Genomic DNA, 129,326 nt, shown 5'->3' with positions numbered 1-129,326 from the left:
GACTGACCACAAAGTCTGGGAAAACACACTGGAAAATGTCAGCTAAGACATTTAGCTTCTCAGTGCTTTGCTTTTTCATCTTGAATGAGGAGTCAGGGGCGGAGTAATGTTTAATGGACATCTAGTCTCACAGGGACTGGCTGGGTGCTTTACGTGTTATCCCATTTAATCCTCACAATGACCCTTCAAGGGAAATATTATCTTCATTTTACAGAGGAAGAAACAGCAGCTTAGAGCAGATAAATCATTTGCCCAAGTTTATACAGCTGAGAAGTAGCAAAGCTGGGATGCACACCAGGTCTAAGGTCCAAGGCTGGTCCACCAGGATGATTTCACTGTCCCTTCGGGTCACTGAACAGGCTCTGGTGTAGGAGGGGGAGGGGGCAGACTGTCTGAGTCCAAATCTCATTTATGAGCCTGTCATTTAGGGCAAGTTACTTAACCTCTCTGAGCCTTAGTTTCCTTATCTGTATACTGGAGGATTAGGATAGCTCATACCTCTTAGATTTGTTGTAAGGATTAAATGAGATGAAATGTGTAATGGGTTTACTGGCCCGAGGCAAATGTTACATACTTTTTAGCTATTATTATTATTAATATTGTCCTTAAATTGTATGCAAACCAACACACAAATAAATCTGTGGTTCACTTGAATTCTGTGCTGGGTGGGATCTTCTGATAAATCCCTGCTGGATTCAAGTGCCATTTGTGAAAGCAGCCCCACCCACATGCAAAAAAAAAACACAAACATTTTGATGTTTAGATGGTTCACAAGAAGCTTTCACAATATTTCAACTAATATTTCAGCACAACTAATCCATGAGGTAGGGAACACAGATAAGGTAAGACTTGAGTCACACAGCTGGAGGTGAAACTAAAGCTTCTTTTTTTTAAACTCCTAAGCCCAGAGCTTTTATATACTATGTCACGGAGAATGCAAACGAATTCTCTTAGAGCCTTCAGGTATATGCAGGCATGTACATCTGGATAGATATCTGGCTATATTAATGAGGAAGGAGGAAAGAGTGAGCCCTGGAACATCCCAGAACCAGGGAGGGATACATTCAAACTAGGCTCACCTCTCCCCTCTGGAATTCTTGAGAATTTGGCTTCTGGATTTAAACTTGGAGTGACTACCCCACTCTGTCTAATTCTGCCCCTCGGCTGTGTCTACCTTGACCAGGCCAGGTTCACTCCTTCCCCTCAGCCTTTCCCCAGGACCTGGTATCCATCAAACCCCACTGGGGACTTGTTCAAATGCTTTCACCCTGATATTCCGCCTTCCAAAAGCTTACTGGATATGGGCTGCAGCGGATCTCCAGGAGCAGCTTGGCTTGGTGTTGGGCACGAAGCTTTAGGAGGCAATAACAAACTTGTTTCCATGTCCCAGCTGGGCCTGCTTGGCCACCCAGGTGTTTCCCTCCCAGGGTCTATGTTAAGCCCTTGGCTGTGGGAGGCAGAGCAGCAGCGAGCCTTCCTGTCCGTTCTGCGGCGCAACAGCGGCCCCTCGTGGCTATCAACAGAACTAAGGCACTCCTGTCTGGTCTCTGGGTTTTCTGCATTTTTTTTCTGTTTAGATGTATTGAGACCTACTGCGTTCCAGCCACGGTTCTAGACACCCTGGACATATCAGTGAACAAAACAAAGTCCTCTCCCTCATGAGGTTTAAGCTTTCTTGTGTGAGTTGGGGGTGGGAGACAGAAAATATACGTGCATATATGTGTAAATGTATGTTGGATGTTCAGAAGAACTATATGAAAAATAAAGCAGGGAGGAGGGTTAGGGAGGGGGAGGAGGATAGCCTTTTTCAATAAGGTACAAAGCCTCACTGATATGGTGACATCTAAGAGGGGCTTGAGAGAGATGAGGGAGGGAATCCAGGTATATGCAACATCAAGGATTAAAGGCCTTGAAGTGAGAAAGCACCTGGCCGTTTTAGGAATAACAAGGTGGCCAGTTTGGCTGGAACAGACTGATTGGGGGAAGAGCAGCAGGAGATGCTGTCTGAGAGGTGTGGGACCAGATCCCACAAGGTACTGGGCCTCCAAGTGTGGCCCCCCCCTGCCCAGCAGCATCAGTGTCACCTGGGAACTTGCGAGAAATGCAAATCATAGGGCCCCGCCCCAGACCTACTGAGTCCGAAACTCTGGGAATGGGTTCCAGCGGGCTGTGTTTGAAGAAGCCCTCCGGCTGAGTCAGATGCTGTCGCAGTGTGAGAACCACTGATGCGAGGCCTCCTGGGCCATCTCAGGGACTCTGACTTTTACTCTGAGATGAGAAGCCATTAGAAGTTTTTTGGGGCAGAAGAGTGACATGATCTGACATAAAAGAACAAAACCACACTTGTGCCCTCTGGTCCTGCCCCCAGAGATTCTAATTTGATTAGTGTGATATGGGCTGGGCATTGAAATTTCTAAGACTTTTCCAGGTGATTCTAATGTGCAGCCAAGAGTGAGGGCCCTCTGGCTTCTGGGTCGAGAATAGGCTGCAGGGGGTCAAGGGAAGATGCAGGAAGCTCAGCTGGGAGGCTACTGATAAAATACGGCTTAGTTGGGAGGCTATTGCTGTAATACAGGCGAAGAATAAAGGGGGCTTAGACCAGAGCAGCAGCAGTGGAGGTAATAGATCCAGATTCTGGATCTATTCTGAAGGTAGAACTATCAAGACTTTCTCATAGATTTGATGCAGGGTGTAACAGAAAGTGAAAAGTCAGGATGACTCTCAGGTTTTTACCCTGAGCAACCGGAAGGACGCGGTTTCCATTTGCTGAAGGGACGCGGTTTCCATTTGCTAAGGTGGGGCAGACGGTGTGAGGAAGAGGTTTCCCCGTGGAGGGGGATCAGGAATCTGATTTTGAACATGCTGACTTTGAAATGTCTATCTGAGATTCAAATGGAGATGCTGACTAGGTTCAGGGGAGATGCCCAGGCTGGACATCTAGGTGTGTGAGCTGTCGGGGATGGTGTTTAAGGTACAAAGGCTGGCTGAGATTACTTAGGGAGGGAGCGTAGATGGAAAAGAGAAGTTCAGGGGAGCCCTAGGGGCGCTCCAATGTCAGAAGGAAGTAGGAAGAGAACCAAGAGCCAGTGGTGTCCCAAGAGCCCAAGTGGTGAAGTGTTTCAAGAGAAAGGTACTGCTCAGCTGTCACAAACGGCTGACCAGGCAAGTAACGTGAGGACTGAGAATGGACCTCCGGGATTAGCAGCACTGAGGTCACGGGGGACCACACTGACTGAGAACGGTGTCAGTGGAGGGGTTGGGAGAAGGGCAGAGGTCTGTTTGTGGAATGGGAGGAGAGGAACTGGAGACACAGGACAAACAATTCTTTTAGGAAATTTTGCTGTAAACGGAAGGTGTTGGAGGAAGACACAGTCTAGAAAGGTCTTTTTTTTAATATGAGAGAAGTAACAACATGTTTCTATCTTTGTTGGGAAAGCTCTTCCAGCGCACGGAAAGATTAGTAGATATTTTAATAGCAACAGACATACATTAAGCACATTTTTATGCTCCTGGCACTGTTTAATGTTGCACATGAATTATTCTCCTCACAACATAACATTTTCTCCTCACCACAATCCTATGAGACGTTTCTATTATTATCCCCAATTTACAGCCAAGGAGTCTGAGCTCTGAGAAACGAACTAATGTTCCCAAAGACACACAGCCAGTAAGAGGGGAGAGCAGAGGTTCCATCCTGGAATTGCCTCCAGAGCTAGAGCTCTTGACCCTTGCACCCTTGCTCTGTAAGGCCCAGCTGTCGGCTTTCCTGCATGTGGGCCACCCTTTTAAATCCCTGCATTTTGGGTGCTCAACTAGAAGGGAAGAAATGACTCAAAACGGTACCAAAGAAACCAACAATTAATTAGAAGTAATCATGCCTACAGCACTGTTATAAAGTCTCCTAGTTATAACTGGGAGGAAAGCTTTCAGTTATCGTTCCCTTTACACTGTCACCCCCAACACGATGTTGCTGTTTACTGCGTGGAACGTCCTGGGCGCACAAGCTGGCCTTGCTCGTCCTGTTGTACCTGTCTGCAAGGCACAGTCTCACAGGTTCCATGAAACACGCTTCCGTCCTTTGTTGCCAGCCTTGATGGCTCAGATGTACTCCCTACCTCTACCTCATAGAGCACCCCTCTGCACTAGGCTGTGTGACCTCCCCAGCTCAGTGTCCGCTGGTGGACACTGCTGTAACAGTCTATACCTTTGGTAGAAGCAAAAGGAAATGGTATCTGTACTGGGTTGAATAGTGTCCCCCTCAAAGTTTATGTCTACTTGGAACCTTAGGAATGTGAGTTTATTTGGAAATAGAGTCTTTGCAGGTGTAACTAGTTGAGTTCATGCTGGATTAGGGCGAGCCCTACTCCACTGACTGTTGTCCTTATAAGAAGAGAAAACAGAGACACAGACCCTCAGGGAGAAGGCCATGTGATGACTGAGGCAGAGATTGCAGTGATGCAGCTACAAGCCCAGGAACACTAAGGATTGCTGGCAACACCAGAAGCTGGGAAGAAGCAAGGAAGGATTCTTCCATAGATCCTTCAGAGAGAGCATGGCCCTGATGACCTTGATTTCAGACTTGAGTTTCCAGAACTGTGAGAGAATAAATTCCTGTTGTCTTAAGCCACCACATTTGTGGTAATTTGTCGTGGCAGCTTGAGGAAACTAATACAGTGCCCATTGGTCAAAACTTGGCAGTACTCCTGTGAAGGATTATGTGGTGTCCCCATGTGCTATGCAATTAGTGCAGCACTGCATTGAGATCACCATTAAGAACGCATTAACGGGCTTCCCAGGTGGCGCAGTGGTTGAGAGTCTGCCTGCTAATGCAGGGGACGCGGGTTCGAGCCCTGGTCTGGGAAGATCCCACGTGCCGCGGAGAGGCTGGGCCCGTGAGCCACAATTACTGAGCCTGCGCATCTGGAGCCTGTGCTCCGCAACAAGAGAGGCCGCGATAGTGAGAGGACCGCGCACCGCGATGAAGAGTGGCCCCCGCTCGCCGCGACTAGAGAAAGCCCTCGCACAGAAACGAAGACCCAACACAGCCAAAAACAAAAAAAAAAAACAAATAAATAATTAAAGATGCTAATAATTAAAAAAAAAAAAGAACGCATTAAGGAGAGGCACTGAATGATACATCTGGGAGGATCCTTGGAGACAATGTAGTTCAGCCAGCTTCTTTTAAAGATGTGGAAGATAAAGTCCAAGAAGGGCAAGAGGATTGTCCAAGGTCACATGGCTATTTAATTGCCGGGCCCGTATCTGTTTGGTTTACACTGCATCCCCTGTAACCTAGAACCCTGCCTTGTACCTAGCAGGTGCTCAATAAACATTTGTTGAATGAATGAATGAATGGAACCCAAATGCCTGACCACGTTCTCAAGATCAAAATCAACACTACTTTGTTTAAATTGGCAATTCTTTTTCCCAAAATGCTAAGATTAATACCTACCAGCTATGAATTGATTTTTATTGTTGAAAATGTCAAGGCTTCTTGGAGATCCAGCCAGAGTAAATTTCTAAAATTGAAACATAATGCCTCATAGGTTTTCCTTTACTACCTAAGAAGGACTTTCCTGTTCCATTGGACATTCATCTTCAATAAATGGCTGTTTCATAAAAATAGTGCCACCTAAATTTGCTAATATTATACCAACCCATTGACTAGTTATATTTAGCTTCGGGCCTTGGAGATAAATTCCTCACCGGTTGTTCACAAGCATAAAGGCAATATGACTAAGAGCCACCATTTACAGGTAACTATGGTGTGTCAGATATTCGGATATTTGTTAGGCACTCTGCTACATTATCACCTGTCTTCACAGTAAAGATTGATAACATCTTTCAAGGTATTGATTGTACCTGTGCTGTCCAATAAGGCAGCCACGAGCCTTGGAAGGAGCTCTTTTTGGAGGTCTGACGTTAGCAGAGACAGGCTGATGGCTTGGTGAACGCACAGGAGGATGCTCTTCTGGGTTTTAAAACTTATAAGAACTTATCTTACAGATAAAGTTTCTCAAGTGTGCAAAGAAGTATGTCCAGAGATATTTTTTAGAAAACTGTTTGTGAGAGCAAAAGATTAGAAACATCTAAAAAGTCCAACAACAGGGGTTGGTTAAAGGGTATATTCCATTAATAGGATGCCACAAAGCCACTCAAAAGAATGAGGCAGATCTATAGGTATTCCTATGGAAAAATGTCCAAGACATAAGGTCTGAACAGTACAGTCCCATTTGTGTAAAATAACTACAATGATATAAAATACAGAGAGAAAGGAAGGTGGGATGTTATTGTCTTATTTGTGTAAAATAAAGATAATTATGTAGAATATATATAGAAAGAGAGGAAGGGAGGGAAAACATTTCTGGAAGAATGTATAAAACACTGTTCATATATGGGGAGCATAACTAGGGATCAGGGGGCGGGAAGCAAAGAAAAGATTTTTTAACCTAAAACCTTTCTATACTGTTCATATTTTTAAACAATGTGCATATATTAAACTTATTTAAAACCCAGTTGTTTAAAAATAATAAGAAAAATGGAGGGTGTATGACTTGCTATTAATACCCTTGGGGTCTACAAAGAGACCACAAAGAAACCATGCAAGCTTATTTCTGCATGGATGCTCAGAAATTAAGGAAATGTTGGCTCTTAGCAGAATTTATACTGATACATGCAAGCTCAGGTTAATAACATGCTCAGAATAGATAGGCTAGGGACAGTGTCACTGAACACATTCAAAACAGAGTTTGGCCAAGCTGTTAGAGGAAAGATATTCCAGAGCACAAATGTTGGACAGATGGGTGGTGCGAGATGCTTCCCAAAATATTACTAAGTCTCAAAAGGATACAGAAAAATGAAATATGTGGAATGAGTTCTTAATTCATAAGGGGCCACTTTTTTCCTGAAGGAAACATTCATTTCCAAATTCTTTTTCCTGCTTTAGTGGGCTAATATGTGAGCCAGCAGATATTAAGCTGTAAAATTACAGAGTGATCCTAATATTGCCTGACTGCACTGTCTGTGCCAGGCATTTTAGCCCTCACAATCATCTGTGAGGTAGGGCATTCACAAATAGGTAAACCGATATTCAAAGAAGTTAAGTAACCTGTCCAAAGTCACTTGGTGAGTAGGTGATGGAGCCCCCCTTTGAGCTTCCTGCCTGCTAAGCTATGCACATCTCAGCATTCCAGGCGAAGTGGCTTGCACAGGCATCATCTTATTCTGCAGGAGAGGAAGCTAAGGTCCATGGGGGAAGAGACTTGCCGAAGGCCAGGGTCCCTCCTGGTAGTGGCCAAGGAAGGCCTGGAACTCAGGTGTCTGCTCCCAGTGCATGTTCATCCACTTAACAAACTTTTCCTTTAGCTCTTGGGTATATGGCGGGTATTTCAGATAATGTCGAACCGAATTAAATCAGGCTCTTACATATACCGTACTGTAAGAGGCCTCCAATAGTGAGGTTCCTTTCTGAAACCCACACTTTCCCAAACTTGAACATCCTCTTCTCAATTTTTGCACTGTCCCTATGGCCCTGAGCATCACCTGTCAATTCCATACTTTGTGGAAGGTTGATAACTGTGGCACCACTTATCTTAACTTCATTTAAACCAAAAATATGTGTGAAAGCATAGGTTTAGTGGTTATTTTCTTCTAACACATATTTTGAAGGGTAATGCTGATCGTGTTACTCCCCTCTTTAAAAAAAGCATTTAATTTGTTTTTAGAATGAAGTCTCAGATTCCTAGCCTGGGCTTATGGGAGGAGGGGTCTGCAATCTGGTTCCCTGACACTACAGCATTATCAGGAGACTTGCTGGTCTTAATTTTTCTGCTCAAATGCACCTTTGCCTCACCATTCACACCCTCTGAACATGCTTTTCCATCTGCCTGGAACATTCTTCCCCGGAGCAATTTGTAGGAATCAGCTTAAAGGCCATTTCCTTGGGGAGGTGTTTCCCAAGCCCCAGGGTAGGCCTTTGAGATTCTTGTCACACTTGTACTTCCTTGGTCACTGTAATCTTTCCCAGCAGATTGTGGGCTCCAAGAGGGCAGGAATCACATTTCTCTTGTTTATCACTCTGGGCAGAGTTCTTAGTGGCCAGCCTGCAGGTACTATGTGTCTTACTTATTGATTAAATAAACGAGAGAAGAGAAAAAAACAAACAAACTATGCAATATACATAAAAGATCTCAGGAAGTATAAAAGGTCTACACATCTGTGATTTCAGAGTTTATCACTATTTTATACCCACGTATGCAATGTAAGCTTGTAATGATATTCCCAAGTTATTGACAAAAGGCTCTGCTCAGTGTGCTGCCAGAGAAAGTGGCACTGAAATTCATTTGAAAACTATTTCCATTAAAACAGTCAAATTGAAAAAAATCTTCTTACAATGGGAACATTAACTATCTAAGTGAAAAAACAAAACACTTAGCAAAATACCTATTGATGCCAGAAAAACAAAGCATTACCCTACTTTGAATTAATAAAAGCTGTATTTATGAATTTTTATATTACAAATGGGTACATTTCATTTTCCTACATCTTACTCAGTCCCCAGGAGGTTCACGGGTAATAAAACAAATGAATTTCTTCTCCATTAGCCTGTCATCGCCACTTTCAAATGGCTCCTTGCCCATACACTCCAATATTTTTCTCATAATAAGTGGTAAAGCCTTCAGCCTTCTCATTTATCTTAACCACATTCTTTGTGTTCCAGAAAAGATAAGTAGTATATTACCTTCCATCTACATCAGGGAAGGAGGTAAATTGAGGCAAAGATGCTAAATGATTTCTTTAAGTTTACACAGTTAACCAGTATTCACCCATCTATCTATATCAGTGATGCAACAAATATTTAGTGATTGTCAATTTAGAGGTGCCAAGCTCTGTTTAGTTGCTGATAATATAATAGGAAATAAAGTAATGTCCCTATTTTCATGTAGCTGATATTGTAGATTGGGGAAATAATACAATAAACAAGTAAATAAATAATAAATAACCAATATCTAATAGACTGATAGACTGAATTTGTGTTCCCCCAAATTCATATGCTGAAATCTAATTCCCAGTGTTACAGTATTAGGGGGTGGGGGTCTTTGGGAGGTGATTAGGTCATGGGGGTGGGCCCTCATGAATGAGATTAGTGCCCTTATAAAAGAGACCCCAGAGAGCTCTCTCACCCTTTTCCACCACATGAGGACACAGCAAAGACAGCCATCTGCAAGCCAGGATGCTGGTTCTCACCATACACCAAATCTGCTGGCACCTTGATCTTGGACTTCCCAGCCTCTTGAACTGTGAGAGAGAAATTTCTGTTTTTTAATCCACCCAGTTGATGGTATTCTGTTACAGTAGCCCCAGTGGACTAAGACAAATAGTGACAAGCACTATGGTAAAATTAACAGTTATTATTAGAGTTATTTAGCCCTGACTCTAACCCCAACCCTGGGGGCACCTGCTGTTGTATGGTCAGGGAGGCCTCTCTGAAAAGGTGACAACTTAGCTGAGATCTGAATGCCAAGAAGAAACCAGTGAAGGGAACATCTGGGGGAAGATATTCTAGGCAGAAGGAAGAACAAGACCAAAGGTTTTGAGGTGGGAGCAAGCTTGGTGTGTTTGAGGAACAGCATGGAGGTCAGGGTGGCTGGGAGGTAGAGTGAGGTGGGTGGTGGGTGATGAGCGTGGACACAGGAAGGAGCAGCTCATAGGGAGTCTTATAGGCTTATAGTATGGATTTTCTTCTAGAATTTTCTTCTAGTGACGGGAGACACTATAGAACATAAGCAGGAGATGACATGCTTTTGAAAGTTCACTCTGGTTGCACTGCGAAGAATGGATCACCTGGGGACAATAGCGGGGAACATCAAATAGTACAAGCAAGAGATGATGGTGTCTTGAAACAGGATGACATCAATGGAGGAAGAGAGTAGTGGATGGATTAGATATATGGTTTTTGAAGCGAAACAAGAGAACTTGCTGATCTATTGGACATTGAGAGTAAGGTAAATTGAGTCCAGGATGAAACTGATTTTTGTCTTGAGCAAATGACTAGCTGGTGGTGCCATTTCCTGAGAGAAGATGGTGGAGATAGAAACTGATGTATGTTTTTGTTATCAGGTCAGGGAATCAAAAATTCTGTTTCGGATATATTAATTTTGAGATGCCTTTTAGAGATGCCTGGCCAAGTGGTGATGGCAAGTAGGGAGGTGTTAGATCCACAGGTCTGGAAGAGAGCATTTAGAGCTGGAAATATCAATTTGGAGTCACCAGCGTGAAGATGGTATTTAAAACTATTTAAAAGTTTTAAATTTAAAAGTCAGTGATGTCTCCAAGGAAGAGAGTGCTGTTGGAAAAGGGGCAACCACACCTCCCGAGCCCTCACCCCCAAGTCCCACATTAACCAATGTGGTCATATACCACAGCACAACAGTTTCGTCCCCCCTCCCATCCCATTAAACAAACATTTACTGTCTCTTCTATACAAAAGGTGTTACCCTAAGGAATAAGGGGCTACAAATACAGGTGACTAGTACATGATGCCATCTCTCAAGTTGCTCATAAACTTGTAAGGAAAGAGTAACTATAATATAAAAGGTAGAATGTTAGTGTATTTCCAAGAGAGTGGAGGGGTCTTTAAAAGGTAAACTTGGGAAGATAGGCTGGGAGCAGATCATGTAGGGTCAAGAAACTGGATTTTTTTTTTTTTTTTTTTTTTAAGACAGCAGAGCACCATTGAAGATTTCTGAGTTCCATGGACAAGATTAACACCTTTCCTTCCCTGTCCAAGGCTTATTCATCCTCCTGGTCTGGCTCAAATCTCACCCCATCCACAAGGTATTGCCCACCCTCTGCTACCACTCACTTTTCATCTTTAACTCCTTAAGCTTTTATTATCTAGTGCTAATCCATTTAGCACTTGATGCCACACTGTCTCTTTCAGATGGTTTATTTGTAGGAACATCTTACTTTTTCAACAGGTCTATAAATTCCTTCTAAGCAGCATTCGATTATGTTTCTGTCTCTGGCTCAGGACAGAAACATAATAAGCCCTCAAGCAATGCCTGCTGTTGCTAGTGTCACTTCTTCAGGGGATTCTTCTCTGACCTCTGATGAGATCGGATTCCTTTGTTCCAAGCTCTCAGAGAATCATTTTCTAGCACACTTCTCAGTTTTTAATTATCTACCCTACATGTGACTTTTTGAATAGGATCTGTCTTCCCATAGGCTGTCAGTTCCCAAAGAGCAGGGACCACCTCTGATTTTGCTCAGGATAGTGTCCCTCGTTTATGTGCAACAAACATCTGTTGAAAAATTGAATAGGCATAGCCTTAGGTGTTCAAAGGGTCAAGGGACTTGAGCAGAGTAGACTCAGGCATGGTCCAACTGCCTGTAGTTTCTGAAAGAGCAATGAAATTCACATGGCAAAACTACTCCTCAGAGGGAGTTCCTCCTGATAAACTTCCCTTCTGCTTAGGGACAAACTCTTTCCCAGGGGGTGGCTCTTCTATGGTGAGGAGGCCCCCCTGAAGGCTGATTTATCATCACTTAGGACACTTGAGTCCTCCTTCTCACACGGCTAAGCCGGAGGCAAAGCAGAGTGCTTCCAACTGTCAGGGAGAAGCAGCACGCTGGCAGCAGCCACGATCATCCAGGCAGATGGAGCAACATATGTATATTTACATATATATTTCCTAATCAATAGGTTCCAGTGAAAACATGAAAACTCAAGGGCATGACTGGAATTTAAGGGGCTCTGAAGGCGTTCGATTCCTTAAAGAAAATTAGGACAATGGAGTTTTGTTTTGTTTTGTTTTTTTAGCTGCAGATGATTTCAGGACAAAATGAATAGTACTACTGAATGATCAAACTTCCCTCCCTGAATCGGTAAATCTCCTCTTCCAAATTAGGCACTGCTAGCATTTCTTCTAAGAAACACATTTCTGGGGACAGCCAAAAAGAGCTTTGAAATCTTTTAACCTTATTCCCGGCCCCTGCCTGCTTCTCTGACATTCTCCCCTCACAGCCACCCAGGCTTATTTCTTCTCTTTCTCCAATAGGCCAACCTTGTTGTCCCCTAGGAACTTTGTTATTGCTTGCTCATAGCAGGTGGCCAGTACATATCTGATAATGAATAAATAGGTTAAGATAAGCCAATTCTGCCCCAGCAGAATCCCATAACTTGTCTGTCTGCTGTTTGAGCCTCATGTATTGGAGACTATATAAGTGATGGCTTGAAGATTTAACCTAAGATTTAATGCTTCTGATTCTTGCTTTGTTCATGCATATGTGGACTGAAAAAAATGCACAACCTAAAAGTTGAGAATTATGTTTTATTCGGCGGACATACTGAGGACGTAAGCCTGGGAGGCAGCCTTTCAGAGAGTTCTGAGGGACTGTTCTGAAGAGGTAAGGGAGTAGCCAGGATATACGTGAATTTTTGCAACAAAAAACAGGTAGTCAGAACAGCAAAAGATTACTGTTAATTAAAGAAAAACCAGACATCTCAAGTTAATGAACTTAGTACTTCTCTATGTAATGGAAGATGTAAGAGCCTGGGCTCATCGGAACCGTTCCTTTGATGCGCACCTTAACTATCTAGGCCGGTATCCTGTTTTTCTCCATCCTGGATCCCCTCAGGGTGCACAGTCAGGGGGGCTGTAGTGGCTGATGGCTTGATGGCGGCAACGTCCTTTGTTTACTGATATGGTACGCAACATTCTTCATCCACTCGTGTGAGTATCTTCAAGGAACATGGTTTGCAACTATATCCACCACACAACCACATTTTGCTCCTGTAATTCAAGTGAAGTTGACCTTGTTGCACATCACCAGTTGCCTACAACTTCCACTCTTCACTTTCTTAATAATAAAACACTTGGGTGCAATGTGTCCAGTGAAAAAATACACAATTTCATCTTCCCAAGCTTTCTTACAGCTACTGCATGTAGTCATGTAACCTAGTTCTGGCAGCTGTATAGTGGAAGTCAGGTGAGGCTTCTGGAAAGCTATCGCCTTCTTGATAAAAAGGTACAGACTCAGCTGCTATGTCTTTTGCCCTTTGACTGTCTACCCGTCTCCCTGCCTGGAATGTAGACATGATGCTGAAGGGGAAGCAGCTGTCCTGTGTAGCAGGTGCCGTCAGTGCTCTGCCCATAATCCCTTGACACTCACCATTGCTATATTCATCACAGGCTTCCTACTGAAAGCTCCTGTGACTCTAGCAGAGGACTTCTGCTGGCTACAGGATCACGCTTAGCCTGTGTGTATGTATGTGGCAGTCAGAAGTGCCAGAGAGTTAGTGAACCTGGAAGCAGCCCTCCATGACACATGGAAGTTCGTGCATAAACATCTGTGCTCCTTGGCCTTCGGGTGGGACAACTTTGAGGCATGAGCTACAGACACTGAGGGCAGATAGAGTGCCCTGAGGTCCCCAGAGGGACTGAACCCCAGCTGCCCACAGCAATAACCCACTCCTTAATGCACCCTGTATTGGCTTTCTTTTCCATCTCACTTCCCTACTCTCCTACCCACCTGGGTTTCCAGGGCATGCAGCCAAATGCAGTTGTAACTGGGAGAGATCTGGAGGAAGTTTTAGTTGAGTCCAAATGCAACCAGTCATCAGCTGGACATGGCTGCTAACAAAGCTAACACCATGGCTACGTGATTACCAGCCCTTCACGCTATATTGCACGTTACAGCTTGCACAGTGTTTGCTTGCATGTCACTATATTTAATCCTCACATTTTGTGAGGTAGGTGTTATCAACTCCACTTTACTTAAGTCCAGAGAGGCTGAGTTCCAATGTTACATGGCTAGTTGGTGGAGTCAGGATTCCAAGTCCAGTGATCTTCTGCCACAGGGAGACAGGGGTTGGTGTTCATTCTAAGGAGCCTGTGGCAATTAAGTAATGAGTTGCACCTCTACTTGTTCTCTTTGCCTGTCTCCTGAGAGCCTGTGCTTTTCCATGCCTGCTTTCACACCCATGGGACTGCAGACATTTGCTTCTACCACTGCTATTCCTCCCAATGCCACACCTCATCACAAACTTTACAAACTAATCACAGATTCCCTAAAACATGTGCTAAATCTTCCTATCTCTAGGCTTTTCTCAAGCTCTCCCTTTCCTAGGAATACTTTACCTCAGAAGTGGGAAACTGCTGTATTTAGGCCTAGTGAGGATGGTCTGGTAACTACATTCTCATGGTAAACTGTGGGCAGGACACCCATCTCAGTATGGCTTATAGCACCAAAAACATACAGATGCTTAGTAAATATTTGTAAAATTCAAATGGGTAGCCATAGTAGAAACCAAATAGACTTCAAATTTACTCCTGTTTAAAATCACTAACATCAAATTCCATGACACATAAAAATGAATGTATCTTATAGAAGACTTCAGACAAATGAAATATACTCCATTGAACATTTAATACATTACATTCAAGTACAACTTTTTTTAAAAAAAGGACAAAATTATAATGTAAGTATTCATTAACATGGTAACCATTTAAACATCATCTGAACCATATTAAACAACTCATTTACTTTTATGAAATGTGTTGAGAACCTAGGAGTTTATGCATAAGGCTTAGCACTTTTAACATTGCTGGCCTAGGTGACAAAAGACTGTGTTCTCTTAATGGTGATTCAGGAAATCTGATATACTTGTGCTGCCGTAGCTGGTGTGCGGAGGCAAGGCTAGCACCCATGACTGGCCGGGCCCTGGAAAACGAGCATTCACGCTCCCACGCTGCTCTGTGACACAGAATACAAGGTCTGATTTAGGGTGTAACTACATGCAGGGCGTGGAGAGGACTGTGCCAAGGGGTTCACTGTGGCTGGAGGACAAAAGGGAAGCTGGGTATTTCGACTTTAAAATACGTGGTAAGTGAGGTGAAGGAGCCGGGAGCCTTTTCACAACCATTCCAGGTCAGCGACTCCCAAGATATTTATACCAAGGTAGTTGGTAGGAAATATAAACGCTCACTGGGCCAGACTCAAGAACTAAACTATCAGAACAGGTGCGACTTTGAGGACAGGCTTATCAAACTGCCTATAAACTAGTTGCGTTATCAGCTCCAAAGATGCCTGTCTGTCTGATTTCAGCTGGTAAGGAATCTCTAAAAATGTTCACATGTCTATTTTTGGTAAATTTATTTCACAAAGCCACCATTTCATTTCATAAGGACAGTAAGGTTCATTAAATCACAATACAAGACAAAATTTGTAAATAAGATGACAACTATTTCAAATATAGTTTGTTGAGTAAAGGCATTTTCACTAACCATAAAATCTAGCAAGACAGAAGGATAATTACACTACCACTATTGTCAAAAGACTGTTAGACTGGAGTTTAAGTTCAAAAGGTTAAGGATTTTACAAAAAGATAACATGAGTATTAATTATATACGAAGAGTATTTGATTAGCTACAGAAAATGTTAGTGAGTGTGGTTTTCTTCCTCTGAACAACTAGATTTAGAAAGTGATATCAGCTCCACTTAAATTTTGACCTACTTTAATTCCTTATCAGTGGCACCTTAACCTGGAATATTCAAAGTAATCCAGTTACTTTGGCCACCAAATTAAGTCACCATTACATTTCTAAAGTGATTTATCTAGGATACACTGGAGTAGCCTATACTTAATTGTTATATAGTATTGTGCAAACTTATTTTTTTCCCAATATTTCTTGTATTTTTCCAAAGCCCTGTTTCTCAGGACTTTGATCATTAAATATGTCTACATTAGGGTCCCAAACGCCCATGTCTGTTATGAGAACATGTGGGGTAAATCCATTCTCTTTAATGTGACAAGCTACATTCTAAAAATGACCCCAAACCTGCTATATTGGGACAGGTTGCAAGGTGCTATCTAAAGATCTGAGGGGCATTCAGGGGACAGACCTCAGACAAGGGATTTTAAAATTTTTTACATTTTCAAGAGAAACATTCTGGGAAGGGAAAAAGTGTTCTATAATCTAGGGCATGTTCAAGAGCCCTTGCTCTCATAGCCAAATGTATGAAAACAGTGTTCTTTAAAGAAATACAGGTCTATGAGCCAAGACAAGCTTTGGCTAAATGACGGGTAGCTTTTGTTTGGCTCTGGAGGTTTCCATGGAAACAGCCTGAGAGACAGAAAAGGCAGCATTATCATTATCTGTAATACCATCTGATAAAACTGCACATCGATTCATTCATGCTATCCAGAGCAGATGTATTACTTCTGATAAGCCTTCACAAAGGAGAAAGGAGTTCTATCTGGTCACACTTTGAATTTCCTGCCTTCCTCCATTTGAAACCTTGAATTAAAATCCTGATAAAAACCTCCGCCGAACATTTCCCTCAGGAACCTCTGTTCAAGTAATGCTTCAGTAATCAGAAGCCAAATGAAGAAACGTGAAGCACATGGAGTTCCACTGCCAAGTTCTTAAAATTATATGATGCCAAGCTTACTGTAGCTGAAGAAATTATTCTGAAGAGTATGTACAATTCCATTATATCAGATCTCAGCCAGGCAAGAAATACTGTCCTAAGTGTTTATTATACACAGTTGAATCAGGTGGCATCCCTCATAATTTTTCTCCCTCTTTACGTCTAGATCACCTGTATGTGTGTGTATATATATCCATCTGTATTAGTATCTATATATTTAATATAGTAACACACACCACACACCATTATCTAATCTTATTTCAGGTTAGTGCTTCTCGGAAAGGCCACAAAAGGAGCCCTAGCTCAAAATTCTACACCTGAAGTACACAAAAATAAAAACCTCAACAATAAAATATAAACAAGACGAACAAGATAAGGAGGCATGCAACCTTTAGCACCATATTTAAGACCACGGAAGGCAAGAGTGTTGACAGAGGTCTCAAGAGGAATTCAGCTGTGGGTCTTCTCCTGGAATGGGATCCCAAACACAGAACCATCTCATAGAGTCCAGTACTTTTAAAAAGGGAAAGCCTGAGAAATTCTATGAACAGAAACGTCAAAATCCATTAATTTACCAGACACAGATGATTTGACATTGTTTCCTATTCTAAAAACAATGAAGACATTATTCTTTAGGAACGAACTGTTCACTTTTGGAGAACAGTTGGGAAATCACTGCCTGCTCAACGAGCTAAATGATGCCTCAGTAAGTTAAAAAGACATGATATACCCCCACAAGTTCCAATTTACTCATGGAAAGTAGCTTACTAACGAGCAGTTAGCTCCCTGATATCTGTATAACAATACAGACATGGGCTACACTGGAGACATTCAACCTAGCATATACAACTGTATGCTCCACCAGCAAGACATCTGAAAAACACCCACACCTCTATGCCTAGCATTGGTGTGGGAATCCAAATCACAGAAAGAAGTTTCAGCTTGGTCCTTTCCATAAAAAGGGACTCAAAGTCTAGGGAAGGGTTTATTCAGAAATGGGATGAAGATTCTTTTGGTTTAAAGGTGGTAGGTAAGAAGTTAGAGGGCCAGAAATGACTTTAGGTATCATACAGTGCAAATCCCTCATCTTGTTAGTGGGAAAACTGAGGCCTAAAGACAAGTGTCAGCCCTAACAATGGAAGAACCATGACCAGAAGAGAAGCCATGTGATTCTGGGTGTGGTACTTTCCCCATTACGCTGATGTCTCGGGCCCCTTTAAATCTCAACATGTGTCATTTAATCAAGCTCACGGTAAATGACGGAGAAAGATCAGATAGGGAAAACACTGAATTTTTAGAAAGATTTTGGTAATAATTCATGTTCTGATGTGCTTAATATTAGCAAGGGGAAAGTCCTACTTATCTTTTGGTAAAAATGTTATTTCCTGCATGAAACAGGTTCCTTTTCTGAGAGCCGTTTTTGTGGGTACTGGGGTAGCTCACAGCTGGCAGCTTTCATATGCCCCATCTTTGTAGTTAGAGTTCAAGTCAGCAGATCCTGTATCATCAGGCTGGCTGAAATGACTGCTGTCTTGAGAATCTGTGTCAATACTTTTGGTCTCTGACTGAAGGTGGACAGAAACCTGAACTGCTATCTCCTGGCCTTGTTCACTCAGGGAACCATCATCCGAATCTCCTCCTGGTGAATTACTCCGGCCCACCTCTGGGTTAATGACAAAGATGCCATCTTGAGCATTCAAGGCAGGTCTCTCTTTAATTCTTTCTCCCACGTCATCAGGGTCATCCACTCGCACAGCCTCAAACATCTCCTCTACAAAGGCCCGACAGTTTAGAATGAGGGGTGGCAGAGGGACGCTTCTTGCCAGTTCTTCAATATAACGAGCAAACTCCATGGTTTTAAACTGTGTGACTTTGGCGAGCTCCAGAGTCTTGGCTGAGGTGATGATGGGGATGCGCTTTGCGATCTCAAAGGCCTTCTGAAGTTTCTCTGCCCCTTCAGTTCGGAAGAATTCATTGATGGCTTTCTCAGTTTTACGAAGATGGCTGCTCATCATGCACAGCCGTGTGACATTCAAGATGAGAGTGATTGTAAAGGCAATCAGGCAAACAACCATGTAGTAGACACTCATGTCTCCCGAGGTGAAGATAACACGCAAGGTGACCGAGTAGGAGGCACGGATCGGAGAGGTGATAAAACATGTATAGAGCCCACGGTCAGCAAAGGCTACGTTGGTGATATTCAGGAAGTTATCAGAAACCAACCATTTTCCACCTGATAACCCAACAGAAATAAAAAATTACAGCATAAAGAATACTATTACTAAATATGCCAACTGCCTTATCAATATTCCACCTCTTCATGAGAGTACTTTAAATCAACTCTTCTATTAGGTTCTGCTATTTCCTTTAAAGATGTAAGAAAGAGCAGACTTTTTATGTTCAGAGTCAGAATTTAAACAGCCTGGAACTTAAAAAAGGGAATCAAGATCTTCCTGACACTAATGATTATCATAACTACCTTTTCACCGCTAGATGTAAGAAGCCTTTCAGGGAGACAGGTGTGTCGACATAATGCTAAATGACTAAACTTAAAAAGAAATATGTATGTGTGTGTGTGTGTGTGTCTGTATCACAGTCTCTACCGAGACTTTCTCATAAACTAGAAGGATGTGCCTTGGAAATATAAAACAATGGTTATTTATATAACGGGTTATGAGTAATTTTTACTTCCTTTTAAACTGTTTACTTTCAATAATGAACTTATTTATTTAAGACAAAAACTATTTTTAAAAAACCCTACCAATTTAATGCATTTGTTCAATTACTAACTGGCTAATCTGGCATGCCTTGCACATGTTAATTTGTCTTGTTAGAAAAGGTTGGTTGATGATAATATCTTGTTTTTCTGGCAAGAGTAAATGAAGCACAAGCCAAAAGATATGTTTCACAAGCGAGGCTAAATGACCAGCTTGGGAGAGAGAAAAAAGTTGCCCTTAAGATGCCTAGGCTTGTTTTAAACCTAAAACATGCTGCCTCTCTTCCATACATGAAGGTATCTTCATTCAGGGAACGCGTATACAAAAGCACATGAGTATGAAAAACAAAGCACACTGACCACCCACCGTGATTCAACATCCTTTAATAACCTGGAAAAAAAAAACAACTTGGCTCTGCCTGCACAATTCTCACCTTTGTGGTAAGTTCTCAGTGTACTCTGTGCTTTAACTATGAAAGCCATTCAAAGATGGGATAGATGGGCTAATGTGCGGTGTAGGTATGAGTCCCAATGCCTAGAGGTGGTGTCCCAGAGGAGGCTGGGTGACTGCTTGTTAAGCACCATTTCAATGTCTAATCTTCCAGATCTCTTTCATCCCTGAGATTCTATGGTTCGGGATTATTTGGGTGGCACATCAATTAGTAAGTACTGTGGATTGTGCCCATTCTTAACATCATCAAAATTTATCTAAATTCTATAGTTATATTTTTACTATAGTAAAAAGAGGAAAACATGTAGTTATGAATATAGTCATTATTTTATATGCTTCTGTTCTATAAACTTGGAGCTATGAAAAGGATACCCTGTGAATCCACGGTATGATGAACTACATAGACTCCATTCATCAACCACTATAACCACAATCTAAACTCTCTAGCTCACTTGCTGATAATAGCTCAAGATTTATGAACCTTATACTAGACTATGCTCTTTAAACTTCTCACTTGAGATTCATAAAATTTAATATAATTGTCCAGAGCTGCTGCTGAAAGCATCAATGACAGATGTTAGTGGTTTTCAAAGTAAGGGCAAAATAGGAAAATAAAACTGCCATTCCACTTGGCTGGTCTCATCCTAACCTAAGCTTTGTCTATACAGTCAGTCTGTAATAATCACATTGATTAATTCACATCTTAGATGGGTTTGTTAGGACCCTAGAGCCAAAGGAGATAAGAGTCTAGTTCAGTGGATCCAAACAGGGAACCCCAAATCACGTTCAAAATACATGTTCTGGGCACCACTCTAGAGATTCTGATTTAATAGGTCTATATTCTTAAGAAGCTCTGTTCTTTCTAACATCCAAACTCTTCAATCCCTTGGTGGCCAGTTACTCAGTTTGTAGAAGGTTAAAATGTTTAGCGTATACTTTAGAAGGAAGCACCATCTGTCTCCTTTTCTGTTTTCCACTCTAATATGAATAGCCAAATATTCTTATATTCCAAGAGATTAGACTATCTTTCTAGCAAAAAATATAAACGGGCCTTTTCCAAAAAGTGTAGCTTGTGAGGATCCCAGAATTTAATCTTTATGCCATTGATATTTCATGGAGATTTCTTCCTAAGGTGTTTTAACACAAGTAGTCTTCAAAAAAAAATCTTTCTAACAGAACACTAATTAAAGGAAATAGTGTTCTGATTAAGATGTGTTTACGGGTTCATAAACAGCAAAATCAAATAAAAACCTGTCAAAAAGTAGACCTTGGTCACATTATTATGATGTTTGTGTGATCTTTTAAGACTGACAGACAAAAAAAATACAAGGGAAACTCTCCTGTTTTCAAGTAAATTAAGGTATAGAATAGAAAGGGCTTATAGAGTTCCTCCTCGGTGCCCTTCTGATTCTGAGGGACAAAGTTTTATGCACAGATCTTTATAACTATTTTTAAAAAACATCCTGGATTTCCTCCAACATTTTTAGTAACTCATTTCTGAGCAAAAAATTTTTACTTATGACTCTAAGTCTAACCCAAATCCTTCTTGCTGTATTCACACAGGGCCAGCACACTGTACTACTCACATTACAGTCTAGGTGAATGGTGCCCCTGGAGTTGTGCAGTGCGTAGCCTGCACAGCTGTATGCAGCAACCCTGATGGAGTCTACCTTGAATGAAGAAGGAAACCAGCTCACCAAGAGGAGAGAAAATAGCTCACCATCATTATGTGAACATCTTTTAAATTTATAACTATTCTCTATTTATTTTCTTCTGGTTAAGTAATTACCATTATTTTGCTTTTTCTGATAGGTATAATACTCCAGGCCTTCCAAAGTTTGAACTATTTACTGTAGTACCTTATCTTAGAGATTTCTTGTTGAATATGCCTTAAAACCAAGAAGAAAGAAGTAATAGGAAATGAGTAACCTTGATTAATTATACTCTGGCATAGTTACCTCTGTCTCTGTTATCCAGCTGCTGTCCTTTTGAGTTGTACCAATAGACACCTTCATAGTGGTCGACTGTGAGAAGACACTCGATTGAAACACTAGTTCCCTCTCTGGCTATGATGACATCATCACCTGAGTGGGAATCTGCTGAGAGTTCAAAACTTGGGAGAAATGATGCATTGGAAGAACTATGATTTGCTCCCAGTGGGGTCATTTGGTTGAAGCCTACATCTTCCAAAGCAAAAGCAGCTGGCACAGTAACACTCACCACTAAAGTGAATAGACAACAATGTGGCTTCATGGGAAAATGGGAGAAAATCTTGATTAGAGTTGAAGAATTGAAAAGCTTCTATATTATAACAAGAGCACGGTGGGTCATTGATTGCTTGGTATTGGAGTTTTCAAAAAAAATGGTAGATCCAGGTATATTTTGAAGTCTTCAAGATTAAAAGAGATGAGTGGAGACCAACCTAAAAGAAAGCCAGATATAAAGTTTAACCAAGAAAGACTCATAATGGGGTGAAACTCTATGTCCTAAAAATAAATAGATGTGATACTGATTAGAATAACTGGCATCAACATTAGGGAGTGAAATAGAGAGAACATCATCTAAAAATCCCAACAGAATCGGTAGAAAGAGCACTGAATTGGGAAACGAAAAGACCTAGATTCTGGTACTAGCTTTGCTACTAACTAGCTGTAGGTCCTTGGCAAATAGCTGGGCTTGTTCTCTCATGTGTCAAATGAGGGACTGGATGAGACAATCTCTAAGGGCTCTTCTAGTTATGAACTGCTGTGATTCTATTTCACTCTGACAAACTCCATGCAACAGGGAGCCAATGAAGGTTAAAATATTTAGCTTAATGATCTTTTATTCCAACCTACCCCATTACCATCTGCTGTTATACCAATAATTTAAATCAACTGGTACATTATAATCATAACTATGGAGCTCAAAATTTGAGTAATTCAAGTACACAGACATATAAGATATAAATAATACAGGGCTCCTTGAAGTAGTTTTTTTGTTTTAACATTAGAAAGAAAACTGCACTACTGCATGTACATAAATAGTTACTGACTTCTGAGGCTATAGAACCTCCCTCTTGGTCAAGAATGTTAGACAAAAGAATTTTCCTTTAATAATTTCTTCAATATCAAGAAACAAAATTCAGTATATTTAAGTTGGTAAAACACCAGATTTCTAGCTCAAAGTCTATAAAATTAGCTAAGGGAGGAACTGACACCTTAAATGTCTGGTTGGTAGAAATACAGATGTAAACTACAGGGAAGATTGTCAGACCCATTTAAAAGAAGAGTAAAATATCATAAATAAAAGCAAAATGATATCCCAGTCTAAGAATCTATGTGATTATGATGAACTTCCTGGTAATTTGATTCCTCTTTTAAAATCAGACTCTTTTTTTACAAATTTATTTTATTTATTTATTTTTGGCTGCGTTGGGTCTTCGTTGCTGCACGCGGGCTTTCTCTAGTTGCAGCGAGCGGGGGCTACTCTTCGTTGCGGTGCACGGGCTTCAGTAGCTGTGTCACGTGGGCTCAGTAGTTGTGTCTCGTGGGCTCCAGAGCGCAGGCTCAGTAGTTGTGGTGCACGGGCTTAGTTGCTCTGCAGCATGTGGGATCTTCCCGGACGAGGGCTCGAACCCGTGTCCCCTGCGTTGGCAGGTGGATTCTTAACCACTGTGCCACCAGGGAAGCCCCTAAAATCAGTGACTCTTAAAGAAATATTTCAAATTCTATTTCTATAAAATATGGGATGAAACACCTAGCTTTATTTCTTATAAGGGCCCAAAATAATTAGTTTTGGAAATGACATTTACTCCCCTGTATACTCACGTGAAAGCTGCTTGATCATACAACATAAAAAGCAATTGATCATTGTTGCCGTTAAACTACCCAAAGTCTAAATTACATTAAGTTGTAAATATCATTTAATCTTCATTAGACCTTGAAAGGATGGTTGGATGATGACAATAATTTTCTCTTTCAAATTTAAGGATGGACTATTTAGAGTAAAACAAAGAACGTCAGAGTTTGCTATACATAATAGATGAACACATGTGCTTGTTTCCATTTCTTTCCAAAACCCCACTAAAATGACACTAAAGGAAACAAAGCACTTAGGCATTGGAGGGGATTATAGAAGTGATCTGATCTAACCTCTTCACTGTGACTTGCCCTTTAAGAGTATACTATACGTTAGCAGGAGAATCCTGGTCTCTGTTAGGAGGGAGTGGAGGGTGGAAACAATGGAAATAACATTTATTAAATGACTGAAGTAAGCCAGGCACTGTGCTAGGGCTTGATATATGTAAGCTCCCAACTTTTTCACTACAATTGGCAGATGTGATTTTTGTCCTTTATTCTAGACTCGTGGCTCTCAACAGTGACAGGAAATGAGTGTGCTGAAAAAGTGCTCCAAGTTTTCCCCAGGACTTCCATAAGGAGTATCTGTGGCTTCATCCAAGTTGGCATTTCCCAAATTTCATTCATCTCTTCTACTGTTATGATTTTTTTTTTTGCTATATCCATGAACCAAATTATTATTTATGCTTTTCTTTAAAAAACTCATTTTTCTTTCATACATTTATGTTAAAAGGAAAGTCTGTATCACATCTGTAGATAAAAGTAACTATACACATAAGCACAATGCCAACAAAGTCATATTATTAACTTCTAGAGATACTGCCATCTGTTGAAGGCTCTGAGCTGGAGGTCTGCTCTCTGTGGAGAAAACAAAAACAAAGCAAAACAGCTCTTTCCCGGCTGGAACCATGGAGAGTGCAGAAGAGAAGAAAAAGAAGGTTCCTGCTGTGCCAGAAACCCTTAAGAAAAAGTGAAAGAATTTCGCAGAGCTTAAGATCAAGTGCCTGAGGAAGAAATTTGCCCAAAAGATGCTTCGAAAGGCAAGGAGGAAGCTTATCTATGAAAAAGCTAAGCACTATCACAGGGAATACCGGCAGATGTACAGAACTGAAATTCAAATGGCTGGGATGGCAAGAAAAGCTGGCAACTTCCACATACCCGCAGAACCCAAATTGGCATTTGTCATCAGGATCAGAGGTATCAATGGTGTGAGCCCAAAGGTTCGAAAGGTGTTGCAGCTTCTTCGCCTCCGTCAGATTTTCAATGGCACCTTTGCCATTGAAAGCACGACAAGGCTTCAATTAACATGCTGAGAATTGTGGAACCGTACATTGCATGGGGGTACCCAGACCTGAAGTCAGTAAATGAACTGATCTACAAGCGTGTTTATGGCAAAATCAACAAGAAGCGAATTGCCCTGACGGATAACGTGTTGATTGCTCGATCTCTTGGCGAATATGGTATTATCTGCATGGAGGGTCTGATTCATGAGATCTATACTGTTGGAAAACGTTTCAAAGAAGCAAACAACTTCCTGTGGCCCTTCAAATTGTCTTCTCCACGAGGTGGAATGAAGAAAAAGACCACCCATTTTGTAGAAGGTGGAGATGCTGGCAACAGGGAAGACCAGATCAACAGGCTTATTTGAAGGATGAACTAAGGTATCTACCATGATTATTTTTGTAATCTGGTCAGTTAATAAACAGTGACTGCTTTCAAACTGAAAAAAACAAAACAAAACAAACCTCCCAGAACTCCACTTTATTCTAATACCACCTCATTTCTTATTCTGCCATTCCTTTCCTCCCCACCGCTTCCTACTACAGAGTTTAGAACCTACTATTTTAGACCAGAGGTATACATTTTCATCTATTCAACAGTGTCTACTGAGCACCTACTTTGTGCCAACCTACTCTACCACAGACACTGTCTCTGCCTTCATGGAGCTCAGTCGGGTAGAGGACATAGACACTAAGTACATACAAAATACACTAAATGCTACCCAAGGGAAAGTACAGGATGCTACAGGAGCACCCAACATGGAGAGCTAACCATGTTGCAGAAAGCCTCCCTGAGAAAGTAAGGTGTGCAATAGGACCTGAGGATAAATGGGAATCGAGAATGCAAGAGAGCCATCTAGGTAAAGGGACAGGGGGCAGGGGAAAAGCAGAGGGGTCACTGGTTAGGTGTTCAGTAAAAAGAGCTACAAGTTGTGGCCAGAGAGTAACGGGTCTGATTCCTGATTCTGGAGGGGAGCAGTTTCGACCAACAGCAAAACTGGAGGTAGACTTTGGAAACTGGAGTGGCAGGTTGAAGTGCGTGAAAGAGATAACTGTCCAAGGTGAAGCAGTCAAAGAACTGAGAGGCTCAAAAAGTGGGGCAGATCACGTATGGGGGTGCTGATGTCCCCCTAGGATCAAGGCAGCTAAGGTAGAAGACACTGGAAATAGAAGGAATGGACTCACTCTCCCTGCTCTGAGATGCAGGAGCTTCATGGGAATGAACAGCCTCCACGTGACAGGGCTGTGGGGCAACAGTGTCCTGGCAGTGTTACTGCTGTATGGAATCCCTTCTTCATGCAGCTTCCCTGAGCCTCCTCTCAAGGCCTGGCTCTTCCTCCCACGTGGATCCAGAGTATACCTGGATGCAGGATGGCTATTCCCTGACCCCTGTAGCCCTCACCATTACACTACTCACCTGGCTCTGGTATATGCTGCTCTGTACTGCCAGGCAGTCTACACCATCTCACCTATGAGCCCTTTAAGCACAGGGACTGTATTTTTTTAATGCTATGTTTCGTAACTAGCACATGTTCAATAAATACTCACTGATAGAGAATAGTTTGAATATAATCAAGTATGTTATGGATCTTTGTAAATTGAAGAATGTTATACGACAGGGATCATAATTATTCAGGCCCACATGCATTTACTAGCACTTGTTATATTCTCTGAGACAAAAAGAGCCAATGTTGTAATCTCGAAAGATCCTAAAGGCATAATGCCTAAATGCAGTCCTTGAACCAACCACTAACCCTCAAAGTCTTCATTTACCATCTTGTCCTAGGAGATAATGGTGGGAATAAAAGATTACCAAGTCCAGAGTTTCCAAACCAGGCTGAATATCACAATCACCTAGAGAACTTGTTAAAAATATAGATTACTGGGTTCCACCCCAGACCTACTGACCTTGTGAATAAGAACCTCTGGGTTTGGACCTTGGAATTCATGGTTTTTAATCAGCTCCCCGGGTGATTCTGAGGCAGAGGGTCCATGGACTAGCAAGCACTAATATACTTCCTCATTTCCTCTACAACAGCCCTGCTCCAGACTGTCTGAACACTTCCAATACGAGAGAACTATTACTCAGATTACATTCTGGATTGTTTACCCTGGAACATCATACTTGCAGGCCTCTGATAAAGGCAGGGTAGCGGAGAAGTTCAGAGTACAGACTCTGGAACCAGGTTTCCTGGGCTTGAATCCTGGCTCTGACTCTAACCAGCCTTACGATTTCTGTTAATGATTTAATCTCTCTGTGCCTCAGTCCCCTCAACTTTAAAACAGGGAAAATAATAGCATCTATTTTCACAGGACTATTGCAAGGTCTGAATGAGACAGTATATAAAAAACACAGAGTCTGGTAATAGTAATCACTGAATAAGCTCTAGATATTATTATTGTTGATGGTCCTTTCAGGTGCTAAAATCTACACCTTACAGCAAAGCCATTATTTAAGATAAATAAAACACTTTTACTTGGAATACCATGCAACCATTTAAAAAACATGGAGCGGGGAGGGGAACCACCACTAGGTAATTTCAGTCTTTAAATTTCACACTCCTCTTTTTCTCATTGCAAATAAATATTTTACAATGATATGGATCAAACAGGAATTGTAAACTGACCTTGGAGCCCAACCATTATATTACATTGTTTTTAATGTGTCCTGAGCTTGTGGTAGAGAGTTTTGGTTGTGATCTACCTAGCCCGTGTTTCCCTTTTTGGAGCCCTGCCTTCTTGGGCCCAGGAGGAAGTCAACCCACTGGCTAAGAAGAATCTTGTTATTGGAATTTGGATTGAGACACCGTGGGTTAGGGCCATCTGAGGAAGAGAAGCCTTATAGGGAGTTGAGGCAATCAGGTTAGAGAAAGGACAACAGGGGTGGAGAAGGGAAAGAGAGAGGAGACAGGAGATGGGGGCTGCTAGTGGTGGGAAGAGCTGCAGAGGGGAAGAGAAAGAGGGACTCACACGTGCTGCTCCGGCTCCTGACAGAAGTCTACTTCCTGGCTTCAATATGACTTTTTTTTTTTTTTTTAAGAAATAAACATCTTGGAGATATGGGGATATATGTATATGTATAGTTGAGTCATTTTGTTATACAGCAGAAACTAACACACTACTGTAAAGCAATTATATTCCAATAAAGATGTTAAAAAAAGAAATAAACATCTTTATCTACTTTTATTCAAAATTAAAACCACAAAAATGAAGACTGACTGTGCAAACAATGAAGAAAATGGAGAAACGGTCAAGTGGGAGAAAAAAGATTGAGTTCAGCAAAACCTGGAAGGCAGGGGCAGAAACAGCTAACTATATACAAGAGAAGTACTGAAGAGAAGTGTAATTGTGCTGTGAACACAAAAGAGAAAGGAGGACTTCATGAATTTTAGAAATGCAACTCACTTAAAAGTTTGGGGCTTTGCATAATATCATGCCTGCTATTCTCAATGGAGCAGCTGACATTTGGAGGGCAAGAAGAAAGAGTTCAAAAAGGAAAACCAAAGTGCCACCTTCCTGTAAACAGTTAAAAAGGGCTATGCTATGCTTGTGGATGAAGTTACTTGGTAGAATGTTTTATTACCTTTCTTCAGCATGAATAGGATAACTGAAAAGTGTGATATTTAAGTTTAATCTAACTCCTTTTTCATCTTCTAGGTACAGTAAAATGTTAGCTTTTCTAGGATCATGAATAATCAGAAATGTAGATGATTTTACCCTCCAGAATCATTCTGGATATTGGCTATATCATTAAAAAAGAAAAAGAAAGAAAAGAAAAGTGCCTAAGCTATCATCTCTAACAGATTGCCTTGCTGCTGTTCCTGCCAAATTCTGAGAGAAGAAATATTTCCATTCTCTTCCAATTCTCAACAGAAGTAAATAAGGAAGTAATGTGGCTGACTTCCATTCTTGTGGCTCAATATTAAGTTGGCTGAGGAAACAGCTGTTTGCAGAAATAGTTCTGGGATAATTCAAAGGAAGGAAAAACACTGATGCCCAGATGGTACTGGTTTTTGCTCCAAGTATACTGGGATGTTAACGGTTCATTCTCCATAGTTAACTGCATTCAAGGCTGTATTTACAGCTCATCCACTCTCCTCAGCCTGCACTGTTACACTTGAAAAATGGAGAAGCTCCCTACATGAGGCACACAAATGATCAGAGTGGCATTCTGAATTGGCAGAGGGGAGAAAAAGGAAATGAAGAGCAGACTGTTAGCACTCCTCTATCCTTTCAGAGAACAAATGTAAAGCTGTTGTTCTTACACTTGACCACTGCTACAGATAACATAAAAAGGTTAGTAATACGCAAGCAGAAATCATCATTTTGAGGGCCATTTTCCAAAGAGCTTCTGAATAGCCCTTATGCTCCCAACAGTATCTTAGAGCCATCACACACCTCATCACTGGCCTTTGGGCACTTGGCTCAAACGTCAGCGTATTTTCTGGCACACTGAGGAACACCTTCTGTATTTGCTGAAGCTGTGCTTCAAACCATGATTATTTATTATGCCCTTGACTTTGATTATTTTTGCCATAAGCATTTGCTTATGAAGCTACACAAAGACATTGATATGACAAGCTTAGGCTTATGATCTCCTTGCCCATTTTTTTTCTCTATAGTCTGAACCTCCCCCTGCCCCCCACCCTCCCAGTATCTCAAACTCAGTATAACTAAAAAAGAACTCCTCACTCTCACCTTCAGGTCTACCTGTCCAGTATATACATAGTTTGAATGATAGCCACACAATACAATTCTTCCAGTTTTGCAAGATCAAAGTTAGTGTCATCATGGCTATGTGGTCAGCAGCATGGACTCTGGTGTTAGAGTGCCTGATGCGGAACTTCCCTGGTGGTGCAGTGGTTAAGAATCCGCCTGCCAATGCAGGGGACACCGGTTCGATCCCTGGTCCGGGAGGATCTCACGTGCCTCGGAGCAACTAAGCCCGTGCGCCACAACTACTGAGCCTGCGCTCTAGAGCCTGCGAGCCACAACTACTAGGCACCCGCGCGCCTAGAGCCCGTGCTCCACAACAAGAGAAGCCACTACAATAAGTCCGCGCACCGCAACGAAGAGTAGCCCCGCTCACTGCAACTAGAGAAAGCCCGCGCGCAGCGACGAAGACCCAACACAGCCAAAAATAAATAAATAAAATAAATGTATAAAAAAAAATAAAGATGCAGATTTCCTGGGCATCTGCATCTTTGCTGTGCATGTAGTTTTAATGACTTACAAATCAAGCCCATGTATCTTTTGATTTTCATAACCTTACTGTAATTCAGCGATTCTCAAAGTGTGGTGCAGGGGCCTCTGGGGGTCCCTGAGACTTTTTCAAAATGGTTTTCGTATTAATACTAGAAAATTATTTGCTCTTTTCACTCTCATTCTCACACAATATGGTGCAGTTTTCCAGAGGCTACATAATGAATGCTATCACAAGAGAGTGAATGCAGAAGAGATATGAGAATCTAGTTGTCTTCTATTAAGCCAGATATTAAAAGCAAGCTTGTAACAATGTAAAACAATGCCATTCTTTTCAATAATTTTTTTTTGGAAAATATTCTTCATACAAATGCTATTTATGTTAACATGTAATGAACATATCATTTTAAATAAATTAACAGCTTTTTGAAAAGCTGTTTTGACATATAAAATGGCATATTGAGGAACTCTGGGTGAGGGAGGGTGTCAGGGAGTGCTGGGTGAGGGTGGGTATGAGGGAACTTTGGGCGAGGGAAGGGGTGAGGGGGAAAAATGGCATATTGATAGATACAAGCACACAAACAAAAACTCTTTGACGTTCTCAATAAGTTTTAAAAGTGTCAAGGGATCGTAAGACCAAAAAGTTTGAACACTTTTTATTATAATTATTATCAGCAGTATTTTAAGGATAAGACAGTTAAGCGGCTTACCAAGGTTCTATTCTTAAACCCCCAATTCTATGCATTTCCATTACAACAGAAAATCAGAGGAAAACACCTATTTTATACTTAAAGTGTTCTAGTTTTTTTGGGGAATAGGCATTTTTAACATGCTCCCAGGTGATACTGATGCCCTTAAATTTAGAGAAGCACCATCAAAGCAAAAGGAACCATCTGAAGAGTTTTAGGAAGTGACAATTATTATGTAGAGACATTAAAATGGTCATTCTGAAAGCATTAAATGGAGTTGGAAGACGTGGGTTCTTAAAAGGCCAGGTGCCTTCACCTCTCTGGGACTTAGTTTTTCACATCTCTACAGGGAGGGTGTCTCTAATGCTTTTCTGGCTGTCAGTTTGGGTTTCATGCATTCCACTGTCCAAGGGCAACTGAAGAGGTGCATCTTTCTGATGAAGGGTCAGGAGTAACCTAAAGTCATAAATCACAGCATGTCACTCTTGGGCACAGAAACCTTCAGTGCTTTTCCATTGCTTTCCAAATAAAAGTCAAAATCCTTGTCCTGGGTCATAGCCCCTACAAGGGTTGGCCAGTTTAAGTCTCTGCTCTCATCTTCCTCTTTTTGCTCCACGCACAGTAGCCTTTTTCTTCTTCCTTGACCTGGCTCGGTTTGTTCCCACAATAAGGCGTTTGCACTTGCTATTCCTTCTGCTTCTAATACTCTTCACCAGATCTTCAAAAGGTTTACTCCCTCGCTTCGTTCCGTCACTTTATTCTGCTTAATTTTCTTTAAAGCACTCACTACAGTCTTAGATAATCGTGTTTGTTTGTTGTTTATAGTCGGTCTCCTCCGCTAGGCTGTCAACTACTTGTGAGCAAAGCCACAGTCGCTCGTAAACCAGTGTGTCCCAGACGCCCAGAGGAGTGCCTGGCAGGTATGTGGAGCTCCGTAAATATACGATGACCGAACTCCTGCAGCCCAGGCCAGGCTTGCAAAAGGGCAGCGGATACCCCACCGTCCTTCACCTCATACCCCAACCCACCGGCTCAAATCCACGCCTCGGCACCGCTAGTAACCCACCCCCGCCCCACCCCAGCCCTCGACAACGACCGCGAACTAACCCTCACTCACCAGACCCTCGCCGAGCTTCTTCCGGCTGGAGCGGCTGCTTGGCCCGGAAGTTCTCTCGGGTAGGCAAGGCCTTCTCCGTCCTGAAGGAGGACTTCCGGGGCAGTAGGGAGCGGCTTCTCTGCGGCTGAGGAGGGGGTGAGGATGGCGGCGGGCTGAGTACGGGGCTTCTTGGGAGGAGGCGGGCCGGGTGCGGGGTCTCGGGGTCGCCGCGGAAGGGGAGGAAGCGGCCTGGGGCTGGGCGGCGGGCGCCTCGCGGTGGACGCTGAGGCTGCGGAAGCGCTCTGGTCATTGAAGCGCTCCGCTTGGGTGAGGAATTCTCGTCGTTGTCAGCGTCGGAGAACTTAGGAGCACAGGCTTACACCAGAACTCCGGTTTGGCACCTGTTATTGTAATTAGGAAGAAGGGAGAGCGGATTTTGTACATCTCGAGACAAATCGTTATATTAGTAAAAATAGTAATGCTTCCTCCAGACAACCACCAGGTACTAACAGCAGCTTTTACCCGTGAGGGGTTACGGGCCAGGCTCTGGTCCGAACCCCTCACATCCACCGGGTCTTTTCGTCTCTCTAGGAATCCTGGCAAGTAGGTAGTACTCTCCCCCTTTTACAGATGAAGAAACGGAGACTCAGATAGGTGAACTAACTTCCCACAGTCACTCAAGTACAGAGTTGGAAGAGTGTCAGCCTAACTACATATTATATATAGTATATAATGTGTATGTTACATGCATATTACCGTGTGTTGTAGCTTGGAGAGAGCATAAGGAGAGCAAAAAGATATTCCATCAATGTTTCAGCTACGCGAAACATTGATGGAACTTTGTGCAAGAACTGTGTAGCCTTTCCTATTAGGCCCCTGGAGTAAGTAGGGCAGAAATTGTGTCTTAAATTAGTTCTCAGCCTCCAGAGCTTGGCATGCAACAGGTAGTCAAAAAAAATGTTTGCAAGTAAATGAATGAGTGTTTCACAGTTGGTTTTTATGTCTATGGATAGTTGTATCTAGATTGTTTTTTTCTATGTGTTTTGGAAACGTATGTATATCATATACCATATGGTCTAGGATCCAGGATGTTATATAAATCTGCCTTTCTAGACTTACACTTCCCCATCATTCTCTTTGCCATATTAACTACTCCTGGTATCTGTCTGTATTCCACGCTGTCATACCTCAGACCTTTGAGATTTCCCCTGTGTTGTTTACACACCCTTGAATTCTCTTATTGGCATCTTCATCTGTCAGAATCCTAAGTGCCCTTTAAGGCAGGTATTACAAGTTCAGATGCCTACAGGGGCTAATCAGGTAACATAAACGAGTCAAGTGCATTTGGGTGGTGATTATGGGGAACTAGAGAACACTACTCTACCCTGTCTAAAAGATCCCCAGCAAATATCTTGCATGAGCTAGTTATTAACAAGTCGAATGTGGGCCCAGTGTCGCCACATCTTTCAGTTTTACAAGGGAAGTTGGAAATTTCTATTTGTAAACGAACTCTGATTTTTAAATGTTGCCAATTAGTATAGAAAAAAGTTTAAGCACTGTGCAGGCCAAACAAAAAAATCTGTAGGCTGGATTTGGGACTCAACATCCCAGTTTGTGATCACTATTCTATGCTTTTTTCAAGTATTTAAAGTTCATGAGTGTTATTTCCTGATCCTAGCATACTTTTTCTTGCTCTCTGTTCTTTTAACATTTTGTGTGTACCTCAGTTATAGTGCTACTTCCAGGCTGCCTTAGTTGTTAGTATGTCTCTCTTTTTTAGTATGTTAGAAATGTTTTGATGGCATTGATGGATTGGGTCTAATTCTGTGGTTAGTATACATTGGTAAAAACGTGTGCTTATACATACCGAGGTCTGGGTGTGTGTTTGTGTGTGTATGTATGTGTGAGACACGTTTGTTTCTCCCCTGGTAATACTTGGTTATCCTGGAAACCAGCATATCCTCCTTGTAAAATCACCAATAATATCTTGGGTTTAATTGTCAAAGAGCCGTACTTCTGGAAGGAATTGAATTTGTTAACATTGCTATTCAAAAGCTAGTCTGATGTAAATCTTATTCTGGTAGCCTAAATTTCATAATCTTCTCTCTGAAAAATTGAGGTAGGAATGATTAATAAGTTATAAGATTTTTAAAAAATGTCAACAAAAGGAAAAGTTGATAAATTGAAATTAAAAACTTTTGCTCTGTGAAAAGCTCTATGAAGAGAATGAAAAGGTAAGCTACAAACTGGGATAAAATGTTTACAAACCACATATCTGACACAGGACTTGAATCTAGAATATAAAAAGAGCTCTCAAAACAGTAAAAAAAAATCCAATTAGAAAATGAGCAAAAGATAAAAATAGCTGTTTCACTGAAGAGGATATACAGATGGCAAATAAACACATGAAAAGATGTTCAATATCATTAGCCATTAGAGAAATGCAACTTAAAGCTTAAAGCCATATTAAGCTGTCATAGTGCACCTATATCAGAATGGTTCAAATAAAAAATAACACTGCCAAATGCTGGTGAGAATGAAGAGAAACTTGATTACTCATACATTGCTGGTGGGAATGTAAAATGGTACGGCTACTTTGGAAAAGAGTATGGCAGCTTCTTATAAAATTAAGCAAGTACTATCGATTGCACTCTGGTCATTCATTCCAGGGAAATGAAAGCTTATATTCCCATAAAAACCTGTATATAAATGTTCATAGCCATTTTATTTGTAATAGCCCTAAACTGGAAACAGCCCAGACATCCTTCAACAGGTAAATGGTGAAACAACTGAGATACATCCATACCAAGGAACACTACTCAGCAATTAAAAGGGAGAAACTAGTGGTACAACAACTTGGATGAATCTTGAGGGACTTATGCTGAGTGAAAAAAGTAAATCTCAATAGGTTACATACTGTGTGATTGCATTTATATAACATCTTGAAATGACAAAATTATAGAGATGGGGAATATCAGTGGTTGCTGTGGGTTAGGAGGAGGGTGGGACGTGGCTAAAAATAGATAACACAAGGGATCCTTGTAATTGAATTATTCTGTATCCTGACTTTGGTAATTGAATTATTCTGAATCCTGACTGTGGTAATCCTATTCTGTATCACATGAATCTGTGCATGTGATAAAATTTCATAGAACTAATTACACGCACACAAATGAGTACATGTAAAACTGGTGAAATCTGAGTAATGTTGGGAGATTGTATCTATCAGTATCCTGGTTGTGATATGCTATAGTTACACAAATTGTTCCCTTGGGGGAAACTGGGTGAAGGGTATATTAGATCTCTCTGTATTATTTCTTACACCTGCATGTGACTCGATAATCTCAAAAAGTTTATTCAAGTAACTTTTACCAAAAACAAGCTTATATAATTAACTTTTTTGGGGTGGGGGACTTTTATTTTACCAGGCAATGATCTAATCATGTCGGATAAAGATGATATTGAGACTGAAGGGATAACTGAAGCAACCTCCATCCTTGAAGATGAGAACTGTGAGCCAACCAAGAATTTTGAGTCAGTTGACCAAAGTGCCAAGTCAGAGAGTAAATCAGAACCTGTAGCTTCTACTCGGAAAAGACCAGAGTCCAAACCTTCCAGTGACCTTGAGACTTCAGACGTTCTCCCTGTTCAGATATCACAGGCTGCAGGCAAAGTAGAGTATCTATTAAAACATTGAGATTAAAAAGTATTAGGGTTAAAAGGAATATGGAATCAATACCAAATTGGGATTGCACCCATTTCTTTCCTTTTATAACCATAAAACAATTTTCTCAGTTCTATAAATGCTTTTATGAGTAGTTGCCTTTGCTATGTGATGCTTACATTGCAGGTAACATACATCTGTCAGTCAAGCAATACACTTCTTGAGCCAAATAATATGTATCTGTTCACCCATACTTTTGGCCAATAATTAGCTACCTTGTATATACACTCTTATTTTCCTCTAATTTTTCCATTTTTCTTTGCCTTTGTTTTTCTGGCTACTGGGAAAAATAGGAGACTGTTTCCAAAGATGTACCCCAGACCGGATGGGGCTATTGGGGCAGTTGGGGCAAGTCTTTGCTCTCCTCAGCCTCAGCTACAGTAGCCACAGTAGGTAAGGTCATCAGTCATTTTATTAATTTTTGTGTGCATTTTGCTACAGATCTGTGTTCAAAACGACTTTGTTAATCATTCTTCTTCCATGATTACTCAAAGGCTTTATAGTTTGAAGATACATTAGTAATGATGCGCTGATTTATACTGCCACTAGAATTGGTAACATTTTTCATTAGAAGGTTGACATTTAGGAATTAATATAAAACTATTCTTTGGTGATAATGAATCAATTTTTTTTTCCCCTTGGTAAGGATACACTCCCAAAGATTAGTTATATATGGTCAAAATAACATGTCTTGTGGTTGTAATGAATTTGAAAATCTGTGGTTTTTTTTTTTTTTTTTAAAGATTTATTTATTGATTTATTGATTGATTGATTGCTATGTTGGGTCTTCGTTTCTGTGCTAGGGCTTTCTCTAGTTGCGGCGAGCAGGGGCCACTCTTCATCGCGGTGCGCGGGCCTCTCACTGTCGCGGCCTCTCTTGTTTCAGCGCACAGGCTCCAGACGCGCAGGCTCAGTGGTTGTGGCTCACGGGCCTAGTTGCTCCGTGGCATGTGGGATCTTCCCAGACCAGGGCTCGAACCCGTGTTCCCTGCATTAGCAGGCAGATTCTCAACCACTGCGCCACTAGGGAAGCCCAAAATCTGTGGTTTTAATTTTCAGTTTGTTTCTTCAGTTTTGGTGACTAGTAGCAAATAAATTCAAATATAAAAATGTTATTTTTTCTTATTAGGACAAGGTATTTCAAATGTTATTGAGAAGGCAGAGACTTCCCTTGGAATCCCTAGTCCCAGTGAAATTTCATCTGAAGTCCAGTATGCAACAGGTCAGTATATGGAAACATTAAGGCCTAGAATTATAAACTGAAATGGAATAGTTAAGCTCATTTTTTTCAGTAGATGTTTTTTGACTGTCTGATATTCAGGGCATCATGGGGCTGATGAGAAATGGGATTTGGAATCTTTGGCTTTAACCACTTAGGTGTCTCTTTACTTTTCTTATCTATGAAATGGGATGATATTTTATATTGCAGAGGACTGTTACAAACATTAAATAAGTAAAGCCATGAATGTAGATTGTAAAAATTGCCTAGCTTTGTGCTTGGCACAATTGAGTAAGAGCCCAGTAAGAGTTAGCTGAATTTGAATCTACTGTGGCATGAAAAAATGTTTTAATGTGTTAGTTTTGGTGCTGTTCCATGGTTCATTTTTTTAAGCCTTTTTTCTCTGTGCTTCGGTTTGGATAGTTTTTGTTGTGGCTTCAGGTTTACTGATCTTTTCTTCTGCTGTGTCTAATGCTGTTAAGTCCATTCAGTGACTTTTAAATTTTAGATATATTTTCAACTCTAGAAATTCCATTTGTTTCTTTTTTTGTCTTCCATTTCTCACCTCCTTATGTATATATTTTAGTGTCCTTGACTATCATCTCTGTCATTTGAATCTGTTTCTATTGACCAATTTTTTTTCTTGCATATAGATAACATTTTCATTTCATTGATTGGATGCTGGACATTAGAAATGTTACCTTGCTGAGTGGATTTTGTAGTCTTTTAAAGGGTGTGAGTTTTGTTTGGAAGGCAGTTAAGATATTTGTAGCTTAGATTTATCTTTTGGTCTCGATTTTAAACTTCTTGAGGGTGATTCTAGAGTAGCCTTTATTGTTAAATGCTAGTTTAGCTCAACTACTAAGTCTCTGACCCTTCTGAGGTCTCTACCTGATTTCCAGGTGTTTAACTAGGTCTCTCTACTTGATTGGTTGCAAGTCAGATGTCTCTCAGCCTAGCATGAGCTTTGGGCATTGTTTAGTTTATAGCCCCATGGCAGTTCTTTGCCCAGTATCGTGGAGTTTTCCAGTGCAGGAACAGCTTAGTATTCAGCCAAAGACTCAAGGGCACTCCTTTGTAGATAGTTGGAACTCTTTACCTCTGTATCTCCCTCCTCTCCAGTACAGGCATACTTTGGAGATATTGTGGATTCAGTTTCAGACCACTGCAATAAAGTGAATATCGCAAAAAACGAGTCTCACAAATTCTTTTTTTGGTTTTCCAGTGCATATAAAAATTTATACTATATTGTAGGCTATTAAGTGTGCAGTAGCATTATGTCAAAAATATAATGTACATACCTTAATTAAAAAATACCTAAAATTGAAATGCAGTATCTGCAGAGCACAATAAAGTGCAATAGAATGAGGTATGCTTGTACTCCGACCTGCAAATTCCAGGTGCTTTAGCTTTCCTAGATTCCAGTCTCTGTCTCTTCTACTTAATAAGACTGTCGTGCTCTGCTTGGGTTTCCCCTCGCTGTGCTGTGGTCTGGAAAGCAAGCCAATCATAGAGTTCTCATCGTTTGTTTCTCTTCTCTCCTGAACCATAGTACAGTACGGTCTGTAGTCCAATGTCTGGAGATAATTGTTTCTTATGTTTTGTCCAGTTTTCTAGATGCTATGGTAGAAGGGCAAGTCTGACACCAGATAATCCATCATAGTTGGAAGTAGAAGTCCTCCCTACAATAGATTATTTGTTGATCTCCTGTAAGAGACTTTAGTGTTAATAAAATAGAACAGATTTAAAAAAAATCTTTGTAATGCATGTCTGAATCCTGTGAAGAAGCATAATTTTCCAGGATAAAGTTTAAAGTAGACCGGATTTTTAAAAAGTCACATTTATTGAGTTATAATTTACGTAAAGTTCACTCTTTTTAGATACAATCATCCCTTGATATCCATGGGAGGATTGGTTCCCAGAGCCCCCCGTGGATACCAAAATCCTCAGATGCTCAAGTTCTTTATATAAAATGAGTATTCATGGGTTCAGCATCCATAGAACAGAGGGCCAACTGTATATAGTTTTACATATTTTAACAAACATACCGTCCTGTTTATGCTGTGTAATCACAGTCCATTGTGATTATACAGATATAGAATATTTCTTATATTTGTATAGACAAGAATATTTTCATTCCTCCCCCCCCACCAAAAAAAAAAATCCGCTCATGTCCCTTTGTAGTCACTCCCCTCCACCTATTCTTATCTCTTGGCAACCACTGATCTGTTTTCTGACCCTGTGGTTTTACCTGTGCAGAAGATCATATGAATGGAATCACACAGTATATAGTCTGTTATATATGTCAGTAGGTTTTTCAAAAGACTGGATTTTGTTTTTGAAATGAAAATGAAAAACTGCCTTAACTTTTATTTTAAAATAGGCAAATGGTTTAAAATAATAAAACAAAAAGTACTAAGGCCTTGTGTGTTGGAAATAAGGTCTAATTTTTAAAAATTCATATAGATGCTAATAAAGCAAAACTATTTATGGACTATCTCTTCATATTTACACATCCCTTCCCCCCTATAGGAGAGACAAATGCCAAAGAGAATGAAAACCCCTCTCCAATGAGTGGGCCATTTGGGGTATTCTCAACCATCTCTACTGCTGTTCAGAGCACAGTGAGTAAAAATTGCAAGGTGGCCTGCTTCCTTCCATGATTATAATGGGTTTTTGTCTCTTTCTCTTTCTTTTCCTTGAAAAGTCATGAGGACTGATTCCTCTTATGGGAGTTCAAATTGCTGAAGATCATTCACTTTGATCTTAGGGTAGAGTGAGAGCTAACTTGAAAACTTAAAAGAAGTAAAAGAGGGAGCAGGAAATGAGTAATAGAGAGGCAATGTACATAATATTTTATGGACTAAGAATTCTTAGTTTGGTGGCCCTAGAAAAACATCTCTGCTTTACAGAAATATTTTTGTCATAATTATATCTTTTAGGCAAAGGGAAAATGAGATGTTTATGATAAATACTTATAAAACTATAGATGATTAGAAACATTTTTGAAAGGATTAAATAGGAAGCTTAATATCTTTCCTACATGAGGATAGATAGCTAGTACTTTTTAATTTTAACTTTTTATAGAAGTATAATCTGTATACAGACAAGTGAAATCATAAGTGTTCAGTTTTAATTTTCATGACATGAACACATTCAGACTAAGCAACAGCAGGGTGGTATATCAGATGTCTCCCCTGTGCCGTCTCCCAGTCTTCTGTGCCTCCCCCTCTTGCCGTCTAAGATAACCACAATCCAGTCTTCTGCCATCATAGATTAATTTTCCCTGCTGTATGAACAGAATCATACAGAATGTACCCTAGTGTATCTAGTTTCTTTCACTCATTATTATGTTTGTATAATTTATCCACGGTATAGTTTGTGTGGTGTATTCCATTTTCTTTGTTGTATTCCATCGAGTGACTATGTAACATTTACTCATTCCAGAGTTGGTAAGTATTGGGGTAGTTTCCAGCTTTTAGCTTTTATAATAGTACCGCTGTGAGTGTTCTTGTATGTCTTTTGATGAACCTGTACACATTTTTTTGAGTATTTAACCATGCGTGGAGTTGCTGGGTCATAGGATAGTCATATGTTCAGCTATAGTAGACACTGACAAATAATATTCCAAAGTGGGTATACTGCTTTACATTCCCACAAGCACTGTATGATTGTTTTAATTGCTCCTTGTTCTTGCCAGTGGTTGCTATTGTTAGCCACTATTTTATGAAATCAAAACATGCAGGTGTCTTTTTTCAGTATTATTGTAATGAGGTTGCATGTGTTTCCTAGGGAAAGAGTGTTATCAGTGGGGGTTTGGATGCCTTAGAATTCATTGGGAAAAAGACAATGGATGTAATAGCAGAAGGGGATCCTGGATTTAAAAGAACCAAGGGTCTGATGAACCGGACTTCCACACTGTCTCAGGTACTGTTTGCATTCCTGTTTGTATTTTGATCTGTATTTTTGCCTTTGGTAATTTGGGACCTTGTTATTATTTCCTTTTGAGGACTTTTCAGTGTTTTTTGTTTTGTTTTGCTTTTGGTAAGGGGATGCACAGCTCTAATGCTTAGAAAAATGCCCAGTTCTTTTTTATTTCCTCCTCTTTCCTTTCTGCAGGAGCCTCTTGTCAGTGCAATATAAGATGCCAAGCCCTTTCAGGGTTTTTATTAGATTAATGGTAAAACCACTGTCAGAGAAACACCTGGTTTCTGGGGTGTTATTTACCCTGTCTAGGAGCAAATTATGTGATCATATTTTCCCTGCAGCTCCTGAGCCTGTCCGATTTGAATCACAATTCCAAGAATGAAAGGGCAGTGTTACCCATCTCAGTTTGCTTCCCTCAACTTTCAAAACTCACCCTTAAGCTCTTGTTACTTGTTGCAGTGTAATGCCTCGATCTCTTTCAGGTTTTACGAGAGGCAAAGGAGAAAGAAGAGCTATGGACTGCCAATGAGGTTACCATGGAAACAGACAAGAAAACTCATTATGGGCTACTCTTTGATGAATTTCAAGGCCTTTCACATCTAGAAGCTCTGGAGATGCTCTCCCGAGAAAGTGAAATAAAGGTAATTCCAAACCAAAAATTTCAACTGGAGTAGTCTTTAAGCAGAAGCACACTGCATAGTCTCTTTTCCTTTTGTGCAGTTGGAAGATGAAATGTATGTCAGGTAGAGGCTTGAGACTCTCTGAAAATACTATACCAAAATAAACAAAAAAACTAATATTTGAACTAATTGCTAGAAATAGAATGAGTCAAGTGTTGTTTCTCTAAATTTAAACAAAAATGGACAGATTAACAAAGAGGTCTTAATAGCACATCTATTATTTTTCCTTCATCTTGTTCTTTTTTTTTCTTTTTATAAGTTTCTTTGGCTTAAGCTGCCAATTTGGATACAGTTACCTGTTAGCATTTAATTGATTCAAGACTATTTCATTTCCTCCTAATTTCTAAGCTGTTGTTAAGCACTAATAATTTCCAGACATTTCTGGCTTATATTATTTTTGGAAGCACAATTCTCCACACCTTTCTGTGATGACCTGCCTCTTGTGTTAAGGTTCTTAAGGAAGAGCTTGTGAACTCATAGTTTTAATTTTAATATGATCCATAGCCTCTTCTCCATTTGAGAATGTTTTTCTTTTTCTCTCATACTCCCACTTACTATTTTATATCAATTCAGGTGAAATCTATTCTTAATTCTCTAAGTGGAGAAGAATTAGAGACTCTAAAATTTGAATTGGAGCAACTCAAAGAAGCATTTTCCCTAGCAGAGTTCTGTGAGGAAGAGGAGGAAGAGAAGAAAGGTAACATGGAAATCCAGCATCTGAGTGGGAGGGATGTAGTGTGTTTATATGCAGTGATTGTCCTTGAAATAAATCTCTCCAATTACATTAACTCTTTTTAAAATTGAAGTGTAGTTGATTCACAGTATTGTGTTAGTTTCAGGTGTATAACAAAGTAATTCAATTATATACATATATTTTTCAGATTGTTTTCTATTATAGGTTATTACAAGATATTGAATATAATTCCCTGTGCTATACAGTAAATCCTTGTTGCTTATCTGTTTTATGTATAGTAGTTTGTATCTGTTAATCCCATACTCCTAATTTATCCCCCCTTCCCCTTTCCCCTTTGGTAACCGTAAGTTTGTTTTCTGTGTCTATGAGTCTGTTTCTGTTTTGTATATAGATTCATTTGTCCTATTTTTTTAAAGATTCCACATAAAAGTGATATCATACAGTATTTGTGTTTGTCTCTCTGACTTACTTCACTTAGTATGATAATCTCTATGTCCATCCATGTTGGTGCAAATGGCAATATTTCATTCTTTTTATGGCTGAGTAGTAGTCCCTTCTGTGTATATATACCACATCTTCTTAAACCAGTTGTCTGGTTATGTAATATCTTGCTAAATGGTATCTTACTCTATATAAAGAGTCCTGATATGAAATGGTCCTTGAATATGAGTTTTTAAAGCTGTCTTGAGATATTGAGAAGGCAATAAGCATGATGGATAAAAGGATGGGTTTTGGAGTTACACCTGGGTTCTAAATCAAGATCTGCCATTTATTAAGCCATGCAACTTTGTGCAATTACTTAACCCTGAGTGTCTGTTTCCTCAACTGTAAGCAGAGGTAGCTAATTCCTCTCAGTTTGTTTTAAGGACTAAATGAAATATTATTGTTTAATGTGGTGGCTCATAGTAAACACTCAACAAATGGTGGCTATTATTTCATTATTAGGATGGCATAAGTGAATAAATAAAGATCTGCATTTTCAAATCCTCACTTAGCAGGAAACCCATAAATTAATTTTGATTTGCTTAAGTTGCTCCATTGTTCGTACTAAGCCCTGGTGTGACAATCCCTGGTTATTTATGACTTAATTAAGGTTATTTGTACATAGTGCCATTAACAGGGTTTGTTTAATTTAGTCGACATCTGGCTTCACATACGTGATCAGAAATCCTGATCTTTAAATACCATTCAGAGGACTCTAAGGGAATTTCTAACAGATGGATTTGTGTCTATAATATTTTTATTCCCTAACTGTTTGCTGAGATCAGGATTCTGCAAAGATAGCACTGGAGTGCTGCATGCCACCTTCCCAGTGGCCCTCCCCAGTGATTTTGGTTGAGAATGCAACACTGACCTTGGTATTTAATTATATCTCAATGAAGTTTTTTTTAAAAAAGTGGTAGCAGAGGGGAGAGAAAACCACAGAACCTAGTTCTGGTGCTGTTGATCATCTTCAGTTTCTATCAGCATCCTTAGCCCTTGCCCTCTATCTTATATACTCAATGCCCTTCACTTTTTTAGGAGACTTCCTGCTTGAGGTGCCAGCCTCTCTCCTGAGTCCCTCCAAGCACTAACCCTGTCTCCCTTCCATCCTTACATACTTTATTCTAATGCAACAGCTGGTTTTTATGCTCAAGTCTGTGGGGATTACACGACAAGGGTCTCCATTTTTTCCCCCTGTATTTTATTTTACCTTATTATTTTTTTTAATATTAATTTGTTTTATTTTTTAGATTCCACATATAAGTGATAACATAGTTTTTGTCTTTCTCTATCTGACTTATTTCTCTAAGCATAATACCCTCCAGGTCTATACATGTTGCAAATGCAAACATTTTTTGATCAACCCTTAGCAGTAAAAGGTTTTTGAGCACTTAGACCCAATATGTGTGTATTTGAATGTGTATAAATTATACACATATACTACCATAGTAATATATTATTTACATTCTAAAGTACATCCTAAAAAAGTACTTCTTGAAGAATGAGATAAATGACTATAGTAAAGTTGCATTTTTTTTCCTCCTGCACTCTATTTTTTGTGAACCCTTTGAGGTGCTTGCATCCCACTTGGATTCAGATCCACCCCTTGTCTCAAATAACTTAGAGCTTAGCTGGGAAAGCAAAATGCCTTCCTGAGAGTCAGGTTTTTAGTAGAATATGATTTAGGAGTTGTTTACATGAGTTATCTAGGTCACAGTTGTATCATTTAGTGAGATGAGCTTTTCCCAAACTATGTTATACCTGGGATCACTAAACCCTTTGAATTCTCTGCCTTGAATGCCAAGAGAGGACAAAAGAGCAGATGGAGAGAGAAGAACCAAGACAGATTTTTTTCCTAAGGATTCTGGGGAGAAAACATGTATGAAGCAGTACTAATTTGCCCTGGTAACCATGAACTGGTGACTAAGAAATACTCATATAGATTGTAAGTGCTAAGAGATTTCTGTGTGCAGGATTTCTCTCTGTAGTCTTTGGTGGAGAGAAAACTTGGGCTGGGCTTCAAAGAGGAGATTGGATAGGATTTAGATGAATAGAGAGGAAAAGAGCCATTTCCTGTCGTTTGTTTGGATGTGTTGATTGTTTTTGATCTTGACTCACCTGTTTGTTTGCATGTTTCTTAGGTATTAAGTATTCCATGTTCCACATCATCGCTCATCAAGCTCATTCCAACAGCTTCCTTACTATCCTTCCAACATTCTGGAATCCTCTTCCTTTCTTATTATCTACCCTTATTCTTATCTGGATCCTGGAATATTGCCTCAGGCTTCCTGCCTCCCTTCATGTTTCTCTTTTTATTTCATTCCCACCCAGGAGCTAAAGTGATCTTTCTAAAATTGTAATTGGACCTACCTGTCTCTGTATAAAACCATTCAGCAGCTCCTCATTCTCTTAACAAAAGTTTGAATTCTTCATCATGGTTTATGATGCCCTTTATTACCTGGATCCTGCTTACTTTCCTAGCTTCATTCTACCCCTCTTCTCTTTCTTCCATTAGGACACTCCCAACCATGTTAAACTTCTTTCCACGCTTTCTTTCACCTCTGGATCTTTGTACTTGTTTTCTCTGCCTGAAACTCTTCCATTCACCTGGCTAACTTGTACTTGTTTTTTATGTCCCAGCTTAAATTTCCATTTCTTTGGAAGCACATGCCTAGTACCCGCTTAGTAGTCTGCTTTCATCACTTTTCCATTCATACTTGTAGGATGTAATACAAAGAGCATAGGCTGTGGACTGGGGGTGGGAAGCCCAAGGTTTGACTCCTAATTTGTTATGAGATTTGGGGATATAAATTAACCTCTTCAAGCTCTAGTTTCTTCATCTCTAAAATGGGATAATGACGCATTTTTTTTAGAAGCCTATTGGAAGAATTCATCAGTAAAATATACATAAAAGGATTCTGTAAGCACTAAAGCACCTTGCTCATATAATTTGCTTCTGCTGTTGTTACTGCCACAGCTGCTACTATCATTCCTCTTCTCTCCCCCTGCAATGATCCTCACCAGTCTTTCTGCAGTGTTTTATGTGGGACTTGTTTTTCTAGGGGATGAAGACTTTACCAGAGAGATAACAGAGCTATTTTCCCAGCTGCATGTCTCCTCCAAACCGGAGAAACTTACTAGGGTAAGTTTTCCTTCTTGCTGATTTTCAATTTTTTACATACATATATTTAGTGAATAAAGAATGTAAGGTTGTAAATTCCTGGCAAGGATGTCACCAAAACCGAGGGTATATTCTGAGTTCCATACCTCCTGTTTCCCTCTTGGTCTCGCAGGTTAGTGTGCTAAACTCACACTGCACCCCCTTACCCCCAGTCCCCCAACACATCTGCCATCCTCACCTGTTTCCATTTGGAATGCTTGCTTGTCTGAAAGCTTAAATTAGGCCATAGCATTGGTCAGTTAAAGTTGGCAGCACTCACCAGCCATCATGATACCAATGGGCTAGTTCTCTATTGAGGACTCACTGTTCTCAGGGCTCTGAGTGATTCCGAGATGATGGGATGTGGCCCCTGCCTTTAGGTAGCTGGAGTTTGCCATTTCCCAGAGCCCAGTAACTCAGATAATGACCACTTAGCTTGTGGAAATGAGAGAGTCCATGGCCTGAGCCTTGGTCTTTGGTAGTGATGCCTGAGCTGTCTTCACCCATCTGGAGCATGGAGGGACTTCATTCAAAGCTCAGAGTGGGTCGGGAGATACTGTTTCCAGGGTAGTACCCGCCTAACATATACGCCAGTGCCAGCTCTTGCGACAGTATTCTCTGGGTCTTGGGCTGCTTGCTGCTTCTTCACCCTCTTCTCGAGAAATATCTTAGGATCGGTTTGCAGCAGCACACATTGGTTCCTGGCCAGGGAGAGCTGATAGCCATTGTTTAGTCATCAGAGTCACCTCTTGCGTACCCCACGGTAAGGAATAGGATGCTTAAGGGAAGTTACCCTCCTCCCCATGCCCACTAAAAACACTGCATTCTCCACGAAAGCTTTTCAGAACCTTGCCTCAGCAGCTCCTCTCCCTTGTCTTGTCTGTAGCACTTTACGGCACTTTCTAGCTTGTGTCATAGTGTTTTTTGTTTTGGAAGTAATAGCAAACTTAGAAAAAAGTTGCAAGAAAAGTACAAACAACATTTATATAGCTTTTATGCAGATACACCTATTAACATTTCACTGCATTTGCTTCATCATTTGTGCTTGCAAATGTGTTCTCTCTTTCCCTCTTCCTATCCCTTCCTCTCCACCTCCCCCATAGACACACACACACAAGTTATTACTATTATTGGGACTTTCTTTTTGGTCATACCGTGCGGCATGGGGGATCTTTAGTTCCCCAACCAGGGATAGAACCCATGCCCCCCCGCACTGGAAGTGTGGTGTCTTAACCACTGGACCAGCAGGGAAGTCCCTGGGACTACTTTTTGAGAGTAAAATGTAGGCATTATAGCCCTGTACTCCTAAATATTTCAATATGTATCTCCTAAGAATATGGATATTCCCTTCTATAACCACACTAATTATCAACTGCAATAAATTTAACATTGATACCATACTTTATTTAATCTGTTGTCCACACTCCAGTTTTGTCAATTGACCTGATAATGCCCTTCATATCCAATTTTTTCCTCTAATGTTGGAGCCAGTACATGATTGCGAATTGTATTTAGTTGTCACGTACTTTGTCTCTTTTAATCTGTATTTGCTTTGTTTTGTTTTTTTGTTTGTTTTAGTCTCTTTTAATCTGGAATAGTTCCTTAGCTTTTCTTTGTCTTTTATGATTTTGACATTTTTGAGGAAATACAAGTCCGCTTCCCCCTTTATAAAGGTACAGTATTCCTCATTTGAGTGCTGTCTGATGTTTCTCATGATTAAAATCAGGTTATGCATTCTTGTAAGTGATGTTGTATCCTGCACAGGGTATCATATCTAGAGGCACATGATGATGTGTTGTTTGATTTTTCACTGTATAGTTATGATTTTGTTCCTATGCTACTAATGAGCTTTCTGTGGGGAGACATTTTAAGACCATACAAATATCCTGCTCCTCATAATTTAGCGTCCTAGATTTAGCAACTATTCATGATTCTTGCTGCACCAGTTTTTACTGTGATGGTTGCTGAATGATGATTTGTTTCAATCCCAGTACATGCTCCACATTTACCAGTGAGCTCTCGGCATTCTACTTAGAATTAAGAGCTCTCCCTTTTCCCCTTATCTCTTTATTATCTGTTTGTTATTGATATGGTCTCATGGGTTTCTGTTTTTTTCCCCATTGGTTTGTAATTCATTACTGTCCTTAATTATTTTGCTGTTCAAATTGTCCTTCAAGCTGACTCCTGTGTGACATACCCCCATTATTGTTTGAGTATTTCCTTACTTTCTGGCATAACGAGATCTTGTACCTTCCATATTTCTCTCCAGAATGAACCTTTTCTTCAAGGAGCCATGGTTCCTTTTTGATATTACAGGCCAAAACCTGGATGCTAGGTGTGCTCTTTGCTTGGGGTATCTTTGCTTCTAGGCCCTGTTGGCCTAGGAAATGTATTCAAGTACACATGCGTGCACCTGTGTGTGTGTGTGTGTGTGTGTGTGTGTGTGTGTGTGTCCATGTGTATGCTCACATTCATGTTTTAGAGATCATGAGTTCACACTGATAACTCCAGTTTCAGTCCATTCTTACAGGTTCCTCCTTGCCTCTCCCCATTATACATTTGTATCTCTCTTTCATAGTAAGAACTCTGTCTCCCAACAACATTACTGCATTTCCTAATTTCCCCAGTCCTGTAATGCATCTGAAATGTTTTCCTTGCTTTGCCCATACTACTGTAAAACCAAACTATAAAAAAATTTATGATTTATTTATTGTCTCCCCATGTTAATTTAATTTCATCTTTGAATATATAGAGTATTAATATGTTTTCAAAAGTCAAAACTGTACAAAAAATATATTCAGAAGTGTCACTCCCTCTCAATTCCCACCCACTTCACTCTCCCCTCTCCTTTTAGATATTAAACTTTCTTGTTTTCCAGCATATCCTTCCTGTGTTTCTTTTTTAGATAAGCAGATATATTTTAAAGACAAGCAGATATATTTTCTTATCTCCTTCTTATGTAAAAGTTAACATACTATTGATATATGTATTCTTTAGCACTTTATTCACTTAACTGTGTGCAAATGTATTTTCATAAAATTATCATTGGTTTTTGTTTGTTTGTTTGTTTTTAAATGTGTGTATCTTACCTCCCATTCTAAAACTTAAATTTCTTCAAGGCTGAATCTATGCTTTATCAGTTCTTAAAATCCCAGCTTTGCCATCTTTTACTTTCTGTGCGGTCTTAAGCAAGTTGCTTAACCTCTCTGTGCCTCAGCTTCTCTGTCTGTGAGGTAGGGATAATGTAGGGTTCCTGTGAGGATTTAATGTGTTAATACACACAGAGCTCTTAAAAGTGCCTGGCCCATAGTAAATACTCACTGTTTATGGTCCTAAAGAAGCTAGCTCAGTATGTTATACATTTAGATGTTCGATAAACATATATACAATAAACCTTTATTTTGCTAGGTGCTAGGGAAACAGTAATGAAAGAGACATAGTTTCTCTGCTCAAATAGATCATCATAATAAATAAATTGTTTTTAAAAAGTAACCCCTTACCTATCTGGTAGTCCTAGTCATTCTCTAAAAGCAATCTTTGTATTGTTTATATTTTGGGTGTTGAGACTTAAGATGTGGAATGATTAAGGATCAGGGCCTGATTATTTCCAGGAATTTATATGAGAGTCTGTATGATGCAGGGGAAAAGCAATGAAGCAAAAGTCTGAGAACACAGTTCTGATTCTTATTCTGACTCTCACATGTGATGAAGGCAAATCCCATTCGTTCTCCAGGCCTCATTTTTTTCAGCTGGAAAAAAAAATAAGTTGTTGGAGAAGCTAAGCTCAAAGGTGCCTTTTAATTCCTAAGTCTCTAGATCTCATCAGTGGGACGTTCCAGACTGAATTCTGGGTGTGGAGGGTGGCTAGCATTGGTTTGGGTTTTTTTTTTTTTTTTTTTTGGCTGTGTTGGGTCTTCATTTCTGTGCGAGGGCTTTCTCTAGTTGTGGCAAGCAGGGACCACTCTTCATCGCGGTGCGCGGGCCTCTCACTATCACGGCCTCTCTTGTTGCGGAGCACAGGCTCCAGACGCGCAGGCTCAGTAGTTGTGGCTCATGGGCCTAGTTGCTCCGCGGCATGTAGGATCTTCCCAGACCAGGGCTCGAACCTGTGTCCCCTGCATTAGCAGGCAGATTCTCAACCACTGTGCCACCAGGGAAGCCCTGGTTTGGTTTTTTTAAAAATTTATTTTATTTATTTATTTTTTGTCTGCATTGGGTCTTTGTCGCTGTGTGCAGGCTTTCTCTAGTTGCGGCGAGTGGGGGCTCCTCTTCATTGCGGTGTGTGGGCTTCTCATTGCAGTGGCTTCTCTTGTTATGTAGCACAGGCTCTAGGTGCGTGGGCTTCAGTAGTTGTGGCACGCGGGCTCAGTAGTTGTGGCTCGTGGGCTGTAGAGCGCAGGCTCAGTAGTTGTGGTGCATTGGCTTAGTTGCTCTGCGTCATGTGTGATCTTCCCAGACCAGGGATCAAACCTGTGTCCCTTGCATTGGCAGGCAAATTCTTAACCATTGCACCACCAGGGAAGTCCCAAGCATTGGTATTTTTTGAAAGGGATGATCAATTACATTGAGTTGGCACAATAGGTTATAATAACTTAATGTATTTATTAGAGAGGTTATTTTGAGTATATATTATGCCTACTAAAATATCTCCAAGTAAGTTAAATTTATAGTATCAGATTTCTTTTTGTTTTATGTGGCCTTATATCTCTCTATTTTTCTTCTTTTTTCCATCTCACATAAATCAATGTCTGTTTTTTGTCTGGGTTCACAGGTTCTGCTCTAGCTCATTCATGTTGTATCCTTGGGTGTAGCCCCACTTATTGATCCTTAAAGGCTCAGCCCCAATACTATGTCTGTAATAAAGCCTGTGATTCTCTCAGTTTTCAGTTGGAATGACTCTCAACGTCTTCTCTGGATTCCTATTGCCTGGTTACAGCTCTGAGCACATTCTGTGTATATAAAGTTACTCAAGTGGATGACTTAATTTAATGACAGTAAACATTTCATTAGAAACCAGGACTCTTCTCCGTTGCAAATGACAGAAACTCAAGTCAGACTGGCTTAAGAAAAAGGCACATTTATTAGCTCACGAAACTAGAAAACTAAGGGGCAACACTGGCTTCAGGCATGGCTCTCCACCCAGAAACTTGTCCTCTCTCCATCTCTTGACTCTGCTTTCTTCTGTTCATTCTTAGGGATGCTTTTCCACATGATGGTAAGATGATTACTGGCAGCTTCAGGAGACTTTTTCCAGTTGAGTAACTCCAACAGAAAGAGGACTTCCCTTTCCCAGTAATTTTATGAGATGTCCTGAGGCTGATGCCTATTGACCTAGCTTGGGTCACTTTTACATCCATGAACTAATCACTGTATAGACAGGGGGATTAATTTCTTGGTAGCTAAACCTGAATCATTTGCCAAGCCTTGGAGTCAGAGGATGAAAGTAACCCCATCCAAACCACATGAACTGAGAAAAATCTAGAACTTACTACCAAAAGAAAGGAGATATACATGCCAGCTAGGTAAAAACAGTAGATATCTCTCAACACTATAGGGAACATCTGGGTGCACTAATCCAAATAAGATACTACCACTGTTCTGTAATAGTGTAGTTTATTTAGGAGATAACATATAGTTAACTTCAGTGTATTTTGTTAAGTACTAAGTTGAAGGTGTACTTAGGGGACTGTGGGCGTACAGAAAAGGGTTGTTGAGGTGCCCAATCTCCTGGGATGCCTTTGAAAGTTACTTGGAGCAGACAGTGTTTGGGTGGAGGATTGAAAGAAAATTGAGTTGCCTTGATTTAGGGAAAAAAAAAAATAGAAATGACACTTTGGACTAAGGGAATACCATGAACAAAGAACAGGCATATTACAGGTCATTATTATCAGATCATAAAGTGGGAAGTGGTAAGAGATGAAACTAGAGAAGTAGGTAGAGTAGGTCATGGGCACTTTTCAGATCATGTCAAAGAGTATGATCTAGTGGATGGAGAGCCATTGAAGAAAAGCAGAGTGATCAGCTGTGGGCTTAGATAGATCACTGGTACCATTATGGAAGATGGATTTAAGAGGAGCCATATCAGAAGCAGGGAGACCAATCAGAGTGCTCTTGCCATAGAGTAGATTTGAACTCAAGTGGTGGTAATAGAGAGGAAGAGCAAAGTGGAGAAATACGTACGGTAAAATCAGACTATCTTGGTGATTGGAAAGGAAGAATCTAGGATGGCTCGTGTATTTTGGCTTGGATGACTGGTATATGGTGGTTCTTCTAAAGCTCAAGGGAATAAGAGAGGATGAAAAACTTAGGGATAGGGAGAGAAAGATGATGAATTTAAATTTTGCACATGTTATATGTGAGACAGATGCCTATAGGACATCCTGATGCATATGTCCAGAAGAGAGTTGGGATATGTTGTTTTCAGAAGTTAGTGCTGGAAATAAGGATTCAGGAGTCAGCAGCAGGTAGGGAATAGTTAAAATTACTGAAATAGGATCGATGGAGAGGGGAGGGGGTAGGGTGAGATAAGTAGAGAGCCAAGGCTGCTATTCGGGACTAAGAAGGGGTATGGGGGACTTCCTAGAGTGATGGGAAAGTTCTGTATCCTGATCTGGGTAACAGTTACACAGGCATATACACATGTAACCTGTCATGCTCTGAAGATTTGTTCACTTTACTGTGTGTAAGGTACACCTCAGTTTAAAAAAAGCCAAAGGATTAGAGGGAATGTGTGGTCACAAATGTTAAGTGTTGTAAGGAGATCTAGTAAGTTAAGTACTGAAAAGCTAGATGGTATGTTTGTTTGGGTGAGAACAAGAACAGTGACTTCCATGATGCTAAAATGTTCCTGGTGGGTGCACAGTAATCTTGGTGAGCTGAATCGAATTGCTGATGGACTGTACAGTCATCCCTTGATATCCTCAGAGGTATCCTGGTTCCAGGGCCCCCTGTTGATACCAAAATTGAGGGATGCTCAAGTCCCTGATATAAAATGGTGTGGTATTTGTTTATAACCTACATACATCCTCTGGTATATGTTAAATCATCTCTTGATTGCTTATACCTAGTACAGTGTAAATGCTGTGCAAATAGTTGTACATACAATGTAAATGCTATTTAAGTTGCCAGCACTTGGCAAATTTAGGTTTTGCTTTTTGGAACTTTCTGGATTTTTTTTTTTTCCGAATATTTTCAATCCGTGGTTGGTTGAATCCGAAGATGTGGAACCTGTGTAGATGGAGGGCCAACTATAATCTTTTTCTTATTTAGGCAAGAAATACAGCCTGTGAATGGATCAGGACACCTCTGGCCAAACCATTAGAAGAGAAGGAAGAAGGAAAAAAACAGTTGGAAGCAGAAAAAATTGAGCAAATCAATAACAATTCAATAGAGGTAATGAAAACAACTAAGGCTTTTTTTTTCAATGTTGGTATCACAATTAGGGACCTAAGCGCCTTCTATTTTGTTGTACTGCTATCCATAATTTCTACCCTTGTGATCCAAGATCGCAACATCTTAGTTCGAGACTATAGGATGCAAGGAGTTGAAGAAAAAGAGACAAAGGGTGCATGTATGTGGCATCATGAGAAGGTTCCCAGAAGCTGCACATGACACTTTTTATTCAATCTTTTGGCTAAAAACTTAGTCACATGGTCACACCTGACTTCAGGGGAGCCTCTGTATTTATGGCTATGAGCCCAGTTATAAAATTATATAACTACTATGGAAGAAGAGGAGGTTTACTGAAGGGCAGCTGTTAGTCTCTGTTGCTTTCAAGATATTGTATACTTCAGTATGGGAGAAGCAGGGTGGTGTCATTTCCTCTTGTATAAAAAAAAAACAATGCTCTGTTTTGTTATGCTTTGTTTTGTTTTTCCGTCCAGGATATCCATGCATTTGCAATCCGGAGCCTAGCAGAATTGACTGCCTGCTCAATTGAACTGTTTCACAAAACAGCGGCTCTGGTTCTGCATGGCAGGAAGCAGGAAGTAACAGCCATAGAAAGGAGCAGAGCCCTTTCCCAGTAAGTGTAATGAGTATCCCTCTAAATGATACAGTTTGCTGAAAGAGTTTTCTCAGTTTTTTCCCAAAGTTTTAGAAACTTTCCTCACAGTAAGATGCTGTTCACATTGTACCATTCACATCTTAGAGGTTTGTTCATTTTGGGTTTTAGTTAATAAGTAGCCAAGGGTGTTGTTTATTTTCATTGAGCCATAAATCTATATTATAAATCTGCCCTTTTTTTATTAACCAACTCATACTCGGAAAACTAGTTTTTTTTTTTCAGATCACTGACCTTAATTGAAGTAGAGTTTTGCATAAGTGAAAACAGAAAATAGTTCTGATAACCTCAGTTCTTAGTAACAGTTGTTGGTTATTGAGTGCTAATTATACGCCAGGTACCATGCTAAGGGATTTATGTGTATCATTTATAATCTTTAAAAACAACCCTCAAGATAAATGATCAGTCCAGCTTTAAAAATGAGGAAACATAAACATAAGAGAAGTTAAGTAAATTAGGCCCAGGTTGTGCAGACTGGTATTTAAACCCAGGTTGTCTAAGTTTCATAACCCTTTTTTCCAGTATATTTGCTGGTTTGAACAAAATTTGAAAAATGATAGAATGTAGGTAGTCACAGGAGGAAAAAAACCCCTACTGTTTTCTAAATAAATCTCCTAATTAAATAATGAGAATTTTCATTGGAGAAAAAAACATGAGTGAGAGTGTCTAGTGTGTTAGGTTTGGAAGGGACCCTTGATGTTCTCTGGGCCATTTCTTTGCCTACGGTTTCACTGCCCCTCTACAACATCCCATAAGAAGGGGCCTAGTTTTGTCTTAAACATCCTTAGGATGAGGGATTCACAATCCCAAAGCAGCCTATTCTTTGGAAAACTACCTATTTCCACTGCTTGGAATGCTCTTCCAGTCATGGCTCTTTCCTTCACTGAATTTCCTTTACTTCTTAGAGGGTCCTTTTTTCACCACCCTATCTAATACTATCTTCTACCATTTTCTCATTCTTTTTTTTTTTTCTCTAACTGTAATTCACTATTACATTGATCAGTTTAACCTCCTCAAGGGTAGGATTTTTATTTTGTTTTATTTTTTAATTTTTTTTTTAATAAAAAAAAGTCTTATAAAATTTTTGAAGGTTACCTTCCATTCACAGTTATTACAAAATATTGGTTATATTCCCTATGTTGTTATTACAAAATATTGGCTATATTCCCCATCCTTGAGCTTGTCTTACACCCAGTAGTTTGTACCTCCCACTTCCCCACCCCTATATTGCCCCTCCCTCCCTCTCCCCACTGGTAACCACTAGTTTGTTCTCCATATCTGTGAGTCTGCTTCTTTTTTGGTATACTCACTGGTTTGTTGTATTTTTTACATTCCTCATATAAGTGATTTCATACAGTATTTGTCTTTCTCTGTCTGACTTATTTCACTTAGCATAAATGCCCTCCAAGTCCATCCACGTTGCTGCAGATGGCAAAATTTCGTTCTCTTTTATGGCTGAGTAGTATTCCATTGTGTATATATACCACATCTTCTTTTTTTTTTTTTATACCACATCTTCTTTATCCATTCATCTGTTGATGGACACTTAGGTTACTTCCATATCTTGGCGATTGTGAATAATACTGCTATGAACATTGGAGCGCATGTATCTTTTCGAATTAGTGTTTTTGTTTTTTTGATATATACCCAGGAGTGGAATTCCTGGGTCATATGGTAGTTCTATTTTTAGTTTTTTGAGAAACCTCCATACTGTTTTCCACAGTGGCTGCACCAATTTACGTTCCCACCAACAGTGTACAAGGGTTCCCTTTTTTCCACATCCTCACCAACATTTGTTATTTGTCTTCTTTTTGTTGATAGCCATTCTGACAGGTGTGAGATGATATCTCTTTGTGTGTTTTTTTTGTTTGTTTTTTAAATTTTTATTGGTGTATAGTTGATTTACAATGTTGTGCTAGTTTCAGGTGTACAGCAAAGTAAATCAGTTATACATATACATACATCCACTCTTTTTTTTGGAGATTCTTTTCCCATGTAGGCTATCGCAGAGTATTGAGTAGAGTTCCCTGTGCTATAGAGCAGGTTATTATTAGTTATCTATTTTATATATAGTAGTGTGTATATGTCAGTCCCAACCTCCCAATTTATCCCTCACCACCACCCCCCCCCCACCGCCCCATATCCCCTGGTAACCATAAGTGTGTTTTCTACCTCCATGACTCTACTTCTGTTTTGTAAATAAGTTCATGTATACTCTTTTTTTTTTAAGATTCCACATATAAGCGATATTATATGATATTTGTCATTCTGTGTCTGACTTACTTCACTCAGTATGACGATCTCTAGGTCCATCCATGTTGCTGCCTCATGTGGCTTTGATTTGCATTTCCCTGTTACATTTTCGAATTCTTTACTTGCTTTCATATCACCATCTAGTACATATTATATATATAGATATATGTATACTTTTGTGTGTGTATAAATGTATACATATATAACTATAAACATATACAAACATCCATCTCTTTCTATATTTATAGTATCCCTGTTAATCAGCAAGTAAGTTAGTATTCATGAAAACTGGTGCTTTGCTTGTTTACTAATATATCCCCAGTGCTCAGAAGTACCTGGTACATAGAAGCCTTTCAGTAAGTATTTGTCAAATGAATGAATGAATAAATATTTAATTTAACTATATATCTAAATGGAATGTAGGATCTTTTAAGTACTACCTTGTCTCCTTAAAATGTATCTTAGTTATTTCCTTTGATTTAATTTGAAAGCATAGTATTTTCTAGAGAATTTTGTAGAAAAGTATTTCTCTAAAGACTGAACCTTCTCTTCCTATAGCATGGGTCTCCAAATATGTAGTTGATTTAGGCGTGTTTAGTGGCTTTAAAAGCTGCCTTCTTTTACATTTAGTACCAGGAGTGATTTGTTTTCTTCTGATAGTAGCTTTATGGAAAAAAAAGAGAGGAAAAAAATAAAAGAAAGAAAAAGAGAAAAGAAAAAAAGAGAAAAGAAAAAGAACTCTCCTTTTTTCCCTTCTTTCCTAGGATGACAGTTGTGTTGTGTAAAGAGTTGTCCTCTCTGTCTAAAGAGTTCACCACCTGCCTAACAACTGCTGGGGTAAGAATTCATAATTTTTTTTTAATATTAATTTATTTATTTATGGCTGTGTTGGGTCTTCGTTTCTGTGCGAGGGCTTTCTCTAGTTGCGGCAAGTGGGGGCCACTCTTCATCGCGGTGCGCGGGCCTCTCACGATCGTGGCCTCTCTTGTTGCGGAGCACAGGCTCCAGTCGCGCAGGCTCAGCAATTGTGGCTCACGGGCCTAGTTGCTCCGCGGCATGTGGGATCTTCCCAGACCAGGGCTCGAACCCGTGTCCCCTGCATTGGCGGGCAGATTCTCAACCACTGCGCCACCAGGGAAGCCCCTCATTATTTTTATTGGGCTAATGTCTGTTTTGTTTTGTTTTTAGAATAGCTTTATTAAGATATAGTTTACATATCATAAAATTTGCCCATTTAAGTGTACGTTTCAATGGTTTTTAATATATTTACAGAGCCATGCAGCAGTCACCAAAATCTAATTTTAGATCGTTTTCATCATCTCCCAGAAAACCTCATACCACTGGCAGTCACTTACCATTCTCTTCCCCTCCACATTCTTCTAGCCTTAAGCAACACTAATCTACTTTCTGTCTATAGATTTGCCTATTCTGGACATCTAATATAAATGGGATCATACAATATTATCATGGTATTTTGTGTCTGGTTTCTTTCACTTAGCATAATGTTTTTGACGTTCATCCACATTGTATCAGTATTTCATTTTATTACCTAATAACATTCTATCATATGGATATATATGACATTTATCTATTCATCAGTTGATAGACATTTGGATTGTTTACTCTTTTTGGTTGTAATGAATAATGTTACTATGAGCATGCATGTATGTTTTTATTTCTCTTGGGTAGATAGCTAGGAGTGGAATTTCTGGGTCATATGGGTAATATGGACCATTAAGGAACTGTCAGACTGTTTTCCAAAGTAGTTGCACCATTTTACATCCCTGCCAGCAATGTATGAGGGTTCCAGTTTCTCCACATCCTTGTTGACACTTGCTATTGTCTGTTTTTGTGTTTTTGTTTTTGTTTTTTAAAATTTTACCAGACCTAGTAGGTATGAAGTGTTATCTCATTATGGGTTTTATTTGCATTTCCCTGATGGCTAATGATGTTGAGCATCTTTTCATGTGCTTGTTAGCCATTTGTATGTCTTCTTTAGAGAAATGTCTTTTCCAGTCCTTTGCCTATTTTTAAATTGGGTTGTCTTTTTTTTATTATTTTATAAATTGGGTTATTTATTTTATTATTTATTCTGATTTTAATTATTTGTCTTTTTATTATTTACTATTTATTATTGAGTTATAGAAGTTCTTTATTTTCTCTGGATACAAGTTCCTTACTAGATATATGATACACACATATTTTCTCCCAGTCCATGGGTGGTCCTTTCACTTTCTTGATAGTGAATAGTGATAGAGTCCAACTTGTCAATATTCTCTTTTATCACTTGTTCTTTTGGTATTGTATCTAAAGAATCATTGCGTCACCCAAGATCATGAGGATTTACTCATGTTTTTTTCTAAGAGTTTTATGTTGCAGCTCTCTATGTCAATTATATATTTTGAGTTAATTTTTGTGTATGGTGTGAGGTAGGGGCCCAACATTTTTTTTTGCATGTGGATATCCAGTTGTCCCAGCACCATTTGTTGAAAAGTTTCCCCTTTTTGAATTGTCTTGGCCCTTTTTGTCTAAAATCAATTGACCATAGTCATAGGGATTTGTTTCTGGGCTCTTATTTCAGTTCCATTGATCTGTGTGTATCCTGTGCCAGTGCCATACTGTCTTGATTTCTGTAGCTTTGTAGTAAGTTTTGAAATCAAGAAGTGTAAGTCTTCCAACTTTGTTCTTCTTTTTCAAGATTTTTTTGTCTATTTGGGGCCCTATGCATTTCTGTATGGATTTTAGGATCAGTTTGTCTATGTCTAACTGAATTTTGCAACTCATTGTTGTTCTTTTTTATACAGTCTTCAGTATATTTTGTGCTGCTCTCTCTTGAGACCTGTACTGAGAATGTAGACCTTGATAAGATAAAAAATCCCAAAGTTGGATTCTAGTCTTAAGGGGCAGCGCCTTACTTAGACTCTGGCAACTCTCATATTTTGCAGTTGCCAGCCAGTAGGAGAGTTGTGATTAAAGCTAAAGTTTTTTTGTTTTGTTTTAAGGAATTGTAAAAATTTACTGAAGGTGTGTGAACTATGGAAGACGATTCAGACATCAGTAATCATGAATTGGCATAAAATCAAGGGCATTTTTTTTTTTTTTATAAATTTATTTATTTATTTATTTTTGGCTGTGTTGGGTCTTCGTTTCTGTGTGAGGGCTTTCTCCAGTTCTGGCAAGCGGGGGCCACTCTTCATCGCGGTGCGCGGGCCTCTCACTGCCGCGGCCTCTCCCATTGCGGAGCACAGGCTCCAGACGCGCAGGCTCAGTAGTTGTGGTTCACGGGCCCAGCCGCTCTGCGGCATGTGGGATCTTCCCAGACCAGGGCTCGAACCCATGTGCCCGGCATTGGCAGGCAGATTCTCAACCACTGCGCCACCAGGGAAGCCCTAAATCAAGGGCATTTTAAATGGACAAATAAAAATCACTTTGTAGTACACGAAACTCATACATACAGAGAACAGATAGGTGGTTGCCAGAGGCAGAGGGTGGGGGCTGGGTGAAATGGGTGAAGGGGATCAAAAGGTACAAATTTCCAGTTATAAAATAAATAATGTACAGCATGTACAGCATTGGGGATGTCATGTACGGCATGATGCCTATAGTTAATAATACTGTATTGCATATTTGCAAGTTGCTAAGAGAGTAGATCTTAAAAGTTGTCATCATGAGAAAAAAAATTATTTCACTCTGTATAGTGATGGATGTTGACTAGTCTTATTATCATCATTTTGCCATGTATGCAGATAACGATCATAAGGTTGTACATATGCAATTAGTATAGTGCTGTATGTCAATTATACCTCAATTTAAAAAAAATCAGCTCATAGTTAAGTGTGTAAGGGTCAGTGTGGCAGCAAAATTATTCTGGGCCCTTAAATTTATTTTAGTTAAGAGCATGGCCCAAATTAATTCTTCTACTTTGAGTTTAGATTATTCCTATAAGGGATAATTCTATGATATAGCTTCTCTTTTCCTCTTAGTATTTTCTTTAAAAGAGCTTCTGGGTTTCCTGAAGTTAATCTTCGGAGGCTAAAGTTTTCCATGTGTTTCATAAAGATACTTTAACCCAGCAAGTCAACTCTAAGGTGCTAACACATGCGAGTATTAAATTTGCATTTTTTGTTTCCACATTTTCCAAACAGCCCATCTTAAAAACCAGTTGAGTATTTTCAGCGCATGTTTCATATCTGTATATTTTGTTTTAAAATTTTTCTAAAGTTTTTGTGGTCAAATATACCATTTCTATCTCCCTTCCAAAATAAATATACTTTTTAAAGTCAGTAAAAACTACAAAGGCATACACTGTCAAATTGGATAGAAGGAAATAAAGAAGGAAATTTAAAACCCTTCCTGAGTCTGATCCAGACTTTGTCTATGCTTATATTTATATTTGGGTGTGTGTGGTGTGTTTCAAAGTGGGATCATACTTTATTTTTTTTTGAATTTTTGGATTCTGTTTAACTTATTTTTTTATACAGCAGGTTCTTATTAGTTATCCATTTTATACATATTAGTGTATATATGTCAATCCCAATCTCCCAGTTCATCACACCACTGCCACTTTCCCCCCTTGCTGTCCATGCATTTGTTCTCTACATCTGCGTCTCAATTTCTGCCCTACAAACCAGTTCATCTGTACCATTTTTCTAGGTTCCACATATATGCATTAATATACGATATTTGTTTTTCTCTTTCTGACTTACTTCACTCTGTATGACAGTCTCTAGATTCATCCACGTCTCTACAAATGACCCAATTTCGTTCCTTTTTATGGCTAATATTCCATTGTATATATATATATACCACATCTTCTTTATCCATTCGTCTGTCGATGGGCATTTAGGTTGCTTCCATGACCTGGCTATTGTAAATAGTGCTGCAATGAACATTGGGGTGCATAACTCTTTCTGAATTATGGTTATCCTGGGTATATGCCCAGTAGTGGGATTGCTGGGTCATATGGTAATTCTATTTTTAGTTTTTTAAGGAACCTCCATACCGTTCTGCATAGTGGCTATATCAATTTACATTCCCACCAACAGTGCAAGAGGGTTCCCTTTTCTCCACACCCTCTCCAGCATTTGTAGTTTGTAGATTTTCTGATGATGCCCATTCTAACTGGTGTGAGGTGATACGTCATTGTAGTTTTGATTTGCATTTCTCTAATAATCAGTGATATTGAGCAGCTTTTCATGTGCTTCTTCACCATCTGTATGTCTTCTTTGGAGAAATGTCTATTTAGGTCTTCTGCCCATTTTTGGATTGGGTTGTTTTTTTTTTTAATATTGACCTACATGAGCTGTTTATATATTTTGGAGATTAATCCTTTGTCCGTTGATTCATTTGCAAATATTTTCTCCCATTCTGAGGTTTGTCTTTTCGTCTTGTTTGTAGCTTTCTTTGCAAAAGCTTTTAAGTTTCTGTAGGTCCCATTTGTTTATTTTTGTTTTCATTTCCATTACTCTAGGAGGTGGATCAAAAAGGATCTTGCTGTGATTTATGTCAAAGATTTGTTCTTCCTATGTTTTCCTCTAAGAGTTTTATAGTGTCAGGTCTTACATTTAGGTCTCTAACCCATTTTGAGTTTATTTTTGTATATGGTGTTAAAGAGTGTTCTAATTTCATTCTTTTACATGTAGCTGTTCAGTTTTCCCTCCACCACTTATTGAAGAGACTGTCTTCTCCATTGTATATCCTTGCCTCCTTTGTCATAGATTAGTTGACCATAGGTGCGTGGGTTTATCTCTGGGCTTTCTATCCTGTTCCATTGATCTATACTTCTGTTTCTGTGCCAGTACCATATTGTCTTGATTACTGTAGCTTTGTAGTAGAGTGTGAGGTCAGGGAGCCTGATTCCCCCAGCTCCGATTTTTTTCCCTCAAGACTCCTTTGGCTATTCGGGGTCTTTTGTGTCTCCATACAAATTATAATATTTTTTGTTCTAGTTCTGTAAAAAATGCCATTGGTAATTTGATAGGGATTAATTGAACTGAAGATTGCTTTGGGTAGTATAGTCATTTTCACAATGTTGATTCTTCCAGTCCAAGAACATGATATACCTCTCCATCTGTTTGTATCATGTTTAATTTCTTTCATCAGTGTCTTATAGTTTTCTGCAAACAGGTCTTTTGTCTCCCTAGGTAGGTTTATTCCTAGGTATTTTATTCTTTTTGTTGCAGTGGTAAATGGGAGTGTTTCCTTAATTTTCTTTCAGATTTTTCATCATTAGTGTATAGGAATGCAAGAGATTTCTGTGCATTAATTTTGTATCCTGCAACTTTACCAAAATGATTGATTAGCTCTAGTAGTTTTCTGGTGGCATGTTTAGGATTCTCTATGTATAGTATCACGTCATCTGCAAACAGTGACAGTTTTACTTCTTCTTTTCCAATTTGGATTCCTTTTATTTCTTTTTCTTCTCTGATTGCCGTGGCTAGGACTTCCAAAACGATGTTGAATAATAGTGGTGAGAGTGGACATCCTTGTCTTGTTCCTGATCTTAGAGGAAACGCTTTCAGTTTTTCACCATTGAGAATGATGTTTGCTGTGGGTTTGTCATATATGGCCTTTATTATGTTGAGGTAGTTTCCCCTATGCCCAATTTCTGGAGAGTTTTTGTCATATATGGGTGTTGAATTTTGTGAAAAGCTTTTTCTGCATCTATTGAGATGATCATATGGTTTTTATTCTTCAGTTTGTTAATATAGTGTATTGCACTGATCGATTTGCATATATTGAAGAATCCTTGCATCCCTGGGATAAATCCCACTTGATCATGGTGTATGATCTTTTTAGTGTGTTGTTGGATTCTGTTTGCTACTATTTTGTTGAGGATTTTTGCATCTATATTCATGAGTGATATTGGTCTATAATTTTCTTTTTTTGTAGTATTTTTGTCTGGTTTTGGTATCAGGGTGATGGTTGCCTCATAGAATGAGTTTGGGAGTGTTCCTTCCTCTGCAATTTTTTGGAAGAGTTTGAGAAGGATGGGTGTTAGCTCTTCTCTAAATGTTTGATAGAATTCACCTGTGAAGCCATCTGGTCCTGGACTTTTGTTTGTTGGAAGATTTTTTAATCACAGTTTCAATTTCATTACTTGTGATTGGTCTGTTCATATTTTCTATTTCCTCCTGGTTCAGTCTTGGAAGGTTATACCTTTCTAAGAATTTGTCCATTTCTTCCAGGTTGTCCATTTTATTGGCATAAAGTTGCTCGTAGTAGTCTCTTAGGATGCTTTGTATTTGTGCGGTGTCTGTTGTAACTTCTCCTTTTTCATTTCTAAGTTTATTGATTTGAGTCCTCTCCCTCTTTTTCTTGATGAGTCTGGCTATTGTTTATCAATTTTGTTTATCTTCTCAAAGAACCAACTTTTAGTTTTATTGATATTTGCTATTGTTTTCTTTGTTTCTATTTCATTTATTTCTGCTCTGATCTTTATGATTTCTTTCCTTCTGCTAACTTTGGGTTTTGTTTGTTCTTCTTTCTCTAGTTCCTTTAGGTGTAAGGTTAGATTATTTACTTGAGATTTTTCTTGTTTCTTGAGGTAGGCTTGTATTGCTATAAACTTCCCTCTTAGAACTGCTTTTGCTGCATCCCATAGATTTTGGATTGTCGTGTTTTCATTGTCATTTGTCTCTAGGTATTTTTTGATTTCCTCTGATTTCTTCAGTGATCTCTTGGTTATTTAGTAACGTATTGTTCAGCCTCCATGTGTTTGTGTTTTTTACGTTTTTTTCCCTGTAATTCATTTCTAATCTTATAGTGTTGTGGTCAGAAAAGATGCTTGATATGATTTCAATTTTCTTAAATTTACTGAGGCTTGATTTGTGACCCAAGATGTGATCTATCCTGGAGAATGTTCCATGCGCACTTGAGAAATGTAATCTGCTGTTTTAGGAATGAATGTCCTATAAATATCAATTAAATCTATTTGGTCTCTTGTATCATTTAAAGCTTGTGTTTCCTTATTAATTTTCTGCTTGGATGATCTGTCCATTGGTGTAAGTGAGGTGTTAAAGTCCCCCACTATTACTGTGTTACTGTCGATTTCCTCTTTTATAGCTGTTAGAAGTTGCCTTATGTATTGAGGTGCTCCTATGTTTGGTGCATATATATTTATAATTGTTATATCTTCTTCTTGGATTGATCCCTTGATCATTATGTAGTGTCCTTCCTTGTCTCTTGTAACATTCTTTATTTTAAAGTCTATTTTATCTAATATGAGTATCGCTACTCCAGCTTTCTTTTGATTTCCATTTGCATGGAATATCTTTTTCTATCCCCTCACTTTCAGTCTGTATGTGTCCCTAGGTCTGAAGTGGGTCTCTTGTAGACAGCATATGTATGGGTCTTGTTTTTGTATCCATTCAGCCAGCCTGTGTCTTTTGTTTGGAGCATTTAATCCATTCACACATTTAAGGTAATTATCGATATGTATGTTCCTATTACCATTTCTTAATTGTTTTGGGTTTGTTTTTGTAGGTCCTTTTCTTCTGTTGTGTTTCCCACTTAGAGAAGTTCCTTTAGCATTTGTTGTAGAGCTGGTTTGGTGGTGCTGAATTCTCTTAGCTTTTGCTTGTCTGTAAAGCTTTTGATTTCTCCATCGAATCTGAATGAGATCCTTGCCAGGTAGAGTAATCTTGGTTGTAGGTTCTTCCCTTTCATCACTTTAAGTATATCATGCCACTCCCTTCTGGCTTGTAGAGTTTCTGCTGAGAAATTAGCTGTTAACCTTATGGGAGTTCCCTTGTATGTTATTTTTCATTTTTCCCTTGCTGCTTTCAGTAATTTTTCTTTGTCTTTATTTTTTGCCCATTTGATTACTATGTGTCTCGGCGTGTTTCTCCTTGGAGTTATCCTGTATGGGACTCTCTGCACTTCCTGGACTTGGGTGGCTATTTCCTTTCCCATGTTAGGGAAGTTTTCAACTATAATCTCTTAAAATATTTTCTCTGGTCCTTTCTCTCTCTCTTCTTCTGGGACCCCTATAATGTGAGTGTTGTTGCGTTTAATGTTGTCCCAGAGGTCTCTTAGGCTGTCTTCATTTCTTTTCATTCTTTTTTCTTTATTCTGTTCCGCAGCAGTGAATTCCACCATTCCGTCTTCCAGGTCACTTATTTGTTCTTCTGCCTCAGTTATTCTGCTATTGATTCCTTCTAGTGTATTTTTCATTTCAGTTATTATATTGTTCACCTCTGTTTGTTTGTTCTTTAATTCTTCTAGGTCTTTGTTAAACATTTCTTACATCTTCCCTATCTTTGCCTCCATTCTTTTTCCAAGGTCCTGGATCATCTTCACTATCATTATTCTGAATTCTTTTTCTGGAAGGGTGCCTATCTCCACTTCATTTAGTTGTTTTTCTGGGGTTTTATCTTGTTCCTTCATCTGGTACATAGCCCTCTGACTTTTCATCTTGTCTATCTTTCTGTGAATGTGGTTTTTGTTCCACAGGCTGCAGGATGGTAGTTATTCTTGCTTCTGCTGTCTGCCCTCTGGTGGATGAGGCTATCTAAGAGACTTGTGCAAGTTTCTTGACGGGAGGGACTGGTGGTGGGTAGAGCTGGCTGTTGCTCTGGTGGGCAGAGCTCAGTAAAACTTTAATATGCTTGTCTGCTGATGGGTGGGGCTGGGTTCCCTCCCTGTTGGTTGTTTAGCCTGAGGTGACCCAACACTGGAGCCTACCCGGGCTCTTTGATGGGGCTAATGGTGGGCTCTGGGAGGGCTCACGCCAAGGAGTACTTCCCAGAACTTCTGCTGCCAGTGTCTTTGTCCTCACGGTGAGACACAGCCACCCCTGTCTCTGCAGGAAACCCTCCAACACTAGCGGGTAGGTCTGGTTCAGTCTTCTATGGGGTCACTGCTCCTTCCCCTGGGTCCCGATGCGCACACTACTTTGTGTCTGCCCTTCAAGAGTGGAGTCTCTGTTTCCCCCAGTCCTGTCGAAGTCCTGCAATCAAATCCCGCTAGCCTTCAAAGTGTGATTCTCTAGGAATTCCTCTTCCCGTTGCTGGACTCCCAGGTTGGGAAGCCTGACGTGGGGCTCAGAACCTTCACTCCAGTGGGTTGACTTCTGTGGTTACGTGTTCTCTGGTTTGTGAGTCAGCCACCCAGCAGTTATGGGATTTGATTTTATTGTGATTGTGCCCCTCCTACTCTCTCATTGTGGCTTCTCCTTTGTCTTTGGATGTGGGGTATCTGTTTTGATGAGTTCCAGTGTCTTCCTTTCGATGATTGTTCAGCAGTTAGTTGTGATTCCGGTGCTCTCGCAAGGGGGAGTGAGAGCATGTCCTTCTACTCTGCCATCTTGAACCCATCATCATACTTTACCTATTGTTTTTTTAATGTGCTATGCTCACTTAACACATTATCCTTTGTTCTAGGTCAAGGAAAAGGCAGATGTCCTTAATCCATTAATCACTGCAGTATTTCTAGAGGTTAGTAGTACTAATTGTTTTTTTGTTTTTTTTGTTTTTTTTGTTTTTTTGTTTTTTTGTTTTTTTTAATTTATTTTGGCTGTGTTGGGTCTTCGTTTCTGTGCGAGGGCTTTCTCCAGTTGCAGCAAGCGGGGGCCACTCTTCATCGCGGTGCACGGGCCTCTCACTGTCGTGGCCTCTCCCATTGCAGAGCACAGGCTCCAGACGCGCAGGCTCAGTAGTTGTGGCTCACGGGCCTAGCTGCTCCGCGGCATGTGGGATCTTCCCGGACCGGGACACGAACCCGTGTCCCCTGCATTGGCAGGTGGACTCCCAACCACTGCGCCACCAGGGAAGCCCTAATTGTTTTTTAAGTCTCTAACTTCTAGCTCATTATGTATTAATAACTCTTTAAGTTTTTATTTTTTGGTTTTTTCACTAGTTTAGCCGAGTTGATGCAGATATGACCAAAATGGTGTATATTTTATCATATTTCCTGTTCATTAATTACAAACCATAAAAATGAAGGTGCCAGGTAAAGTGTAGAGGAAGAAACGGTAGGCTGTCATTACTTAGTACTACCCCTTTGTAATTAATGGACAATTCTCATTAATGAAACATCTTCTGGAGACTAGCTAGTAAACATGATGTGCTGAAAATTACAAATAGGCTAGCACTGCTCCTTAAAGGACTAAGGTTTATGCAAAGGAGATCAGTTACAAAACAAAACAAAAGAAAACAAAACATTTTGTCATTTCCTTGCCCAGAAATTTGCTTTATTATGTCAAAAAGCTACCTGTGTTTACGTAATCCGTGTCAGTTCATTAGATTTAAGAAAGTAGGTGGTTTAAGTCCATGGGTGGATTATATTGCTGCCATGTATGATGCTTTCTGGATTCCATGATTTAAGAACTCTATCTTGGGACTTCCTTGGTGGCGCATTGGTTACGAATCCACCTGCCAATGCAGGGGACACAGGTCTGAGCGCTGGTCCAATGCAGGGGACATGTGTTCGAGCCCTGGTCCGGGAAGCAGAGCAACTAAGCCCGTGCACCACAATTACTGAGCTGTGCTCTAGAGCCCATCAGCCACAACTGCTGAGCCTGTGTGCCACAACTACTGAAACCTGGATGCCTAGAGCCCATGTTCCACAACAAGAAAAGCCACCGCAATGAGAAGCCCGCACACCACAATGAAGAGTAGCCCCTGCTCGCCGCAACTAGAGAAAGCCTGCGTACAGCAATGACCCAACGCAGCCAAAAATAAATAAATAAATAAATAAATAAATAAATAAATTTATATTAAAAAAAAGAGAAAACCACAGAAGGCAGAAAAAGTGAAAGATCAAAAAAAAAAAAACTCTATCTTGTAAATTAATTGTGCAAAAATTTAGATGTTTGATGATTTGTTTAAAACATATTTATCTAAGTCTGAGGGGAGAAAATATATTCAATAATCAGTTAGGTTTTAAATATGAATTGAAAAAAATATTTTTGCCACTAGAGTGTTACTTCTTTAGTTTTAGATTCTTTTAAAATTACCGATGAAGAAATGCCTTTCATTCCTTAACTGCATAGTTTCCGTTAATAGGGAAATTATTCTGATCACTTAAGCAATTTAAAAAAAATAAGTTTATGATTTAATAGATGGCAGAGTGGTAGAGATGAAAGAAGTTTGCAAACCAGGAGCCCAGTCCTGTCCTAGGCCTCCCCTGATTTGCACTATGACCATGGACCAGGTGTTTACCTTCTTGACAATCTTGTTATCTTTATATACAAAATAAGAGATTTAACTAGATGTGCTGTGAGGTCTCTTTTGGCTGCAAAATTTGGTATCAAACATCACACTGAAGTTTAAATAGGGGTTCTTGCCATTGATAAATCAAAAAAAGGTAAACTCACTTGATATGGATACCCTTTTGCTATTCTGAGTTGGTTGTTCTTGCTTCCAGATTTGAAACACTCTTGTCCTTGAAATTATACATTTTTATTTTAATGTAATGAACTCTTATTCTTCTGGAAAGTCAGAACTTGTCAGATATAAATGAAGTCTGGCAAACTCTGAGCATAATGATTCCAAGTTTTTCATATGTCTCTTGTAGTAGACAGAAACATATCTGTAATTTATCATCTTTAAAAGCAGTATTCCTTGTTTATCTTTGTGAGCACCTGTCGCATGTTCACTGATTATGTTGAGTCCATGGAAGAAGAACAATCACAATGGACTAGAAATCCTATTGATGTAGGATTCATAGCCTTCTGAAATCCTCTTTGAATAATTGACTAAAATGCTGTGACAGGATCTACCCATTCAATCAAGGAATAAATAAGCTTTGAATGCCGAATTTGAGCAAGATGCCAAAGAATGGCTATCATTCTAATGGGCAAGTTGGACAAAAATGATGACATTCTTTTTTGGTGCTGTCATATCGTTTTAAGAGCTAGATCATTCTTTCCCCTTTAAGTTTAGTGAAATGGTTAAGTCTGTGTTCTTATTTGCCAGGCTACAGAGTCAGTTAGATTGTAAAAATTAATTTGTTTTTTTGTTGTCTTATAATATATTTTCTCTTTTAAGTGACTGCAATATTTTCTTTTTCTTATTTTTCAATCCTTATCCTTATAGGCATCAAACAGTGCTTCCTACATTCAGGATGCCTTTCAGCTACTTTTACCTGTGCTGGAGATCTCTCTTATTGAGAACAAGACTGAATTACCAGAGGCATGAGCTACAGGTCCAGAGGCCTTTGTCAGAACACTGAAGAACAGAGAAGATTCTACCTGAGACTTGTGATGGCCAAGAAATGCCACTGTCTTCTGGGTACCCCTGGAGAAGTGAGGGAGAAAGGTTATTTTAGTATATAAAAATCCAGGCAGGAGAGCAGGTTTAAGGAAGTTTGTTGCCTTCACTGCTTGGCTGAAGTATTCAGGTCCTCACACTGCTCTTCCCAGTTGTTATAATTAATAAATTATTTGAAAAGAAATTTTATAGAAAGTTAAAAAATAATAGCTCATAAGGTTAAGGGGACACTCAGACAAAAATATTGGTCTTTCTTTGACAAGATGCAAAACACTAAAAATTTTGCAATGGCTGTAATTTTGCAGTCCATGGATGTAATTGGTTGTTAAGCAAGAGGAAAAGGAATTCAGTATCCTGGAATTCATGTGCTTGATCTATTAATGCCATTTTCTTTCTCCTCTCTATAATAAAATCTATGGCTTTAAGAAAACTGAGTATATATAAACTCTGTAATGATTACCCTTTATTACATGAATTCTTGGAATTGGTTAGAAAGTTTCATCTCCTCTTTAATTCTCAGTAGATATTTGGCATTGAGGAGAAGCTTATAGAATATGCTTAGAGCCACATGAATGAACTGTAGCAAAGTTCCCTTTGGCTTCAAATTGCTTTCCCACCGCAAGATGACAAGCTTCAAGTTGTAGTTGACCCCCCTTTATGGGATTCAAGACCAACAAGTGCAATTTAGAGAAACAGTTTCATGTTTGCAGATATTCTGAGTCTCCAGGATGTTTTTCATGCATACCTTATATGCAGGATAAATTCTGTAATAGCCAACTCCAAAGGAGTGTTGAAGCTCTTTCAGTGTTGAGGATTTTGTTGTTTGAATATTGTTGAAGTGGACTGTAGAGTCCCATAGAAACGATGTTCATGTATAACAGGATTAAAACAGTTTATTCTTCCTCATTCTTTTTTGTTTCTTTTAATGTATTCTTTAGCATGTTTATAAATATAATCTTTCATATCTTAAGCCTTCTTTTGCTTTCCTCAACAATTGAAAAGACTTATAGGTTATCTTCTTCCTAAAAGCTAGTTTGGTATCCACTCTTTTAAAAAAAAGTTCTCCAACTTTGTGGTTTTTAATGATTCAGGTAACTTTTGTGAGCTCTGCCCCTTATCTTTTAAAACCTTTAAATAAAATATAATAATCGTGTCAGTTGATCCTTTTATTTACTTTTGCAAATGTGAGCCCTGATATCTTCTCAGACCACAGAAATAGCAAAGCGAATCTATAACAGGTTGATATCAAGACTATTTCTGTGTGATCACCTTATTTGGGGTAGGGGGCAGTTTGTTAGCAAGGAGGAAAATAAGTAGATTTGGACTAAAAAGATACACCAACATCCCTAAAATGTTACTCTGCTTATATTCTGTTCTAACATGATGAGAAAAGTTTTTGAATATTTCTTTTTATAGAAACATTTAACCCTTCCCAAAGTGAGTAATTCTGTAATTTCAGAAAAGCAGTGTGTTGTGGTAAGTAAAGCAGGTGTCCCCAGCCCTAATTTGTGCCTCAGGCCCAGTTGCTGTGTCTGAACCTGGATCCCTGAGGGTGGTATTTCTTGAGCAAGGTTTAGAAACTGGCCACACTACCTACTACCTGTTCAGATTCTTATATAAGGGCAGTTTGCAGTTTTTACTCTTTGATGTGGAAACACATCTAAGGTTTTTCTTTTAAGAAGAGGGGTATAGATGTGGGGGATAGAACAGTGACTTTTTATGCCTGTCCAGATTGCAGCCCTCAGTTTCACCTGTTTTAGATTAGACCTTACAAAAGGCCAATGTGAGTCACTGCCCCTTCTTTCTCTCTCATCCCTCTCATCAGCTTTGCCCACCCACCCACATGTGTTTTAGTGGATTTAGGAGACCACCAATGAAATGATGAAAGGACCAATGAATTCTGAGTAACAGTTGCCTACCTTTCACCTAGAATATAATGAAAAAGAATGAAAGTTCCTTGATTCAGTAGAGTTAGGGAAATAAGAGCATAAACGTTCATTGATAGGTGGAATAGGTAGATTCAGGGGACTCATTGGAACCTGTTGGATTATGGTGATGGTTTTTGGATGGTGCTTGCTTCATTATTCCATTTGGGGTGAGTACATGATGTAGTTTCTTGATGATACCTACTCTTTTGGTGGTACCTAAGATTTACTGCTGTGTCATAGTATGTGCTACCTCCCCTTCCCAATTCACTTAACACCTTGATAGGTTAAATATTCAGTTAGTACTGGATTAAATGTTTCTCTTCCTACTATTGGGATCTTTAAAGGCTGTGATTAAAGAGACTTTATTAATTTGATCTAAAAGAAATAGAAATGTCCATGAACTAATTCTTGTTCTTTTTTCCTTTATACAGTACCTTGGGAACATGTTAAGGACAAGCTACTTTTTCCTTACTTGATTTTGATAGGTTGTTCTTTTTTTTATTTTAAGGTATAGACGCCTAGATTGACAGGTCTCTGAAATGTGACTTTGTAATTCATATCGGTGGCATTACCACAAATCTGAAATCAGGGCTGATGTGTGCAAATGTAAATTTTCCAGTCCTACAATCAGGAAACAAGATTTTGTGGGTTCCTCTGCTTGAATGAGGACCCTCTCTTTTGAATTTGTTTTTATATAAAGACCTATTTCAGGGAGAGATGTTTTATAAGTAGTTGCTATTGATGTCATCAGTTGAGAAATAGACATTTTTCTATACTTTTAGATGTTTTCTGAATTTAAAGGCGAATATACTCTTCAGGTTGGAAAAACCCAGAATAAAATTGTACCCACAGTGGGCTCTCAGTAAGCATGATATTTCTTCATAAATGTCAAAGGTTGAAATCACTTATTATGTCTTTACAATGTGAAGCTCATTTTCATAAATGATTTAGAATGAAGCATTTGAGAAATGAGGAAGTTCTAAAAATAACAAACCTCTTAATTAATGTGTCATCAAGTTCTCTGGCTAATACATGAGGAGAATTTTGAAAACTCACCCATTAGTGTCACTTTTCAACCACAACCTGCTGTTCCTCACGCACCAACCAGTCACTCGTTCCTCCCTGTTTTACTTGTGACCCTTATTATTACATCCTTTCTTGTCATTACATCATCTGGCCAAATCCTAAAGTCCCTTCATGTCTAACTATCACTTCCCCAATCAACTCTTCAGGGAAGTTTTTTTTATAAATCAGAATATTGTCTGAACTAACATGTCCTTTAGGCTAAAGGTAAAGGAAGGCTGCAGTGACTGATCACTTCACCCTCACACATGAATGTTGAATTTTCTAGACATCTAAGTTTCTGACTGGCCTACTCTTGTAAGGGGCAGATACAGAGACTACAAATAGAATTGAATCATCATCTGTGTCTTCTTGTCAGCCCCACATTTGTTTCCTTCTGTGCACACGGGCCATTGCTACGCTCTTAAGCTAGTTCTAAAGAGGAAGTCATTTTCCCCGTCACTACTGTGCATGCACCAGTATGCTTAATTTTTTAAAACATGGTTTTTTGTGGTTTTTAAAAATTAATTAATTAATTTATTTATTTATTTATGGCTGTGTTGGGTCTTCGTTTCTGTGAGAGGGCTTTCTCTAGTTGCGGCAAGTGGGGGCCACTCTTCATCGCAGTGCGCGGGCGTCTCACTATCGCGGCCTCTCTTGTTCCGGAGCACAGGCTCCAGATGCGCAGCCTCAGCAATTGTGGCTCACGGGCCTAGTCGCTCCGCAGCATGTGGGATCTTCCCAGACCAGGGCTCGAACCCGTGTCCCCTGAGTTGGCAGGCAGATTCTCAACCACTGCGCCACCAGGGAAGCCCTAAAACATGTTTTTAAAGTTGGAATGGGAGTAGTTTGTCACAGAGTTTCTACCAGCCAGTCTCAGTTGGGTAACTGGTGCACTGACTCGGCAATTTCAGCCAAACCTGTTTAAGCCTGAATTGTCTACATAGTAATTGTAGCTGTTTATGTCAGAACTGAAGGCCTTCTCTTAAGTGTTTAGTACAACCTGATCTTCCTTTACTTCTTCCAGGCATATCATTGAGAGTAATGAGAACTGCATGGTTAGCATGTATGTCGAAGCAAAAGTTTCAAAGTTAGAATTGAATATTCTTAGGCATTTAGTGCATTTGGTATATCAGCAAATACTTAAGTACCTTTTTTCTGTATTTGTCTTGCTCACCATTGAGTTCCCAGCTTTTGGCACTGGGTCTGGCACATGGCAGGAAATATTTGTTGTCTGACTGAAAGAAAGAAGGAAGAAAAAGGAGGGGAGTGGGAGGGAAAAAGAAAGAAAAGTAAAAGAGGAAAGGTTACTTAGTGCTTTGCTGCTAGTAGAGGATATGGAGCTGGAAGGGATTTCGAGCATGTAAGGTGAAAACTCCTCATTTCACAGCTGGGGACATTGAGGCCTCATAGGAAAAAGTGACCCCCAAAGTCACATGGCTGATAGCAAGCTCAGCAGAGACCTGGATCTGGGTCTTTGAATCCCGGCCTAGTCTCTCCATTGCACCAGAGCCTCCCTGGGGTTCTGCACACATTTACTGAGAGGTTATCCCAGACACTGGGTTAAGGGCTGGGGGAACAGACTGCAGAATGTGTGGCCTCTGTCCTGTAGGAGCTCACATGGGTGCCACTGTCTGAGCAATCTCTGCATGGTAGCTGCAAAGCCCTCCGAGAAAGCAAGTGAGGCAGCTGCTCTCTTGTAATGGATTGTGGCTGAGCTGGATGGACTCGTCCCAAATCTGATTGTGATTGTTGGGCAGGTCATATTGCAAATGTTTGCAGATGCATCCTCAAAACCCTCAAATTGCTACTTCTGTTCTGGTGCTTTGTGTCTTGAGAGGCCAATTTCTGCTGTGTATAGAACTATAGGATGATCTGTTGTTCATCAGCTATCAATAGTTACAAGAGGACACTAACACACGTGGAGCCCATTGACTACCAGGCACCACGGAAGACATGTAACTTTGTAAATCCTCATAACTGCTCTGCCAGGCAGGGCACTGCCACCCCCAGTTCATGGGCCTGCAGGATGGTGTAGAAGTGAGAAGCAAAGACAGACTCAAAATTGAATCTCACTTCCCTCATTTTCCAGACCTGTGATCATTAGCAAGTGACTTAATCCCTTAAATTGTAGTTTGGTAATCTGTAAAATTGATCTCATAATAGCACTCGTATATTATAAAGTCATTGATAGGATTAAGTAAAATAATCTGTGTAAAGTGCTTAGAATAGTGCCTGCCACATAGCAATGGGAACTAATGCTTAGTAAATACTATGTGCCAGGTGCTGTTCTGAACATTTTGTGTGTATTCATTTAATCCTCATGAGATAGGAACTATTAGTATGCCTATCTACAGACGGAAAAACTGAGGCACAGGAAGGTCACAAATAACTTGCCCGAGGTCACATACCCAACAAGTGGTAGAGTCAGGATTCAAACCCAGGCAGCTTGGTACCAGACTTCCTGTTTTTAACCGTTACATTACACTGCCACCACAGGTTGTTGATAAAGAAACCTTAACTATCAGCTACTTTATTATGATTATGAAACAGATTCAGAGTTAAGTGACTCGCATGAGACTTCACCACTGTAAAAGGCAGAGAGCCCCTGCAGTGTGAGTTCACGTTGTCTGGCTCCCAAACTCATGTTTGTTCTATTTTATTTCTTTTAGGAGAAAGGCTTGAAGGCGCCTGTCTAGTGATAAGTGTCTGTAGGGGAGCATCTGGGCAGATTATCCAAAGCTACTAGGAGTTGGCATAGAAAGGATAGTGTGGTGACAAGTCATGTTTGCAGCAGGAGGAACAAAGATCTTAGTGAATCTGCATCAATTAGTGATCAAAGAGGAAAGAGGAATATATGAATGTTCACAGCAGCTTTATTTGTAATATCCCAAAACTGGAAACTATGCAGATGTCCTTCAGTGGTTGAATGCATCCACACCATGGGTTACTACTCAGCAGTTAAAAGGAACAAACTATTGATACATGTAAAAACTTGGATGAATCTCAAAGGAATTATGCTGAGTGAAAAAATCCAATCCCCCAAAACTGCATAAGGTATATAATTCCATTTATATAACATGGAAATGACAAAATTACAGAAAGGGAGAACAGATGAATAGTTGCCAGGGGTTAGGAATGGGGATGGGGGAGGAGGTAGGTAGGTAGGTGTGGGGTTTTTTTAAAATAAGCTTTTATTATTATTTTTTTTAATTGTTTTTGGCTGCATTGGGTCTTCTTTGCTGCACGCGGGCTTTCTCTAGTTGTGGCGAGCCGGGGCTACTCTTCATTGCAGTGTGCAGGCTTCTCATTGCAGTGGCTTCTCTTGTTGCGGAGCACAGACTCTAGGCGTGCGGGCTTCAGTAGTTGTGGCATGCGGACTCAGTAGTTGTGGCACGTGGGCCCTAGAGCACATGGGCCTCAGTAGTTGCGGCACGTGAGCTCAGTAGTTGCAGCGTGCAGGCTCTAGGGTGCATGGGCTTTCAGTAGTTGTGGTGCGTGGGCTCAGCAGTTGTGGCTCGAGGGCTCTAGGGCACAGGTTCAGTAGCTGTGGCGCATGGGCTTAGTTGCTCCGCGGCATGTGGGATCTTCCCGGAACAGGGATCCAACCCATGTCCCCTGCATTGGCAGGCGTACTCTTAACCACTGCGCCACCAGGGAAGTCTGGTAGGTGTGGTTTTAAAAGAACAACACATCATCCTTGTGGTGATGGAGTAACTTGGCTGCGCTGGTGGCCACAAAGACCTACTCATGTGATAAAGTATGTAGAACTAAATGCGCACACACACACACACGCGCGCACACACACACACACACACACACACAATGAGTACAAGGAAACCTGAGGACTCTGAATGACAGGTGGATTGTATCAATGTCAATATCCTTGTTGTGAAATTTTATTTTAGTTTTGTAAGATGTTACCATTGGGGGAAATTGGGTAAAGGGAACACAGAATCTGTTTCTTATAATTGTATGTGAATCTATAATTATCTCAATACCTATTTAAATTTTAAAAAAAAAGGAAGGAGGAGGGCTTTGGGCCAAGGGAGCCAAAGAGTCAAGAAATGTTGCCCACTTCCTGGGTTTAACAAAGGCCTAGGGGGTCCTCTCTTTCAGGTGACCATCCCTATCACAGGTGTTGGGAAGCAGGAATGGTGGCTAGTGCAGCTCCGTCTGGCTCCTCTTCATAAGCAGGTACATGGGGAGCAGGTTCCAAAGTGGAAGGGGTTTGAGAAATTTTCCTGGGTGATTCTAATCCATTGTTGTTCACTGAAATCCACCAATTCAATGGAAAAGATGTTTATGGAATTCTGTTTCCAGCATCATTAAAGCCAAATTCTGCATCAAACAGGTGAAAGAAGCATTATAAATTAAACAAAAGCCATTTATAAATAAAGGTTTTGACAGGACCTACCCAGGACAAGTGGGTTCTAACGCTGGTTTAGTCTCTAACTCACAGGATTTATACGGAGACACTTTCAATGCGTTAATCTTGCTAATGATAATAGCTAATGTTAACTGAGTGGTTACTATGTGCCAGGCCAGTGTGCCGAAGGTTTTAAGTACATAATCCCCTTTATTTTCACAACAGCCTAACGAAGCTGGAACTGTTCCGATGGCCTGCAGAGGTTAAGACATTAGCCTGAGGTCACACGGTGTGTGGTGGGAGAGCAGACTCACCACCACCCTCTGCCTGCCTTCGTAGCCACTGCACTCACTGCTGCTTGGTTCTCAGCTGTGGAAAGAGGGGATTGGACCATTGGGTCTGGATTCTCCATGGCTCCAGTGGATGCTGAGCCAATTAGCTAATTCTGACCTGAACTTATCAGGGGGCAGTAAAGACATAACTTAAGAAGTGCCAATCTTGCCCTATAGGGAAGAAGATAAGCCTGGGCAGGTTGAGGGACAGAGAGGGTAACAGAAGGATTTTTCACCCTTCAAAGGTATGAGACTTCTTAGGGCTTCCTGTTATATCCCAATTGAATGTGAAAAATAAGCCCTTTCTCTCCAATAGACTTAGGGTCTCTAAAGAGTCCTGATGGTTGAATGCATATTATAGCCTGTCTCCTTTGATTACCTAAAAGACAGGCAATGGGAAGATAAAGTATCTGTGTGCTGGCTCATTCAAGTTCACATTACGCCCTCCCAGAAAAGCAACTGCTGCTGTTAATACACTGTAGGAAGGGAATCAGGACAGGATGCCTGTCGGCCAAGGTGAAAGAGAGATACCAAGATCCAATGGGAGAGGAGAGACAATACACAATAGCGCAAACAAGCTGAGGGGTTTTCTTCTGCATCTTGAAGTTCCTTGGGGTTTAAGGAGACCACCTTTGGGTGGTGTTTGGTTCTCCTATATTTTCAGGGTTGGCATGGCTTAAAAAGGGGGCCACTCAAATGGAACTGGGGTGAGAGAACACTGCTACCTAGAGTGGGCGGACCCGTCAGCTGTCAGCGGCCACTTAAAATCCACTTCGGCTTGCAATCCTTACCCTGCTCACTTCCCACGCGGAGGCAGAACGGCAAGATGTTTAAGAGCAAGGGTGAGCTCTGGAACCAGACAGCCAGAAAATGTGCTCCCTGGGTTTTTTTTCTGGGGCGCACTCAGCTTCCCCAGGAGAGAAAAGAATCTCATACAGCCAGATGAGATCAGGCCAGACTATCTCAGCTGATGAAGGTTATTTTGAGGTGTGAAGACTTTCCTAATCCTCTCACAGCCCCCAGGTGGGCTCTGCCTTCTCCGTCCAGGTGAAGACGCTGCCCCTGGTGTGAATCGTGATGGTCTTGATTGTGGTTGGAGGGCATCAGGGGCTACTGCTCCGGAGGGGCTCCCCACCAGTGCCCTGCAGCGCAGTGGTTAGACCACAGGCTCTGGGCTCAAATTGACCTGGGTTCAAATTCTGTCTAAGCTACTTCCAGCTATGTTTCCTTAGGCATCATAAACTAACCACAACTTCCTTGCCTGTGAAATGAAATAAAATGAGCACGTTCCTTATGTTTAGATTTGCCCAGGGTAACTTAATTTGTGGACTCCAGTGCAAAATGAAAATGCAGGGTTCCTTGTTCAAAAAGCAAGAATAGAGCTTTCTACCTTCTTCCGTGGTTCCTCTGTCGGCCTGCTATGGAGTTTTTTATTTGCTATTGAATGTTGTGCTCTCTCAGGCACAAGGATACTTGGCGGGCTAGCGCAGACCCTCACAGGAGCCCGGGGCCCGACCCCGAGACAAAGTGATCTGGGCCATGCGTCGGCCGAGACTCCAAGCCCCCAGCACATGTTCCACTGTCTATCTAACTTTGCTAACAAGAGGTAATTCAAATATAAAATTATTAAGCATTTCACGATGGTAACCCCAGAGCATTAAATCCCCAAGCATAGGCCCTTGTTAGTGTAGGCCTTGTGTGATTGTACTGGTCATACACCCGTGAAGCTGGCCCTGTATGTGCTTAAGCCTGGTCTCTGGTCTTTAGTAAGGCCTCAGTAAGTGGTCAGGAGAGAGAGCCCAGCTTTGCCCACAGCTCACCTTAGGAATCCCTGAACTTCAGCCCTCACTTGAGCTTTGCATTTCCTGGTTCATGGGAGAGTCAGGGAAGGTGTTATTACCACCTTTGTACAAATGGGGAAACTGAGGCCCAGAGAAGGGATAGGACTTGGCCATGTTCACCATGCAGGTGGTAACAGAATCAGAAGTGAACGGTGATCTCCAAACTGTCAGTCAGTGTTGAGCATATCAGGTTCAGCTCCCCCTCTGGCCTCGTTACCTGGGATTGTGAGTGGCAACAGCTCATGCAGCTTCCATCAGGAGCACAACCCCTATCCCAGCCCCTGCTAGCTTTCCGAACAAACCCTAGCTCAATGCCAGCCCACTCCAGAAAGACTTCCCTGCCAAGGACCTAACCATGGTATGTTTTTCTTTTTCCTATGCACATTCACCCCAAATTCAGTTATATGTAGTTTTATTTCCTGTGCTTTTTATATTACCAAACATGAGCATATTTGTGGCTTATTAAATATTTTAACCTTATTTATAATAGCTTCATAATATTCTATTTTAGGGAAACTCCATAATTTATTTGACAAATCCCCTATTGTTAGACACTCAGATTGTTTCAAATTATTTTTCAATTACTGAGGGGATGTACAAGTTCTAAACTGGGGATAATCACAGTACCGGTTCATGGTTCATTGTGCTGATTAAACAAATTAATATAGGAATAGCATTTAGGAAATGAAACAAATAAGTATTGTATATGTGTTAGCTAAGGTTATTCTGTTAGGTCTATTATTTTGATAATACTGTTGTTGCTACCGTTTTGTACCTATCTTTGAACACATAAGTGACTATTTCCTGGGTCAGAGGGGAGAGAATTGTGAAGGCTGGCATAAAATATGTCCACAATTTATGGAAGGTGTGTCTTGCCACTGACAAGGGAGATCAAGGGGGGCAAGAGGTGGGGTGGGATTGAGCCCCAGGCTTTGGCTGGAAACATCTGTCATGATCTGACTGTGATGCCTTAGGATGTTTGGACGAGTTTGTTCACCTCAGGGCTGAAAAGAGGAAGTGTAGAAAGTGTGAAGACTTTTGAGAAGCTCCATGAAGTATCTGTTAGCCCTGCCCAGACACCAGTTTGCCCTCCAGCTCCAGATTGGTAAGTGGATGTTTCCTCTGTTCTCTTGGCTCCTGCTATGACTAGTGAATTTGGGCCTTGGATACAAAGGTGTTGAGATAAAATTGGGTGGGACCATTGAGTCTTAGATAGCCGAAGATCTGCAATATTAGGCTGTCACTTCAGGTCAGCACTGGGTAGAGGAGCAGGGAATTAACAGCTGCCTTTGTGGTCGGCCTGCCCCCATGCACCTCCTCTGCCTGCTGTCTTCCATCATGGAACTGTGACTTTGTAACTTAAAAATAATTTGTCTTTAGGATGTCCCTTATACAACACAAATAACCAGGGGAGATATGTATTTCATAGAAGGATAGAATCATAGAATTTCAGAGGTGAAAGGGAGCAAATTCCATCTGGTATTCTTCTAGAGCAGGAATTCTCAAACATTCAATTGTCAGAATCCTACCTCAGAATTACCTGGGAGCTTGTTAAAAAGGTAGATTCCTGGGCCCACACTCAGAGTCTGATTCAGTGGGTGTTGAGTGGGTCCCAGGAATTTGCCCCTTTAAGAATAACGCCAGGGAGGCTTCCCTGGTGGTGCAGTGGTTGGAAGTCTGCCTGCCAATGCAGGGGACACGGGTTCGAGCCCTGGTCTGGGAAGATCCCACATGCCGCAGAGCAACTAGGCCCGTGAGCCACAACTACTGAGCCTGCGCGTCTGGAGCCTGTGCTCTGCAACAAGAGAGGCCGCGACAGTGAGAAGCCCGCGCACCGCGATGAAGAGTGGCCCCTGCTCACCACAACTAGAGAAAGCCCTCGCACAGAAACAAAGACCCAACACAGCCAAAAATAAATAAATAAATAAATAAATAAATAAAAAAGAATAACGCCAGATAATTCATGCTGATACAGGTGGGCTACACTTTGAGGAACTCTATTCTATAATATCCCTAGCAGGTTGGTTGCTTCTAGTGTTGGGGAGCTCACCACCTCAGAAGACAGACTATTCCATTTTAGAACAGTTCTGACCATAGAAAGTTCTGTCTTATGTAGAGCTGGAATCTGCCTCTGTGTAAATTCCACCCACTGGTCCTAATTCTATCCATTAGGGCCATGCAGAGGAACTCCAATTCCTCCAGCCTTCTATGGGCAGGGGGACTTGAGAAATATGCACCCCTAAGAGTCTGTGAGTCAGAGGTGCATTGTAAGGGAGCCCCTAGGTCTCTAAGCTGGCTGGGCTTTGAGAAACTCATTTCCCCTTCTCACTGGGGTGGATGTCTCCTTCCAAACCCAGGCGGAGGTGTCCCCAAATCAGAGGGCAGACTCCCTGGGGAGGAGAAAAGGAGACCTTGGGCAGCTCAAGGGCCTGCGAAAATCAGTTCCTGTGATCAGGGGATGGTGGAGGTGGGGTGCATGCCTGGTCAGGTGCGCTCGTGGAGAGTTCCACGACCTGGGTTCCAGCCCAGCTCTGCCTCTAAGCCCCCAACAGATTCTCAGCAAGTCCCTGCCCCCTTGGGCCTCAGTTTTCACATCTACACAACCATCCTTTCCAGTCCTCTGCAGTCTGAAATCCCATCTTTAAAGCCCGGCGCTCTCTGATCTGGCCTTGTCTTTGCTACTCTGGCAAGTTGTCTGGTGAGGGTGGCAGGAGGGGAGGTGGCAGGAGGGGAGGTGGCAGGAGGGGAAGTGTCAGTGCTCTCAGGAGAGAATCTCAAGACCAAGTCTGAGAAGGTGCACAGTCGCCATCCAGCAGAGTGGCTCTCGTGGGTGCAGGGTGGGGTTGAGTCATGAAAAACAGAGGGGTAGACCTTAGTGGCCATTGTCTCTGGAGCCTGTGCTCCCAGGACTGGAGGCCCCCTCCCTGTAGGGCTCTGTCTGAGGAGGGGAGCCCTCCAGGCTTCTGGGCTGCTGGAGGCTGGCTCGGGGAGACAGAGAACAGGAAAACAAGGAGGGTCAAAGGGTCCTTATTCTACACCCCACCCTACCTCTCTGCCTGACCCACCTCCTTCTTTTGTTGGGAGATATCTGAGGTTTTAGGCAAAGAGAATTCTATGGGAGCACTGACTCTCCGTGGGTTCTTGGAAAGTTCCTCTCACCTCTCTGGGCCTCTTTTTCCTCATCTGTCCAATGGGCTGGCAGTGCTGACCTCATAGGGCTGCCCATCATAGAAGAAAACATCCATAAACCCCCTCTGTAAACTGGTACATGCCAGGAAGATGTCAGCTGCTGTCAGTCTATTTGTTCTCAGCTTGGTGTGCACAAAAGCAAGAAATCTCACTTAAGATGGATTTTGTCCTGCTCACCCGGGACTTTTTTCTCTGTATCCTGGGCATGACCTTCTGGGGAGATGGTGGGAGAAGGGGCCAGCTCAGCAGGAAACTCTCCCCAGAGTTGCCGAGGTCTGACTAGGATTTAGAGAAAAATAATGGCTATCAAGAAATCTGGAGCCCCAGATCAACAACACTGGGGTGAGAGGCCATGGCAGCCATGAGCAGAAACGGCCGCTGGGGAACATGCATGTGGAGGTTGTTAAAGTGTGAATGGCCGAGCTCGGGCATGCTATGTGCACACATATCATCCGTGGACACTCACTTGTCATTACATACACCAGGTGCCTAGCATCCCTTCCCACACCCCACACAGACCCAAAGGCTGACCCCAAAGGGTCCCCCAAAGGCAGAGGCTGCAGGTCATTCCTGGGGAGGCGCTTAACTAGGGCCACCAGTCAACGCTGATGTGGGAGCTGGGCTGTTTCCCTCAACTGTCATGTTCTACTTGGTCGGGGAAGAACCCCTGGACTGGGAGGGAGAGATCCGAGATTCTAGTTCCCCCATGGCACCAATTTCCTTACATGTTTTTAGAGATGCCACTTTCCTTCTCTGGATCTCAGTTTACTCCTCTGTGAAATGGGTCCATAATCCCTTCCCTACCCACTTCTGAAAATGGCAGTAGGGCTCAAATGGAATATTCAATATGAAAGCGCTTTGAGAAAGCTGAAAAAACTGCACACATGCAAGGAGGAGGGGAAGGGCAAGGGAGGAACAGACCCTGATGATTTCAGGTCACACCGTCAAGCCAGCCTCTCACCTGAGCATGTTTTCTCTTCACCACCCCCTCCAGGGTTTGGCAGAGATGATGACAAAGAGGAGGAGCAGCAGAAAGAGAAGAGGAAGCTGAAGCGTACACCCTGTGAGGAGCAGCAGAGGAAGGCTGAGCAGGTGGTGAGGCTCCTGTGCCCTCTCTGTGTCAGAACAGTCAGGAAATGAGACTTGCCAGGGTCACAGCTCATGTGGAGACTCTCTGGGGTGACTGTGCTGTCCCGGTTTGAGCTGCTCCTGGCAGGCAGATATCCTGGGATGAGAGAGGCTGGTTCTGCTCAGGCATAAGAGGACCCAGGAAGGAAGCTGTTGGCCAGCTGGAAAGTGACTTCAGCACGTGGTGAATGGACCAATCAATGCCACATGGCTGTAAACAGGGATTCAAAGACCTCATACGAATTACAGAGTAGGGCTGAGAGGCTGGGGAAAAGGGGCTGTGGGCTTCGTAGGGCATGCTTAGAGGACGCTGTCTCTGTGCCTAGACTGAGGAACTCTGCTCCTGATTCCTCTCCAGCCTCACCTTAGCTGGTCAGGGGAATGGTCCCAGCTCCATCTAAGGGTCATTTGTCTAAGTCCCGTGTCCAAGGAACAGCACTCCCAAATAACATTCTCCTTCTCCTCTGGCAATTTACCTTCCGAACAAACTTCTCTTTGAAGCCTGTGTAGAAGCAGATTAATGGATGCAGCTGCCTTCTGCCTTGGGCAGCTCTTGGAAAAGTTTTAAAGTTGGAACAGTTTGATGCTGCCCATCGTTTTTCTCTGGTTGCTTCTTCCTCCTCTATCCTCCCCGTGAAGCCTCTCGGTGCTGGGGTGGTGGTGGTGGTAGGGGTGGGAGTGGAGGTTCTCCTTCCTTTACCATACTCTCTGGAAAGAATCTGATAGCAGCCATTCATAGTTTAAGGTCAGAGACTTTGAGAAGCTAGTGTCAGAATTTGGACTAAAATCTATATCTCTCTGTTGTGTGTACCTTCCCCTGGTCTTTACTGCCCCAGGATGTATTTTTTCCCCTACTATGCCACAGGCATAGTGCTCAGAGCTGTTCTCAATTATTTAATGCCATCCTCCAAACAACGCAGTAGGTCTGTAGTATCATTCTAAATTACAGATGAGAAAACAGGTTTAAGGAGCTCAAGAGACTTGCCCAAAGTTAACACAGCTGTGGGGTGGGTGTGTGTGGGGAGGAGAGCTTCACATATGACTGTGTTTGACCGTATTGCCTATCCACACATGAAACATGAAAGCCCGACCCCATCCACTTAAAGGTTCACTGTCTCTCCCTCAGGATCTCCCCAGTCCCATCAACCTAACACAAATGAGCTACAATTAGGTCAGGGCATCTTGGAGTGAGCTTGGCTGGACCAGAATCCTGTGGCATAAGCAGAGAGGAGGGGAGGGTAGAAGGATCCTTGCCGGCCCCAGGGGCAGGAGAGAGGGGCTTTGTTTGCAGCCCTGCCACTGAGCAGGTGGGGTACCTTGAGTATATCTCTTACTGTGTTTATGGTTTAGTTTCTGCACCTGTAGCTCTAGAAATAAAAACTCACCAGGACGTAAAACTTAGGTTTCCAGGATATTTGGCTCCATCTTCTGGTCAGTACCAATCACTGCAACTTTTGCAGTGTGGTCATCCACTGTGGTCATCAGGTAATGTTGAGTCTTCTAGGAAACTTCTGGTCACTGTGGGGATTAGGGGTGCTTGGGGCAGAACCAGAGCTGACCTGAAAGTCCAGGGAATTTCTGTGGCCTCTGGGTCACACTGGCCCTCTGCTGCTAGGGGCTGGGCAGAAATTCAGGGAGAGAGAAGCCCCAGTGCCAGAGTAGGAGGGACACTGGAGACCACAGAGTCTAGCCCCACCAAAGGACAGGCAGGGACACTGAGGCCTGGGGAGAAGTAGGGCCTCACTCCAGGCTACACCATAGGTCTCCTGACACCCACATCCACTAGCCTGCTGTCTGCCTAGCTCCCTAGCAGCCCCCTTCTCCAAGGATTTCATCCCAGCTGGTCACTTCTCATCCTCCTGAGACAGGACCATCTGCTTAATAAGCGCACAGCTCCATCCACTTGCTCCATGACAGCCCACCCCCTCCTGGTCCCAGCTCCAGCCCTGACTGGGTGGGGCATCCTTCCACCTCTCCAAGCCAGGGCTTTCCTGGAGGAGTTGGGGGCATGGAAGGGAGAGGGAGGCAGAGACCTGCATCTCCTCCAGCTCTGCCCCACTTCCAGCCCAGCCTCTCTCAGCCTCAGTTTCCCCATCTGACACACAACCAACCACTACACCAGATTCCTGAGAAGATTAAGTGGATAGTTGGTGTGAAGGTGCTTTGTGAATTCTTGAGCCCTCTAAGAAAGTATTAAATTTCCAGATCTATCTGGGTCCTCCCTAAGCCACATAGGACCCCAGGTGCTAATTGGAACCAAATTAGCCCACAGGCTATGGGACCTTCCTCAGAGGAGGGAAATGAGCCGTTCTTCTAATCTCATGGCTTCAGGATCTGGGGCTTCCTTGCAGAGTCTAGGGTTGAACTCCCTCCTCCCACCCAGATTCTTCTTATTTCTGGAGGATGAGTGAGTCCCAGTCTAAGAGAGTTTCTTAGAGGCACTCCCACTGACCCAGAAGCTAGCCTTTGAAAGCCCAGGAGCTGTAACTGGAGAGGCAGAGGAGGATCAGTTTGCCCGGTGTCTTCCCTTCCCTTGTCTGGACATAAGGTCCATGGCCTCTAGTTTAGATGAGTGAGGGCCAGAGAAGCAGCTGAGGAAGAGGGGAAACCTTTCCCTGCTTGAGTCTTGAGCTCCCACTGCAGTCTTGATTTTGTTTGAACTTCAGAGTAATGGAGAAAGTGGAGGCAAGAAGGGATGGTTGAGGTCATCCAGAGCAGCCCTGCCTTTCTTGCATGCCCCCAAAGATGGGGGGATCACTACCTTTCCTAGGAAGACCTGTTCCTCCTAAGGCAGCTCTAACTCTTTGAAAAGTCCCGCTCAATGATGCTAGAGGGAAGTTCTGAGACCACTTGTACCACAGTCACCTGGAGTGACTTGCTGAATTAAACCATCTGGGACAGGCCTGGAATCTGCATCTGTGAGCTCCAGGAGCCACTGGTCTACCTCTGTTGCCCCGGGAATGACAGGCCCCCACTCTCAGCGCCTGCCCTGGACACAGTTCTACCAACCCTTTCTGACAGGACGTGGTTTTCTCTTTTCTCAACATTCTGCTCTGTCACTTCTTAGGTTCTTCTCTCTTCTTCCTGGTCTCCATGCCTGTTTTGTAAATAGAACATCATAGAATTTGGGGGCTAGAAGTGTTCTTAACAGAACACCTTATCCAACTCCTCATTTTAAAGATGGGGTATTTGAGACCCAGAGAGGGCAGAGTCTTGCCCCAGGTCACACAGCTGTTCCATGGGAGCTAATAGGAGACCCAATCCCATGACTCCTAGTGAGTGCCCTTCCTACTGTGCAGTTCTGTCCTGCTGTAAAAGCTGCATTGTAGGGCGATGCCCATCCCAGACTCCTTCTTAGATGAAGCCATCGTGGTGTCATCACAGGACTCTCCCTGGCCAAAACTGACTGGACCGGGAGTGGTCATCTGAACTCTGAGCTGGGTCAGTCAGATTTTCTCTTGAAAGAGAGTTGTTGCTGAGGGTCACAGATGCTATTGAGCCCCGGGGCTCAGAGGCCAAGCAGAGTGCAGTGTTGGGGGCTGGGGTGGCAATTTGTGTGCCATGCATGCTGAGGAGCAGGTCGAGAAAGAGGGCCTGCAGAGAGAGACGGACCAGAGATGGGAGACGTTGCGATGCGAGAGAGAGGGAGAGGGAGAGAGAGGCCCTTAGAGGGCGAAAGAGATTGCAGTAAACATCAGAGAGAGACAGAGACACACATACAGATGGAGAGAGATGGAGAGATAAACACAGAGAGACATAGGGGGAGAAACTGGAGTAGAGATGTGTGTGTGTGTGTGTGTGTGTGTGTGTGTGTGAGAGAGAGAGAGAGAGAGAGAGACAGAGGGAGAGAGAGGCCCTTAGAGGGCGAAAGAGATTGCAATAAACATCAGAGAGAGACAGAGACACACATACAGATGGAGACAGAGAGATAAACACAGAGAGACACAGAGGGAGAGACTGGAGTAGAGATGTGTGCGTGTGTGTGTGTGTGTGTGTGTATGTGTGTGTGTGTGTGTGTGTGTGTGTGTGTGTGTGTGTGAGAGAGACAGAGGGAGAGAGAGGCCCTTAGAGGGCGAAAGAGATTGCAATAAACATCAGAGAGAGACAGAGACACACATACAGATGGAGAGAGATGGAGAGATAAACACAGAGAGACATAGGGGGAGAGACTGGAGTAGAGACGTGTGTGTGTGTGTGTGTGTGTGTGTGTGTGTGTGTGAGAGAGAGAGAGAGAGGGAGGGAGGGAGGGAGGGAGGGAGGGAGAGAGATACTGACTTAGCGAGACAGAGACAATGAAAAAGTCAAAGAGACAAAGACAGAGCCCCTGGCACTCGGTATTTTTCTGTTTTTTCCCCAAGGCCCAGCTGCCCCCCTGCCCTTGCTTGCCTTCCGTGAGATGCCCCGGAATCTCTCTCCAACCACCTTTACACTTGAGCGAGCTTCAGTGGGTTTCTGCCTCTTGCCATGATGCGATTCCCAACCAACCTGGCCCTGGAGGGGTTTCTGGAGAGGGGTAGGGCTCACGGGAAGCAAAGGCTGCATTCTGCTCATCAGACCAGCTGTCATTTCTCGCCACCTCCAGGACCTGGGCATGACTCTACTCCTCAGCAGATGCAGCAGAGCCACCGGCTCCCGTGGTGGGCTGGTCTCCCGTCAGCCGCAGTCTTCCTGGGAGCAGACTCCCTGCCTGTCCACAGCCGAGCTAACGAGGCCCATGCTGTGCTCATTGTCACCTTCAGGCCCATGTTCACTTGGCGTCCTTCCCTTCCCAGGGCTGTCCTCTCAGCCCAGGCCACGCCCCACTCACCTTTCCACTCCTCCAGGAAGCCTTCCTAACAGCCCATCTTGTGGCAAACATGAATCCTTCCCTTTCCAAATGTTCACTGTACCTCTTCTCTCTCTTTTGTCCTTTAGTGCGTATCGCTCCAAAATTATGTCACATAAGGGGCTATTACGCTAAGTTATAAGCCCATCAAACTTACCATGTGAATGGAAAAGGAAATCATTGAATTTGTATGTTTGGGACAATAAGAGCTATTCATAATATAGAAGGTTATTTGGATGCTGTGAATCTTCTAGCACTTGTTACTGAGTAACTCATTTGATCCTCACGACTGTTTACAAAACAGGAACTGGGGGCACAGAAAAGTCACTTGTTAAAAGATCAAGGTCATGTCTATAGTCAAGGACAGAGGGCAAAGGAGATTTCATGACAGATTCCTCCCCCTTCCCACTTGGCTGGCCGGCACCTAACAGTCCCCCACTGGGATTTTGTCCTTTTGTTTTAAAGCTGTAATGCCTGTCAAATACAGATTTTTTTTTTTTAACAGAGGAAGAAAACATTTCCAGACCATCAAAAATTGCCTCCTTGAGAGACAGACATCTGAATAACCAGCACCCTCCTGTTTTCTGAGTGTGTCCTATGGAATGCTAGTTCCTTGGGATGTTAATTAGGTTTTACTAAAAAAAACAAAACAAAACAAAAAGACAAAGGCAATTCAGTGTGGGAAGCACCAGATTAAACTGCTGTCTTTGCAGCACTACTGCTCAGTACCTTAGTGTGCTGGGGTGGGGGGCACTGCAGGTCTGTAAGAAGGGGAGAAATGTGCTGTATTCACTAAACAAATTTGACTGTGACCTCTGTTCTTACAGATCACCTCTCAAATTAAGCTTCCATGGACCCTTTTTGTAGAAATGCTGCCTGAACTCACTGGATAACCCAGTCACCACTGACCACAGTTTCTAGTTTTTTAATGCTTCCTGTGGACACATACCTGGCTGCCCTTCATTTGCATTTGGTGGTGCTGCCTGCCAGGTGGCTTCTCAGGTAGACAAGCTTAACCCAAACTACTCGCATTCTTCTGCCTGGATTCCCTGTCATCAATCAGCTTCCTTCATGGGGTCAGGACTGTGGAACAGCTGGCCCCTTCTATTCTTGCATGTACTTACTCACTCTTTTAGAAAATGGTTTTAGCACCTCCAAGACCCTGGAGAGGTCCCTGAGCAGATCAGAGCCTGCTCCTGGCCTGGGCTCTATTTGGGTGGATCAGATGGACACACAGGGAAGGGGGAGGGACACAGGATGGAGGGAGAGCTCACTTCCAGCTGGGGGGTGGGGTGGGGAAGCTGGGATTCTGGGAAGTTACCCAGGGAAGGTCCCCTCGGAGCTGGGCCTAGAAGGGCGACAAGAGGTAGAGTTTGTGGCCAAGAGCAGGCAGAACTCTTGGGGTATCTTGACAGGTACCTTGACCCCTTCCCTTCTCTGGCTGTGGAGAGTGGTAGAGCCCACAGTAGCTGCTAAGAAGGGGCTCCAGGAGGGTGGGACCACCAGGGTCCCCTGGTAGGAGGTGCCCTCCTGTGCTCTCCTCTTCCATGGCTAACTTGAGAAGGAGGAAGCTTCTGTGTCTGGGACTCGGGGGGCCATGACCAGGTTTGTCTTGTTCTCACTGTACCCCCAACACCAGCAGAGGGACCCTCAGACCTTGCTGGGTGAATGGACGCCCACCCTTTCTCCAGTCCTTTTCTCCCTGTGGTGCTTTCTGTTTTTCCAGGGACTTGTGCTGGCACCGGGCCATGAATCTACTGAGGAGCGAGCCCCTCCAGAAACTCTCTCATTTTCATGAAGGCCTGAAGGTTCACAAGCGCGTTTACACAGGATCAAGTGGGCTGGAGCGTCAGAGTCGACTGAGCGTCAGGAGGGTGTCCAGGTACCCAGGATGGCAGCAGGTCAGGACTGCGGCCACGAGCCAGCCCATCAGCAGAGGGGCCTTCTACGTAAATATTTCTGAGTAACTTTGTAAATAATATATCAGTCGTGGACAGCAGTCCCCCCTCATCCTCAGTTTCGCTTTCAGCAGTTTCCGTCACCCGTGGTCAACTGAGCTCCAAAAATATTAAAAGGAAAATTGTAGAAGTAAATAACTCATAAGTTTTAAATTGCACGCTCTTCTGAGCAGTGTGATGAAATCTTGTGTTGTCCCACTTTGTCCTACCCAGGACATGAATCATCCCTCTGTCTAGCTATACTGTCCATTAGTCACTTAGTAGCCAACTTCGTTATCAGATCACTTGTCGAGGTATCACGGTGCTTGTGTTCAAGTCACCCTTATTTTACTTACTAATGGCTGGAGCATTGATGCTAGCAATTCGGATATGCCAAAGTGAAGCTGTACAATGCTTCATTTAAGGGAAAAGGGGAAAGTTCTCAACTTATTAAGAAAAGATGAAATTGTATGCTGAGGTTGCTAAGATTTATGGTAAGAATGAATCTTCTATCTGTGAAATGGTAAAGAAGGAAAAAGAAATCCATGCTAGTTTTGCTGTGCACCTCAAATTGCAAAAGTTATGACCACAGTGCATAATAAGTGCTTAGCTAAAATGGAAAAGTCAATAATCTGTCCAATAAGATATTTTGAAAGAGAGAGTGAGACCACATTCACATAACTTTTATTACAGTATATTGTTATAATAATTGTTGTATTTTATTATTAGTTATTGTTGTTAATCTCTTACTGTGCCTAATTTATAAGTTAAACTTTATCATAGGTATGTATGTATAGGAAAAAACAGTATATACAGGGTTCAGTACTATCCGTGGTTTCAGGCATCCACGGGGGGTCTTGGAATGGACTCCACAGGGATAAGGAGGGACCCCTGTATCAGAAAGCACACAGATTCTGGAATCCAGCTTGCTTCAAGTCCCAGGCCCACTATGGCCAGGGTGAACCTGCTTATCCAGCCTTTAACTCTTTCTACATAGAATGAGGAGATTGTCTTCATAGAATTGAAGATGATTGTACTGAGTGAGACCAGGCTTACCCAAGTCCTGTGCTAGTTAACCAGCTGCTGTCACCCAAGGAAAATGACCACTCTAAGGCCTTTCTGGACCCTGGGCCCTGTGACCACAGGTCCTCATGGGGTTTTAGTTCCACATTCTTTTTATGTTGCTCTGAAACCTGCTTCCCTGTAACACTCTCCCCTCTTCACACCGGGTTTTAGTATCTCCTCCTGAGCCTTTCACTGCAGGATGACAGCTTCTCAAATAACCTCAAGTGCATCGTGTCAGCAACTTGAGGCTTGGTTCCCACACCTGTAAGATGGCCATATTGTCAGTCCTTGGCCCATAGGGAGCTTTTGGGGATAAGTGAAGGAATGTGTATAAAAGTGTATGATGCACATGGACACAATATGTATAATACAGGTACATGCATTTCTGAGCACAGGGCCTGTCTCATGTGCTCATTAATTGAATGGCTGGCGTTTCTGATCCCATTGCCCTGGTCCACACCAAATTGATATTATTCCTCACCAGGGGGATTAGAGGAGGCTTCCTGGAACAGGTGGGACTTGAGCTGGGCCTTGAAGAACTGGAGAATTTCCAAAAATATGCAAGAGTGGGCATGAGGTTGGATGGGGTGGAGGGAGGTTTGGAATAGAGAAAAACAAGCGGAAAGTTTTGAGGTTTGCTCAGAGGACAGAGACGAGGCCTGAGTTGTTGGTTTGTTGAGAGAACTAGAGGGAGATAAACCTGCAAGAACAGGGTATAGCCCTGGGATCATAAAAGGTAGAACTGCAGGAGGCCTGGAGGTCACCTGGCCCAGTGTCTTACCTGCAGTGGGAATACAAACAGGTGACTTGGTAGTAGGAAGAGAACCTGGTCTGAGGCTCAGCTCTGCTGTGTGTTCTTGGATAAATTACATATCTACATCTCTGGTCTGGATTTCTCCTCTTTGTGATGGAAATATCAATACTAATCCTTGCCCTGCCTACTCTGTAATTGTCAGGAGGATTTAGAGAGCCTTGGGCTAAGGATTTACTAAGAGATGCTGGGCAAGGGGCGCTCATCTCCTCTGTGGGCCTTGATTTTACTGTTTGCAAAATGAAGACCCCGTCTGCCTCCAGGGTGCCGGAAGGCTGTGAGTCCAGCCAGGAGATCAGCACCCCAGAGGGGAGAGGAAGGTGACCTGGGAGGGCGCGGGGGAGTGGAGGGGCTGCTGCTCTAGAAATAACCCGGGTTCTTCCCCCTCTTCCCACCCTCTTCTCAGAAAGGACCAGCCTATTTTGGTGGCTGCTGTGGGTCCCAAAGCTGGAATTCTGTCTCCTCCAGTGGCATGGGTTACATAGCTTGCAGGTGACGAGCTCTGTGAGGGTTGAGAATCAGGCTCATCTGCCCTGCACACCTAACCCCTGGGCATCCTGGCCCTTCCCGGAAGGAGGGGCCGGGGAGCCCTGCCTGCTCCTCCTCTCCCCCATCACCTCTCCATACCCTGCTGTCTGACCACCCCTGCTTCTCCTGTTAGCACTGGCACCACAGTTTCCAAAGTGCATCCTCCCCGCTCCCCCCACTGTGAGGCACACTGGCCAGGACTCTTGGCCACATTTCATGGGCAGGGACACAGAAACTGAGCAAGGCCAAAGGACATGCCCTTCTCGTAGAACTAGAACTCCTGCCTTGGTGTTCTTTGCACTGTGCTGGTGACTCTGAAAGTTGGAGTGTAAGAATCACATGGGACTTAGCTAAAATGCAGACTCCTAGGCCATCATCCCTGGAGCGCAGATCCAGAGCAACTTCAGTGGTGCCTGAGCATCTGTATTTTTTTTTGTTTTTATTGAAGTAAGTAGACTTGATTTACAATGTTGTGTTACTTACTGTTGTGTAGCAAAGTGATTCAGTTATACATACATATACGTTCTTTTTTTTAATGTTCTTTTCCATTACGGTTTATCATAGGATATTGAACATAGTTCTCTGTTCCATACAGTAGGACCTTGCTGCTTATCCATTCCATATAAAAGCCTATATCTGCTAACCCCAACCTCCCACTCCATCCCTCCCCCAAGCCCCTCCCCCTTGGCAGCCACCAGTCTATTCTCTATGTCCGTGATTCTGTTTCTGTTTCATAGATAGGTTCATTTGTATCATATTTTAGATTCCACATTTAAGAATGTCATATGGTATTTGTCTTTCTCCTTCTGACTTACTTCACTTAGTATGATCATCTCTAGTTTCATCCATGTTGCTGCAAATGACATTATTTCATTCTTTCTTATGGCTGAGTGTAGTACTCCATTGTGTATAGGTGCTACATCTTCTTTATCCATTCATCTGTCGATGGACATTTAGGTTGTTTCCATGTCTTGGCTATTGTGAATAGTGCTGTTATGAACATAGGGGTGCACGTATCTTTTCGAATTATAGTTTTGTCTGGATATATGCTCAGGAATGGGATTGCTGGATCATATGGTAACTCTATTTTTAGTTTTCTGAGGAACCTCCACACTGTTTTCTACCGTGACTGCACCAAATTACATTCCCACCAACAGTGTAGGAGGGTTCCCTTTTCTCCACACCCTCTCCAGCATTTGTTATTTGTAGACTTTTTAGTGATGGCCATTCTTACTGGTGTGAGGTGGTACCTCACTGTAGTTTTGATTGTCATTTCTCTAATAATAAGCACAGCATCTTTATTTTTGACAAGCACTCAGGGATGATGATACACCCCAGAACTTGACCCCTGCACTGTGCCTCACCTTCTAAACCCTAGAGGTGCAGTGTGGTGAGAGGAGAGGTCCAGAGGGAAAAACCCTTTATTGAGTTCTCACCGTGTCAGGTACTTTACATGTATTATCCCCCTAGAAGGAGACATTGTTATTCCCATTTCATAGATGAGAAAATTTAGGCGTGGGGAGGTTAAATAGTTTACCCAAAGTCTCACGGCTGATAAATAGGAAATCCAGGCTTTGGACTTGAGTCTTATAGCTCCAGAGCGCAAATCTCTTCCACCCCAAACTTTCCAATGGAATTAGCTGCATGCCGCCCCACCCCATCTCTAGTGTTCCCACTCCGTCTTTTCCAGCTGGGGTTAAAGATACCCAGCCAGTGGGAAAGGTGTCTTTTCCTGCAAAGCTCCAGCAGGTGGCAGTGCTGGACTGAGTATGTGGGTAAGGGGCTGGAGAAGCTAATTGGAGGACTATCCTCTATTGTTTTCTTCAAGTGGTTTTGCAGCCTCTTTCCCTCCCACATTCTAGGCTATCGGGTTTGCATTTGCTGAGCTGGTGCTGTCTGATCTTCAAGTCTGATCTTCGTGGCTGGGCTGCCCCAGGAATTCCGAATCTCCCCGAGCCGGTGGAAGCCAAGCTGCAGCTGTGGTTTACATTTGCCCAGTATACGTTTGGCGCCCTTACGTGCTTTCTATGCATTACCTTGTTTAATCGTCCCTACCCCCAAACCCTCTCGAGTTAGGTGCTATCACGTCACCCATTTGTTCAGAGGAGGAAACTGGAGCTCCGAGAAGCTAAGCCACCTGGTGGAAGTAAAGATGCTGGTTCAGTGACAGAGCCAGGCTTGGACCTGCAAGTTTCTGGCTTCAGAGCTGTGCCCATAATCATTACGCTCTCATTTGTACTGATGGGGAAACTGACGCGTGGAGAAGGAAGAGACCTGTTCCTGGGAATTAGTGGCAGTGCTGGCACGAGAGTCCGGGCCATCTCATAATTCTGGGCCTCCTCTTCCTCTTGCGCTCCCATAGCTGTGGTTGAGGGCCTGGACAGTGGGGACTCCCCACCCCTACCCTCTTCAGGCACAGGATGCTTGGCTGGTGCTGTGTTCAGAGCCGGGCTGGGGTGGCCGGGAGCATGGCATTGTGGGGCAGCGACTTTGTCAGTCCTATCACCATGCGTCCCCAGCTCCTAGCATGGTTTGGCATACAGTCGGTGCTCAATTAATGTTTATGGAGGGAATGGACATTCTCCCTCTTTGTCTTCTCAGGCCATCTTCCCTGGCTGCTCAGTTCTCAGCCCGCAGGTGTTCCTCCTCCATGGGGTCCTCTAGCCCTGCTGGGGGTGTGCATTTGGTTTCTTAGCACAGACTGTCTCTTTGTTCTTCAACTTTCCAGATCAGTCCTTTATCTGTCCTGCCTCCACTCCAGATGGAAAGACCCTAGGGAACAGTCTCTCATATTCCTGTGTGTATGCTTCGCAGTGTCTAGCCCAAGGTTGAATATAAAATTAGCTGTATATGAAAACAACAGTCTCTGTTTTATCCAAGCAGTGCATATTCACTGTTGCCAAAGAGAAAATAAGCCAAAGGAAGAAAATTAAAATCACCCGCATGATAACAGAGTCCTTCTTTTCAATGATATTTTAGTGGAACTGTTTTTCTCTTTCTCTTTATATTATTATGCAAGGAATACATATTTATTGTACAAACATAAAAAATACAGATAAGCAGAAGTAAATATTTTAATTCACTCGAAATACCACTTCATAAGCCTGTCAGCAATTCTATTAACAATCATAATGGCAATAACCACCTCTATATGCTGAAGGTCTGCTGTGTACTAGCCACTTCATATAATTTTTTAAGAACTTTATTGAGGTATGATTTATATAAAATCATAAAATCCACCCATTTTAATTAATGTGTCATTTTAATGCAGAGACTTTTAAGTAAATTTGCAGAGTTGTACAACCATCAGCATAGTCCAGTTTTAGAATACTTTCACTGCCCCAATAAAATCCGGCAGGCCCGGTTACAGTTAATCCCCATTCCCAACCCTCAGCCCCAGGCAACCACTAATCTGTTTGCTGGTTCCATAGTTTTGCCTTTTCTGGACATTTCATATAAATGGAACAAGGCACTGGGTGGTCTCTTGTGTTTCATCCGTATATACGGATGTTAGATGTAGCCTTTCATTTCCACATGAGGAAACTGAGGTCTGGAGAGGGTAAGTGACTTGTTGGAAGTCACCACTGGAGGAGAAGGTGGAGTAGCCAGGACTCAGCTGAGGTCTGTCTGGCCCACCATCTTCCAACACCTTGTCATTGGGACATGACTTTTCGTGTTCTAGCCTGTGCAACTGCATGTTCATATATATTTATTTCTCCCAAAGGGTTGATCTCTATGTACTCTTTTGCCACTTTCTTTTTCACTTAATAATAGGTTGTGAGCATGTTTCCATGTGAATAAGCATACATTTACAAGTGCCCCAGTAGATTCTTGACAAGTACAGGGCAGCGTTAAGGCTTTGGAGCCTCCAGTGGCTGGGGTTCAATACCAATTCTGCCACTTATTAGCCATATGACTTTGAGAAAGTTACTTAAAAGCTTTGTGCCTCAGTTTCCTAGTTTGTAAAAGGAGATGGTAGTGTCGGCTGACCTCATCCGGCTGCCGTGAGGACTGAATGAGCTAATACAGCCCACGTGGTGCCGGGCTCGGCTCAGTCCCTGCCAGCGTGTTTGCTGCAGTTTTTGAACTAATGAACGAACCCCTGCTTTTGCACGTTGATTTCAGCCTGGAAGCTGGCGTTGGGGATGGGGCATCTCCTCACTCCACTGACCAGCCAGAGAAGGTCACGCTGTCTCCCTGCCGTCTCCTCCACAGCTGGAATCTCGGCTCTCTCTCTCTGTGGATTAGTGGAGGAATGGCCTGAAGAGGTTGGGAAATGGACAGCCTAATTCCAGCTGGAAATCCCTTCCTGGGGAGTTTAGGAACTGAGCTCCAGAGCTGGGAAAAATGTTGGAATCTGCTCCAGATTATGCGGGAGACAGACCCCAGGGCTCATGGGGCTGGGAAGGGGTCAGCCCCCTGCCCTGGCCCACTTGAGTCCAGGCAGTGCCTTCCTGAGGCTTCTGCTTGCTGGTATGCAGGAGCCAGAATACTGTTCTAGCACCATCCGTCAGCCTGCAATTAGTGAAACAGAGGCACACATGCTGGTTTGCAGATTGTGGATGGGAGGGCAGGATGTGGTAGGAAACAACTCACCAACTTGAGAGGTGGGGATGGCATTTGTCTGTGTTCCCCGGTGATTTGGCACCGACACTGCTGGACACTCATATGGGGTTGGCAGCCTTGGAAAAGCCCTGTAGGGCCCTTTCCTTCAGTTGGGTCAGAGGTGAGGTCACCAGCTTTGCCCTCTGGGCAGTGGGGTCAGCGAGGCCAGAGCAGGACACCAGGTATATCCTGGGGGTGGGGCATGGAGCTGAGGACAGTGGCCAGAGGAGGTGAGGAACCAGGAGATGGGCCAGGGGCCTGAGCCCCGGGGGAAGCTCGGGCTGCAGTGGTGGAGCTCAACCCCGGAGAGTGGATACCTTGTCCAAAAGGGGCAGGCAGCAGACAGCCTCAGTCAGGGTGCTGCCTTGCAGAAATGCAGGCTGTGCTGCTGAACTCAGAGGAGAACCTGCTGGTGCCTGCGGCAGCGCATGAAACCGATAGAAACAATCTAAAGAGTTCCCATGGAAATCCAGATTTCTGACTCTTCTTGGAAAACTAGAAATTCAGCAGCACAGCCTACATTTCTGCAAGGCAGCACCCCGACTGAGGCTGTCTGCTGGCTGCCCCTTTTGGACAAGGTATCCACTCTCCGGTCTGCTACCATCCCCATTATTCCCCATCTTCGTCCAGCCCAGAAGCCCAGTGCCATAGCCATTCATCCACCTACACTGGGCCAGTTTCATCCTTTTGAGTTGGTGACCTTTGGCCTGAGGATGCTGTGCTCAGGACCTGGCTCCCAACTTAGGGAGGTCAGGGGGCTGTGGAGGCGGTGACTCCAAGCTGAGACCTGAAGACCCAGCCTGTCCTAAAATAAGTGCTCTAGGCAGAAGGTACAGCAAGTGCAAAGGCCCTGAGGCAGGAAAAGGCTTTCTGTGCTCTTGGAACTCCTGAAGTGGAGTGCTCAAGACAGACTACACATCAGGAGGAGAAGAGAGAACCTATTGCAACAAGTTAGAAAGCTATCCCAGCTGGGATAAGATAGGGGCAACCAAGAAGAGCCCACTTTGGATGCTACAAGAGGACAGAGCTGTCAGAGGCTGAATGGGATGGGTGGCCAAAGGGCTCCTAAGGCGTCTCTGCCCTGAGGCTGACCTGGTTCTCAGGGATGGGTGAAAATTGCTGGGCTCTGCCCACACCTATTTCTGACCATCAGAGAAATTTCTGCCCTCCCCTCTCACTGGGGCTTTTAGTAAACCATCCCCACTCAGTGGAATCTGAGCCTCCCTTACCAGTCCTGGTCTCGTTGGTGGGATCCGACGTCAAGGCCAGAGCTGGGCTGCCCCCCAGCCCTGAGTCTGGGAGGGCAGCTCCTGCACAGCCAAGCCTTCTGCAGCCTGACAGGCCCCAGGAGCCCTCCCACCCAGTGTGCGAGTGGATTCAGGGCATGGGGTCTGGCGAGTAGGGGGAAGCAGAGTGCAGTGGAGCTGCCCTTTGGGGTCCCTTTTGGACTGTCTAAATGGGAGGGGAGAAGGCAACTCAGCTGACCTCTGTGTCTATGTGGCTTTCTCCCCTGGGCCCCAAAGAGGCAGCTGGACTCAGTCCTGCTGGGCAAGGAGCAGGGTCCTGAGCCTGCAGGGGTGGGGATGGGGCATGCTGTGGGAGGACTTGCCCTCCCTTGGGGCTGTTCTGAGTTTTGGGTACTTCCTGCGATCTCAGGGAACACAGAGGCCCTTTTTATCCCCTGTTTTAAATATAACTTAATTTTCTCTAATTATGAAAGAAATGCATGTTTATTACAGAAAATATGGACAAGAACACAGAAATATTACTACCAAGGTTAGACTATGACCCTTTTAGTCCATATGCTTCTGCAGGGTGCACTCACACGGGTGTGACATGGGCTGTGCAGGCTGTGGACGGTGAGGGGCACTTTAGAGTTGGACAACCTGAGTTCAAAACCTGGTTCTGACACTTGGTAGTTGCATGGCCTTCAGGGAGCTGCTTGATTTCCTTGTGCCTCAGTTTCCTGATCTGTGAAATGGGGAAAATGGCATCACCTTCCTCATGGGATGATGCAGGTCCCACCATTTTATGACTTGTTTTCTTCACTTTGCTACTACAGTCAATATGGATTTTATTCCATAAATCTAGGCATGTAAGAAGAGGCAGATTAGCTCTTTAAGGCAAATCTTTTCTCCTTCTGCCTATCCACCCTGCCCCACTGGTGGGCTCCCCATGTCCGTACCTTGGGTCTCCCTAGAACTGGCCTGGAAATCGTTGAGTCTTGTCCCAGGTCCTTTGCATGTGCTGGACTGTGGGCTCATTGCCAGATGTTCCTTGATGGTGGGCCTGCTGCAGTTTCTGTGCTTGGTTTGCCAAGGGGACCTTGGCCAAGACGGGGCAGGGCTGGGGCTGGAACTGGGGGAGAGCCCCCTGGGGCAGGCTGCCCCCACGCCTCTGGGGCCACCATCTGCCCGTGGTGCAGTCAGGGGATGGGAGACAGGGGAAGGGAGGAGGGGCAGAGTTCCCGAAAACCTTTCTCGCCCTCTCTCCTCTCACCTCTTTCTCTCCCTATCAACAGCTTCTCCCTTTCCCCTGCAGATTGCCCCAGTGACTCTAGAATTTAGAACCAAAACCCGGAAGGGAAGCTGCCTTGCATCATCAATCTCCCCTGAGGCCAGTGAGCAGCACAGCCTTGGCTTGTGTGGGCGAGGAAGATATAGGGAGAACAAGAGATAGGGAGAACAAGCTACAATAGTTCCTGTTCTTCCTGATTTTTCTTCATAGTGACAACGAGCACCAGTGAATATCTCAATTTATTATTCTACCGTGACTGTTTTCTAAATGTAATTAAGAATTCTTTTGTACAAGGTAACCTTTATTAGCTTCAAGATAGTCCAATATGTAGGGATTTCCAGTTTCCCCAATGCTTTCCTATTACATGTAACTAGAATGAACGTTCTTATAGCTAAAATGCAGATGGATCTCTGATGTTTTCTCGTAATTCCTGGCAGTAGGATTACTGGGTCAAAGAGCTATCTTAAAAAAATTATTTTATTTACTTATTTTTTTAAATTGTGGTTAGAACAGATAACATGAGACCTACCCTCTTAACAAATTTTTCAGCGTACGTACAGTATAGTAAACTGTAGGTACAGGTTGTGCAGCAGATCTCTAGAACCTACTCATCTTGCATAACCGAAACTTTTTTTTTTTTTTTAAGTGCCGTGGAGATAGGCAATCTACGGGAGCATGACCAAAGCTTTACATTCGCTGGACAGCACCCACTATGTCCTTCTCCCTTCAGCCCCTCATCTGGCTTCTTTTTAGGTATTTGGTCTTTTTTTTTTTTTTGTCCTCCAGACAGCTGTGTGAATTCCAGGTCAGCCAGCAATACACAAGAGTCCTAAGTTCTTCTCAGGGATCAGAGGGGACTTTTTGCCTACCTCCAGGGACTTCATAGTCTTGACTCTTGGGAGGCAGTGGCTTCTTTCTTTGAGGTGTCCTGAAAGCTTCATAGAGCCCAGCAGTGAAATCCCCCTGGTCAATAGCACCATCCCTGGCTGTCTTCCCCCACAATAGCACCTGGAGCTCACCTCACCCGGGCCTAGCGATGGGGAAGAGACACACATTAGGTCCTTAGGAAGCAGATGCTGCTGGCATAACCCTGGGGTGGCCCCTGGTGAGGGAGAGGCTCTTGAAGGATGCACGCGTCTGCTTCATGGCAGGGAAGGGGCACAGTTAGGCTGATGGCCTGGAGTTCTGATGGCCAGTTTGGGGCATTGTGGGGAGGGGAGGCTCCCTGCACAACAGATGGTCATTCTTTCATTCTTAGAATTGAGTGGCTTCGTAGCTGAAACTGGGCCTCTGTACACGGGTACTGAATTGAACCTCGGAGACAGAGTTTTGGGTGAAGTAGAAAAGAATAGCTTTATTGTTTTGCCAGGCAAAGGGGACCACAGGGGGCTAATGCCCTTAAAACTGTGTGTCCCGACCTGGAGGGGGTAGTGAGGAGTTTGATAGTAATGGCTCAAAGAGGGCGTGATCAGCTCGTGGACGTTCTTCTGATTGGTTGGTGGCGGGGTAAACGGGAGTCAGCATCACCAACCTTCTGGTTCCAAACGGTCTGGGGTTTACGTGCTTGTGGGAAGTATGTGGTTAACTTCTTCCACCTGGTGAGGGTTTCAGTAGCTGCAAAACAGCTCAAAGATACAGTTGTGTATATCCTTTGAGGGGGAACCAGGACCCTGACCCAAGGCTGCACTGTTGTTTCTTAACTGCTCCTCCCTTGTCTCCACGTCTCCTCCCTTCCCTGATTAGCAACTGTTTGAACCTGCCCTTTGGAACGCAGGGAAGGTCATGGAGGCTGAATGAAACCTATTTCCTACAAGCAAGAAACAGGGGACATGGAAAGGCTTTTGTGCTCAGGAGCCCCACAGGAGCCTGCTTGGGTTTAACCTTTTCCCTTCTAACATTTTTTCTCTGTAGTTGCTTCCAAATGCCCATTTGCAAACGGAATGGGTCTATGATGGAATTTTCATTTGTCTGTGGCAAACTGAGAAAGAAACAAAAAGAACTGGGAGTGAATTTTTAATGAGGCTAGGCTTATTTAATTTCAAGGACTCTCCTTTATTCGAGGCAATGACCTTCCTTTTGTTGTTAAAATGTTCTTTCTTTTATGAAATGATTATGAAAGTAAATGGCATTTTCTTTTACTCTCCTCACTTTGCAATTTAAAAGGCTGGAAGTTCTAGGTGGGGACTTTTCCATGCATGCCCCCCTCCCAACTTTTGTGTTTGTGAGTAGGTTTATCTAGTCAATGAAAATCTAGAGTCCACTGATAAGTCCTTTCAAGGGTGAGCCTAGCCCATGGTTTTATTTCTCATCATATTGGCTTTTATCAACAAACTCTTCATTCAGCAAATCTTAAGAGCCCACCACAGTATGTTCCAGGCCTTGTCCCAGGAGCTATGGTGGTGGGCCTGGCTGCTGGGGGATGGGTCACACTTGGCTAAGCTTCTCAAGATCTTGAACCTCCTGCAGTAGGCTGAAAATTACCTTTCAAGAGATATCTGTGTCAAATCTCTGGAACTTGTGAACGGACCTCATTTTGCAGACCCTGTGATTGAGTTAAGGATCTTGAGAGGGGGCATTTATCCTGGACTATCCAGTGGGCCCTCAATGCAATCACATATATCCTATAATAGAGAGGGCATTTATCCTGGACTATCCAGTGGGCCCTCAATGCAATCACATATATCCTTATAATAGAGAGGCAGAGGGAATTTTGAGACACATGCAGAAGAAGAGAAGGTGATGTGAGGATGGAGGCTGAGATTGAGTGATGTGTCCTCAAGCCAAGGAACGCCTGCAGCCACCAGGAGCTGGAAGAGAGAACAGATTCTCCCCTGGAGCCTCTGGAGGGAAGGTCAACAAAATCAGGTGACCCTTGCTTTTGGAGTTCTGGCCTCCAGAATTGTGAAAGAATTCCTGTTGTTTTCAGCCATCAAGTTTGTGATAATTTTTTTTATAGCAGGAAACTAATATTCCTTCCACCAAGTCAAAGACAGTGGCTAAGCCAGGGTGAGTTACTGGGCCTGGTTGTCCCAAAGGGGTCAGCATCTACTCTCCTGCTTATTAATACAAATCCTGTATAACGAGTTTTGACTGGTCCAGCCTTGCTGGGAATCTTTCACCTAGGTCTGGACCTGCCCTTTGAGACCTTGCCTCTCACCCTGCTCCCCATGGATTCTACCCAGCCCACTAGTAACGTCAGTGTCTGGTGTGAAATCTACTCCAAACACAGGTGTGTGCAATAGCTATTTTATGTCTCTGAAACAAGTTGAACCTGCTGCAAGATTTCATGATTCTACGTGGTGGGTAGTTCCATTTCACTCATCCCTGGGGCCCTCCCTTGTCCCTGGCATGTGGGGAAATGTCCTGAGGTCTTGTGTACTGGGTGGTGGCTCGGACCTTGTGTCCACACACTCACAGCTGATACCTTCCTTCAAGTCTACAGGATCTTGAAGGGCTCTGCATCTTCCAGGCCAAGCTGGCCCCTGGGAAGCACACAGGGCACAGCCTCTCGAGGTGTGTCACAAGACATCCCCTTTGATTTCCTAGCACTTCCCAGCCCTGCGAGGGGCAGGGGGCACCCACAGACCACTTGATCCACTCAGCCCTGGAGGACATTTTCTGTTGCTTCCTTTTCTGACTCTTTCTGTTTCTTAAACTCCCAAACTCACCTTTCTCTCTCCCTCTGAGTAACAATCCAGAGGAATCCCCCTGTTATCGACTGAATTGTGTCCCACCCTTAAATTCATAAGTTGAAGCCCTACTCCCTACCCCTCTCACATCAGCGACTGTATTTGGAGATAGGGCCTTTAAGAAGGTAATTAAGGTTGAATGAGGTCATTAGGGTGGGGCATTAATGGCTTTATTATAAGAAGAGAAAGAGACACCAGGGATTTGTGGGCCCAGAGAAGAGGCCAAGTGAGGACACAGGGAGGAGGCAGCTGCTTGCAAGCCTGGAAGTGAGGTCTCATCAGAAACCAGCCCTGAGGGCACCCTGATCTCGGACTTCCAGCCTCCAGAACTGTGAGAAAATAAGTTTCTGTTGTTTAAGCCACCCAATCTGTGGTATTTTGTTATGGCAACCCTGGCAGACTAATGCACCATCTCAGTGAATTTAGGTTTTTCCAAAATAGAAGTCATTCTTCTGATGGCCTCCGAGCTCTGTTTGTCCAGAAACACTCAAGACCCTGAGGAAGGGTCCATCCTGTGAGGTGATGTTCAGAGACAGGGAAGCACCTGCATCTTACCTATGTGGCACCTAAAGCACCCATACACAGCGAATTCGTTTTCCTGCCATTTTAGCCCTGGTTCTGTTTGCAAGCACATGACCATCCTGGGGCTGACTGCGTGCTGACCAATGCGCTCCTTTCAGGACACAAGTGCTCAGAGCCTCCAGCTCCCCATGGGGCTGTCCAAGTCCTGCCGTGACTGGGTAAGGTAGGCACACATGAGGATCAAACCCTGAAGGCAAGGAGGGAGGAGGTATAGAATTTTACATGTCAGTGTTTCCCAAAATACATTCCATAGGGTCATAGGTAGTAACTAAAGAAGTTCTGTGGTATAAGGTTAGGGAACTGTTGGGTTGAGTTAAACATATTTTGTTTTTTCTTTTACGTTAGATTTTCACAGAATCTTTTTTTTGTTTTTATTTTTATTGGAGTATAGTTGATTTACAATGTTGTTAGTTTCAGGTGTACAGCAAAGTGAATTAGTTATACATATAGATATATCCACTCTTTTTTTTTTTTTTAGATTCTTTTCCCATATAGGCCATTACAGAGTATTGAATGAGTTCCCTGTGCTATACAGCAGGTTCTGATAAGTTATCTATTTCATATATAGTAGTTGGAGAATCTTTAATGTGCTGATATCCACTCTGAATCTCTAAAGGGGAATTCATAGACAGCATTTCCCAAACCTAGGGGACCACTTAGCTGTCTTTTCACTGAGCATCTTGTAGATTCAGTGTTTGGTGGACCCCATTTTGGCAACTGCTGATATTCAATGGAGAATTATGAAGTATGAGACCAGGAAAAGACGCTTGGGATTAGCTAGGCTGAAGCCCTTGGATTTAAATTTGGGGAAATTGAGGCTCAGGGAGGTGAAGGGACTTGCCAGCGTCATCCACTTGTTACTGGAAGAGCCGGGGCTAGAACCCAGGTCTCCTGATTCCCAGCGTGGCATTCTTTTTTTTAATTAATTAATTAATTAATTAATTAATTAATTTTGGCTCTCTTGGGTCTTTGTTGCTGCACGTGGGCTTTCTTTAGTTGTGGCGAGCGGGGGCTACTCTTCGTTGTGGTGTGTGGGCTTCTCATTGAGGTGGCTTCTCTTGTTGTGGAGCATGGGCTCTAGGTACGCGGGCTTCAGTAGTTGTGGCACACGGGCTCAGTAGTTGTGGCTCACGGGCTCTAGAGCACAGGCTCAGGAGTTGTGGCACACGGGCTTAGTTGCTCCGCGGCATGTGGGATCATCCGGGACCAGGGCTTAAACCCGTGTCTCCTGCATTGGCAGGCGGATTCTTAACCTCTGCGCCACCAGGGAAGTCCCCAGTGTGGCACTCTTATTTCCACACCCCTGCTGCCTCCTGTGCTGATTAACGTGGGAGGCACCCTGCTGGAAACTGCTGGCTCCAGGGAGATGCAGGCAGGCATCCAGCCTTGACCTGACTCCTACTCAGGGGCAGTGCTGGCTTTGTGGTGCTTAATTCCAACAGTGAGTGGTCTGGAAGGGTACTCACTGCATCTTGCCTAATTTTTTTTTAAAGGAAGAAATCATTTTGTGTTTGATAAATCAAATCCAAATCTATTTTATCCAGCACATTTCCTGGTAAGATTGAAGGCCTCAGGGAAATTTAATCCCGTGTTTCTGATTCATCTTCATTTGAACTCACCTATTTTCATTCTCTATGTTGTTTCCCTGGCCCCAGCCCTCTGAGCTTTCTTCTAATCTCTCTTCCCTCAGGAACAAGGCATTCTATTTGGACAGATGGAAAGATTCCCTACCCCCAAATGTCATGCCCTCCCCCCCCCACCCCCCAAACCTGGACAATTTTAAGAACCTTTCAGAATGGAGACAGTACATCAGAGGGCTACAGAGAATCAAAAGTGTTTGGATCAAGAGAATGGAAATGATTAATGGCCCCCCAAATCAGGCCTGGGAAGACAGAATGGTTCAGCCTAAAAGATGGTCAAGGGGTGATTTAACAATCTTAGCAGAAGAGCAATTAAAGTCTGGGGACCCGTTCCTCCAAGAACAGAAGAGGAAAGGAGGGCCTGAAGCTGCAGCTTGAAGGAATTCGGTTAGACAGATGGGAGGATTTCTTGACTGAGATGCTCTTTCACACATTAGAGTGGATATGGGGGATTTACAGAGAGGCCCACCGGGTACTGGAAAGATCACAGGCTTTGAAGTCTGATTCTATGTCTGGTCATGCAACTTTTGAGATATGCAAACTTGGGTAAGATATTGACCTTGAGACCCTGTGTCTGTATCTGGAAAAGCAGAAGTGATTTATCTACCTCACAGCATTGTCAAGAAATAGGATAATATATGCCGCCACCTTTTTTTTTTTTTTGAAGTGGAAAGTATTTTATTTTATTTTATTTATTTTTTATACAGCAGGTTCTTATTAGTTATCCATTTTATACATATTAGTGTATATATGTCAATCCCAATCTCCCAATTCATCACCCCCCCACCCCACTCACCTCTTTCCCCCCTTGGTGTCCATACGTTTGTTCTCTACATCTGTGTCTCAATTTCTGCCCTGCAAACCTGTTCATCTGTACCATTATTCTAGGTTCCACATATATGCGTTAATATACGATATTTGATTTTCTCTTTCTGACTTACTTCACTCTGTATGACAGTCTCTAGATCCATCCACGTCTCTACAAATGACCCAATTGCATTCCTTTTTATGGCTGAGTAGTATTCCATTGTATATATGTACCACAACTTCTTTATCCATTCGTCTGTCGATGGGCATTTAGGTTGCTTCCACGACCTGGCTATTGTAAGTAGTGCTGCAATGAACATTGGGGTGCATGTGTCTTTTTGAATTATGGTTTTCTCTGGGTATATGCCCAGTAGTGGGATTGCTGGGTCATAGGGTAATTCTATTTTTAGATTTTTTTTTAATAAATTTATTTATTTATTTATTTTTGGCTGTGTGGAGTCTTTGTTTCTGTGCGAGGACTTTCTCCAGCTGCAGCGAGCGGGGGCCACCCTTCATCGCGGTGCGCGGGCCTCTCATTGTCGCGGCCTCTCCTGTTGTGGAGCACAGGCTCCAGACGCGCAGGCTCAGTAGTTGTGGCTCACGGGACTAGTTGCTCCACGGCATGTGGGATCTTCCCAGACCAGGGCTCGAACCCGTGTCCCCTGCACCGGCAGGCAGACTCCCAACCACTGTGCCACCAGAGAAGCCCTATTTTTAGTTTTTTAAGGAACCTCCATACTGTTCTCCATAGAGGCTGTATCAATTTACATTCCCACCAACAGTGCAAGAGGGTTCTCTTTTCTCCACACCCTCTCCAGTATTTGTTGGTTGTAGATTTTCTGATGATACCCATTCTAACTGGTATGAGGTGATACCTCATTGTAGTTTTGATTTGCATTTCTCTAATAATTAGTGATGTTGAGCAGCTTTTCATGTGCTTCTTGACCATCTGTATGTCTTCTTTGGAGAAATGTCTATTTAGGTCTTCTGCCCATTTTTGGGTTGGGTTGTGTGTTTTTTTAATATTGAGTTTATGCCACGTTCTTGGCCCATGTGAGGCAAATTGGTGGTGCTTAATATGATGATGGTCCTGATGATTACGATGAGTGATCAGTGAGCACTGGTTCTCATTCCCCTATCCTTACAGTCTCACTGGGGGTGAAACTTTATGTGTATAAATTATCCAATAACCAAGGAAAGGGCAATAGCTACCTGGGGTGCTTGAAAGAGCTTGCTTTCTTGGCATGGAAACTACTTTTCTCCCTCCTGAGGGAAGATAGTGTCTCTCTGATACTGAGATTATTTCAAGGATCAAGGAGAGCCTGATATCTAGGAACATTTTCTCACATGGAATCATGACATGCACAGATCATTTGGGTAAATTCTTCCTGAATGGTGATGTGGGGCTGTAGTACAAAAAGACTTGAATACAGTTAAAATTAAGTTTTTCAGGTCAGGGAAGACCCTAGCTTTGGTGGAGGAAGTCATAGTTAGCTGAGGGTCCCCCACTAGGAGATTTGAGGCACATCTGAGACATGCTGCATTGGTTTTTGTTTTGCATGATCACTTTGCTTTGAACGTTTCAAATTTGTTTTAGCAAATACCCAGAAATTTTCAGTGGATGTCGGTGTGTGGAGTCTCTTCCTGCCAATACACAGCCCACCTGAAAAATGCTGTCCCAATTAGCTAGAGAGGGCAGTATAAGGTAAGGGCCAAAGTGACTTGTAAGCAGTATAGACTTACAAGTATAGTGTAGACTTACAAGTATAGTATAGCAGTATAGACAAGTCAATTAGAGAAGGGTAAGATTAGGACAGCCAGAGTAATCGTGGCAAGCTCCCTGAAGGAGTGGGACTTTGTCTAAATCTTACAAAGAGTGATAGTTCTTAGAGAAGCAGAGTTGATGGGTGAGAGGCCATTCAGTTGGGGCCTTCCTGACTCTGGGAGTCAGGTGTGGCTTAGCTGGAATTACAAGGCTGCAATCAAAGTGTTGGCCAAGGCTGTGGTCTCATCTTCAGGCTTGATTATGGAAGGATCTACTTTCATTGTTATTAATGTGTTTGCTGGCAGAACTAAGTTCCTTGCAGCTGTTGGATTGAGGGCTTTAGTCCCTTGCTGGCATTAACCAGAATCTACCCTCAGTTCCTTGCCACACGGGCCTCTCCTACATGGCAGCTTGCTTCGTCAAAATGTGCACGCTGAGAAGGCAAAAGAGAGTCCAGCTGGATGAGCCAGTTTGGCTAATAAAAACAGCCTGTTCGGGACTTCCCTGGTGGCACAGTGGTTAAGAATCCATCTGCCAATGAAGGGGACACGGGTTTGATCCCTGATCCAGGAAGATCCCACGTGCCACAGGGCAACTAAGCCTGTGCACCACAACTACTGAAGCCCACGTGCCTAGAGCCTGTGCTCCGCAACAAGAGAAGCTACGGCAATGACAAGTCCGCGCATCGCAACGAAGAGTAGCCCCCGCTCGGCACAACTAGAGAAAGCCTGCGTATGGCAACGAAGGCCCAATGCAGCCATAAATAAATAAATAAATAAACAAACAAACGATTTTATAAAAAAAAAAAGCCTGTTCCCATGGACTGGCTCATGATAGTAACTGTGGACCCCTTCATGGTGTCTGCAAACTCCCCGAGGTCCCCTTAACTACTCCTCAGGCCATGGGCCCCCATAAGCTGAGCTTCTACAACATGGTCCTGCCCCCAAGTCACAGTTGCTTGGCCCTTTTTTGTTTGAAAACTTGGAAATGAGACTGAGAGATTGTAATTCAGTCTAGGCTAGTCTCTTGTATAGAGGAGATACAAATTCAGGAGCTGTACTGTGGCTATAATCTGGCATCCCTGTGGTCCAAGAAGGAGAGGAAACTGGTCTTCAGGGTTAATAAAAAATAATAGACAAAAGCAGACATTCAGAAAGGGAAAAAAAGTCCAGAGACCAAAGAGTCTCATCATCTTCATTCCCCTTCCAAAATCCAGCTATATCTCTGGTTTCCATGAAAACAACCCACAGCCTTACAGTAAGTTTCACACTTTTATTTGATCTAGTTCAAGTCAGTTTCTATTAGGACAGAGTTCTAGCTAATAACTGCAATTAATTCCTTTTTTAACCTGAATCTTTTCACAAGGGATTTCAGGCACCCATGAATAAAGAACGGATGGTCAGGTGGATAGAGGGTAGACAGACTGATTTCTTCCTAAGAGGGCAGTCCCCAATGGGCAAAGCAGCTAAACCACCCATCCTCTTCCCTTAATCCATCTCTTCACTTCAAAATATATCAGCTGAACACCTACTTGGATCTGAGGTCTGTTTTAAGTGCAGGGATACAGCAGTGACCTAAGATCTGCCCTCTTAGAACTGTTTGTGTACACACATACACACGTATGCACACACACACGTGCACATGCATACACAAACACACACATGTGCTTGCACATGTACACACACATGCACAAGGTGGCAGTAATCCAGACCCAGATGATGTTGGAAAAAGGAGGAGAGCCAAGTTCAAATCCAAGATATGACTCAAAAGAAGAAACTGAAGAAGTTGACCCACTGAATATATTGAATGAAGAAACACAGATGAAAAGATTATTTTCATGGCCTTTGTCCAGGAGAATGGAGGTGCCACTAAAAAAAAAAAAAAAAAAAAAAAAGCGAAGAGAGCTGGTGGCCAGGAGGATAAAAAAAGAATGAATCATATAAACAAGGAAAACTATGCCTAAGTGAAGAGAACTGAACAGAAAAGGCTAATGATGAAGTTGACATGGACAAACTTCTGACTGTATGGCCAGGAAATAAGCAGCATTGCAAGATATTTTCTACTTTAAGACTCACACAGAAGGCTGGCAGTTTGAAAGCTTAGAGTCTAAGCATGGTGGAAAGTGTTCCTGATAAAATTTTGGTCATAAGCCACTAATGGTCCCAGGGATTCAAGCCCTTGTGGAATCATCATGGCATCAAAATGAATGACAATGGGTCAAGTGAGGTTGCTCCAGCTTCTGAAAAATTCTCTTCAGCATTTGCTGAACAGAAAAGGTTTCTTGCCTTGACAGATCTTCACTATAGTTGAAACCAGCCTATTTTGGTGAAGGATGCCTGATAGAATTTATTTCAGCAAGGACTTCATGGATAAGCCCATGTTGGAATAACCTGCTCTCATTGGTATAAGTATATGTCAGGACTGAAAGCTTACATCTCTTTTACTCCTTCCATCTTTAAGACAAATGGGCTGAAGAAGCAGGCTCTTGGAATCTAATATGTTTATAAGAAGAGCCTCTGTATCTAGATTTATACTAGTATTTATTTATACTAGTATTGTCTGGTAGCTGGCTTTCAAAAATGGCCCCCAGTGATTACCCTTGTGCAATCTCCTCCCCTTGAGTGTGGTCTGGACCTAGTTACTTGTTGATAACAAATAGATTATGGCAAAAGTGATGGGGTGTCACTTTAATGATTAGGTTACAAAAGACTGAGCCAGGCCATGAGAACAGGCTTTTTTTTTTTTTAAATAAATTTGTTTGTTTGTTTATTTATTTTTGGCTGCATTGGGTCTTCGTTGCTGTGCACAGGCTTTCTCTAGTTGTGCTGAGCAGGGGCTACTCTTCATTGTGGTGCGTAGACTTCTCATTGCTGTGGCTTCTCTTGTTGCGGAGCACAGGCTCTAGGCACGTGGGCTTCAGTAGTTGTGGTGCACGGACTTAGTTGCCCTGTGGCATGTAGGATCTTCCTGGATCAGGGATCAAACCCGTGTCCCCTTCATTGGCAGATGGATTCTTAACCACTGTGCCACCAGGGAAGTCCCGAACAGACTGTTTTTTTTTTGTTTTTTTTTTGTTTATTTTATTTTATTTTATTTTATTTTTTTTAAACATCTTTATTGAAGTATAATTGCCTTACAATAGTGTGTTAGCTTCTGCTTTATAACAAAGTGAATCAGTTATACATATACAATATGTTCCCATTTCTCTTCCCTCTTGCATCTCCCTCCCTCCCACCCCCCCCCATCCCACCCCTCTAGGTGGTCACAAAGCACCGAGCTGATCTCCCTGTGCTATGCGGCTGCTTCCCACTAGCTATCTATTTTACATTTGGTAGTGTATATATGTCCATGACACTCTCTTACCCTGTCACATCTCACCCCACCCCCTCCCCATATCCTCAAGTCCATTCTCTAGTAGGTCTGTGTCTTTATTCCCGTCTTGGAACAGACTGTTTTTATCAGCCAAACTCTACTGAGCTTTCCCCATTAGAACCTTCCATCTGGGCTCACTCCATTTTGGTCAAGGATTTCACAAGAGTATCCCCAAAAGGGAAAATGTTTGTAGGACTAATGAAATTCCAAGGATATGGGACTATATGGGAAAGTGTGGGACAATTAACACATGAGCTTTGGCATTAATGGTAACTTTAATTAAGGGCACAGCTCTCCACATTTTTAGTTATTCTCCCTCCAACTAGGGTTGACATACCTAGCTGTTTTGTGAGGTTATGTATATCGTATGCAATATTTAGGGCATACTTGTACAAAAGAGTATTCACTGTTTGAAATTATTATTTAACTGGATATCCACTATTTTATCTGGCAATCCTAATCCCAACACCCTTAATTATACTTGGAGAGGAAAGTTTGAGTAAATTGAAATTGATTAATCATATTTTTGAGGTTCTGGTGTTTTGGGACCTCTCAATAAATGAGTGTGTGGGGCTATTAAAATATAAATGATTTATTACCGTGGGTGCATATTCCTGGAAGGCCAGGCTGGGGACAATGCAAAAAAAGGGTATATCCATGGGGTAAATATTAGAACCTGGGCTAAACATTTTGGTGTTCTACCCTAAAAACTAAACAAACCAACCTTCAGAAACCCCACTCAGTTGTGTCTGTATTTTTACCATTAGAGATTTATTCCTTTGGCTTAAAGTTTCCCACCTGCATCCTGAAAAGATGAATATCTACTTAGAAATAATAGCAACAAGTCTCATCAGGCATTTCATACCTTATCAGAGTCTTTCAATGAATACGTAATATAGTTCCAAGTGCTTTCTCTTCCACCTACAACCAGTCAAAATTAATTATTCTCCCTTCTACATTCTTTTAGGTTCATTTATTCATTCTACAAAACTTTATTGAGTACCTACTATTTACTTACTATTTATTGAGTATCAGGTATTTTGCTAGACACTGGGTACAGAGTGATGCCCAAGATATCCCTGCCCTCGCCTATCAGAGTTCTCAGCACTGTACATGAGTACCTATAGGCCAGGAGCTCCTCAAAGTGGGGACCATGATTTACTCACCTCTGTAAACTTGGCTTCTAGCATAGCATCACGCAGTGGTCAGATTGATGCTTGGTGCTTGAAGAGTTCAAGAGGGAGAAGTTCCAGAAAGTGAGGCTAAATGGGCTGAAGATACTGCGGCCCCATTCATGATTTGCTGATAGGCTGACCCTTTCTAGAGGGTTGGCTGCCAGTCAATCTCTACTCTCCGTGCACAGTCCCTCTGAATGTTCCAGGGTGATGTGGGATTTTCTTGCTCACAGGTGTACTGGTGCTGGGCACAACAATGTGGGGAGGGGCATGGAAATGAAGGTAAGTCTCCAGGGAGGAAAAACCATTACATTTAATGCAAGCCTTGGACTACTGTTTCCCCTAGCCCAGCAGCTGTCTCAGAAATTGGCAACTCAGACACGGCTTAGAGTGGCATTTTGCCAAGTATTACATTTGATATACTATAGGAAAAGGCAGTTCACGTTTTCTGAAGGTGTTGATGGCCTGCTCTGATTTCTGGGGAGAGTTCTCTACGCTCATGACAGTTTGAGTCCTTCCCTCTGACTGCTCCCTCCTCCACCAAAGCATTATAAACTTCCAGAGCTAGAGGGAACCTTGGACATCAGAAAGGCTACCCCTTTTATTTAGCTGATCAGGGTGAAGTTACTTGCCTGAGGCTGCTTAGGCAATTAATCTTTTGATTCCTAGTCCACTACTTCGTCGTCTCCATAAATGATTTATACACTTTAAAATTATTTTTTGCAGAAGAGTCATTTTTTCAAATCAATCGTATGAGGGATACGTATATACATGTGCATATACATACACACATACACATATACATGCGTGCACACACATACAGATAAGGGTGGAGTGACTCTGATTAAAGTAAGGGTAGTGGCCAGCTCTACCATTCTGATTTCCTTTCGTCTCCTTTGGAGCACATCCAAAGACCATGGGGTATTGCGGAGGGGGGCCCACTTGGATAACCACTACACCATCCGATATTGCATTCTAACTCTGACTCTGAAAGTTCTCTTTCCACAAGAAATCTAATAGATTTCTCACCATAGTCATTCTAGAATGTGAGAGTATGCTAGGCTTGCTTCGTTTTGTCTCTAAAGCAACTCAGAAATCTGGTGCGGGGGAGAAATTACAGACAGCCAGGAAGATGTCTAATATGGTTTGGGAACCAAGAGGGTGATGGGAAAAACTGTCATCCCTCAGCCTAGTTGAAGGATGAAGATAACTTGATCAATGTCTCTGCACCCACCCACTGCTTTCCAGCAGGAACACAATCTAGTTTCCTTCCTCCGTGTTTCGTGTTTTTGCACTCAGATTTATGGTAGATAGAATCATCAAGTGCATTTTAACATAACAAGATTTCCCCCCAAAGGTAAATACCAAATAAAACTATTTCTACCACTTGTTAGTGATTAGGAAGATGGAGGAAGACACAAGACACCTGCAATGATAAAAGCTTTGAGAGCATCTTTCCCGTGAGTGAGTACAGGACACAGAACTATGTATTGGATGATTACATCTCTGGACAGACTCCTTTATCATTCATAGACTGAGGCGGAAATCTCTTCTTGGCAATTCCCTAGTTCCTGTCTAACCTAACAAAGATGGTGGCTCCCCTTGACTTCAGACATTCAAGTTTTTAGTCTTTTCAAAAGCAAATTGCTAATAGATGATTATCAGTATAACAGAATCAGACACAGGGAGTAAGATGCTCTTCAGAGACATTACGTATACCCTCCCAGGCTCCAAGCCTTTGCTATCAAGCTAACAGATGGGCCCATCGTGCTTTTCAGTCTTCCCCTGGGTTGGTATCTGAAGAATTTTTCTGATTATAAAAGATATTTACATCTTTAAAGGGAACATCCTTTTAGCTAAAATGCGAAGACCACTGGGGCATAAGCATAGCAAAGCTCTTCAGTCCGAGCTAAAGAGCTATCAGTGCCATCCAAGGCATTTTTGCATTTAGATTTTCTTTTTGTCCCTGAGGTTATTCTCAGATGGTGGCAAGAATTTTCAGGCAATTGCTTTTAAAAATAAAAACAATCACCTTTTAAATACACACACCCTCAACCCTAAAGCAAGAGGGGTTGCATAGCACCAGAGATTACCTACCGTCTCATTCCTGCCCAAGATCTATGCTCTACAGTGTCCTTGTATCTTGATTTAAGGGCAGTTTTCTGCTAACATATGATACTTATTTGTAGTTCTAACCTCATGACCAAACAAAGCAAAGCTATTTCTGCAAATGTTCCTGGAATTACAGGTGAGTTTTAAATTTTATTTTCTGAATGACAAAAAAGAGAATATTTTACTGCAACCAAAGAAGCTCTAGTAGCAGCAAATTCTACTCTAGCATCATTAGGACTTGTGTGCAATGAATAATTCAATAGTCATATCTTGAAGATCAGTTCATTCAATTGCAAGTGTTTGGTAGTTGTGTTCCTTGTCCTTGCTATAACCCTGCAACCTTTGTCCGTCTCCTTGACCCGTGCTGGGAGGCTCAGTTCTGCTCAACCCACTGTGGGCCATCCACACACGCCTTTAGGACTTGGCATTTCTGCTGGAACAGATCACTAGGATGGGTAGGACCTCTGGATGTACCGAGTTGCTCAGTGAGGACCTTGTCATCTCTGTCCATATGTTCTGGCTAAGCAGCTACACTCTCTGAAAGTTGGTAAGGTCTGTTATCTTCCTTATGTGACCACTGACATGACTGGCCACACTCTGACCCTCCACAAACTTCTGCGTTGGCGGCAGCCTGTCTCCAAGCTCCTTATATTGTGGCAGAAGAAAGTCCAGTGCTTGGTGCAACCTTCTGTGGCCGAGTTTCATTTTTCCTACATCCCTTCTGAAGTGGCTGCCTTTTCTCCAGCCTCATTTTCATCATGCACCCAGTGGTTGGGTGTGGGAAGTCTTTGCTGCTTGTGCAGGAATAAAGGTTAAATAGCAGGCTTGGGAATGCTTTCCTTAGAGAGGACTGCTGACGAGGTTGACCCTTGGCTGGTGCCTGAGAACTTGGATTTGGGGAGGTTCCCATCATTCCCTAACTGATTCTCTCACTGTGCCTAAACTGTTTGTACAAACGATGGATGTGGTTTATGCTGCACCCTTGTGTAGGGGAGCAACACTTGCCACCCCAAAATATCTCTTTGGCATTCAGATTATTTCGAGCTGAAAACAAACAAGGCCCAAAAGACTCAGGAAGAAACTTTGACCTTCCCCCTAACTGCCTAAAAGAATTTCGATAGAAGCTCTATTCTGCGAAGAGGCCCATCTGCAAAGAATGTGGGCTAAGTGTGCTGAGGGGAAACTCAGCAGGGCCTATAGATCAGAGTTCACTCTGTGTCCCTTCATCTCTGCATGACTCAGCACACATTTATTTACCAAACATTTGTTTTCCATCACGATGTGAATTGCCTTCCTCTCCCTTTGAAGTCCCAAACCACTACCCCCCAACAACCTCTTTTGTGTTTAGCTGAAGATGGTAGTTAAGGTGAGGGCTCTGGCCGTGTTGGTGAGTTCCTCAGCTTTTCTGGGTCTCTGTCATGTACACATATTGTTAAACTTTTGTTTGATTTTCTCCTGTTAATCTGTTTCATATCTAATTTAACTCTTAGACCAGCCAGAAGAACCGAGAAGGAGAGAGGACAATTTCTTCCTCCCCTACACTTGTTTTCCATCTGGGAGTCTGGAAGTTTGGTATGTGGTGGCAGAGGGTACCAACATGAGCAGTCACCAATAAAACTCTTGGGTGCTGAGTCCCTAAAGAGCTTCCCTGGAAGACAGCACTTCATACTTGTTGTCACAATTGGATACAGAGGGATGGAGCACATCCTATGTGACTCCCCTGGGAGGGCACTCTCGGAAACTTGCTCCTAGTTTCCTCTGGAATTCACCCCACATGCTTTTTCCCTTCACTCATGTTGCTTTGTATCTTATAATAAATTTCACTCTAATAAATTCTAGCTGTGAGTACAACTATATGCTGAATCCTATGAGTCATTCTAGTGAATGATCAAACCTGGGGGTGGTCTCGGGGATCCCACCTCCCTGACATACTGCTCCTCAGCTTGGGGCTCTAGACTCTCCAGCTGGCCATCCATCCAGGGCCTGCAGTTTTCCTAACAGTTGTAGAAGTACAAAGTCTCCCTGTAGCCAGTGTGGCAACAGCATTGCCCTCATTACACTTCTTTTTTTTTTATTGAGGTGTGATTTACATAAGAGGGATGTTCAGATCCCCTTGTTTAACTTTTGTGATGAATTTCTACAAAACCCACCAGCTCCTCCTGGGCAGGAGTGGATGACGCCAGTGTTCTAAAGTAAAATCCTGTGGTTGTAGCTGGAGCTGCAGTTTGTAGCTGGAGCTATAGTGTGAGTACATTTGCAGCAGGTTGGATGAGAGCCCTGGTGATGGTTCATTTTATGTGTCAACTTGACTGGGCCTTGGGATGCCCAGATATTTGGTCAGACATTCTGAGTGTATCCTTGAGGGTGTTTGAGGGTATTTCTGGGTGAGATCAGCATTTGAATTGGTAGACTGAGTAAAGCAGATTGGCCTCCTCAATGTGGGTGGGCTTCATCCTATCAGTTGAGGGTCTGAATGGAACAAAAGGCTCCCCCTGACTGCTTGACTGCCTTGAGCCAGGACATCAGTCTTATCCCACCTTTAGACGTGAACTGAAACACCGGCTCTTCCTGGTTCCTGAGCCTGCTCCTCTTTGGACTGGAGTTGACACCATTGGCTTTCCTGGGTCTGCAGTATATACCCACTCACTCGGCAGATCTTGGGGCTTTTCAATCTCTATAATCATGAGAAGAAATTCCTTGCAATAAGTCTCTATCTATCTGTCTTCTATTAGTTATTTTCTCTGGAGGACCCTAATACGATCCCCAGGCTAAAGCTTCTTGCACCAGGTGTTGAGAGGAACAAGCCTGCAGGAGGTGTGATCACTGTCTTTGCAAGGTTCGGAGGGAATCTGTCCACAGAAGCACGAGGGCCTCCAAAATTAAATCTGTTCATGACTCCAAATTCTCAGCCACAGCTGTTGTTCCCACTCCAGACCCCAGAATACAGATCAATTTCTTACAAGTAAGCTGAGCGTTTTTTCTTTTCTTTTTTTTTTTTTTTTTTTTACTCTGCCTCTATCCTCTTCCTTAAAGCTTGTTTCTTTTCTGTTTTATTTCCTCTCTTTGGATTCATATGTATATTTATGAGTTTCAGCTTGGCTGCTGTTCCCAAGTGTCTTTATGCCCAAGATTGTGATTCTTGGTTCTTACTATTTCCCGTTATTACTTTCCTCTTCCTTTAACAAGAACCCATAGCCCCTTTGCTGTAGCCGTGGTCCACCCTTATTTGTTTTCCACAACTGTTGCCACAAAGCTCTAGTTATCTTTGACACAGACACATTAGGAGACAATGTGCACATGAGTGTGGTACAATGTGCAATGTGTTCTAAAGAAAAACACTGGAGGTGGGAAATTTACACAGTGATATGGAAATAGGGGTCCAGTTCACACGTTATACCACCCTCTGAGAAAGCTCATGCCTGCCTTTCTCTGCTTCTCCCTTAATCTTGTTGGGGAGGAAGAAATTTTCTCTACCCTGCTATGTTCTTCTGGCTGGTCTAAGAGTCAAACTGACATGAGACAGATTAACAGAAGAAAGTCAAAAAAAAGTTTAATAACATGTCTATATGGGAGAGGTCCAGGAAAACTGAACAAGTCACGCAAAGGGCCGAAGACCTTACCTTAAATACGATCTTCAGCTAAAGACTGAAGAGGATGTTGGGGGTAGTGGTTTGGGACTTCATAGGGGAGGAAGGCAGTTTACATAAAGATGGAAAAGCAAACGTTTGGTATACAAATGTTTGCTGGGCCGTGCAGAGGCAGTGGGACACAGAGAGGAATTTTAACAGAGTTTGCTAGGTTCCTCCCTGTCTACACACCTAGTTCATACTATAATTATCTGTGGTGATGGCTCCCTTCCTGGAACAGGTCCTCTATCTACAGTCTTTTAGGCAGTTGGGGGAAGGTCACAGATTCTTTCTGAGTCTTTTGGGTCTTGATTGTTTTCAGCTTGAAATAATCCTCATGCCAAAGAGATATTTTGGGGTGGCAAGTTTTGCTCCCATACAGTATTCTCCCTATGTATTCCCTTCCAGACCTTTGGTTACACTTTACCCTGGTTCTCAAACCGTAGGGTGATCTGGGTTTTTAACAAGACTCTGGGTGATTCTGAAGTGCCTGGTATGAGGGCCACACTATCTGACCTCCCTGCCTCCTCGTCTTTTTATAATCAAATCTAGCCAGTGGACTTGGCATGAGAAAGCAGGGGAGGGTCATGGTAGCATCTAAACCTTGAATTGTGGGAAATCAGGGCAGTTTCTCTGGGTTTCTTTTGGTTTTGAGAATCAGATGAATAATGACGATAGTATTCCTGGGGGTTTAGATGGATTCATTCATGTATTCCAACTATTACCTACTGAGAACCAGGACTGAAGCAAAGAATTAGAAGACCTTGTCTCTGAGACCATTACTGGGTTAGAGAGAAAGGCAATGTGAACCCTAATGTAATCCCACTCCGGGACATGAGACATGAAACAAACAGACACCAAAAGGAGTTAAGCAACAAATAAAGGCTCTCTGTTAATATGACGAGAAGAGAAAACATATGAAGCTCATAAAAAATGAAATAGGAATCCCAGGAAGAGAACATTATGAGCTGCCTTCTAGCAAGAGAGTAAGGATTGAGAGAAGCCGGTGTTTTCAAGGTTGCTGATTTGAGGTAGAATTTATTTTTTATTTATTTATTTTTTTAAGAGAGAGGTATCACACTGTCTCTGGCATAAAAATGAATGAGTCACAAATGTCATGTACACAGGGCATATTGTGGCTATCCTTTGTGGCATTTGCTTTGTCAAGAATTCCACTACTGAAAATCCTTGGCATAAAAAAAATGTATTACTTTGTGAAGACTTTAAACAGTTGGCTCAAGAAGAAAAAGAATGTAACCAAGAGAAAGTTTTTATTATAACAGTGACTCTTGATGCTTCCTGGAATGATCAAGAGAGAGAAGAGAAAGGGACTTCAAGGGTCCATCATTCAACTTTCCAGGCCCGAGTTTGCAAAGCTTTCACCCCATAGTGATCTCGCCAGCAGAAGTAGGAGATGAGCCACAAATTCAATCCACAGATTTTCAATTTTCTGGCATGTGAACCATAAGCCAGAAATGTGAGATGCAAATTTTCAATTTTCTGGTAGCCACATTAAAGAAAGGAAAAGGAAAGAAGCAGGAGAAATTAATTAAAAATATGTTTTATCTGACCCAAATATATAAAAAGTATTATAATTTCAATATACAATCCAAGTAAAAATTCTTAATGAGATAGTTTTTTTTTTTTTTAACTCAGGTTTTGAACTCCTGTGTAGTTTTTTATACTTACAGCACATCTCAATGCAGACTTGCAACATTTCAATAGCCACATGTGGCTGGTGGTTAATGTGTTAGCACAATTCTACAGCCTATTTGCTCATTCTTAGTTTCTTTGGTGCACAATGTGATGCTGCCATGATTCACGATTCAATCAACCATGGTCCCAATTTGTATGGTAAATGGAGATGTGACATATACATTTCTGCTTTTTGTATGAATATAGAACTCCCTATTTAAATAGTTGAACATGACCATCAATGGTATTGCTAGAATATTTTAATGTTGTTCTAATACATAATTTAGAACAAGAGTAGTACAAATGCAAACACCTTTCAACAAATATTTAACCATTATCTGTTAGTACCCGCTATGCACCAACATTGTTCCAGGAACTAGCTACGGAACAACGAAAAAAACAGGCATAGTCACTGCCCACATGGAGACCATGTTCTTGATAGGAGGAGGTAGGGAATAAGTAAACAAACAAACATAGTGTGTCACATGACAAGTGCTCAGAGAAAAATAGAGCAAGTCACATAAGTGAGACTTGTAAATTTAAATTTTCACATTATCCAGTAGTGATCCAAAGTCTTTCCTCTTTTTCCTCTGAGAACCTTATAGAGGGACACTTATTCCCACTTTTCATCTCTTTACTTCAGTGACCAACTAGCCCTCACCCCCAAATCTAAAGCTCATAGAATTAAAGATACTGTGTATTTTCTTTCTGCTACAGCCATTCGCATGTCCAGAGAATTATCCAGCTGTCTTTCTGAAGTTCAAGGAAAAATGCTTGATTTCAGTCGTATTCTCTGCTCATTGGTGAAAACAGGAAATAAAAATGAATTATGAGGGCATTAGTTTGCATGAAGCCACACAACATTCTGTATCTAAATCATGAAAATTGTGTACTGTTACCAATTTTTTCCATTCTGAGGTAACTTTGCTCCTATTACTACTTTTTTTTAAATTTAAATTTTAATTATTTATTGAAGTATAGTTGATGTACAATATTGTATAAGTTACAGGTGTACACTATAGTGATTCACATTTTTTAAAGATTATACTCCATTTACAGTTATTATAAAATGTTGGTTATATTCCTTGTGTTACATAATATATCCTTGTAACTTATTTTTTTTAAACATTTTTACTGGAGTATAGTTGATTTACAATGTTGTGTTAGTTTCAGGTGTACAGCAAAATGAATCAGTTATAAATATACATACATCCACTCTTTTTTTTTTTAAGATTATTTTCCCATGTAGACCATTACAGAATATTGAGTTGAGTTCCCTGTACTATACAGCAGGTTATTATTAGTTATCTATTTTATATATAGTAGTGTGTATATGTCAGTCCCAATCTCCCGTTTTATCCTTCCCCCACCCTTATCCCTTGGTAACCATAAGTTTGTTTTCTACATCTATGAATCTACTTCTGTTTTGTAAATAAGTTCATTTGTACCCCCCCTTTTTTTAAGATTCCACATATAAGTGATATCTTATGATATTTGTCTTTCTGTGTCTGACTTACTTCACTCAGTATGATAATCTCTAGGTCCATCCACATTGCTGCAAATGGCATTATTTTGTTCTTTTTTATTGCTGAGTAATATTTCATTGTATATATGTACCACATCTTCTTTATCCATTCCTCTGTTGATGGACATTTAGGTTGCTTCCATGTCCTGGTTGTTGTAAATTGTGCTGCAGTGAACATTGGGGTGCATATATCTTTTTGAATGTATAATATTGATTCAATTTGTCAAGCTTTTGTTGATTGACTGAAACACAACTCAAGCTATCTATTTTTAAGGGGCATTTATTGGCTCTCACAACTGTCAAGTCTAGAGTACAAGGTTTCAGGCACACCTTGATCCAGGTGCTCAAATTAGATCACTGGGAATTCATGTTTCTCTACCTCTCAGCCCTGATTTTTACTGTTATTGCTTCACCCAGGCAGGGACTTTCCAAGTGATGGTGACATGGTTCACAGCCTACCAGCTTAGCAACCCATGTGAAAATACCTTTTACCCAATGGATTCTGTCAGGATTTCAGGTGGCTCTCAGTGTTTGAATTATATGCCTATCCATGGGGGATTCAGTGTTATGATTGGCCTATTTTGGATCACATGTTCACCTCCAGAGCTGTGATAGAATTAATCCTATAATTAACACATGATCTGAAAATGGAGGAGAGATACTTTTATCAGAAGAAAGCAGAATGGTAGCCGGGAGGGAAAAAAAGTGTTTATTCCATGAACTAGCTATGACAGGTAGCATGATGTGCTCCTAGCCAAAGGACCGAGGTCTGGGTACTCTGTATTCTGTAAATTACTAAGGGACTACTTTGTATTCTTAAATGTCAGTGTCCTCACTTGTGGAATGGGATAATATCCCTTACTCTATTTAATTTACATGGCTGTAGGGAGAATAAATTTTGTTCAAAGATGCATAAGAGATTTGCATATGTTAAAGTACAGCACAATTATTTTATAATCCACAGTCACTGATTCTTTTATCAACCAATTGCAATTCAAGGGACTAGATGAGAAAATACTTCTTGTTCAAACACTTTGAGTTATAGAAATTATAGTGATAGAGGAACTAATTTTTAAGACATTTAAAGTAGAATTTACTAGAGTTTTAAACACGGGATATAAAGTAGCTCCAGTACAGTAAGAAACAGAAGGAAATTGAAGGAAGATTTTTTTCAGAATCTTCCTCCAACTTCTCCGCCTTAATTTCCCTTTCTGTTTAGAAGCAGTTATTTGCCTGTCCTCTCCTTTGGGTTCAGTGTTGCTTAATTCCTGCCTTGGAAGGAAGTACATGAGTAGATAACCCCACAGGAGCAAGAGATGCTGTTAGTATCTAGCTTGGTTGGTGGTACCCTACATCTTTCACATTAGTCTGGGTCTTCCAAGAAGCAGAAACCAAGATGGGATTAAATATCCAAGGATTTCATTAAGGGAAACAACTGGGAGGAAAGAATGGGGAGGGAGGCAAGAGAGTCTGGGAGAGCTGTCAGACTGGAGCACAAATCTGATTCCTAATGCAGAAGAGAGGGAAAGGAGGCTTGCTGGAAGCATCATAGACTGATGGGTACTGAAAGGTGAGCTCAGCAAGGCTATCTCCAGGAGTGGGTGGCCATAGTATTCCCGCCACACACAGTTGTTGTTTGGGAGCAGTGGTGGAGAAATTTGGTGGATTTCATTAGCAGGGGCCCTCGATGAATTATGTTCCCTATAGTTGAAGATGTGTGAGGTACATTTGCATGGCAAACACATCTTTTGTTCATTTTTTCCCACTTGTTTATTCAGTAGGTTTATATTGTGTACCTAATACGGTCAAGCACCATGATGGATACAGGAGATATAGTAATAAATGTGACCGAAAAGTTCCCTGACTTTGCGAAGCTTACCTTCTAGTGGTCTAATGATCAACATTCCATTGGACTCTTCTGGGTTTTATGTTTGTCTCTCATAACCATATAAATTACCTATTCTCACCTCTGTGTACTCCTTACATATATTCTCTCTGGCTTGATTGCTAAACCCAGTTTCAGATAGTCTGGTCTTAGGGATCAAACTATAATTAGAGAAATTACAAGGTTGGCTATTCCCAAGGATTAAGGTCCAGGGTTAGTCCAGAGGAGGGTCAAAGCCCTCCATCCATCTGTAGGCCCTGCCTGGAAAGTCCTTGTTAGCAGGGTTATCTCAGTACATTTGGAAAGAATTGAAATTTCTTACCCTATCATAAAAAGTCCTATTTTGATTATTCCTCTTCTTTTCTCCCTGACCTTGTTTCCCTCCCTCATCAAGCTGCAGCTACACAGGCTTTATTTCTGTTCTTTGAGCATACCAACCTCATTCTCCCCCAGGGTGTTTTATCTGCATGGAACTGCTCTTAGTTTGTCTGGCAGATTCTTATATCCAGACCCCATCTCAAATATTACTTTCTCAGAGAGGCCCTTCCTGACTATCCAATCTAAAGTAGCCACTTTTTCATCTACCATGTCACCTTATTCTAAATCTCTGCATACCCTATATCAGAATTGGCTATATATTTTTCCTTTCTGTGTCTTCAATGTCTTTGTCTACAACTAGAATGTAAGTTCCATTAAGGCAGAACTATTATTTATCTTGTTGACCACAGTGCTTCTAATCTAGAGCTTAGAACAATTCCATTACAGAAGAAGACCAATAATTCCTTATTGGATGAGTGTGGGAAAGTGGGTAGATGAGAGTTTAACAGCTTCGGGACCATGGAAAGCTCCTACCAAGTCTTGGCTTACCAAACTTACATGAAAAGTATCCAATTCTTGACTTGTCATCAGAGGTCAGAGACCATCTGAGAAACTGAGACCTTTAGGTACCCTGATTGCATGACATGGCTCAGACATAGCAGCTGTCAGATTTTTTTTTTCCCATTCTTGAGTCTGTCTCGTTAGTTTTTGTTTCCAGTATCAAGTCTGGCTAGTCTCCCATATGTATACGTATAGCTGATTCACTTTGTTATACAGTAGAAACTAACACACCATTGTAAAGCAATTATACTCTAATAAAGAGGTTAAAAAAAAAAAAAGCACTGATCCACCAGAGAGTAGACAGCAGAAGCAAGAAGAATTACAATCCTGCAGCCTGTGGAACAAAACCACATTCACAGAAAGATAGACAAGATGAAAAGGCAGAGAGCTATGTACCAGATGAAGGAACAAGATAAAACCACAGGAAAACAACTAAATGAAGTGGAGATAGGCAACCTTCCAGAAAAAGAAATCAGAGTAATGATAGTGAAGATGATCCAGGACCTTGGAAAAGGAATGGAGGCAAAGATCGAGAAGATGCAAGAAATGTTTAGCAAAGACCTAGAAGAATTAAAGAACAAACACCTAGAAGAATTAAAGAACAAATAAACAGAGATGAACAATACAATAACAGAAATGAAAAATACACTAGAAGGAAACAATACCAGAATAACTGAGGCAGAAGAACGGATAAGTGACCTGGAAGACAGAATGGTGGAATTCACTGCTGTGGAACAGAATAAAGAAAAAAGAATGAAAAGAAATGAAGACAGCCTAAGAGACCTCTGGGATAACATTAAACGTAACAACACTCGCATTATAGGGATCCAAGAAGGAGAAGAGAGAGAGAAAGGACCCGAGAAAATATTTGAAGAGATTATAGTCGAAAACTTCCCTAACATGGGAAAGGAAATAGCCACCCAAGTCCAGGAAGCACAGAGAGTCCTAGGCAGGATAAACCCAAGGAGAAACATGCTGAGACACATAGTAATCAAATTGACAAAAATTAAAGACAAAGAAAAATTATTGAAAGCAACAAGGGAAAAACGACAAATAACATACGAGGGAACTCCCATAACGTTAACAGCTGATTTCTCAGTAGAAACTCTACAAGCCAGAAGGGAGTGGCATGATATATTTAAAGTGGTGAAAGGGAAGAACCTACAACCAAGATTATTCTAACCGGCAAGGATCTCATTCAGATTCGATGGAGAAATCAAAAGCTTTACAGACAAGCAAAAGCTAAGAGAATTCAGCACCACCAAACCAGCTCTACAACAAATGCTAAAGGAACTTCTCTAAGTGGGAAACACAAGAGGAGAAAAGGACCTACAAAAACAAACCCAAGACAATTAAGAAAATGGTAAAAGGAACATACATATCTATAATTACCTTAAATGTGAATGGATTAAATGCTCCAACCAAAAGACACAGGCTGGCTGAATGGATACAAAAACAAGACCCATCTATATGCTGTCTACAAGAGACCCACTTCAGACCTAGGGACACATACACACTGAAAGTGAGGGGATGGAAAGAGATATTCCATGCAAATGGAAATCAAAAGAAAGCTGGAGTAGCAATTCTCTTATCAGATAAAATAGACTTTAAAATAAAGAATGTTACAAGAGACAAAGAAGGACACTACATAAGGGGTCAATCCAAGAAGATGATATAACAATTATAAATATATATGCACCCAACATAGGAGCACCTCAATACATAGGGCAGCTGCTAACAGCTATAAAAGAGGAAATCGACAGTAACACAACAATAGTGGGGGACTTTAACACCTCACTTACACCAATGGACAGATCATCCAAAGAGAAAATTAATAAGGAAACACAAGCTTTAAATGACACAATAGACCAGATAGATTTAATTGATATTTATAGGACATTCCATCCCAAACCAGCAGATTACACTTTCTTCTCAAGTGCACACAGAACATTCTCCAGGATAGATCACATCTTGGGTCACAAATCAAGACTCAGTAAATTTAAGAATATTGAAATCATATCAAGCATCTTTTCTGACCACAGCACTATGAGATTAGAAATGAATTACAAGGAAAAAAACATTAAAAACACAAACATATGGAGGCTAAACAATACGTTACTAAATAACCAAGAGATCACTGGAGAAATCAAAGAGGAAATCAAAAAATACCTAGAGACAAATGACAATGAAAACACGACAATCCAAAACCTATGGGATGCAGCAAAAGCAGTTCTAAGAGGGAAGTTTATAGCAATACAAGCCTACCTCAAGAAACAAGAAAAATCTCAAGTAAATAATCTAACCTTACACCTAAAGGAACTAGAGAAAGAAGAACAAACAAAACCCAAAGTTAGCAGAAGGAAAGAAATCATAAAGATCAGAGCAGAAATAAATGAAATAGAAACAAAAAACCAATAGCAAAGATCAATAAAACTAAAAGCTGGTTCTTTGAGAAGATAAACAAAATTGATATACAATAGCCAGACTCATCAAGAAAAAGAGGGAGAGGACTCAAATCAATAAACTTAGAAATGAAAAAGGAGAAGTTACAACAGACACCGCAGTAATACAAAGCATCCTAAGAGACTACTACGAGCAACTTTATGCCAATAAAATGGACAACCTGGAAGAAATGGACAAATTCTTAGAAAGGTATAACCTTCCAAGACTGAACCAGGAGGAAATAGAAAATATGAACAGACCAATCACAAGTAACGAAATTGAAACTGTGATTAAAAAAATCTTCCAACAAACATTAGTCCAGGACCAGGTGGCTTCACAGCTGAATTCTATCAAATATTTAGAGAAGAGCTAACACCCATCCTTCTCAAACTCTTCAAAAAATTACAGAGGAAGGAACACTCCCAAACTCATTCTATGAGGCCACCCTCACCCTGATACCAAAACAAGACAAAGATACTACAAAAAAAGAAAATTACAGACCAATATCACTGATGAACATAGATACAAAAATCCTCAACAAAATACTAGCAAACAGAATCCAGCAGCACATTAAAAGGATCATACAGCATGATCAAGTGGGATTTATCCCAGAGATGCAAGGATTCCTCAATATATGCAAATCAATCAATGTGACACACCGTATTAACAAATTGAAAAATAAAAGCCACATGATCATCTCAATAGATGCAGAAAAAGCTTTTGACAAAATTCAACACCCATTTATGATAAAACCTCTCCAGAAAGTGGGCATAGAGGGAACCTACCTCAACATAATAAAGGCCATATATGACAAACCCACAGCAAACATCATTCTCAATGGTGAAAAACTGAAAGCATTTCCTCTAAGATCAGGAACAAGACAAGGATGTCCACTCTCGCCACTATTATTCAGCATAGTTTTGGAAGTCCTAGCCACGGCAATCAGAGAAGAAAAAGAAATAAAAGGAATACAAATTAGAAAAGAAGAAGTAAAACGTTCACTGTTTGCAGATGACATGGTTCTATACATAGAGAATCCTGAAGATGCCACCAGAAAACTACTAGAGCTAATCAATGAATTTGGTAAAGTTGCAGGATACAAAATTAATGCACAGAAATCTCTTGCATTCCTATACACAAATGATGGAAAATCTGAAAGAGAAATTAAGGAAACACTCCCATTTACCACTGCAACAAAAAGAATAAAATATGTAGGAATAAACCTACCTAGGGAGACAAAAGACCTGTATGCAGAAAACTATAAGAGACTGCTGAAAGAAATTAAAGATGATACCAACAGATGGAGAGATATACCATGTTCTTGGATGGGAAGAATCAATACTGTGAAAATGACTATACTACCCAAAGCATCTACAGATTCAATGCAATCCCTATCAAATTATCAATGGCATTTTTTATAGAGCTAGAGCAAAAAATCTTAAAATTTGTATGGAGACACAAAAGACCCCGAATAGCCAAAGCAGTCTTGAGGGAAAAAAACGGAGCTGGAGGAATCAGACTCCCTGACTTCACACTATACTACAAAGCTACAGTAATCAAGACAATATGGTACTGGCACAAAAACAGAAATATAGATCAATGGAACAGGATAGAAAGCCCAGAGATAAACCCATGCACTTATGGTCAACTAATCTATGACAAAGGAGGCAAGGATATACAATGGAGAAAAGACAGTCTCTTCAATATGTGGTGCTGGGAAAACTGGACAGCTACATGTAAAAGAATGAAATTAGAACACTCCCTAACACCATACACAAAAATAAACTCAAAATGTATTAGAGACCTAAATATAAGACTGGACACTATAAAACTCTTAGAGGAAAACATAGGAAGAACACTCTTTGACATAAATCACAGCAAGATCTTTTTTGATCCACCTCCTAGAATAATGGAAATAAAAACAAAAATAAACAAATGGGACCTTATGAAACTAGGAAACCATAAACGAGATGAAAAGACAACTCTCAGAATGGGAGAAAATATTTGCAAATGAATCAGTGGACAAAGGATTAATCTCCAAAATATATAAACAACTCATACAGCTCAATATTAAATAAACAAACAACCCAATCAAAAAATGGGCAGAAAAAAAAAAAAAAATAAAAAATAAAAAAAAAAAAAAAAATGGGCAGAAGACCTAAATAGACGTTTCTTCAAAGAAGACATAGAGATGGCCAAGAAGCACATGAAAAGCTGCTCAATATCACTAATTATTGGAGAAATGCAAATCAAAACTACAATGAGGTATCACCTCACACCTGTTAGAATGGGCATCATCAGAAAATCTACAAACAACAAATGCTGGAGAGGGTGTGGAGAAAAGGGAACCCTCTTGCACTGTTGGTGGGAATGTAAATTGATACAGCCACTATGGAGAACAGTATGGAGATTCCTTAAAAAACTAAAAATAGAATTACCATATGACCCAGCAATCTCACTACTGGGCATACACCCAGAGAAAACCATAATTCAAAAAGACACGTGCACCCCAATGTTCATTGCAGCACTATTTACAATAGCCAGGTCATGGAGGCAACCTAAATGCCCATCAAAAGATGAATGGATAAAGAAGATGTGGTACATATATACAATGGAATATTACTCAGCCATAAAAAGGAACGAAACTGGGTCATTTGTAGAGACGTGGATGGATCTAGAGACTGTCATACAGAGTGAAGTAAGTCAGAAAGAGAAAAACAAATATCGTATATTAATGCATATATGTGGAACCTAGAAAAATGCTACAAATGAACCGGTTTGCAAGGCAGAAATAGAGACACAGATGTAGAGAACAAATGTATCGACACCAATGGGGGAAAGTGGCGGAGGGGGGCAGTGGTGGTGGGATGAATTG

At 41.9% G+C, this 129,326-nt stretch overlaps 2 protein-coding genes and 1 pseudogene across 5 annotated transcripts; 2 read left to right on the top strand and 1 right to left on the bottom strand.

Annotated features, from left to right (window-relative positions):
• Window positions 1-15,174: 15,174 nt before the first annotated feature.
• Window positions 15,175-31,779, bottom strand: MFAP3 (microfibril associated protein 3). The gene is made up of 3 exons (XM_036846731.1): window positions 31,729-31,779; window positions 21,560-22,023; window positions 15,175-18,667 (listed from the first exon to the last, which is right to left on the bottom strand). The coding sequence occupies exons 2-3, from the start codon at window positions 21,852-21,854 to the stop codon at window positions 17,874-17,876; spliced, it is 1,089 nt and encodes a 362-aa protein (XP_036702626.1). The 5' UTR covers window positions 21,855-22,023; window positions 31,729-31,779; the 3' UTR covers window positions 15,175-17,873.
• On the top strand, window positions 24,335-25,100 carry LOC118892283 (annotated as a pseudogene).
• A 12-nt stretch (window positions 31,780-31,791) lies between the features above and the next one.
• Window positions 31,792-70,278, top strand: FAM114A2 (family with sequence similarity 114 member A2). Of its 4 annotated transcripts, none has more exons than XM_036846727.1 (14): window positions 31,792-31,863; window positions 35,136-35,380; window positions 35,725-35,824; window positions 36,561-36,653; window positions 39,183-39,274; window positions 40,443-40,577; window positions 41,060-41,218; window positions 41,831-41,954; window positions 45,497-45,576; window positions 52,864-52,986; window positions 53,478-53,617; window positions 56,674-56,746; window positions 66,292-66,345; window positions 68,947-70,278. In XM_036846727.1, the coding sequence occupies exons 2-14, from the start codon at window positions 35,150-35,152 to the stop codon at window positions 69,046-69,048; spliced, it is 1,506 nt and encodes a 501-aa protein (XP_036702622.1). In that variant the 5' UTR covers window positions 31,792-31,863; window positions 35,136-35,149; the 3' UTR covers window positions 69,049-70,278. The 4 variants fall into 4 exon arrangements, with proteins under 4 accessions (XP_036702622.1, XP_036702625.1, XP_036702623.1 ...); XM_036846730.1 differs by having other exon boundaries at window positions 31,831-31,863; window positions 35,136-35,219; window positions 68,947-70,273; XM_036846728.1 differs by lacking the exon at window positions 31,792-31,863 and adding an exon at window positions 31,864-31,884 and having other exon boundaries at window positions 68,947-70,273.
• The last annotated feature ends 59,048 nt before the right edge of the window (window positions 70,279-129,326 follow it).

Source organism: Balaenoptera musculus, chromosome 3 (assembly GCF_009873245.2).
Source record: "Balaenoptera musculus isolate JJ_BM4_2016_0621 chromosome 3, mBalMus1.pri.v3, whole genome shotgun sequence".
NCBI classification, from domain to species: domain Eukaryota; kingdom Metazoa; phylum Chordata; class Mammalia; order Artiodactyla; family Balaenopteridae; genus Balaenoptera; species Balaenoptera musculus.
The sequence above is the reverse complement of the archived record's forward strand: the minus strand, read 5'-3'. Positions and strand labels throughout refer to the sequence as shown.

Coding starts and splice junctions, on each gene's coding strand:
- FAM114A2 (XM_036846727.1), top strand. CDS start 35,150: ATGTCGGATAAAGATGATATTGAGACTGAAGGGATAACTGAAGCAACC. Junction 39,275..40,442: donor CTACTGCTGTTCAGAGCACA/GTGAGTAAAAAT, acceptor TGTGTTTCCTAG/GGAAAGAGTGTTATCAGTGG. Junction 45,577..52,863: donor AACCGGAGAAACTTACTAGG/GTAAGTTTTCCT, acceptor TTTCTTATTTAG/GCAAGAAATACAGCCTGTGA.
- MFAP3 (XM_036846731.1), bottom strand. CDS start 21,854: ATGAAGCCACATTGTTGTCTATTCACTTTAGTGGTGAGTGTTACTGTG. Junction 18,668..21,559: donor GCTGGATAACAGAGACAGAG/GTAACTATGCCA, acceptor TTGGGTTATCAG/GTGGAAAATGGTTGGTTTCT.